General features: G+C 36.7%; 1 protein-coding gene across 4 annotated transcripts; it reads left to right on the top strand.

The window, feature by feature from the left end:
• Positions 1–62041: 62041 nt before the first annotated feature.
• CSTF3 (cleavage stimulation factor subunit 3) lies at positions 62042–140588 on the top strand. Of its 4 annotated transcripts, XM_081279978.1 has the most exons (23): positions 62042–62253; positions 68048–68111; positions 80108–80145; positions 81326–81427; positions 81550–81645; positions 118633–118665; positions 119476–119573; positions 120524–120590; positions 120693–120727; positions 120820–120946; positions 122398–122475; positions 123560–123722; positions 125762–125871; positions 126780–126896; positions 127219–127293; positions 129357–129500; positions 130560–130662; positions 134954–135023; positions 136132–136327; positions 138347–138500; positions 139201–139295; positions 139412–139472; positions 139883–140588. In XM_081279978.1, exons 1-23 carry the CDS (start codon positions 62227–62229, stop codon positions 140083–140085), a joined length of 2256 nt encoding a protein of 751 aa, XP_081136104.1. In that variant the 5' UTR covers positions 62042–62226; the 3' UTR covers positions 140086–140588. The 4 variants fall into 4 exon arrangements, 3 of the variants coding, with proteins under 3 accessions (XP_081136104.1, XP_081136105.1, XP_081136106.1); XR_014020446.1 differs by lacking the exon at positions 138347–138500 and having other exon boundaries at positions 139883–139958; XM_081279979.1 differs by lacking the exons at positions 68048–68111; positions 80108–80145 and adding an exon at positions 76382–76463 and having other exon boundaries at positions 81330–81427.
• Positions 140589–144179: the final 3591 nt, after the last annotated feature.

Here is a 144179-nt window from a genome sequence, read left to right as displayed (position 1 = left end):
TATCCAAGCTATTATTACTATTTTGTCATATACCTAATAAATGGTTTTTAACCTTCTCCCAATCCCAGAGAGAAGCATTGTACTTGGCAGCTGTAACACATACATACTTATAATTAGCATGGCATTTAAGCCTTTCCTTAAATTTTAAGGCTGAAAGTTCATTACCAATGTTAATAACAGTCGCCTCTAAGGCGTTTAATTTAGTCTCAATCCTTTCATCAATATTTACTTGATTACGCAGAGCCTTGGAAGTATTTTGAGCTAAATTATTAAGAAATTTTGCATGCTGAATATTCTGAGACAATGTCAGAGATGCAGAGACGGTTGAGGCAATAAATGAGACCAGTGCTAAGACACCAACAATTATGACTCCAATAGCACGTTTAGGTCTTGTTAGCTGGGCATGAATTTGCTGTAAAACTTGTAAACCAGCATCAGCATACCATGGCTCTGAAATATTAGCAGGTAATAAAACAAAAGAGGGCTGATGAAGTATCAGCACTCCTTTTCCTCCATTATACCTAGAAATACAATTGGTTAGGTTGCACTTATTACAAGTAACAAAATATCTATCATCTATCCATCTAACTTTTACATTTCCAATAATTAAAACATAAGGAGATTGGACACAGGCTCTTAGGCCATAGCAAAATCCCTCTTTACAGTTCTTGCCAACAAATTTTGGTAAAGGTTTGTCTGAAAAATGTAAATACTCTGAGGCAGCAATTAAACGCCAAATATCTCTTTGAATGCCTCCTTCACTATAAGTCAAAATATTACTAACAAATCCTGCAGGTGTCATAGCAGAATTTCTTCGTAATTGTCTCTTATCAATTTTTGGAGACCAGTCTAAAATATACCCACTAGTTTTAGACACCTTATGTAGTACAGGAAAGGTATTTACACAATCCATCCATTTAGGAAAGGTGCCAATTTCAATTGTAGAACTATTTGGACAGTGGGGTACCGGTGGAGGTTTTGCAGAAATGACTGGCTTGTTATGGGAAAGTCCCATCTTAATTATTGATCTAGTATTAGGTTTTAAGTCTCCATAAATAGAATTATTTGTCAGTCTAGGTTTACCAATCGCTGTCTTTTCTTCGAATGATACTTTCAGACAGCCAGCATGTTTATCATGTGACCAACATAAAGGTAATTGGGCACTGTAGCCAGAATAATTAAATCTAGTCACATGATTGGGAGTAATATGAGTATCTGTAAATCCTCCCATCATGAATGAGTCATTAGTAAATACTGGAATAGATTCTCCAGTCCACACAGCTGGGTGTACCAGGGGTGGATCTGGGAAATATGTCCAATAAGTGTCTATTTGATTCCCTTTTACCTGACAGCCCAGTAGGGCAATTACTGTCGCTACCATCAAGACTGGTGTCCTGTTCTTTCCTAGGCGTCGAAGTATTTGGGAAGCCTGGGTTGTCAATTTCTTCACATCTTTCCATGAAATCAGCTTCTCAGCTGGTTCAATCTGGTCTTTCTTCATCTTTTTCCGGTATCTCCTCCTTCTGGGTTGTGGCTCCTCCGTGTCTATCCTCAGTCGCTTGAGTCTGGGTTCTATTTCCTCCATGTCTGATGGCACGTTCAGGCACCCAGATGGGACGGAAAGCACCTTCTGGAAAAACACAAGCATGCCCTCGGCCCCATGATATTACCGGATCTGGGCCCTTCCACTGACCAGTCTGTAAATCTTTCCACAGAACTCTGCCTAATGGGCCTGTCACCGAGGGAGACATTTGCCTCTCAGCAGCAGTGTGACCTTCTGTGTCACAGTTTAAAAAATTTAAAACAAATAAGGCATGATTAAGGCTATTTTGGGGAGTCATTATCTTATTCCCCCTTTTTAATTTTTGTAATTGAAGTTTAATAGATAAATGAGCTCGTTCTACAATGGCTTGACCTTGGGGGTTATAAGGAATTCCTGTTTTATGATTAATTTGAAACTCTTGGCAAAATTGTTGAAAAGCAGAGCTTACATAAGCTGGAGCATTATCTGTTTTAATCTGCATAGGACACCCTAAAACGGAAAAAGCTGCTAAGCAATGAGAAATTACATGTTGAGTATTTTCCTTAGTACGTGCTGTGGCAAAAATAAATCTAGAATAAGTGTCCACTATGACATGCACATAACATTGCTTACCAAATTGAGGAATATGAGTTACATCCATTTGCCATATTTGATTTGGTTTTAAACCACGGGGATTTACCCCTGATGGCAGAGATGGAGTGTAAATAACACACTTAGGGCATTGGCTTACAATCTGACGAGCCTGTTCTCTGGTAATACTAAATTTTTTACGTAAGCTAGAAGCATTTTGATGATGCAAGGAATGGGAAGCTAGGGCACAGTCATATGAAGACATCTGTTGACAAAAAGCTACTAATTTATCAATATTATCATTACCTGCAACCAAAGGTCCAGGGAGGCTAGAATGTGCTCGGATATGTCCAATAAAATATGGGTACTTTCTCATTAGCACTGTCTTTTGTAAATTATGAAATAATTCAAATAACTCCTGTGATGAAGTAAACCCAATAACTGAGGTTTCAATATTTTTGGTAACTCTGACTGCATATAAGCTGTCAGAATAGATATTAATAGGCTCATTTGAAAAATAATCTAAGGCCAAAATCAGGGCTTGAAGTTCTGCCCTTTGAGCTGAAGTATAAGAAGTTTGTATTACCTCTGTATGAACACGGCTGAAGAAACCTGCCTTACCAGAGCTGGAACCATCTGTGAACACCGATAAAGCTCCCTCTATTGGATGGGAAAGTACAATCTTTGGAAAAATAAGTGATGTTAATGATGCAAATTGTACAATCTTATCACGAGGATAATGGCTATCTATCTGGCCAGGGAAATCTGCAAAAGCTATCTGCCATGAACTAGAAGTTTGAAAAAGCCAATTAGTCTGTTGAACAGAAAATGGAATAATTATGATATCAGGCTCAGATCCAATTAATTGTAAAATCCTAGTTCTACCCTTAATCACTAATTGAGCTGTAGAATCATGAAAAAGTGTTAATGTCTTTTGAGGGGAATGAGATAAGTAAATCCATTCAATAACTCCTAATTTTTGCCATATGGCTCCTGTTGGGGTATGTTCAGTTGGAAATATTAATAAATATATTATTTCTTTAGGATCTATTCTAGTAAGCTGTGCATTTTTAATTGCAATTTCCACTTTCCTTAAGGCTGCTTTGGCCTCCAAAGTTAGTTGACGTGGAGAGGTTGGAGAAGGATTTCCTTGTAATATCTGAAATAAAGGACTTAACTCAGAAGTAGTTAACTTTAAGGATGGTCTTAGCCAGTTAATATCTCCTAATAGTTTTTGAAAATCATTAAGGGTACGTAACTCCTTAACTCTTATCTGAAGATTTTGAGGACGGATTGTACTCCCTTGAATTATCTGACCTAGATATTGAAAAGGAGATACCTTTTGAATTTTTTGAGGAGCTACACTTAAACCCATAATTGTAAGTGAGGTCTCTAACTGAGTAAAAATTTCTGAAAGTACTTCTGAATTAGCATGGGCCAATAATATATCATCCATAAAATGAATAATGTATGCATCAGGGAAGCTATTTCTAATGGGATCTATTGCCTGATCAACATATTTTTGACACAGGGTAGGGCTATTACGCATTCCCTGAGGAAGGACTTTCCAGCAGTATCTTTTAACAGGTTCCTTAAAATTAACTGCTGGGACAGTGAAAGCAAATTTTTCACAATCTTCAGGATGTAACCTTATAGAGAAAAAACAGTCTTTTAAATCTATTACCATCAAGCTGTAATCTAAAGGAATGGCTGTGGGGGAGGGAAGTCCTGGCTGTAATGATCCCATAGGCCGAATTGCCTGGTTTATTGCCCTTAAATCCTGTAATAACCTCCAATTTCCTGACTTTTTCTTAATAACAAAAATAGGTGTATTCCAAGGGCTAAGTGTTGGTTCAATATGACCAGCTTGAAGTTGTTCTTCAACTAATCTATGAATTATTTTAAGCTTTTCCCCTGAGATGGGCCACTGAGAAATCCAAATAGGCTCTTCTGTGAGCCACGTAATTTTTTCAGCTGTTTTAAGGATCGGGGAAGTACTCAGTGCCCCTAATAAAAATTTTGTCCTGAAGTATTTACTAATCCTTGTCGTGGAGACTGGCTTGTAAACAGATATTCTTCCTGAAAGTTTTCCCTATCATCTCCAGGAAAATACCTTTGATTAATTTCTTCAATTGACCTTATAGAATTTGGGGTGACTAGTAGCAGTCCCATTTTGGCTAGTATATCTCTTCCCCATAGATTAGCTGGTAAAGACTCTAACACATAAGGCTTAAATATTCCACTGTTTCCATCAGAATCTTCCCAACGGAGATAGTTGGCACTTTGAGCAGGCTGTGAAATTTTTCTTATTCCTTCTAGATTAGCTGAGGCTGTATGTAGAGGCCATGTCCTGGGCCAAAATCGGCTGGATAACACGGAGCTATCAGCCCCTGTGTCAATTATTCCTAGGAAATTTTTATTATTAATTCTAAGTTTTAATAAAGGGCGTTCTTGTCGTACTAACTGGGACCAATATACTCTGTCCGGCGGTTTAGAAACTGAATCTGCCGGTAGGTGCCTTTCTGAGACACAAGGCAATAATATTAATTGAGCAAAAATATCCTTTGGGGTGAGTCTTAGGGCATAATTGGATCTTACAGTAACATATAATTGCCCTCTAAATTCTGAATCTACCACACCAGGTATTACTTCAATAGCTCCCTTTAAATTATTACGCCCCAAAATTAAACCTACAGTATTTTCAGGAAGCGGCCCGAAAATCCCAGTAGGGATTTGTGTTGGTCCCGTTTCAGGATCTAATTTAACTGTCTCTGAAGGTCCTAAGAAAACTGTCTGTGATTTATGTCTCTGCTCTGGTAAAAATCGCGGACTGTCCTGGTCGGCGCCGCTAGTGACGTCACACTGTGCGACGTCTCCCCATATTGTTTCTGGGCCCGGGGAGGGGCCGAACGGAAGTTTTTTGTCCCCTCGCTAGGAGGAAATACTTGTGGCGAGAAGGCGGGCTCATCCGTGCCACCCGAATCAACCACGTGGCGCCGAGTCCTGCAATATCTATTATCGCCAGTAGATGGAGCCCTAAACCTAAATTTGCGTTGGCGACATTCGTAGGCGAAATGACCGGGTTTTCCGTAAACGTAACACTTGCTGCGGGACTTCTGAACTGAATTTTGTGGCCCCAAAGTTTCCTTTAATACTGTTGCTAAGGCTACCGTTTGCAACTGAGTGGAATCTAAGTCAGAACACAAGCGAATATACTCAGAAATTGTTCCTTTCTTACGATGGGGGCGGAGAACATCTTGGTAAATTTTGTTTGCGTTCTCAAAAGCCAATTGTCTAACAATAAATTCGCTAGCTCCTGGGTCTCCGATGGACCTGTTTGCAGCCTGATATAGTCGGGCTACGAAATCTGAATAAGTCTCATTGGCACCTTGTCTGATTTTGGTAAGAACTAAATTGGACTGGTCCTTGGGGACAATTTGCCTCCAGGCACGTTTTGCACAATCAGTTATTTGATTGTACACTACAAAATCATAATTTAACTGTCTTTCTAAATCAGCAAAATCTTCAGTCCCTAAAAACATCGCTACTGGCGTTTCTATGCCCTGTCTTCTGTTTCTTTCTGCCTGTTCATTACAAAAATCAGTCCAGTAAGTTTTCCAAAGTAAGTAATTTCCCCCGCTCAAACAAGATCTGGCTAAAAAAACCCAGTCACTAGGAGGAAGGGGTTGTGAGCAGATATTTTCTATCAGACTCTGAACAAAAGGCGAATTTGGGCCGTACGTTTCACATGTATTTTTTAATTCCTTGATAGTTTTAAATGGAATTACAGCATGAATTTTAACTCTCTGATTTTGTTCATCAGTTTGCTCAAAAACTGGAAAGAGGTGAAAACCAGTAGTATCCTCCCCCATTTCTTGAGCCTTCTTAATACCTTGCTGAACTGGGGTAAGAAAAGTCATCTTTAATTCAGCACACCTGTTAAATTTGGTTCTTCTAGCAGGTATCGGCTGAATTTTTAGGGCTTGGGCAGGTGGTGCTAAATGCAATCTATTAAAATTTCTCTCTAAGTCCTGAGTTTCTATGTCTAATTCTTCTTCCTCAGACTGCGAGCTGCTATCAGACTCTGTACTATCGCCATTTGGAATTTGGGTTTCTAACTCACGTGGCTGAGAAGAAACCTGAGCCCCGCTAGGAGTTTCCTTTGTATTTTCCTCTCCAGGAAGATTGGTTACCACTTTTGGAGGGCTCTCCAAGATTAGAGATGCTTCTTCTTTATCATGCTGTTCTGTATAATCTGTCTGCGGGCTAGCTTGCACATTTCTAACCTTTGTTTTAGCTCCTAGCGCTTTTGTTTTAAAACGGCTCAAAGGAAAGGAAATTAATTTAGCCTCAGGCTGATTTTCCATTTGAATAGACTTAATGGCTCTTTGAATACCTCTCAGAAGCTCTTCTGGTGGCCACGGACTCTGGTCCATGTATTCAAAGAGACAAATTTCTAGGGCCGTCCAAGTTTTCTGTATATTCTCTATGCCTCCAGGTATTTCAGTAGAAAGACAAACTCTCTGTAACTTTCTTCCTAATTTCTCCCAAGTAAGTAAATTTGGAGACTCTTGGTCACAAAACCAAGGACAATATTCACCTACAATCTTTAAGAATTGCAATAACTGAGTTTTCTTTATCTGTTTTCCTTTCTGATTAATTATACTGTCTAAAATAGTTAGATACATTTCCTTATCCGAAGAAGTAGAATTTCCCATTTTAAGTAAATTAACGTCTCTTTCCTTCAATATTTCTTGGTACTTTTGTGACTCAATTGTCACTTCTTCCTTTCTCTTATTTCTTATTTTCTTTATTCTCTTTATTACTTTTGTGACCCAAATGTCACTTCTTCCTTTCTCTTATTTCTTTATCTTCCTTATTTCCTCTATTTTCTTTTTATTTCTTTATTTCTATTTCCTTAATCTTTTTAGCGCGCGTTCCCACTCAATCTAACTAATTCAGAATGCCCCACGTTGGGCGCCAATTCTACCACGCGGCCTGCGCAGTGGTTTCATTAATGAGGTTCTGGCATTCAGTTAGTTAGAAGAGATCAAAATAAAACACACAGACAGTACCTTATTTTAATGCTAGGTCCGAGACGGCTCGGTCTCCCTGTTTCCCTGCCTCCAGCCGCTCAGCAGGGCAGCGAGGATTACTCTGGGCTAGCAGGAGAGAGAGAGAGCGAACACGCCGGGGATCAGCCTTTTATTTGGGGGAAACAAGAGATTCAGGGGAGAATTCCATCCAATGAAGGTTGAGGGGGGGCTGTACTCCAAGGTCAGGGTCAGTGATTGGGTCTCCAGGGTCAGTGGTTACGCACACCCCCACACGGATGGGCTCTCTCATCAGGAAAGGGTCGGGATAACTCCGACACAGCCAGAGTGCCTCAGGCCCTTAACGGGAGTCACCCAATCACGTGTCAGAATGGCTCCCCACACCCCACTAGGTTCAATCCCCAGTATCCTAAAATAAATAAACAAATAATAAAAGGTTAAGAAGATTCCTCCCTCTTAGGACAGGTGAAATTGGGAGTTAGAGTACCCTCAGAGGTGGGTGATAAAAAGTCACACCACCCCCCATCTTCATCATTGCAGTTCACATTATTGAGCATCTACCATTTTTCAGGCCTTGAATTAAAAGCTTTTTCAGGCAATTTAGATATCACAGGATGGCCAGCAACCCGACAGAGCAGGTTCCTGCTCAGGAGGTATGAGCCACCTGGGAAAATAAAAAGTCTAAAACATCAGTAAGAAATAAGACAAAGTCAAAGATTAGATTTTAATAGCAGAGCACTTGATGGGTTTTCCAGTCCTGATAGGAACTGAAACTGAAAAACTGGAAAACGCCCCAATTCTTTATTTAAGGGGAAGTACATCAAAGGCAGGGATAAGGTTTCAGTGGAAGGAGTCTTGTGTGGCAGGAGTCTTGCAGTAAACAGGTTGATTGGCCTTTGGCAAGCTACACTCATCTACATCCAAACAGCCAGGGTTACCCTTCTGGGGAGCTGTATTTGAACTTGAACCATGAGCTAGAACAGGGAACCTACATGAATTAGTATTCTCCTACCAGTGGGTTCTGCCTGGGAGTTCCCAAAACTGGACTTCCCTGCTTAATGGCTCCAACGGTGCTCAGTTCACACACAGCTCATAGATGGCTTCCTGCATATATCTTTAGTGAAGTTTATGTGTTGTCTGAAACCACAGAATCATGTAGTCAACTATCTCTTCTTAAACGTCTTACAGGCATCTCAAACTAGCACTTTGGATCTTTCTCCCCAAACCTTCTCTACCCACGGTTTCCCCCATCTCAGTTACTGCTACCTCCATCCTTTCTGTTGCTCAAGCCCAAAGCCTGGGAATCATACCTTAGATCTATCAGGACATCCTGCCAATTCAACTTTAAAATATGTTCAAATTTTGAGCCCTTTTTAACCATGTCCATTGCTAGCATCCTGGTCCAAATGACCTTGCCTTACTCAGATGACTAGTAATTGATTTCCTTGCTTCAATTCTTGCCCCTCCTTCAGGTATTCACAGCACGTGGAAAACATTGCAGGGGAGGGTCCTTTTAAAACCTAAGTCAGGGCATGTTAGCGTGTGCTTAACATGGGTTCCATCCCAGCACCAAATGAACAAAGAACAGCAACAAAACTAAATCAGATCAAGTATATTCCCTGCTCAAAATTCTCCAAGGACTTCCCATGATACTCAGAATAAAAGCCAAAGCCCTAACAGTGGCCAACAATTCTCTATCTCGTTTGTGCCCCCTTGACTTCTCTGAAGTACACTCTTCTCCCTTTCTGTCATTTCACCCAGCAACATTAGTACCTTTACTTTCCCATAAAAATGTCAGTCATTCTCCTGCTTCAGTACCTTTGCCCTAGGACCTAGCTGTTCCTCTATCCGGAATCGGCTCACTCGTAAGTCCACATGGCTTACTCTTTCATTTTCTTTAAGTCTTTGTTCAATGTCACCTTTGAATAATGCTACCTTGACCATTCTATAATTCTGAAGCATATCTTCACCCCTTCCAATACACCAGATCTTCCTTACTCAATTTTTTTCCCACAGCAATCATCTCCTAAGAAATACATTATTCATTAAACCTATCACATATTACTTTATCCTTTTGTTAAACTGCAAGCTCAGTGAGGTTAGAGTGTTTTTTTTTTTTTTTGGTGCCTGATGAAGAAATTTAACTACATTGTTGCCATTTTATAGAGCTAGGAATATTCCAGAAGGCATATTTCATAGCCATTATCCTATACTACTGTAACAACTCCAGCCAAGACCCCGGGGAGAAAAAGCAAAGCTACAGCATATAAAATAAATATAAGCTCAATATGATAAGGAATATGGTTACTGGGTTTTTTGTTTGTTTGTTTGTTTGGTAGAGGGGGCAGTTATTAAACTAAGGGACATTTAACCACTGAGCCACATCCCCAGCTCTTTTTAGTTTTTGAGACAGGACCTCACTAAATTGCTGAGGCTGTCTGCATTGTGGGGGGTAGAAGAGTTGGAACAAGTTTATATTACCATAAAAACCTGATAATCACATAGATGTCACAAGTCAGTGCTGAGCTTTATCCTGAAGTGAGAGGAAAGTGAACATATAGTTCTGATGGTCTGAGGGTGAGATGAGGTGCAAAGGGAAGGGAGAAAGGATAGGCTACAGAACATTCAAGAGCGAGGAATCTCTCCAAGTCACAGCTTGATCCCAAACATTCATGGATATTTTCTATTCCATTCAATGACACCTCCATATTTGTTATTAAATTCAGGTTTCTTTGTTTTGTTTTGTTTTTTTAATGTGGTGCTGAGGATCGCGCCCAGGGCCTTACACATGCCAGGCAAGTGCTCTACCACTAAGCCATAACTCCAGCCCCTTAAATTCAGGTATTTTAAGTGATATTCTCACTTACCATTTAGAAACATTTAAGGATCCAGAAGATATGTTCTATTTCTCTGTCCCTTTTCTGTCACATCACTCCATACTTCCAGGGATATGACCCATAAGTGGCCAGCCAACTCCTGCCTGAGAACCGTGATGCTAGGTCATCAGAGCCGAGATCCCCTAAGGAGTTGGTGAATGAAGGTGCTCTTTTTACATTCCCATACGGTTGAAGCAGGGATATTCTTGGAGGGGAAAGAGAAGCAGAGCATGCTAGTTTGTTTGGATATGGAAGGGAGAGACACTGTTGAGTGAGAGATGACACAGCCTTCCAGGCCAGTCCCGGGGGCCCACTTCAGACTCCCAGGGGGAGTAATCTGGGTTTTTGTTTGTTTGTGTACCAGGGATTAAACCTAGGAGTGCTTAACCATCATACCACATCCCCAGACCTTTTTAATTTTTTTAAAAAAATTTTTGGTTGTCAATGGACTTTTATTTATTTACATGTGGTGCTGAGAAGCGAACCCAGTGCCTCGTACATGATAGGCAGGCGCTGTACCACTGAGCCACCACCCCAGCCCGGACCTTTTTAATTTTTTAAATTTTGAGACAGGATCTAAGTTGCTTAGGGCCTTGCTAAATTGTTGAGTCTGGCCTCAAACCTGCCATCCTTCTGTTTCAGCTTCCCGAGTCTCCCGTGTTTCAGGCAGATGTGTCACTACGCCTAGCTACCAGGAAGAGAAATCTGGAATAAAAAATAAATAAAACAACTGCTGCCCCTTTTGAAACCCAGCAGGAAACTGGAAGCAGAGTTTAGCTTGTTTTCCTGAAGAGCAGCCCTTCCATGGAAATGAGGCAGGAAGGGTGGGTATGTGGGGCGCAGGGAGGGGCTGAGGAGCCTAAGTACCACCAGGAAGGCAGCTCATAGATTCCAAAGCCAGGGCACCGGCATTTCCAGGGGATGGAGGTGAGGGTGGGAGTTGAAGTTCCAGTAATTTTTCTGTTGTGCCCTAAACAAGAGACCCATAGTTTTCCAATGCAGTGGGGGGTAGGGGGATGAGGGAGCTGGGCATGGTAAGGCCTAGAGCTAGAGCTGTTCATAACTGCTGCTCACTCACTGTGGTGACCTGGGACAAGTGGCTTAATCTCTCTAAACCTGCTTTCTTATTTGTAAAACGGTGAGAAATGGTACAAAACTATAATCATAGAGACTTAAAGGAACCATTTGTGAGTGCCCCTGGCTTGATACAATAAAATCATACATAATAATAGCATTTCTTTTTCAAGCTGTGGTTCTTAAAGCAGGTAGAACTTCTCCAGAGGCATTCTTGTTTCTTTAGGAGCATTTTAAATGCCACAATGATTGGAAATGCTACTGAGATTTAATGGGCAGAGGTCCCAGATGCTATCTACATAAAAAATCATCCTATGTCCCTTTCAGCATTTACTGTGTGTGTGAGTGTGTGTGTGTGTGTGTGTGTGTGTGTGTGTACTGAGGATCAAACTCAGGGGCACTTTACCACTGAGATATGTCAGTCATCAGACCCTTTTATTTTTTCTTTTGAGAGAGGGTCTTGCAGAGTTTTCCAAACTGGCCTTGAATTTGCCACTTTCTACCTCATCCTCCTGAATAACAGAAATTATAGACATGTGCTCCCACACCTTACAACTTTTGATGTTTGACACATAGTTCAGTAGTAAAGCAACCCTGAATTCAATCTTCAGTACTGAAAGCTGGGGGGGGGGGATCATAGAACTAACGTAAAATGAAAAACTATAAAACTTATAGAAGAAAATGTTGCCATTTTCTAGGTTACCTTTGTATGGTGATAAGATTTTTAGACACCAGACCAAAAACACAATCCATGGAAGAAAAAAATAATTAAGCTGGATTTTTTTTCCCCAATTGGGATTGAACTAGGGCCTCACACATGCTAGCAAGCAGTCTACTATGAGCTACATCCCCAGCCCCGCATTTTTAAATTTTATTTTGAGACAGAGTCTCTCTAAGTTGCCCAGATTGGGCTGAACTTTGCAATCCTCTTGCCTCGGCCTTCCAATTAGCTAGGATTACAGGTGTGCACCACCTAGCAGTTAAGATGTATTTTAATAAATTAAAAACTTCTGCTCAGCAATGGACACTGTTAAAGACTGAAAAGGCAAGTCACAGATTGGGAGCAAATATTTGCAGAACACATCTGAAGAAGGACTCATCCAAAATACACAAAGAACTTTTAAAAACTTAACAATAAGAAAATAATCCAAGTTTATTTTTAAATTTGCCAGAGTATTGAACAGATAATTTACCAGAGAAGATTTTTAAAATGAAGAATAAACACCTGAAAAAAAATGTTCAACATCATTAGTCATTAAGGAAGTACAACTAAAAACTATGATGAAATGCAGCTGTACAAACACACACACACACACATACACACACAAAAAAAAACCTGATAAACTGGAACTCTTTTTTTTTTTTTCTTGGTAACTGGGATTGAACCCAGGGGTGCTTAACCACTGAGCCATATCCCCAACCATTTTTATGAGTATTGCTGGGGGAACATAAAATGATACAGCCATATTGGAAGTCATTTTGACACTTTCTTAGAAATGAAAATATTGTGGGGGCCACCACTACTGCATCCTTTAGGTCTCATAAGAATGACACTATTTTTTTATTACCTCCAGAATATATAATATATTGTTAATTTACTGTCTGAGTGCGGTGGGGGAATGTAGGGAAGAAAGAGTAGTTTTAGAGGCATAGCCTTCCTCACTGTGGTTGCTCTTATTTTTAGACCACGGATACCAAATAAGGGTGTATGGAAGAGGATTCTTCCAGGTGTGGTAGCGCATGCCTATAATCCCAGTGACTCAGGAGGCTGAGTTAGGAGGATCAGAAGTTCCAGGCAAGCCTCAGCAACTTAGTGAGGCCTTCAGCAATTTAGTGAAACATTGTCTCAAAATAAAAAAATAAAAAAAGGACTGGGGATGTAGCTCAGTGGTAACACACCCCTGGGTTCAGTCCCCAGCAACAACAACAAAAAAAGAGTATTTACCAAATCAACACCACGGAGGAGTGAAAGAAGCAGAATTAGGCAGAGGGAAAAGTTGATCTGACATAATCACAATTACTCAAGAGCTCTGTAGTAGGGATGGTCTTTTAGAATTACCCCAAGTTGCAGCAAGGGAACAATCCTAGCATTGACCCTTGCATCCACTAGATGTGAACTGGCTGAACTTGGAACGATGTGTGCGGTATCTCTCTTCAGCCAAGGGCCGTTTCTAGACAGGGACTCAGCAACGGCTGTCATCTGCCAACACTCTTAGCAGCTGAGGAAATAAGTACTTCAGTTCTAAAGGAGGAGAATCTGAACACTACTTAAGTGAGAGGTTTGTTTCTGTCTCCCAACGGTCCAAAAGTAGAAAGAGGAATGGTGGTTGCCAGGGGCTGGGGGTGGTGGGCAGTTGTTTAGTGGTGTAGGGTTTCAAGTGTGTGTTTTATAAGATGAAAAGTGTTCTAAAGACGGTTGGTGGTGACGGTTTCACAACCATATGAATGTACTTAATACCACTGAACTTTTGTTAAAAATGGACAACATAGGCCTGGGGGGAGAGCTCAGTGGTAGAACATGTGCTTAGCATGTGCAAGCTCTGGGTTCAATTTCTAGCACCAAACACACACACACAAAATGGTTAAGATTGTCAGATTTATATTATGTGTATTTTCCCAAGATTAAAAGAAAATTGGAAGTCAGGCATGGTAGTGCACACCTGTAATCCCAGACACTTGGGAGACAGAGGCAGGAGGATCACAAGTTTGAAGACATCGGCAGCAATTTATCAAGACACTTCCTCAAAATCAAAAAGGGCTGGGGTTATAGCTCAGTGGGAGAGTGCCCCTGGGTTCAATCTCTAGTACTGGAAGGAAGGAAAGAGGGGGGGGGGGGGTTGTAAAAGAAAGGAAGAAAGAAAGAGGAAGAGAAAAAGAAGTGAATAGCTATATTTCCAATACCTTTCATTTTTTATTTTGATACGGGGTCTCACTGAATTGCCAAGTCTGTCCTCAAATTTATAATCCTCCAGACTCAGCCTCCCTGATCGCTGGGATTACAAGTATGCTCCACCATCAGGGTTGATTCTTCCCTTCGTACAGGCTCTGAAGCAATTGAGGCTGGTGCTACCAATCCATGAAGCACAGTTAGAACAGCAAGATGCAAGGGTATTGTTTTTGTCTGAACAGTCCAAGTTGTGTTGCTATCAAATATGACTTCTGCTCAAGAGAAGTGAGAAAGAGAAGAAATCAACAAGAAACTTCCTTTTAAGCAAATGACTTGGAAGATGCACAAATCACCCTGGTTCCCATTTCATTAGTGAGAATTTAGTCATAAGGCCACACCAAGCTATAAATCTATTACTGTGGACACAGGGGAAATAGATTTTGGAGGGTAACTAACAATCTTCCTTATATCTTGTTTTAAGTCTCAATTTCTTCATCTATTATATCAGGACATTTATTTATTTATTTTTTACCAAAGTTTGAACCCAAGGTTGCTTTACCACTGCGCCACATCCCCAGACCTTTTTACATTCTATTTTGAGACAGGGTCTCGCTACATTGCTTAGGTCCTCTCTAAATTGCTGAGGCTTGCTTCAAACTTGAGATCCTCCTGCCTCAGCTTCCTGAGCCACTGGGATTACAGGTGTGCACTGCCCAGCCAAATCAGAACCATTACAGCTCTAACATTAAGGGCTTTGTGACACAAAATGTCCTCAATTGTGTAAACCTGGATTCTGTGCTTACTTACGGCTGCTTTCATGTTGTGTGAGAGAAAAAAAATTTATGTAGAGACATGGAAGTTTTGTTGTGTTTGTTTTGGTGCTGGGGATTGGACCCAGGGCCTCCTGCATGCTAACTAAGCACAAGTTGTACCTCTGAGCTATACTCGCGGTCCCAGGGAGATTTTTTTGCATTTTGTTTATTATTTTTTTTGTTTTGTTTTTGTACTGGGGAATGAACCTAGGGATGCTTTTCCATTGAGCTACATACCCAACCCTATTTATTTTTTATTTTGAAACCTTATTTATTTTTATTTTGAGATGAGGTTTTATTAAGTTGCTTAATGCTGCACTAAGTTGCTGAGGCAGGCCTCAAACTTGCAGTCGTCTTGTCTCTGCCTCTGGAATTACAGGTATGCACCACCATGCCTGGCCATTACTTTCTTTCTTATAGTGGAAGTGAAATACTCTGGAAAACACAATTTCAGGTATGAAGATGAAAAATTGAAGAAACCAGGAGAGGTCTGAAATGTTCTGCAGGGGGAAAAGGAGAGATTTCAGAGTGTGGATCCTAGGGGCTGGAAGGCTGATTATAAGCAGGCAGGTCTCAGAAGGCTGCCTAATAAAAGGGTTGAAATGAAGAAGGAGTAGCTGGTATCAGGGGATGAACTTGAAGGAGAATAGAATGGTCTGATGGCAATTTTTATTAAATTTTACTTTCTGTTAGATGATGAAACCCTCCCATCCATCTTCTCTACGAAATCTTCCCCTGAACCTTGTAGAATGGATTTTCTTTTGAGAAATAAAGAGGTGCACTGTGTCCTACCCTGCAAAGAGCACAAAGCAAGAAAAAGGCCATCACTGGGTTATAAAATATATGAAATGCTCTTGTTTCTCTTCAACACTTGCTTTCAAAGTAAAAGAGAAAACAACATGCACATGACAAAAAACAGGCAGGTTGCCCTGCTCTGCCCAAGGCTTCCTGGGTGTCTGCTGGCAATGATCCAGGACCTCAGGGACAGTCACATGCTGGTTTTTAAGTTTCCTTCCAACTCTGTGCTTCTATGACTCAAAATCATATTAAACAGGGCTTAAGTAAAGAAGAATCAAATATAATTTGTCAGTTTGGTGGTTCCACAAAGGCAGCCCTAGGCAGTCTGAACAGAGACAATGTAATTGATATAATTAAAAATAAATTAATTTAAAAAAAACAGAGCTAAGATCTGTGAGGAATTAAAGGCAAAGTGACTTCTTCTTGGCTTGGAAATGTATGTAATTCCATTAATTCTTCACTTTGTGCCTTGAGTTATAATTTTTTTTAAAAAAGTTCTTCTTTAAAAATTTGTTTTTAAAACAGACATCTTAGCCAGGTCTCAGCAAAAGTGAGGCGCTAAGCAACTCAGTGAGACCCTGTCTCTAAATAAAATAAAAAATGGGGCTGGGGATGTGGCTCAGTGATTGAGTGCTCATGAGTTCAATCCCTGGTACCCCTTGCCAAAAAAAAAAAAAAAAGACATCTTTTTATGCATTTGATTTTGCTCTTACTTTACAAGAGAAAGCTTCTTGGGACACAATTATTGTATATAGGGAATAGACAACAAAAACACATGGTACAAAATTTAAAAGGAAGGAATAAGAGGCTACACGGTGAGATGTCTCTCTCTCCATTGCTTGCCTGCAGCCCACAAACCCCTAGAGGTAGGCATCCCTTTCTTGTGTGTCCTTGAAGAGATATTCTCTGGATATGAGTTAAATTGGCTATCTAAGACTCTCTCTGTCTTAATTTCTACTGCTGCCTCAAAAGTTGAGGGCAGCCAGCTGTGGTCACAGCACACCTGGATCCCAGTGACTCTGGAGGTTAAGGCAGGAGGATGGCAAATGTGAGTCCAGCCACAGTGATGTAGGAGAGAGACCTTTAGCAACTGAGAGAGAGTGTGGGGGAGGGGAGTAAAAAGGACTGAGGATGTGCCTTACCGGTAGAGTGCCTCTGGTTTCAAACCCCATACAGGAAGAAAAAAATGATGGGAAACAATAAATATCACATACACTCACGTTTCAAAGAGAGTGGCTATCTCTCAAACATGACTTTGAAAACCTTAGCCTATCAACTTGACATTGAAGTGGCTGGAAGTGGGGGATTTTCTGAAGGTAAGGTATTTTTCCTTACTTTAGACCCTGAAAAAGTCTTCAAAAACACTTCCTCTAGGCCTGGGCTGAAAAGCATCCTCCAAGGTTTGAGGGACACTGCGGAATCTAAGGTGATAAGTTCTGGGTTGAGATCTGAAGAGATAGAGAATGCAAAGGTCCAAGCTTCTATGAGGATGCTTTTCCATGAGCAAAAGCCAACCTGAAACGAGCTTTTTTTTTTTTTTTTTTTTTTTTTTTTTTTTTTTTTTAAAGAGAGGGGGGGGGAGAGAGAGAGAGAGAGAGAGAGAGAGAGAGAATTTTTAATATTTATTTTTTAGTTCTCGGCGAACACAACATCTTTGTTGGTATGTGGTGCTGAGGATCGAACCCGGGCCGCATGCATGCCAGGCGAGTGGGCTACCGCTTGAGCCACATCGCCAGCCCCTGAAACGAGCTTTAAGAGGACATGTTGGAGCCATACACAGTGACAGTGCTGGTAATTGCAGCAACACAGGAGGCTGAGGCAGGAGGATTTCAAGTCCAAGTCCAGCATCAGCAATTTAGCGAGGCCCTAAGCAATTTAGACAGACCCAGTTTCAAAATAAAAAAATAAAAGTAAAAGGGGTTGGGATATGGCTCAGTAAAGCACCTCTGGGTTCAATCCCCAGTACAAAAAATAAAGCAAAACAAAAAAAAAAATATTTCCAATTTAGGCTGCCTGGAGGGACATGAGACCACAATAGAATGATTTTGTGATAAACTACTAGACACCCAAATTAAGGGTGTAAGTGGTCTGCCAGAGAAAAGCATCACCTACATCACAGGAATTGCAATTAGAGCTTCCTAGTTGGGGGATATCTGAGAAAAAGAACCAGAGTTTGTACTCTTAGAATGCTGGGTGTGAGTAGGGAGGCTGAGGCAAGAGGATCACAAGTTTGAGGCTAGCCCTAGCAACTTAGCCAGGCCCTAAACAACTTAGCCAGATCCTGTCTCAAAATAAAACATTAAAAGGGGTGGGGATGTGGCTCAGGGGTAGAGCGTGCCCAGGTTTAATTCCCAGTACCAAAAAAAAAAAAAAAAAAAAAAAAAATCCCTGAAGTCTCGCCAATGACCTGTACGGACGAGATGAGCTGGGTTCAAAGAAGCTGGCTGCAACCTTAAGCTAAGAAAATGGCAAAGAAATCACACAACACTCGGACATGAGTTTCTCAGATGGAGGGTGGGACTGCTGTGCCACTTCAAGGGTCCTCTTCCAAGCTGGAAGGCAAGAGAGCGTGCCCCCAGAATCTCTTTATTTTTATAAGGGGGACATACAAAGGAGTTCGATGGAATGTTCTTCACCAAATAAGGCAGGGGATAAGGTTTCAACTTCTTTGCCAAGCACTGTCCAGTGTGTGACCTGGGATGCCAGACCAGCCACCCCACTTACTCAAGGCTGAGAGAGGATGGCCCCCCACACCGAGGAATCAATCAAAACTTTTCCTTTACTTCTCCCTCTTTTTTTCAATCCTGGAAGAGCCAAAATGGTTAGGGCAGCAGAGGAGCCACAATAGAAGACCAAGGAGAGAGAAATCAGCAGCCTCCCAACCTGCCCCTTCCTCCTGCTCAAAGCACAGCAGAGCTGGAAGAAGGGAATAATATCTAACTTACATAGGGGTCTGGAGTTTCAATCATTTCCAGGACTGGCCAATGTAACAACAGAAATGAAACTTATTGGTAACAAAAGTGTTCCCAGGATTTTTCATTATCTAAATGACAAAACAGTTATAGGACACCTACACAAAATTTCCTGGAAGTTTAAAAAAAATAACAATTGGGGGTGGCTTCTGGGGATTGAACACAGGGATGCTTTACTACTAAGCTACATCCTCAACCCTTTTTTTAAGACAAAAAAAAAAAACAACAATTTTTTTTTTTTTTTTTTGAGACAGAGTCTCACTAAGTTGTTTAGGGCCTCCATAAATTGCTAATGCAGCCATCAAACTTATGATCTTCCTGCCTCAGCCTCCCAAATTTCTGGGATGAGAGACATGCACCACTGTGCCCCACAGACTTTTCTTTTTTATTATATTTTAACTGGGTGGTTCTTGCACATGGGATATGAAGGGAAAGGGAGAAACGAGAGACAGGTAAGCGAGAAATGAAATACAGAGACCAAGACACGAGAGTTTATTTGTCAGAGCTGACAAATAAAGGCACATCTCTCCATAGAGAGGGGCAAAACAGGCTTGGGTTCCAGGACTTTTATGGGAAAGGCTCAGAAATCAGAGCTGAGCAGGTCCTAATGCAGACGGTTAGGGGTTGGTTTGGTATGAGGGAGTGGTAAGCCTTTCTCAGAAACATCCTTGGGCGGGAAAGCAAAACTTTTTCCTTGAAATGGTGACCATCACTTAAGATGGCCTTTCAGGTGCTAAGCAAGGACCTTGCAGGGAAAAAAAAAAAAAAAAATATATATATATATATATATATATATATATATATATATGCAAATTTACTGCATTCTTTTAAACAGCTGCATAGTGGGCCATTTTAAGAATGTACAATGACTCTTTGAATTTAAGTCTTGATCTGGAAGCACTAATCTATAAAAAGGTATAAAATATTTTAATGCTTCCACTGTACTTACACATTTTATAAGAATTTCATGCAAAAGATATTTTCATTTTAGAGGAATTTTATATTTTAAAAAAGACCCTCATTGCTAAATTTCAAACCAATCCACATCACATTTAATTATCCACTAGAAGATTGTCATTATGATCAAGTCAAATCCATTCAGGAACTCTGGCTATGCCACATAAAAATATTTTTCACCTGTTCCAAATGGTAATCTTTTAATACCAAAGAGGGTGGATATAGATCAGCTATTTTAAAATTCATTTTATGCGCTGGGCATGATGGTACATGCCTATAAGCTCAGCTACTCAAAAGGCTGAGGCAGGAAGATTGCAAGTTGGAGGCCATCCCAGCAATTTAGCAAGACTCTGTCTCAAAATAAAAAATAAAAAGGGCTGGGAATGTAGTCCAGGGATAAAATGTCCCTAGGTTTGATTCCCACTCACGAAAAAAAAAATCACTTTTGTCTGTTCAAAAACATTTTGGTGCTTGTTATGTGTCAGAAACTGTTCTAAGTATCCTTATAACAACCTAGGATAAGTACTGCCATTATGTCTAATTTACAAATGAGGAAACTGAGACCTAGAGAAGTTATTGTGACCAAGGTCACATAGCTACCAACTGATAGAGCAAGAATTTGAATACAGAAAATCTGGCTCCAGAGTCCATGATCATAGTCACTATACCATGCTGCCCCCTGTGACTGAGTATAGTCTATGTATCACTACAAGGGTGAAGACCTATAGTGTGTTTTCTTTTTCCCATCTTTTTATTTGTGTATTATAATTGTACATAATACTGGGATTGTTACATATCTGTACATGTATATAATTTAACAATATAATTTGATCCATATTGTTCCCTGCATTTCTCTCCCCCTGTCCCTTTTCTCTCCTGATCTCCCTTCAATTTTCATAAGATCCTCCATATATCCTTTTTTTCCCCTTTTTCCTCTCTTGTTTCCATGTATGAGAAAAAAACACGTGACCGTTGACTTTCTGAGTTTTGCTTATTTTGCTTAACATAATTCTCTCAAGTTTCATCCATTTTCCTACAAATGGCATGATTTCATTCTTTATGGCTGGATAAGACTCCAATGTGTATATCACATTTTCTTAATCTACTTATTCATTCATGGATACCTAGGCTGATTCCATAATTTAGTTATTGTAAGTTGTGCAGATGTAAATATGGGTATGCATGTATCATTGCAGTATGATGATTTTATTTCTTTAGGATAATTATGAGGAGTGGTAGAGCTGGGGTATATAGTGGTTTCATTCCTAGTCTTTTGAGGAACCACTATAATTGATTTCCATAGTAATTGTATTAATATACAATCCCACCAACAATGTAGAAGTGTTCTTTTTTCCTCCACATCCTCTCTAGCGTTTATTTTATTATTGTGTGTATTTTTTTAAGAGAGAGTGAGAGAGGAGAGAGAGAGAGAGAGAGAGAGAGAGAGAGAGAGAGAGAGAGAGAGAGAGAATTCTTAATATTTATTTTTTAGTTCTCAGCGGACACAACATCTTTGTTGGTATGTGGTGCTGAGGATCGAACCCGGGCCGCACGCATGCCAGGCGAGCGCGCTACCGCTTGAGCCACATCCCCAGCCCCCTTGTGTGTATTCTTGATGGCTACCATTCTAACTGGGGTGAGAAGAAATCTCAGTGTAGAGGCTTTTTTGTTTGTTTGTTTGTTTTTGGCATCGGGATTGAACTCAGGGGCACTCGACCACTGAGTCACATCCCAGCCCTATTTTGTATTTTATTTAGAGACGGGGTCTCCACTGAGTTGCTTAGTGCCTCACCTTTGCTGAGGCTGGCTTTGGACTCTGAATCCTCCTGTCTCAGCTCCCCAGCCACTGCCATTACAGGTGTGTGCCACTATTCCCGACTCAGTGTGGTTTTGATTTGCATTTCCCTGTTAAAGATGTTGAACACTTTTTATATTTGTTGGCCATTTGGATTTCTTCTTTTGAGAAGTGTCTGTTTAGTTCATTTGCCCATTTATTAATTGGGTTATACTTTGGGTGAGCTCTTTATATATTTGAGTTTTGTAGGTTCTGGATATTAATCCTCTATCAGGAGTGGCTGGCAAAGACTTTTCTTCCCATTTTGTAGGTTCTGTCTTCATATTCTTAATTTTTTTTCCTTTGCTGTGCAGAAACTTTTTAAATTGATGCCATCCCTTTAATTAAGTCTCGGTATTATTTCTTAAGCTTTAGGAGTTCTATTTAGGAAGTTGTTGCCTGCGTCTATGTGTTAGAGTATTGATCCTGTATTTTCTTATTAGAGTTGCAAAGTTTCTAGTCTAATTCTTAGATTTTTGATCCATTTCAAGTTGACTTGTGCAAGGTCGAAGATAGGGATCCAGTCTCATTCTTCTACATACAGATAACTGGTTTTCCCAGAACCATTTGTTAAAAAGGCTATACTGTCTTCACTGCATATTTTTGGAGACTTTGTCAAGGATCAGATGACTGTATCTGTGTAAATTTGTCTTTGTGTCTTCTATTTATTCCATTGTGTCTGTTTTTATGCCAGTATCATGTATTTTTCTTTTTTTGGGTTGGGGGTACCAAGAGTTGAACTCAGGGGCACTCTACCACTGAGTTACATCCCCAGCCCTAATTTTTGTATTTATTTAGAAACATAATCTCACCAAATTGCTTATCACCTTACTTTTGCTGAGGCTGGCTTTGAACTTGTGATCCTCCTGCCTCAGCCTCCCAAGCTGCTAGGATTACAGGTGTGTGCCACATTGCCTCGCCATATAGTTTTGTTACTGTAGCTCTGTAGTATAATGTGAAGTCAGTTATTGTGATGCCTCCAGCATTGCTTTTTTTTTTTTTTGCTTTGATTTGTTTTAGCCATTCTAAGTCTTTTATTCTTTCTAATGAATTTTAGGATGATTTTTTTTAGTACTTTGAAGAATGTCATTGGTATTTTGATAGGGACTGCATTGAATCTGTATACTGTGTTCACGAACATGGGAGGGATTTCCATCTTCTAGTGTCTTCTTCAATTTCTTTCTTCTGTGTTTTATAATGTTCATTATAAAGCCTTTTCACCTTGGTTAGATTTATTCCTAGGTTTTTCCATGGTCGTCATTGTTGTTGTTAGGCTACTGTGAATAGGATTGTTTTAATGATTTCTTTCTTTCTCAGTAGGCTCATTACGGGTGTCTAGGAAAGCTATTGATTTGTGTATGTTGGTCTTGTATCTTACCACTTCACCACTTTGTTTATTCGCTCTAGCAGTCTTCTGGGGGAGCATTTTTGGATTTTCTAAGTATAAGCCCATATCATCTTCAAACAGTGATAATTTGACCTCTTCCTTTCCTATTTTTACCCCTTTTGTTTCTTTCTCTTGCCTAATTGTTCTGGCTAGAATTTCTAGTACTATATTGAATAGAAGGGGTGACAGTGGATGCCATGTCTTGTTCCCGATTTTAGAGGAAATGCTTTCAGTTATTCCTTATTCACTATGATGTTGACTTTCGATTTGTTACATGCAGCCTTTATGATGTTGAGGTAAGTACCTTCTATCCTGAGTTTTTTCAGTTTTTTTTTTGTTTGTTTGTTTGTTTGGGGTTTTTTTAGCATGAACTGTATCAAGGTTTGTCAAAGGCTTTTTCTGTGTCTATTGAGATGCTTATATGATTTTTTGGTCCTTGATTCTGTTTATGCAGAAAATACATGTAGTTGGTGCAAATGTTAAGTCATCTGACTTGACTTTTCCAAATTAACTCTCCAAAGGCTGCCACCCCTTAACATAAAATCATATTCCACTTTTCCCTGTGAGGATACATTTGCAGCCAAATAAGAAATCACAATAAATAACTCAACCATGTGATTTAGTTCTATTTATGTGATGAATTACATTTACCAATTTGTATATGTAAAACCATCTTTGTATCCCTGGAATGAAACCAAATTGGTCACAATGTATAATCTTAAAATGTTGTTGAATGTGATTTGGTAATGTTTTGTTAAGGATTTTTGCATCCAAGTTCATGAGAGATATTGGTCTGTACTTTTCTTCCTTTGATTTGTTCTTATCTTATTTTGGTATCAGGATGATACTGACGTTGTAGAATGAATTTGGAAGTGTTCCACCCCTTTCCATTTTATGGAATAATTTGAGGAACATTGGCATTCATTCCTCTTTAAAAGTCTGATAGAATTCTGCTGAGAATCCCTCTGTTCCTGGGTTTTTCTTGTTGGAAGTCTTTATCTTACTGCTTCTATGTCATTGCTTGTTATCAGTCTGTTTAGATTTTTCTATAGCCTCTTGGTTCAGTTTTGCCAGGTCAAATATATTTAGAAATGCATCCATTTATTTTGGATTTTCCAATTTATTGGAGTATACATTTTCAAAATAGATGATCCTCTGGATTTCTGTGATATCTGTAGTGATTTCTCTTTTTCTATCCCTAACTTTATTAATTTTGGTCTTCTCTATTTTTCTTTTGGTTAGTTTGGCTAAGGGTTTACCAAATTTGTTTATATTTTTAAACAATCAACTCTTCACTAATGGATCCTTTGTATTGTTTTTTTTTATTCTCTATTGATTTTGGTTGTGATCTCAATTATTTCCTTCCTTCTGCTGGTTTTAGAAGTGGTTTGTTCTTGTTTTTCTAGGGCCTCGAGATGCATCATTATTTGGAATCTTTCTGATTTTCTTCTGTAGTAGAAGAAAGTATAAATTTTCCTCTTCGAACTGCCTTCACAATGTTTCAGAGGTTCTAACATGTTGTAGCACTATTCTTGCTTGATTCAAAGAAGTTTTGAATTTCTCCCTTAATTTCTTCTATCACTCATTCATCATTCAAAAGTGTATTGTTCAATATCCATGTGGTTATGTAGTTTCTGTAGGTTTATTTCTAATTTCATTCTATTATTATCTGATAAGATACAAGGGCTTGTCTGATTTTTTTTTTTTTTTTTTTTTTTTTGCATTTGCTAAGAGCTGCTTTGTAACCTAAAATGCAGGCTATTTTAGAGACACTTCCATGAGCAGATGAAAAGAAAGTGAATTCAGCTGTTTTTGGATGAAATATTCTACAGGTGTCTGTTAATTCCTCTGGCGTGTTTTCTTTTTTGCTGTACAGAGGTTGAATTCAGGGCCTCCCACAGGCTATATGAGTACTCTACCACTGAGCTACAACTCCAGCTTTTTCAATTCTGAGACAGGGTCTCACTAAATTGCCTAGGCTCGCCTCTTACAGGTGTGCACCACTGCTCCTGGTTTTGTAGTGTTATCCTAAAGCAGAATTCATCACCAAAGCTATAATTTTCAACAACATCATCATTAACAACAAAATTTGATGATATACACACACTACTCAGAGGATACCATGCTGACTGTGGATAAGTGAGATACAATATAACCTCTGCCCTTCAAGGGGCTTAATCTAATTTCCCTCTTAGTTCAAAGAAAATTTCTAGAGACAGTGTTCCGTGGAGTTACCAGATCAGTTCCAAGAGGGGTGCGGGGAAGGGAGCAGAATAAGAGTCTTGATCATTACATCCAAACAAGGAAACAGAAATCCAAGATACAAATTCAATCAACTTGGAACCATAAGATAGTTAATATGTGAGATTGTTCAAAGCTTACTAAAGGAAAAAGATCTGGAAGCTTCATCTGTGTGAGAGTTTATGTGTTGGCCACAAAACGTTATCAGCAGCCTGTAGAGTTATTGTGATGAGAAGAATTAAAAGAGCTCATTTGGAGAGACAGCCATACTTGACCTTCTAATTCATGGAAAAGTCAAGGCTCAAACTGGCTACTTCTGACTTTAGGTGGTGCTCTTTTAATAGTACACATGTAATTCATAAACATGATTGACTGATCTTGATAAGCATCAGGCAAGAGATGGCTAAGGCAAAAGGAGAAAACTCAAATGCCAACCAGGTAACCCCAACTTCTTGGGAGATTAAGGCAGGAGAATTGCAAGTTCCAGGCTAGCCTTGGAAATTCGGTGAGATCATATCTCAAAATAAAAAGGTCTGAGCTGTGGCTGGGCTCAGGGGCAGAGTGCTCGATTCGCACACGTGGGGGCCCTGGGTTCCATCCTCAGCACCACATAAAAATAAAGAAATAAAATAAAGATATTGTGTCCATCTACAACTAAATAAATAAATAAACAAAAATAAAAAGATCTGCCATTATAGCTGAGTGGTAGAGTTCCCCAGGGTTCAATCCCTAGTACCATACACAAAATAACTCAGATGCCCACAGAGGCCAGGCTGGTGATTTTAAATGAGGGTAGCAGGTCCAAGTTGCCAAGTGAAGATTGCATACTCCGTTTGACACGATTCAATAGCCCCTCTGGTTGCAACAGTCCAGGATTTAATTGTTTAACTGTTTCATGCTGCAATCATTGTGTATGCAGTAAGCAATCACTGTAAGGAAAGTAGTACTAGCTGAAAGAGCAAATACTAAAAGAAAAGGTGAATAAACATACCAGTTTTATATTCTCTCTCTCTCTCTCTCTCTTTGCATTTTATTGGTTCTTTTTAGTTATACATGACAGTAGAATTCATTTTGACATAAATATAAAAGCATGGACTATAATTTTTTTTCTAATTCAATCCCTAGTCCTTCCTCTTCTCTTCCCTCTGCCATCCCTTCCCTATTCTCTTTTGATCTTTCTGCTGTTATAGTTTTTTTTTTTTTAATTAAGAGTCTTGTGGATGTACATGATGGTGAGATTCACTGTGGTATATTCACCTATGTATATAGGAAAGTGAGATTAAGGCCTTTCCCTATCCCATCCCTGATTCCTTTTCTTCATCCCCCTTTTTCTACTCCAACCAGTTTTATTTTTTACATATCCTAAGAGGAGGGCTGGGATGTACCTCAGTGGCAAAGTGTCTGCCTTGCATTCACAAAGCCCTGGGTTCAACTCCCAGTTCCAAAAAAGACAAAAAAAAAAAAAAAAAAAAAAAAAGAACCCCACCAAAAAAAATAAATAAATAGAATTTAAACAAAAACATACCCTAAGGGGAAATCAGGCACATGAGGATAGGTGAGTCTCCCACAAAGGATATGTTTCTGACAATGGCAGAGATTTGTTTCCATACCCTGTTCCCTGAGTATGTAAACAGCCTTCAGACTTATTTTCAGTGACAGAAAGGGAGAGGTGGGGGGAATTAAGCAAACTGGATCACAACATAACCAGTCTTGGTAGGATGAGGTGGAGGAGGAACTCCAGGAAATAGAACAGGTGGTGACAGCTGTGAGGAATAGAAAAAAAATGAATGCTGAATGCCTTAGGAGCCAGCTCAAAGCAAGAAAGTAACTGAGTGACGTGGCCCAGAAGTGGGAATAGAGCTGGAGCTTCTTAGCATTGTCCATGAGGTTCTGAGATGATGCCCAGTGATAACGTTTTTAATATTATTTTTTTTAGCTGTAGTTGGACATAATACCTTTAATTAATTTATTATTTATTTATTTTTGTAGTGCTGAGAATAGAACCCAGTGCCTTGCATGTACTAGGGAGTGCTCTACTACTAAGCCATAACCCCAGCCCTGATAACAACATTTTAAAAGCAATCAAGTTGGAGAAATGATGAAATTCTGCCCAATTGCATAAAATAATTCAATAAAAATTACAATCCATGTAACTTGTATAAATGTTTGGATCATTTGGTTCAAGTTGTCCAAATTAACTCTCCAAAGGCTGCTGTCATTTAACACAAAATCACATTTCACTTTTCTTTGAAGATACATTTACTGTCAAATGAGAAATTGCAAGCGCGCTACCGCTTGAGCCACATCCCCAGCCCCATAGTTATTTTTATATGTCACTATTTGAGGAAAAAAAGTTTCATCATTTTTACAGGCAGCCAAGAAAGAACTTCAGGCAGTATATTATGTCAAAAACATAGTTCTTTATTTTGCAAATATATTATTTTAATCTGTCATGCAACTAATAAATTATAAGAAATGATTGACATAATATCAGACTGAAAGTTTCTAGTAGGGGGGATAGATACTCTATTTGCAGTTTCATTAGTGAAAAAATACACTGGGTCTCTAGATGAATGTTAATTACATATAAGGAGATTTGCCTAATAAATCCTCTGCATCAGAATTATCCAGAAGCTTTTATCCAAATTCCTTGTCAGGTCACTTCAAGGCACAGTGAAGTTTATTAGTAATTCTAATTTTCTAAAAAGAAGTTAAATATATTGCAATGTGCTACCAAATTACTTAATACAAATGGAACTGCCTTTTTAAAATGTTTCTGTTTGAATGGATCCATGTATCTTTATCCAAAGTCCCTCCAACTATAATTAAAAATAAAAATTTAAAAGATGGCTGTGGAAACAAGTAACTCAGCCATTTTTTAAATAAATTTAAACAGTACCTTTTTAGATGCTTAGCAAATTATGATTCATGTATTGCAAATAGATTGTGGAAAAAGGGAAGTATATTATATTAAAATATAGATAGCTATTCCTTAAGGGCCTTTTTTTCCCCTTGGATAAATTTAAAAGATTCCAGAATGTAGCAGGTGGGTAGTGCATGCAGTCTTACAGCCTAAGCAAAGCAAACTTAGGAACAGATTTTAAAATATAGATTAAGTGTTTTCTAAGCTACTGCTTGCCTACGCTAGCCAGCTGAAGGCTTTAAATAATTTAATCCCTACAACAACTGCCAGCTCCAACTGGTAGCCTTAAACAAGGACTGGATTCACTGAGGACTCCAACAGGTGCAGTCTAATAGTGATTCCCTAAATCTGCTACTGTTCTATGTTTGTACATGTGTAGGACACTATATTCTTAAATTCAACAGGACGCTGATTAAATTAAACCAAGTGCTATTTGTTTTGTTCTATCTTCCACTATCATATTACTTAAGAAGTTCTTCTATTTTTCTCTGAAGGAATACTTAGCAACATATGTAGCACTTGAGGTTGTCTTCAATGTTGCTTTTCCAAGAAAGTTCCCTCTTCTTTTTTCTTTTTTGTTTATTTATTTATTTTTATTTTTTTGGTACTAGGAATTAAACCCAGAGACACTTAACCACTGAGCCACATTCCCAGCCTTTTTTTATTTTGACACAGAGTTTCACTAAGTTGCTTAGGGCCTTGATAAATTGCTGAGGCTGACTTTGAACAAGCAATCCTCCTGCCTCAGCCTCCAGAACCACTGGGATTACAGGTGTGTGCTACCGAGCCGAGTTAAGATCCCTCCTCTTATAGCTTTAGTTTGGGAAAGCAAATTAATAAATGACTGTCTCTCTTCTATTATTTCTCTTTTTCTCTAAGTGACTTTCATGTATCAGTATTACTGATTAACAGAACTCTAACCCATTAGAATTGCTCAGAAAAAAACTTTTTTGCTTCTACCCACCCCAACCCTAGGACTGGGGATTGAACTCAGGACCTTGCACATATATATATATCACTAAGTTGCCCATGCTGGCTTTGAACTTGTAATCCTCCTGCCTCAGCCTCTTCAGTAGCTGAGACTACACATGTGTGCCATCAAGCATGGCTCTCTTTTGGTTTTTACACATTTATTAAGTGAATAAGAATGTACTTGTCACTTATTTATTTAAATATATTTACAGAGCCAGATGCGATGTCACACACCGATAATCCCAGTGGTTTGAGAGGCTGAAGCAGGAGAACTGCAAGCTGAAAGCCAGCCTCAGCAACTCAGTGAGGCCTTGAGAAATCAGTGAGATCCTGTCTCAAATTAAAAGAATAAAAAGGGCTGGAGATGTGGCTTAGTGGTTAAGTGCCCCTGGGTTCAATACCCAGTACCAATAAATAAATATATTTACAGAGAATACTCACACATACTTAACTTTTAAATAATCAAAATGAGATAACTTATCTTATAAAGTTAACTTGGAAAATCAAACAAAAAAACATGACGTACGTATTATTATATTATATGAAGACGTTTTCCAGCCAGGTTCAATGGCAGATGCTTATAATCCCAGTGACTCAGGAGGTGAGGCAAGAGGATTGCAAATTCCAGGCCAGCCTCAGCAATTTTGTCTCAAAATTAAAAATATAAAAATTAAAAAGGCTAGGGATGTATCTCAGTGAGTGGTAAAGCACCCCTGGGTTCATTCACTCCCCAATTAAAAAAAAAAAAAATAGTAGACAGTCATGGTGGAATACACCTGTAATTCTAGCTACTCTGGAAGCTAAGACAGATCAGAAGCTCAATATCAGACTGGGCAATTTAGTAAGACTCTGTCTCAAAATAAAAAATAAAAAGGGCAGGGGATGTGGCTCAGTGGTTTAACACTCTGGGTTCCATTCCCTGCCCCCACCACCCCCCAAAAAAACAACATAAACACAAGATTTAAAACTAAAAATTCTAGAAGAAAACATAGGAAAAATCTGCAGAACATTGGATCTGACAATAATCTCTTGAATATAAAGCTAAAGGCATGGGGCTGGGGATGTGGCTCAAGCGGTAGCACGCTCGCCTGGCATGCGTGCGGCCCGGGTTCGATCCTCAGCACCACATACCAACAAAGATGTTGTGTCCACCGATAACTAAAAATAAATAAATATTTAAATAAATAAATAAATAAATAAAGCTAAAGGCATGAGTGACAAAAGAAAAAATAGACAAAGAGGGCTACATGAAACTTTTTTAAAAATCTTTTTTTTTCTTTGTGTGGTAGTGAGGATTGAACCTAGGGGTGCTCTACCACTGATCTATATTCCCAGCCGCATGCCATTTAAAATTTTGAATCAGGGCTTCGCTAAATTGCTCAGGTTGATATAGAAGTTTCCATCCTCCTGCCTCTGCCTCCTGAGTAGCTAGGATTATAGGCATGTTCTACTACACCTGGCCAAAATTTAAAACCTCTATGTGTTAAAGAATGCAATTAGGGCTGGGGTTGTAGGATGTGTGAGATCCTGGGTTTGAATCTTAGCACCATGCATAAATAAATAAATAAAGGTCCACTGACAACTAAAAAAAAAAAAAAAAAAAAAGAATGCCATTAACAGAATGAAGAAACAACTTATAAAAAGCATGTTGGTGGCACATGCCTATAATCCCAGTGGCTCAGAAGTCTGAGGCAGAAGGATCGAAAGTTCAAAGCCAGCCTCAGCACCTTAGCAAGGCCCTAAGCAACTCAGCAAGACCCTATCTCTAAGTAAAATATAAGAAGGATTGGGGATGTGGCTCTGTGGTTAAGTGCCCTGGGTTCAATCCTTGGTACCAAAAAAAAAAATGTTCACACATTTTATGTCTGGTTGGGTTTATTACCAAAATATGTAAGGCACTCCTACAACTCAACAACAATAACAAAGATAAAACTAATTCTGAAATGGGCAAGGACTTGAATAGACATTTCTCCAAATGGGCAATAAACATGTAAAAGCATTGCTAAACATCAGAAAAATGAAAATTAAAACCACAAGTATCATCTCACATCCATGAGAATGACCACTATAAAAAGAACAGAAGAAGCTGGGTGTAGTGGCAATTCCAGTTGACTTGGGAGGCCGAGAAGGGAGGATGGCAAGTATGAGGCCAACCTCAGTAACTTAGTGAAAACTGTCTCAAAATAAAAACATAAAGGGCTAGGGATGTAACTTAGTGGTTGAGTGCCCCTGGGTTAAAACAAAACAAAAAAGAACATAAAATAATAAGTGTTGTCAAGGATACGGAAAAATGGGAACTCTCTGTACTTATAGTGAGAATGTAAAATTGTGCAGCCATATGGGAAATAGTATGGAGATTCTATTAAAAATAGAATTATCATATGATCCAGCAATTCTAATTCTGGGTATATATCCAAAATAACTGAAAACAGGATCTTGAAGGGATATATTTGCATGTTCATCCTGTCATCATTCACAATAGCCAAGACATGAAAGCAACCCAAATATTAATCAACAGATGAAAAAGAAAATGTGATATATAAGTAAAATGGAATATGACGCAGAATCCTATGAATGATTCAACATACGAAAGAAAGAAGATGAAATGTTCTAGGTTAAAGGAGACAAATTTAAAATCAATTAAAGGAGACAAATTAAAAGACAAATTAAAAATCCTGTCATAGGCTAAACATCAATGAAACTTGAGGACTTTTTCTAAGTGAAATAAGCCACTCACCAAAAGACAAGTACTTTATGAGTATATCTAATCTCTGAAGTTTCTAAAGTAGTCAAAATCATAGAAAATACAGGGAGAGCATTTGCCTAGCAGTCACAAGGCTCTGGCATTGATCCCCAGCACCAAAAATCACAGAAACAGATAATAGAAAGAAGGAGTTCTCCTTTAACCTGAAGTAGCCCTGTTGTTTGAACCCAGGAGTACTTTACCACTGAGCCACATCCCTAGCCCTTTCTATTTTTAATTTTGAGACAGGGCCTCCCTAGGTTGCTTAGGGACTCCCTAAGTAGCTGAAGCTGGCTTTGAACTTGTGAGCCTCCTGCCTCAGCCTCCTGAGTCACTGGGATTGCAGTCATGTGCCACCATACCTGGCTAGCCCCACTTTTTTATTGCAGTGCCTGGGATTGAACCCAGGGCCTCACAAATGCTAGGCCATTACTGAACTACATTCCACAGCCCCCCATCTTTAATTTTTCATTCATAATATTGACGTTTTTAAAGGCAGAGCAATTATTTTGTCAAATGTCAATCAATCTGGGTATGTCTGATGGTCCTATGATTAGATATAGATGTAGTATGTTGACTGTATACTACATTGTTGACTTGAGTCCTTTTCCTATCGGGGGGAATACTGTAAAGGGTTAATTCAACTGAGTTTGGGTTATTGAAACTGCATGGTCTGAAGAAAGGATTGGATTTTGACCTGGGCTCCTGGGTGATAACCTCTGACCCTTGTAATATCCTGCTTGATAAGAATGTTTTTGTATGCCTTAGACATTGGACCATACCATATCAGTTTGACCAGACAGTGTATGATAACAATTCCACTTGCAGTAAACACCTTTGTGTGTGTGTGTGTGTGGTGTTAGGGATCAAACCCAGGATCTTGTACATTCCAGGCAAGCACTCTACCATGAAGCCACATTCCTAGCTAGCCCAACATCTGTTTTAATATGCCTGAGGTCCTGACTATACTGGATAACTAAGGTCAGTCACATGGGCACACATGCCTATGTGTCTAACTCCCAATAAAACACCAAAGCTTGGGTCAAACTTCTTTGGCTGACAGCACTTTGCACATGTTGTCACACGTAGTTGCTAGAAGAATTAAGCACTGTCTTCATGACTCCACTGGAAGAGGACAGCTGGAGGTTGCACCTGGTTTCTCCCATGTCTAACCCATGCTCCTTTCACATTCCTGATTTTAATCTGTAGCCTTTCTTCATAATATATGGTAGTATGACAACTTTAATGAGTCTTGTCAGTCCTTCTCGTGAATCATCAAACCTGGGGATATTTTGGGGGATCTCAACACAGAATTCATATCATGTCAATTTGCTTCATTATTGGCTTCCTCTAACATAAAGATATCTTTTTCCTTTGTAATTAAGAAGTACTCTGCAGTAGTGATACTTAAAGACTGTACAGGGCTGGGGATGTGGCTCAAGTGGTAGCGCGCTCGCCTGGCATGCGTGCAACCCGGGTTCGATCCTCAGCACCACATACCAACAAAGATGTTGTGTCCGCTGAGAACTAAAAAATAAATATTAAAAATTCTCTCTCTCAAAAAAAAAAAGACTGTACAAATGTTCTGTTTCCTAACAGTTTTCCACATAATAGTTTTAGTGTTTATTTATTTTATTATTATAATTGTAATACTAGAGATTAAATACAGGGCCTCGGGCATTCTGGCAAATGCTCTGCCACTGAGCTATACATCCTCAGCCATTGCATTTCATTTTACTTTATTTTATTTTTGGTACTGGGGATTGAATCCAGAGGTGCTTTACCACTGAGCTACATCCCCAGTCCTTTTTTTAATTTTTTTTTAGTTGTAGTTGGACACAATACTTTTATTTTATTTGTTTATTTTCATGTGGTACACATGCTAGGCAAGCACTCTACCGCTGAGCCACAACTCCAGCCCACATCCCCAGTCCTTTCTATTATCTATTTGGAGACACCATCTTGCTAGGATGCTGAGGATCTCGTTTAGTTGCTGAGGCTGCCCTCAAATTTGGGCTCCTCCTGCCTCAGCCTCCTGAGTTGCTGGGATTAAAGGTGTGCACCACTGGGCCCAGCTAATCTTTTATTTATATATATTTTTTTATTTTGAGAAAGAGTCTCTCTAAATTGCCCAGGCTGGACTTGAATTTGAGATCTCATGCCTCGGCCTCCTGAATAGCTGGGATTATAGATATGTGCCACCATACCCAAATTAATTTTAGTATTAAATAATGATTATTGTATGGATCAATTATTACTTTGAGGATTATAAAAAAGTGATTTCTGTTTTGTAATAACAAAACATGTATTCCTAGATCCTTTTTGTTAGTCAATGAGTGGATCATAACCATTCCATTATTATTATTTTTATCTCAAATTGACCCACATTTAACAAGTGGAAGCTCTGAGCTGGAACCTATGTACCCACCAACTTTTTCAGCACTTCTTTACTGCTAGGCAGAAAATCCAAGATAAGACCAAGACTAATGAGCAATCCATTACTTTCTTCTTTTTTTTTTCCCTAGTACTAAACCCTAACCTAAATCCTAAGTACATCCCTCATCACATTTTTTTTTTAATTTTGAAAAGTGGTCTCACTAAGTTGCCCAGTAGCCTGAAACTTTTAATCCTTCTGCTTCAGCCTACCAAGGTAGCTGAATTACAGGCAGGTGCCGCCACACCCAGCAGCACATATTTTCTTTATCTCTTCTTTTAGTGATGGCCTTAGTTATTTTAACTTATCTTCTCAACAAAGTCTGGAATTAATCCACATACTTAATTCCCCTAAGGAATGCAAGAACTTTAGAATACATTAACTTTTATTATTTGTTCTAATTAGTTATATATGACAACAGAATGCATTTGATACATCGTATACAAATGGAGCGCAACTGGAATACATTAACTTTGATTCCATAATGCTAATTGTAATGCAACTGTGACTGATATTTTAGTTCTGGACTTTTCCTCAAAAGTGAAATATTGCCGGGCACAGCAGCTTGGGAGGTGGAAGAGGGAGGATTGTGAGTTCAAAGCCAGCCTCAACAATTTAGTAAGGCCCTAAGCAAGTCAGTGAAAACCTGTCTCTAAAATATATATATATAAAGGGTTGGGGATGTGGTCAGTGGTTAAAGCACTCCTGGGTTCAATCCTTGTTTAAAAAAAAAAGTAAAATATTATTTTATAGAGTGCTTCTTTAGATTTAGTCACATATTCATCAATATCATTGCTCACTACTAGTCTTGTTCTTATCTTGGATTTTCTATCTACAATCATTTCCTTCTACTTAAGGAACAATCTATAGAATTTTCATTATTGAAAAATTTCATTGAAAACTATCCTGTTTTTCTTTGACTGAAGGTGTCTTTATTTTGCCTTCATTTTTGAAAAATAGGTTTACTGGTTATAAAATGTTGTCAGTCGATTTCTCTCAGGTCATGGAAGACATTATTCCAATGTCTGCTGGCTGCCATTGTTGTTAATGAGATATCAGTACTAGCCTTACCATCATTGCTTTGTAGATGATTTGTTTGTCTTTTTCCTCTAGCTGATTTGAAGTCTTCTTTTCCTTTAATGTTCTGAAATCTTACATAAATGTATCTGAAAATACATCAGGGAGCCGGAAATGTAGCTCCATGGTAGACTATTTGCCTAGCATGCACAAAGCCCTGGGTTGAATCCTGAGCACCACAAAATAACAATAACAATAAAATATTAAACTACATGGAAGCCAGGCGCAGTGGCGCACACCTGTAACCTCAGCAGCTTGGGAGGCTGAGGCAGGAGGATTGTGAGTTCAAAGCTAGCTTCAGCAAAAGCGAGGCACTAAACAACTCAGTGAGACCCTGTCACTAAATAAAATACAAAATAGTGCTGAAGACGTGGCTCAGTGGCTAAGTGCCCCGGAGTTCAATCCCCTGTACAAAAAAAAAAAAAAAAAAAAGTACACAGAACTTCCTGAATCTAGGGATTTATATCTATCATTAAAAATGGAAAACTCTTGGGCTGGGGTGTGGCTCAGTGGTAGAGTGTTCACCTAGCATGCACAAGGCACTGGGTTCGATCCTCAGCAGCACATAAATGTAAAATAAAGATATTGTGTCCACCTAAAACTTAAGAAAAAATGTTTTTTAAAAAATGGAAAATTCTGAGGCAAGTGCGGTAGCACACCCCTGTGTTCCCACAGGCTGAAGAAGGAGGCTCATAAATTCAAGGCCATCCTGGATGACTTAGTGAGACCCTGCCTTAAAATAGAAAATAAAATGGGCTGAGGATGTGGTTCAATGGTAGAGCACCACTGGGTTCAATGCCCACGACCATGCTGAAAAAGAAAAAGGATGAAAAAAAAAAAAAAACTGGAAAATTTTGAAATTTATCTCAATGTAATTATCTCCTTCTAAAATTCCAATCAGATATATTTTATTTTTTATTTATTTTCTTAACTTTATTTTATTTGTTTTCTTTTAATATGTTTATGTTATTTATTTATATGTGGTGCTGAGGCCTCACACATGCTAGGTGAGTGCTCTACCACTGAGCCACAATCCCAGCCCCTCCAATCAGATATATTTTAGAACTTCTCATTCTATCCTCCAAATTTCTTCTCTTTCATGGTTTCTGTCTAGAAATTCTACATGTTGAATTTCTCCAGATATGTATTCTAGTTTTTTCCTTAATCTTTTTAATATAGTAATTGTAGTTGCTTTATAGACAGTGTCTGACTTCCCTGGGACTTAAATTCTGAGCAGACTTCCTCAGTCAGGTGATCAAACTTAGCACTGAACCTGGGATGATCTAACATTATGTGCCTCATGATGGGTTGCAATACAAAGTACAACATCATCTATCAAGTGTTATAATCAACCCTCCAGAGTTAACTTCCATCTTGAGAGAAATAAAAATGGAGTACAAATTAAATGATTCCATGAGGAAATAAGACAAATCTAGAATGCAGGCACTTCAAAAGACAACTGTTCTGGAATTTTCAACAAATTAAATGCCATGAAGTAAAAAAAAAAAAAAAAAAAATCGTAAAAATTGGTTGATCTTTTGTTCAAAGAAAATAGAAAACACATCTTTTTGGAACAATGGGTGAAATCTGAATATTCATTGCATATGAGATGATACAGAATTATAGTTAATTGTCATTAACTTCAATTTTAAAAAGATTAACTTTTAACAAGTCATTTTTTTGACTTGTATATGTACACTATAGAGAGTAAGAGGAAATATGGCAAATGTTTATAGTTGTGAAGTCTGCGGGGAGAGTATAAAGACATTGTACTATTCTTTTAACTTGTCTATGTGTTTAAACATTTTTTTAATTAAAAAAAAAAACAAAACTTGAGTCAGGTTTGATGGCACATGCCTGTAATCCCAGCTACCTGAAGACTGAAGCAGGACCATCTCAAGTTCAAGGCCTGTCTGGGCAATTTAGGCTATCTCACATTTTTACAAAAGAGGGAAGTAGGGGTATAGCTCTGTGGTACTGGACTCAATCTCCAGTACTCCGGGCTGGGGAGAGCAAAGCATGGGACCCTGGGTTCCATGCTCAGTGCCAAACAAAAGAAGAAGGAGAAGGAGGGGAAGGAGGGGGGTAGGAGAGGAGGAGGGGAAAGGGGAGGGGGAGGGGAGGAATGGGGAGGAGGAGGAGGAGAACGATATCTTGGGGAGAAAACAGACAAAAATATATAAAGAAACCTTATTGATAAAATGGTTAGACTAGGCAGGTTATTTTCTGCTTGCCTTACCAGGGACGGGATCCACTACCCTGCCTTGCTGATCTCTAGGGAGGCTTTATTTTGGCTCCTGGGCCCTCTAGCTTCTGGTTTGAGTCTCACCAGTAGGTTGGGCAATGGCTAGATTCTTCTACCCATGGGAACAGCTTCTGTAGAATGTCCCTTCCCCCATAGTCATAGTCCTTGCCAGATTCTGGTATTGGATCCATCCTCTTACCCCTCTGGCTGAGGACACTAGTCCCTGTGTGCTTCAAACTATGTTCTCTTACCCCTGCCCACACTTCTATTAATAACTATTTCTTATTAAATGTTTTTCAGTAAGCTCTTTCTACTTTTTTTTACTGCAATAAACAAAAAAATTGTTAACATTAAAAATATTATTTAACAGCTGTGCATGGTAGCACAGGCCTGTAATCCCAGAAACTCGGGAAGCTGAGGCAGGAAGATTGCAGATTCCAGGACAGCCTCTGCCACTTTGTGAGACCCTGTTTTGGAGTAAAAAGGACTAGGGATGCAGCTCAGTGGTAAAGTCCCTCTGGACTCAATCCTAGGACCCTCCCCCACAAAAGTACAATTTAACCATCTTTAGTGTACAGTTAAATGGTGTTAGGTACAATCACATTGTTGTGCAACAGATTTAAAAAGCTTTTCCACCTTGCAAAATGGAAACTCTATACTCATTAATAGTAATTCAGTCCTCTCTACTTCCCTCAACCCTAGACAACAATTTTTCTATTTTCTGTCCTTATGATTTATTTTACTATTATTTATATTTCATTTGACTAGAATCATACAGTATTTTGTCCTTTTGTGATGGGCTTAGCATAGTGTCCTCCAGTTTCATTCATAATATAGCACATGACAGAAATTCCTTCTTTTTAAATACTTTCATAATATTCTATTACATAACACATTTTCTTTTTCCATTCACCTGTCAATGGACATTTTGTTCCTTTGTATTTTAAAATTTATATATAGTACAATTCAGCCTTTTTTGGTGTATGGCCCTATGAGTTTGATAAATTCTTAGAACTGTGTAAACACCACAATAAAGATAGCTAGAGTCAGGCATGGTGGCACATGCCTGTTATCCTAGAAACTCTGGTAGCTGAGGCAGGAGGATGGAAAGTTCATGGCCTGCCTCAGCAACTTAGTCTCAAAAGAAAAAGGACTCTGTGGTAAAGCGCCCCTGGGTTCATTCCCCAGTACCAAAAAAAAAAAAAAAAAAAAAAAAGTTATATCTTCCCAAATCTTCCTCATATTGTCCCTTTGTAAGGAAACTCTCCCTCCACCTTAAGCCACTAATTTGGTCTCCAGCCTATATTTTCCTTTTTCAGAATATCCTTTGTTGTTGTTGAGACAAGGTCTCGCTAAGTTGCTCAGGCCCTCCCTAAATTGCTGAGGCTGGCCTCAAACGTGTGATCCTCCTACTTCAGCCTCCCAAGCTCCTGGGATTACAGGAATGCATCACCATGCCAGCTCAGAATATCATATAAATGGAATCAACAAATATGTAGTCTTTTGAATGAGGTTTCTTTCACTGACATAATGCACTTGAGATTCTTCATCAGCACTATTCCATATGTAATAGTTCTTTTTTTTTTTAAGAGTAAAGTAAGAGGATTTATTAGAGTAATAGAAAGAAAGCAGAGCTCTCAAGGAGGGAGGAATCCCAAGAGAGAGATACGGTTCTAATTGGTGAGTGGTATTTCATTATATAGAGATATGCCACGGTGTGTTTACTTGACATCAGTTGAAGAACATTTGGTTCATTTTTCAGTTTTTAAAGATTATTAATAAAGTTGTTATAAACATTTGTGTGTGTTTCCCCACCCTTTGATGGTACTTGAGATTGAACCCAGAGGCTTGCACGTTCTTAGGCAAGCACTCTACCACTGAGGTCCATTCCCAGCCCTTTTTATATTATTTTGAGCCTGGCTCTTGCTAAATTTTACCCAGGCTGGTCTCACCTTGTGATCCTCTTGCTTCTGCCTTCTGAATATGTGTATGGATTTTTATTTGAATATACATTTTTATTTATCCTGGATAAATACTTATAAGTGGAATTGCAATATCATATGGTAGTTGTATGCATTCCAGTGCTCCAGAGAGTCAAGAGGATATATATGTGAGGAGATTGAAGAGATTTATTAGGGAATTGGCTCCTGCAATTATAGTAGTTGAGAAGTCCCAGAACAGATCATCTGCAGGCAGAAGATCCTGAAATGCAGATAAGTTGACTCAGTATATGTCCAAAGACCTCAGAACCAGGGAAACCAATGGTATAACTCTCAGTTCAAAACCGAAAGCCTGAGGCAAAGACCTCAGAACCAGGGAAACCAATGGTATAACTCTCAGTTCAAAACCGAAAGCCTGAGGATCCAGGAAGGCAACTGGTGGTATAAATCCTGGAGTTCAAAGGCCAGGACCTCTGGTGTCCAAGGCAGGAGATGAGTGCCCCAGCTCATAGCAGGAGAGAGACCAATTCACCTTCTGTATTTGTTCTTTCTGGGCTCCCAACCAATCAGGTGGTGTCCATTCATATGGCGGTTCTTTCTAGTCCCCTTAGGCTCAGTCACCTCCTCTGGAAACACCCTTAAAGACACTCTATCATATTTCTAGATATTCCTTAATCCAGTTAAATTGATAACTGAAATTGACCATCATGGTGTGCATGTTTAAATTTACTTGAGACTGCCAAACTGTTTTCCAAGGGGTCCGTACTCTTTTGCACTCCCACCAGCAGTGTATGTGTTCTAGCTACTCTGCATTCTTACCCACACTTGGTATTCTCAGGTGTCTTTTTTTTTTTAAGAGAGAGAGAATTTTTTAATATTTATTTTTCAGTTTTCAGTGGCCACAACATCTTTATTTTTATTTTATGTTTATGTGGTGCTGAGGATCAACCCAGTGCCCCATGCATGCCAGGCAAGCGCGCTACCGCTTGAGCCACCTCCCCAGCCCTCTCAGGGTCTTTGTTTTGTTTTGTTTCATTGTAATAAATGTGTAATCAAATCCTATCTGTATTTAATTTGCCTTTTGTTGATCTTTAATGATATTGAGCACATTTTATGTGTTATTTGCTAGATGTTTATATTTGATGAAGTGTCTGTTCCAATTTTTAGTCTATTATTACATTTTTTGTGTCCCTGTTATTAAAATTTTAAGAGTTCTTTATGTCTCTTGGATATAACTCCTTTCTCATGTTTATCTTTTCCTTTTCTTTTTTTTTTCGTGTTTGGGGAGTGGGTATTGGGGATTGAATCTAGGACCTTATGCTTCATGTGCTCTTACAATGAACTACATTCCCAGCGTTTTTTTGGTTTTGTTTTGTTTTGTTGTTGTTTGTTTGTTTTTCTTATTTATTTGACCCCAAGGTCAATCCTCAATACCAAAATAAATAAATAATTTACCCTTGAATTACATCCCCAGTCCTTTTAATTTTTTTTTTTTTAATTTTGAGTCAAGTTCTCATGAAGTCGCTTAAGGACTCCCTAAATTGCTGAGGCTAGTCTCAAACTTTTGATTCTCTTGCCTTAGCCTGCTGAGCTGCTGGGATTATAGGTGTGTGCCACCATGCCTAACTATCTTTTGATTTATTAATGATATCTTCCAAAGAACAAAATGTTTTTCTAATTTTGACAAAGTCCAATTTATTAGTACTTTCCTTTTGATATTAAATATAATCTTTGGCATCATATCCAAGAATGCTTTGTCTAATCATAGGTTTAAAAAAAATCAGCTGAGTTAAGTGGTGAATGCCTGTAGTCCAACTACTTAGGAGACTGAAGCAGGAAGGTTACAAATTCAAGGCAGCCTAGGCAACTTAGTAAGACCCTATCTCAAAATAAAAAAGGGCTAGAGGTGTAGATCAGTGTTAAAGTACCTCTGGGTTCAATTCCCAGTTTTGGAAAACAACAAAAATCATTTGACTGTACTTGTGTGAGTCTATTTCTAGATTCCATTCAGTCCCATTTGTCTTTCTTATTATGTTTTTGCCAATATCAGACTATCTTGCTAGGGTTGTTTTTTGTTTTTGTTTTTGCTTTTTTGTGCAATGCTAGGGAATGAAACCCAGGGCCTCATGCCAGGCAGACACTGTACCACTGAGACAACATCTCCATCCTTTTCTAGGTTTTGTAATTAAGTAGTACAAGTAAGATGTTCAATTTTGTCACTTTTTTCCACATACATTTTAGAATCAGTCATCACTACTGTCATTTTGATTGTAATTGCCTTGAAAGATCAATTTGATATAGATCGATTTGGGGACAACTGACAGCTTTATATTTAATAAGTCTAACATTGTCATCAAGCTTACTGCTATCATTTTCACAGTTGTATCTTAATATTTAAATACCTATGAAGGTAAGTCTAGAATTTATATTTTTAAAAGGACTTTAGCACTAAACTATAATGTCACTAACAAAGTGACATAACCAACACCTCAGAGGCATTTAAATTTATTAGTTTCCTGAAGTCAGAGACTGTAAGCCATTTATCTTTTGTATATAGAAGATTCAAAGTACAGAGTAGAACCTCAATTAAAGTTTGTGTGTTAAATATTTAAAGTTGAAGCTTTTAAATAATTCTATTTATGTCTTCAGCCATAACAAGAGATTGAGCATATGGAATTTCCACTATGCCAAAAGAAACAACTCCTTTCTAAGGAGAAACTGCAGTAATGATTCCTGGTGCAAAAGGAATAAGAGAAACTACCCCAAAACTTTTTACCCATCACAAGGCTTAGATTCTCGGAGTGGAAGGCAAATCATTTTATAGGCACGAGTCACATAGTAACATATTGTACCTCACTTCTTGAATGCTGATATTCACCAACACAAAAACTTGATCCAAAAATGAAGTTTTACCAAAATAGGCCATGTTTGTTTGTCATTTATAAAAGTTATACATTGTTTTACTTGACTCTTTTAGGTTTGGTTTGGGATGGAACCCAGGGGTGCTTAAACGCTGAGCCAGGACCCCAGCCATTTTTATTTTTTATTTTGAGACAGGGTCTCACTAAGTTGCTTAGGGTATTACTAAGTTGCCGAGGCTGGCTTTGAACTTGTGATCCTCCTGCCTTAGCCTCCTGAGTCACTTGGATTACAGGAGTGTATTATTGCACCCCACTAGTGGATTTTTTCATTTTCTTTTTTAATGATGCTGGGGATTCAACCTATGGATTCAAGCATGCTAATCAAGTGCTCTGTCACTGAACTATATCCCAGCCTTGGTCCCTTTTATTTGTTTGTTTGTTTGTTTGTTTTTATTTACATATTTAGCAGTCCTGGAGATTGAACTCAGAGGCTTCCTACCATCCCCAGCCCCTTTTTTTTCTTTTTAGCTGTAGATGGACACAAAGCTTTATTTTATTTATTTATTTTTATTCACTGCTAAGGATCAAACCCAGTGCCTTACACATTGTAGATAAGCATTCTACCACTAAGCCACAATCCCCCCCAACCCCCAGCCCTATTTGTATTTTGAGAAAGGGTCTTGCTTAATTGCCTAGGCTAGGCTTTGAACTTCCAATCCTCCCTCCCTTAGCCTCCCATGGGATTATTGACATGCCACTGTGAACAGCTAATTTCTGTATTTTAGTAAGTGTCTATCATCAGGCACCATGGCACATGCCTTAATCCTAGCAACTCAGGAGGCTGAGGCAGGAGGATTACACTTTTGAGGCCAACCTCAGCAATTTAAGGAAGCCCTGTTACTTAGCAAGAATTTGTCTTAAAAAATAAAAAGGACCGGGAATGTAGTTCAGTTATAAAGTGTACCTGGGTTTTATCCCCAATGCCCAATAAATAGAATAAAGCTCTGTCTGTATATTGATTGACACACCATGAAATCATTTGAGAAATACCAACACCATTAAGATGGATAAGTTAGTTGTTTATCTAGAATCATTTGGAAATGGTTTTGTCTCTGTTTATAGACAGTGCCTTTGAATATACTATTAACTAGTGTCTAAATGAAAATTGTAACTACTAACTCATTTTAATTGGATAAGGGTTTTAAATTTTTTTCCAATTATAGTGATGATTTCACAGAGATTTTTAAATTGTTTTTTAATGCTCCCTTTTGCCCAAGAAAAGACATTTGTCAAACAGTTGGCCGGGGTTAGGGGGTGCATGCTATAATTAAGGAAGTTAGCAGAGATAAATGAACTACATGGGACAAAAAGTATGACCTCACTGACAAAGAGTTCCAACAAACTGGCACAGAGATAATAAATACATACTTCTTGGAACTTGCTTTCTCTCTTTTCCACAAGTGTTTTCTCTTTAGTCACTGAAGTATGAAGACATTTCATTCTCTCTAAATTTCCAGAAGAACTCTTCGTGCCAGGGATAGCACATTCCATCCTCCATGTACCAATACGAGTAAATAGTGAAATTACCATCAGAGGCCTAAGTGTGTCTTGCCTCATATGAGGAATTTAGAAGCGTCTTTGGATAAAAGTCACCATACAGAGTATAGTAGTAGTATTGTGCCACTGTGAACAGTATTATTACACCAAGATTATCAGGCACACATACTTTACTGAGAGCCCTTTGTATGTTAAATTTATGTGCTGAAAAGAGACATGGCATTTTAAATAATGTAAATTTATGGAAATCATAGATTTTTTTCTGCCGGAAAATGAATAAATCCTTTATATAATTCTTATGACAAAGAATAACGAACAATAAACCTTATAGAAGCAAAGTTCTAAAATACTCATTATAATTATGTTTTAAACAACACCAAGTGGTTTTCAGAGCTGGTAAAATCTGTTTTTAAAAATAATTTGCCGGGTTGGGGGGGTGCGGGGTTGTGGCTCAGTGGTTAGCATGCATGAGAGACTGGGTTTGATCCCCAGCACCACACACACAAAATAAACAAATAAAATAAAGGTATTATGTCCATGTACAACTAAAAAAATATATTTAAAAAAATGAGTTTTGGGGGCTGGGGTTGTGGCTCAGTGGTAGAGCACTTGTTTAGCATGTGTGAAGCACTGGGTTCGAGCCTCAGCATCACATAAAGATAAATAAATAAAATAAAGATATTGTGTCCATCTATAACTAAAAACATATATATTTTAAAAAATAACTTCAGCCTTCATCAAAAAGAAGGAAGACTGTAAGAACATGTATGTGGACTCTAAGAATGTGTATAGTTTTGTTTTGTTTGTTTATAGTTCTGGGAATTGAACCCAGGGACATTGTACCAACAGGCTACACCCAGCACTATTTTTTTTTTCTACAGATAAGATCTACTGCCAGCCATGGTGGCAAACACCTGTAATTCAAGCTACTTGGGAGGCTGAAATAGGAGGATCCCAAGTTTAAGGTCAGCTTTGAGAATTTAGTAAGACCCTGGCTCAAAATAAAAATAAAAGTGCTGTGGGTGTAACTTAACGGTAAAGCATGCCTGGGTTCCATCTCCAGTACCCCCATAAAAGTTTTAAAAATATTAGAACAATAAATATAATTAAATAATGCCAAGATGCTTTAAAACTGTTTATATTTAATAATTTTTTTCTTTTTATGGTACTGGAGATGGAACCCAGGGATGCTTTACCATTGAGCTACACCCATACCCTATTTATTTATTTATTTATTTAGAGAATCTCACTAAGTTGCTAAGGGTCTCTTACAGTGCTGAGACTGGTCTCTAACTTGTTTTTTTTTTTTTTTAAAGAGAGAGAGAGAGAGAGAGAGAGAATTTTTTAATATTTATTTTTCAGTCTTTCGGCTGACACAACATCTTTGTTTGTATGTGGTGCTGAGGATCAGGATCGAACCCAGGCCGCACGCATGCCAGGTCAGCGCGCTACCGCTTAAGCCATATCCCCAGCCCTGGCCTCTAATTTGTGATCCTCCTGCCCCAGGCTCCCAAATTGCTGGGATTATAGGCATGTTTCACTATACCAGGCAAGTTATTTATTTAATTAATTAAAACAATATTTTATGGTACTGGGGATTTAACCTAGTGACACTTTTCCACTGAACTACATCCCTAGTCCTTTTTATTTTTTATTTTGAGATAAGGTCTCACTAAATTGCTTAGGGCCTCACAAAATCCAGGAGGCCTGGCCTCAAATTTTCGATCTTTCTACCTCAACCTCTGAATTGCTGGGATTATTTAACCAGTCCAGTTATTTAATTTCAAATCATTTTAAACTCAAGTAAGAGAAGCAAATTAAATTTAGGAAGTATGTAAAAGATGAAAAAATTTAAAAAATAAAATCAACATTCTAATTCAAGATGAGTCAAGATTCACTCCAGACAATGTCGTCATGTACATGGAGAATTCATTACTTGGAAGTGCTACACATACTTCAAAAATAAAATCCCAGATATATCTGTGACCCTCTTACACAAGCTTTAAAAATATTTGCCCATCCCTCTACATATCTGAAATCATATGCCTGTTAACCTTTTCTGTAAAATAAATCAAAATATAAAAAGAAGACAGAAATATTAGGGAAATACAGCTGTGGGATGAGAAGATCTGATATGCTTGATGGATTTATAACAAGTATGTAGATCAAATATACACCCAGTCTTTTATGAGTAATTTTGACTATGGGTTTTAACTTAGAAATATTCAAAGAATTTTAAAAATCCAGGCAGTTGAGTAACAGGGATTTTGTTTTATCAGTGATGCATCATTGATTTTGCTTTTCAGATTCCAAAGGATCAAACTAGATTTCATGGCCAATAGATACATTTCTAAGTGTTTAAGACAATAGATAACATGGTACTTAATATTATTTAGGTGCTTAATTACAATGATTTTCAGCAGTTTGTTTCTAACAAAAATTCTCATGTGGGGCTGGGGATGTGGCTCAAGCGGTAGCGCGCTCGCCTGGCATGCATGCGGCCCAGGTTCGATCCTCAGCACCACATACCAACAAAGATGTTGTGTCCCCCGAGAACTAAAAGATAAATATTAAAAATTCTCTCTCTCTCTCTCTCTCCTCTCTCACTCTCTCTGAAAAAAAAAAATTCTCATGTGAATTATAAAAATTTCTTTAACCATAAAAGCAGCACATTTATACTGTGGTAATGAGAAGGTCAGATATGCTTGATGTATTTATAGCAAGTGTGTATATTATATATCAAATATACACCTAGTCTTTTTTTTAATATATTTTTTTAAGTTGTAGTTGGACACAATACCTTTATTTTATTTTTTTATGTGGTGCTGAGGATGGAACCCAGAGCCTTGCACATGCTAGTCAAGCGATCTACCGCTGAGCCACACCCCCAGCCCCTACCCCCAGTCTTTTATGATTAACATTTCTAATTGAATTTCCATAAGGAAGCAAAGTTCTTTCAGTTTGTTGACTCATTATGTGGAAATTGTATTTGTCTGCCACCTGGCGGATTCATGAAAACATTGCAACTGGCAAAAGTAACAATAAAAAAATATCACAATACATATGTTAATAGTGTTGTATTGTTTTTGGAGCCGTGTTGGCTCCCAAATACATTTATACATTTATGGAAAATCAGATAGTAAAAAAACTGTGGATTAAAGCTGAGGTTGTGGCTCAGTGGTACAGCACTTGTCTACACGTTAGGCACTGGGTTTGATCCTCAGCACCAAATTAAAAAAAAAAGAAAAAAAAATATATATATATATATAAAATATTTTTTTAAAAGATGAGTGCTTGATTAAAAAAAAAGGTGGGCAGCACATATACTAAAATTGAAATGATACAGAGAAAATTAGCATGGCCCCTATACAAGGACAACAAGCAAATTCATGAAGTGTTCCATGTTTAAAAAAAAAAGTGGAGGGCAAAAATACACACACATTTTCACTATAATGAAATTTATCCTTTCCTAAAAAACAAACTTACCTTCTGCAAAATTGAACACTTACAATAGAGGACATATGAAAAAAAAAATAGTTTGAGGGCTGGGGTTGTAGCTCAGTGGTAGAGCACTTGCCTAGCACATGTGAAGCAATAGGTTCCATCCTTAGCACCACATATAAATAAATAAGTAAAATAAAGGTATTGTGTCCGATCTATAACTTAATTGTTTTTTTAAATAGTGTGAGCTGGGTGCATGTCTGTAATTCCAGTAACTCAGGAAGCTGAGGCAGGATGATTGCAAATTCAAGGCCAGCCTGGGCAAGACCCTCTTTCAAAATAAAATTAAAAAGGACTGGGGATGGCCACTGCACCTTGAGTTCTAGAGGCAGAGCCCACCTGCCCGCCTATGCCACCATAGCCCAGAGTTCTGGAGGGACAGCCCACCTGCCCACCACCCCACACCTGCAGAGAGAGCCACCCTGCACTGGGGTTCCTTATTCACCAAAGCATGGTTCCACAGCCCAACATCAGGAAACACACAGGCTTGAGGCTGCCACCACCACAAAACTGGGATATCACCACTTCTATCAAGAGGCAACAATAAAGACCTAGTAAGATGTCACCAAGGTCCCTGTGGCCTGGCTGCACCAGAGGTTTTCTCTACTAAGGGTGCTAACAGTTATCCTGGTACTGAGGTAACAGGGAGTCTTGCATGGGGTTGCCTATCTCTTGTTTCTCCTACTAACAGCCAAATTCTTATGATTATCCTCACTAATCATATAATCTAATACCTCCATATTCTCACATCCTACCTCATAAACATCTCAGCCAATCCCCCAGGACCCCTTTCACTATCAGAAATTATAAACCATTACGCAAACCTATTGACCATATGGTTGAAGACAACTGAACTCGTCATTTCTGTTTATAGTGACAAAACTGTAAATGTAAAAAATAGAAGATAACTGATACATGGCTGCACTTTGGATACATTGAGTGCTATAATATTGATCTCTCCCTTAAAAGTGAGGTATTAGGAACCTGTAGGCACACTATAAGACAATAGGGAAGAAGCTGTAATACCTCAGATCTATACTGCATAAGAGGAAGACACATAGACATCATGAAAAAACAAGGGGGAAAGTGCCCCAAACAAATGAAGACACTACAACAATAGAATCCATAGATAGTGCAGTAGGTGAAATGTCATGTAAGGAGTTCAGAATAGACATAACTAAAATAATTTGGGAATTAAAGAATGACCTAAGTGGGCAGATACAGGCAAAACCCCATCACTCCAACAAAGAGCTAAGAGGACAAATTCAGGCAACCATCGATCATACCAACAAAGAGAAAAGACAGCAAATACAAGTTGCAAGGGATTACTTTAAGAAAGAGATAGAGACACTGGAAAAAAATCAGAAATCCTCAAAATGAAAGAAACAATAAGCCAATTAAAAATTTCAATAGATAGCATTACCAACAGACTAGACCACTTATAAGACAGAACCTCAGACAATGAAGACAAAATTTACAATCTTGAACATAAAGTTGACCTCATAGTGAAGATGGTAAGAAACCATGAACAGAACATCCAAGAATTATGGGATACCATCAAAAGACCAAATGTAAGATTTATTGGGATAGAGGAAGCTTCACAGATTCAAACAAAAGGAATGCACAATCTCTTCAATGAAATAATATCAGAAAATTTCCAAAGCATAAAGAATGAATTGGAGGGGCTGGGGATGTGGCTCAAGCGGTAGCGCGCTCGCCTGGCATGCGTGCGGCCCGGGTTCGATCCTCAGCACCACATACCAACAAAGATGTTGTGTCCGCCGAGAACTAAAAAATAAATATTAAAAATTCTCTCTCTCTCTCTCCCCCCCCCTCACTCTCTCTTTAAAAAAAAAAGAATGAATTGGAAAAATCAAATACAAGAGGCCTATAGGACACCAAATTTACAATATTACAACAGATTTACACCAAGACACATTATAATGAAAATGCCTAGCATAACAGATTAAGATAGAATTTTAAAGGCCGCAAGAGAGAAAAATCAGATTACCTATAAGGGAAGATCAATTTGGATCTCAGCATATTTTTCAATCCAGACTGTTAAAGCTAGGAGATCCTGGAACAACATATAGCAAGCTCTAAAAGATAATGGTTGCAAACAAAGAATCTCATGTCCAACAAAATTAAGCTTCAAATTTGACAATGAAATAAAAACCTTCCATGATAAACAAAAGCCAAAAGAATTTACAGCAAGAAAGCCTGCACTACAGAACATTCTTGGCAAAATATTCCACAAGGAAGAAATGAAAAACAACAATGGAAATCTGCAAGGGAAGAACTAGCATAAAAGAAAAGCCAACCAAAGGTGAATCCAAGTCAAGTGAAATAGCAAAAATAAACTAGTGACAAATAACAAGTCATATCTTAATAATAACCCTAAATGTTAATGGCTTAAACTCACCAATAAAAAGACATAGGCTGGTAAATTGGATTAAAACAAAAGACCCAGCAATATGCTGCCTTTAAGAGACTCATAGGAAAAGATGCCCACAAAGCGAAGGTGAAAGGTTGGGATAAAATATACTATTCACATGCCTACATAAGCAAGCAAGAATTTCCATCCTCATATCAAATAAAGTAGACTTCAAGCCAAAGTTAATCAAAAGGAATAAAGATGGAAATGTCATACTGCTTAATGGAACCATACATCAACAAGACATAACAGTTAAAAATATATATGCCCCAAACAATGGAGCATCTACATTCATCAACCTCTTCTCAAGTTCAAGAGTCAAATAAATCACAACACAATAATTCTGAGTGACTTTAACACACCTCTTTCACCACTAGATAGATCTACCAAACAAAAGCTAAACAAAGAAACTATAGAACTCAATAACACAATCAATAACTTGGACTTAACTGACATATATAGAGTATATTATCCATCAATGAACGAATACACTTTCTTCTCAGCAGCACATGGATCCTTCTCTAAAATAGACCATCTGTTATGCCACAAAGAAAACTTAGTAAATACAAAAACGCAGAGGTACTACCCTGCATTCTATCAGACTACAATGGAATTAAATTAGAAATCAATGATAAAATAAAAAATAAAAGTTACTCCAACACCTGGAGACTAAATAATATGCTATTGAATGAACAATTGGTTGCAAAAGATATCAAGGAGGAGATTAAAAAATTCTCCAAAGTGAATGGAAGCACCAATACTACATATCAAAATTACTGGGACACTACAAAGACAGTGCTAAGAGGAAAGTTCATTGCATGGAGTTCAACAAATAAATCACCTAACATTACATCTCAAAGTCCTAGAAAGAGAAGAACAAAGCAATAGGAGACAGGAAATAATTAAAATTAGAGCTGAAAATTTCTTTTTTTTTTTGAAAAAAAAGAGAAACAATTGAAAGGATTAATAAAACAGAAATTTGGTTCTTTGAAAAAATAAATAAAATTGATAAACCATTAGCCATGCTAATGAAGAGAAGGAGAGAGAGAACTCAAATTACTAACATCCATGATGAAAAAGGAAATATTACAATGGATACTACAGAAATACAGAAGATAATTAGAAATTATTTTGAAAATCTGTAGTTCATTAAAATAGAAAATATCAAAGACACCAACAAATTTCTAAAGGCATATGATATGCCTAAACTAAATCAGGATAATACACACAATTTACACAGATCAATTTCAAGCAAGGAAATAGAGGACGCCATCAGAAGCCTACCAACTAAGAAAAGCCTGGGACCAGACAGATAGACAACTGTGATCTACAAGACCTTTAAAGAAGAACTAACACAAATACTTCTCAAACTATTTCATGAAATAGAAAAAGAGGGAACACTTCAAACACATTCTATGAGGCCAATATCACCCTGATTCCAAAACCAGACAAAGACACATGAAAGAAAGAAAACTTCAGACCAATATCTCTAATGAATATAGATGCAAAAATTCTCAATAAAATTCTAGCAAATCAAATACAAAAACATATCAAAAAGATACTGTATCATAATCAAGTAGGGGTCAGGAATGCAAGGTTGGTTCAACATACGGAAATCAATAAATGTAATTCATCACATCAATAGACTCAAAGATAAAAATCATATTATCATCTCAATAAATGCTGAGAAAGCATTTGATAAAATACAGCATTTCTTCATGTTCAAACACTAGAAAAACTAGGGATAACAGGAAAATACCTCAACATTGTAAAAGCTATCTATGCTAAGCCCCAGGCCAACATCATTCTAAATGGAGAAAAATTGAAAGCATTCCCTCTAAAAACTGGGACAAGATAGGGATGCCCTCCATCGCCACTTCTATTTAACATAGTTCTTGAAACTCTAGCCAGAGTAAACAGACAGATGAAAGAAATTAAAGGGATATGGGTAGGAAAATAAGAACTCAAATGATCACTATTTGCAGACAATATGATTCTATACCTAGAAGACCCAAAACATTCCTCCAGAAATTTCCTAGAACTAATAAATGAATTCAGCAAAGTAGCTAGATATAAAATCAACACCCATACATCAAAGGCATTTCTGTATATCCGTGACAAATCCACTGAAAGAGAAACTAGGAAAACCATCCCACTTACAATAGCCTCAAAAAATAAAATAAAATACTTGGGAATAAATTTAACAAAAGAGGTAAAAGACCTCTACAATGAAAACTACAACATGCTAAAGAAAGAAATTAAAGAAGACCTTAGAAGATGGAAAGATTTATCTTGTTCTTGGATAGGCAGAATTAATATTGTCAAAATTACCATACTACCAAAAGAACTATACAGATTCAATGCAATCCTAATCAAAATCCCAATGGCATTCCTTACAGAAATAGAAAAGCAATCATGAAATTCATGTGGAAAAATAAGAGAACTAGAATAGCCAAATCAATCTTTAGCAAGAAGGGTGAAGCTGGAAGCAATACTATTCCAGACTTAAAACTATACTACAGAGCAATAGTAACTAAAACAGCATGGTATTGGCACCAAAATAGATCTGTAGACCAATGGTACAAAATAGTGGACACAGAAACTAATCCACATAACTTCAGTTATCTTATATTAGACAAAGGTGCCAAAAACACATATTGGAGAAAAGATAGCCTCTTCAACAAATGGTGCTGGGAAAACTGGAAATCCACATATAACCAAATGAAATTAAACCTCTCTCTCACCATCAACAAAACTCAACTCAAAGTGGATCAAGAACCTAGGAAATAAACCAGAGACCTTTCACCTAACAAAGAAAAAGTAGGCTTAAATCTCCATCATGTCAGATTAGACTCCAACTTTCTTAATAAAACTCCTGTAGCACAAGAATTAAAACCAAGAATCAATAAATGGGATGGATTCAAACTAAAAAGCTTCTTTTTTCAGCAAAAGAAATAATAAGTGAGGTGAACAGAGAGCCTACAGAATGTGAGTAAATCTTTACCACAAGCACATAATATATATATATATATATATATATATATAAAGCACTCAAAAACCAAAAAAATCCAATCAATAAATGGGCCCAGGAACTAAACAGACACTTCTCAGAAGAGGATATACAATTGATCAACAAACATATGAAAAAATATTCAACATCTCTAGCAATTAGAGAAGTGCAAATCAAAACTACTCTAATATTTTATCTCACTCCAGTCAAAATGGCAGCTATCAAGAATACAAGCAACAATAAATGTTGGCAAGGATGTGGGGAAAAAGGCACACTCATACATTGCTGGTGGGACTGAAAATTGGTGCAGCCAATCTGGAAAGCACTATGGAGATTCCTTGGAAATCTGGGAATGGAACCACTATTTGACTCAGCTATCCCACTCCTCAGTTTATACCCAAAGGACTTAAAAACAGCATATGACAGGGACACAGCCATATCAATGTTTACAGCAGCACAATTCACAATAGCCAAATTATAGAACCAACCTAGATGCCCTTCAGTAGATGAATGGATAGGGAAACTTTGGTATATATACACAATGGAACATTACTCAGCGTTAAAAGAGAATAAAATCATGGCATTTGCAGGTAAATGGATGGAGTTGGAGAATATAATGCTAAGTGAAGCAAGTCAATCCCCAAAATAAAACAAATATCGAATGTTTTCTTTGATATGAGGATACTGACTCAAAATGGTGATTGGAGGGGAGCATGGGAGGAATGGAGGAATTTTAGATAGGGCAAAGAGGAGGGAAGGGAAGGGAGAGGGGAAGGGGGTAAAAATGATGATGGAATGAGTTAGACATCATTACCCTAAGTACCTGTATGAAGACACGAATGGTGTGAAAATACTTTATGTACAATCAGTGACTTGAAAAAATTGTGCTCTATATGTATAATATGAAATGAATTGCATTCTGCCATCATGTATAACAAATCAGAATTAAAAAAAAGAAAGAAAGAAAAGAAAACGGACTAGGGATGTAACTAGCTTAGTGGTGTAGTGCCCTGAGATTTGATTCTTAGTAGCAACAACAGGTCCTCAAAATCATGTGATCCTGCTTTTCCCCAAACTTTTGGGTCATTTTCCCTCCTTAGTTATCTTAAATTCTGTACACAATCATTATATACTATCTTTTGCATACACCTTCAATTCACTTTTCTCTCTTTTGCTTCCTCTTATTTATTTAGGGACTAGATATTGAACCCAGTGTGGCTTTACTGACAAGTGACTGCCTCAGTTCTTTTAATTTTCCTTATTTTGAGATAGAGTCTCCCAAATTGCTCAGGGTGTGGCTAAGTCTCTGAGAATGGATTGAATTTGCCAACCTCCTGCCTGAGGCTCCTGCATCACTAGAATTACAGGCAATACCACAGTGCTGGCTCCCAAAAACATGCATGCTGTGTTGTCTTCTCCCCTGCTTGAAAAACCTTTAAAGCCAGGCCATGGTGCATACATGCAACCCAACCACTTGGTAGGATGAAGCAGGAGGATCAGATATTCAAGGCTGGTCCGGGAAATTTAGCAAGACCCTCAAAATTTAAAAATAAAAATAAAAAGAAGCAGGGCACAGTGGTGCTGGCATGTAATCCCAGCAACTCAGAAGGTTGATAGCAAGTTCAAAGCCAGCCTTAGCAATTCAGCGAGACTCTGCCAAAAAAGGGGGGAGATGCAACTCTGTGGTACAGCACTCCTTTAGCTCAGTAGTAAAGGGCCTGTGGATTCAATCTCCAGTACTGCCCTAAATAAATAAATAGATAGGTAGATATAGTGGCAGGAGTGATACAGTAACATGTAAAACATAAGAAATCATGCAGTGGGGAGGAGGAATGGTGAAATGTAGGTCAAAGGATACAAAGTAGGATGAACAAGTACACAACATGAGGAATGATAGATAGTAATGCTTTATTGTATTGGGGTTTTTGCTAAAAGAGTATCCTTGAGGTACTCTTGAACCTAAAGTGTGTTTGCTTGACAGACTTTGTTCTGTAGCACACCCTTGTGCAGAGGTAAAGTTTTCCTTGCCAAGCTACTTCTCAGCACCTGTTTGATTCCTTGTGGCACTCTGGTATTTCTAATACAAAGAACATACAGATTATTTCCTGGTTGGAAAAGAAAACAATATGGCAGTACAAATGTTGGAGTCAGACTGTCTCCACTCTAATCCAATTGTAAATCTTATCTTACTCAGTGGAACCTACCCACGTCATTACAGGAAACTCATGATACCAAAAGCTCAGTCCTTTTCCCCAATGCAGTCCAATAATGAGGACTGATTTTGAGGAAAAGGAAAAATAAGTTTGATTTTGTCAGCTAATGAGAAACACAAAGGAGTCCTGTCCCAAAGGCTGTGATTCTGCTCATTACGGGGAGCAGGGAACTATTTTTTAAAAAATATTTTTTAGATGTAGATGGACACAATACCTTTATTTATTTTTATATGGTGTTGAGGATCAAATGCAGTGCTCTGCCACTGAGCCACAACCTAGCCCAGCAGGGGACTTTTAAAGAGGTGATTCAAAGGCTACATTCTTTATGTGTAACAGGGGTTCACTTTATGCTTTGAAACCTACATGTTTTTTTCCCCTGATCTTCACCCCCACCCACACCTCTCCTCCTGATCTTTTCCCTGACCTTCTCCTCCCTGATCTCATTTCTCTGAATCACTTCTTTAAAAAAAAAAAAAAAAAAAACTGCTGAAGGCACTAAGCAACTCAGTGAGACCTTGTCTCTAAATAAAATACAAAATAGGACTGGGGATGTGGCTCAGTGGTTGAGTGACCCTTAGTTCAAACCCTGGTACCAAAAAAAAAAAAAAAAGCCCTGCTCCCCTTGACAGGGAGAATCACAGGCTCTGGGACAGGGCCTGTGTTTCTCCTTTGCTAGCAAAGCAATAAAACTACTTTTTCCTTTTTCTCAAAACCTTGAGTTCATTATTAGATTGTCATCAAGAATGAGGACTAAACTTTCAGTTACAAATTTGGTGACCAAGAAGGGACCCAAGAGCAGCCCCCACTCCAGTTTTCTTGGGCAGGGTCTGGCACTCCAAGCGACCCCCACTTCCATGCTGAGGATACAAAGTGGCTGTTGAGATTGTTGAGAGCTGACTGCTGGAGAAATTGGGAGACAGCGTGAGTTTGCCTCAGACCTAACCAGAGATGTGTTTCTGTGAGTAAAGGAAGGGACTGAAGGACCATCCCAGCAGCTGCCAAAGCTCTTTTTGCTTTGGGGAACTCCTGCCTTCTTTCCCCGAATGGCACAAGTTGTTCCATCAGTTGCTCTGCTTTGAGAAAAAGGAAACTGAACACCAGAAAGTGGTGACACCCTTGGCCATCTGGAAAGTCCCCAAGTGTGCACACTGAGACCCTTGATTCCACACATCTGTGGAATCCACACATCTTTTTGAGAACATCCGGTCCCTCTTCATGGAGACATATGTGACACCATTGGTGTAGGATTTTTGGTTAAGCGGGACTCTGATACCCAGGGATTTTACTCCCTTCTGATCTGCTCTGGTTTTTCGTCTGTTTGTTGGCCTTGAGTTTGGCAATCCCTCTAATTGTCTGTGTTGATTGTTTGTATCCATTACTGGCCCCTTTAAGACATGGGCAACACTGTGTCAATTTCCACAATGTCCCTTGGAAAAGATCCTGGCTAACTGGGAGATGCATAGCTATGACTAAAGAAAAAGATGTTTTATTGTAACAAAGTCTGGTTGATGTATGTTCTGGATGGGGAAGAAAGGTGGCCATTGTCTGGTACTCTGAATTTTCATATGACCTTGCAGTTGGAGTTGTTCTGCCAGAGGTCAGGAAAATGAGAAGAAATCCCACATGTGCAAGCTTTTATATTGCTACATAGTAAGGATTCTGAATGTCCAGGGACTAAGTTGATGGTGAAGAGAAAGGCACAGCTCCTAGTGTATGAGGATAGCAGAAAGTCGGTAGAGAATGCTGAGGAGGATTTGATAAACTTAAATATAACAAACCCCTTCAATCCTAATTCTAACCTGGTGCCTGACCAGCAGGCTGGCCTAGAACCATCTATGGCTCCCACTCGCTCTCCTAGTTCCATAGGGAGCCTTTCACATGATGGGAAAGTGGAGGAAAAGGGGCGGCCGCTTGGCATCACAGGGCTTTGACTCTGGGTCAGGGACGCTCTCCCCATCTAAAACCCACCAGGGCACTCCTTTTGGCTGGGGAGCACCTGTTGCCAGCAGGTCAATTCCCTCTAAGGCAATACCCCATCAGCATAAATAAACTGGGGCAACCAGTGGGGTATTACTGGGCTTCTAGTCCCTTCTCAATCTCTGACTTGATGAATTGGAAAAATTCAAACCCAACCTATTGGGAAGACTCACAGAAAATGGCTGAGTTATTTACTAACATTTTTGCCACTCACCACCTCACCTGGGCAGACTGACTCTGCCTAACATGTTATTTTCGGCTGATGAGCACAACTAGAGATTGATAGAGCAAAGGAAGAAGCTCAGAGGCTCCATAATAAGGATCCCAATCACACGCCTGCACCAGAAGAAGCTATTCCTATGAGGGAGTCCAATTGGGACCCAAATGTGGCAGCAGACAACCCAGTGGTTAATCATTATCAGAAATGTCTTTTGGTGAGACTCAAGAGGAAAGTACCCAAGCAAAAAAGTTTAAATAAGATTTAGGATTTACAGCAAAAGATCAACGAGGACCCCCTCAGAATTTTTAGAGCAAGTTTATCAGGTGGACAGGAAATACACAGATGCAAATCCAGAAGCCCCTGAAAACCTCTGCATGGTCAATATGACTTTCATTGGGCAAAATGACCCCTTTGGTCCCTCTCCCGGGATGAGATTTGTTATGTAAATTAAATGTACAGATAACATCCTCACCCCCAAATCAACAACTTCATCTACAAGAATCTCCCGAAAATATACTTCAGCTCCAGCTTTTGCTTGCTAACCAGGAAAAGGAAACCAAACCTATCCTGTTGGAGTTCATCTGAACAGTGAGTAAAACTGTATGGACTGATGGGACCCCAGGGAGGGCCATCAAAGTTACTCCCATCAAGACCTTGCTTAAGGATGGGATAACCTGCCTCAAAAAAAACAAAACAAAACAACAACAACAAAGCAGCACCCTCTTAAAAAGAGGCACTAATAGGAATTCAGCCACTTCTAGATAACTTTGTGTGTGTGTGTGTGTGTGTGTGGTGCTGGGGATTGGCTCCCCTCCCCAATGCAAAGTGACAATGGACCATCTTTCATTGCTAAAAAAGGAAGTGACCCAACAAGTGATATCCAGTGGAAGCATCCAGCATCCTGGAGACCCCAATCTACAGAAAAAAAAAATGAACCACATCTTAAAGAAAACAATGGTTAACTTATGCCAAGAAACCCACCTGCAATGAGATAAGGTGTTGCCAATTGCTCCTCTCTGAATACAGGTGGGCTCCAGAAGTAGGCTTAAATTGAGTCCCTATGAAATAGTGCATGGGAGACCCTTCCTGGCACCCCAGGGGAAAGAAAAGGACATAGCTATTGCAGGAGAAACTAGGCTAACACAGTTTGTACAACAAATCAGTCAACTATTAACCACTGTGCATGAGTATGCTTCCTTCATGTCCCCTCCAAGTTTGGAATCACCTCTTCACCTCTTCCAGTCTGGAAACCAGGTGTTACTTAAGACTTGGAAAGACCATGAACCAGAGCAACACCTGGGAGAAAAGTGGACCAGACCTTATGACATGCTTCTGATGACTCACATATTCCTGAAACTTGCTGGAATAAAACCCTGAGTTCATCATACTATAGTGAAAAAGTGTCCAAGAGACTTGCAGGAAGGCACCTCCCCTGCATGGACATCAGAACCCATAGGGGATCTAAAATATTTGTTTAAGAAAGCATAATGAGATATTTAATGCTTTTACTAACTTTGTTGCTTATTCACATTACCTCTCTAGGCTGGGAGAACAACAGTTTTGTTAGGATACTTTACCTTGGCTACCTCAACTCAGGCAGTTTATTGTTAGACCTGCCTTCCAAGAGCCCATTCCTCTACGGACCATGGTGACCCCTTTGTGCATCCCATTACAAACTTTACTCAGATCCTGGATGGAGACTGGATGCCAATTTGGGACCTGAAAACCTGCACCATTATGTGTCCTGCTTGAGTAATGCATTATCCAGCTGAGACAGTCTTCAACGTTCACTGTCTCACTCTTCCTTTTATTTAACACCACTTACCTGCCATAAGGGAATATGAATTCCAGGATATCTCAAAATGAGATCTCCTCTGGAACAAGAACAACTACCTTTGTGAGTACAACATATTGTCCAATTTCCTGCAGACAAGATTACAGCAGTAACTGATTACTCCTTTCCAGATCATTCTTGGATGGAATGAACAGGATTTAAAGTTGGGTATTATTTCCTCATTGGGGGACCTACTGGGATTTCTTTAGAGAAACAATGGTTTTCTGTGCCCCCTGCAGGACATGTGTTCATCTATAAAATTAGTAACTGTCCTTGGGCTACCAAATGTCTCAGAAACTTCACAAATCTCACCCAATGTTTTCTAGGGAATTCAATGGCACCTTTTTAAATTTATTCCTTAAAGAAATCATCTCACTGGACAAACTCCCTAAAGCTTTTTACTCAACTGGCCCTGGACCTCCCTGGTAGAATTCCTGATGATGATCAATACTTTTTTGGTTACACCTTATTACCTTCATGGGGAATTGGGGCACAACATTGGGTCCTCTGAAATCTGTCAAAAACCTCTACCTTGGCCAATGAGACAGCCTGTCCATCTCAAATTTACAGACTTCTCTGGACTCCCTGGCCAAGGTAGTGCTAGATACCTACAAGCCATTAGACTGTTAGCGGAGCGAGGGGGAATTTGTGCTATAGCTAAATTTTGCTACATTTATATTAACACCTCCTCACAGGTGGAGACCAGTATTGAAAAATCAGGCATCAAGCAACCTGGCTAAAACAGACCCTTGACCACCACACATACATCCCTTTTAGATGGGATGGGGACAGGCCTAACTGACTGGTTCTCCAAAGAGATGTTAAATCTATTTTATTAGGTCTTCTCTACCTCATTCTGACTACCCTGTTCATTATTGCCCTTGCATATGTGTCTTTCTATTTACTGCTCTGTTGCTCTTCTACCCTTTGTAACTATAAAACAAAAACCTAGAAGAGAGAATGGCAACAAGTAAAAAGCTTCCCATTCTAAAGATTCCCTTCCTCATCCCTTTTCAGCAGGAAGCAACTTGGAGAGGTCACTGCCCACTTTCCATAGAAATGGAAGCTAGAAATTGACAGTGGGGAAATTAAACAGGAGTTCACTTTATACTTTATTTATATCCCTTGTTGTTTTAAAACTTACATGTTTTTTTCTTTTTCCCAACCTTCTTTTCCCTGACCTTCTCCTCCCTAATCTCATTTCTCTGAATCACCTCTTTAAAAACAACCCCTGCTCCCCTTGATGAGGAGAATCACAGGCTCTGGGATAGGAGTCCTTTGTGTTTTTCCTTTTTCTAGCAAAGCAAGAAAACTTTTTTTCTCAAAACCTTGTCTTCATTATTAGATTGGCATTGAGGATAAGGGCTGAGCTTTTGGTTACACATGTTCTGTCAGGAGTTATAATTCACTTATTATTTTGGGAGACAGTCATTTCTGAGCTCTTCTTGGGACATCCTGAAGTCTGAGTTACTTTGTTACTGAGGTGAGTCTGTGTTCAAGGACAGATAACTCTGCCTAGGGTGGGAAAGAAAGGTAACCCTGTTTCCCAAGATTAGGGAAGGGAAAGAGGATTATTTGTAGATATATTATTTTTATAGCTATCAACAGAAAAAAGTTAAAATGAAGTAGTATTGATTCAGGGCACTTAAAATGGACTGAGGTTAGTCAGATTTCAGATAGGAGATCTTCATAAGTGGGCTGCAAGCATTCTCTCCCTCCAGTTGTGAGTTGACCTTTGGATTTGCCAAACCAACACTGTTAAGCTCTGCTGACTTCTACACATCAGACTCCTTCCTCCAAACCACCCATAATCTGAGAGGGCATCCAACCCCTTTCTTACAAAACAGTTTAGCCAATTTTGTAAAACCTTGGAGCGGATTTTCATAGTTGCTGGAGTCTGTGTTTTCCCAAATTGCAGTCCTAAGTAGCACCAAATAAATAAGATTTTTTTTCTTTGTTTCCCATTAATTTTATTCTCAGTCAACAGCAAAATATTGGAAATCACACAACTATATCAACAGAGTTGGGTAATTTTTGTGTGTACCAGGGACTGAATTCAGGGGCACTTTACTGCGAGGCTACATCACCAATCCTTTTTATTTTTAGAGACAGAGTCTCACTAAGTTGCTGAGGGTCTTGCTAACTTGCTCAGGCTGGCCTTAAATTTGCGAGGCTCCTGCCTTAGCCTCTCTAGTTGCTGCGATTACAGGGGTGCACTAATATACCATTTAGAATAGGGTACCCTATGCTACAATCATAGTAGTAGTATGCAACTGTTAAGAAAAAATGAAAACAAAGATTTTCATTATTTCATTCCTAAATTCACTGGTAGGGTGTGACCACCAAGATATACTACGCGAATAAAGCAAGTGTTGCTAGTCCAGCGGTGCACTCCTGTAATTCCAGCAATTTGTGAGGTCGAGGCAGGAGTATAGGGAATTTAAGGGCAGCCTGGGCAATTTAACCGGATCCTGTCTCAAAATGAAAAATGAGCTGGGTGTGTAGCTTAGAGGTAGAGCACCCCTGGTTTCATTCCCCAATACTGAGCAGGGGATGGAAGAGGAGACAGGAATGAGACCTTTTATAACGATCCTTGATGGGAAAACGAGATGTTGAGCTGAAAACCCGGCTCTTCCAGACTTATATTATACAACGGGAGAAAGCGATTATAAGACTTAATATGTGCTTAATTTGGGGTTCCTCCTACGCCCCAGAATGTATTAGTCGAAACCGCAGAAAACTTCCACGGACTCCCTAAGAAACTACAAAAAGCCTAAAAACCTTAGCATTGCTCCCTAAGATGGTTGGTTTGCCTGAATTCAATTGATTTGCAGTCAGGCGTCCACAGTGAGGAAGAGGGCTTTACCACTTAATAATTTCCAAGAAGCGCGCGAGCTTCCACGCCAATAGCTTCCCGCTTGTCAGCCGGTCTCAGCCAGTTCCGCAACAGCCTCACCAGTCTAGGACCGTGACGTTAGCTCACGCACTGGCACCGCCCCCAGAGAGCTGTCTTGAGTCTGCGCGCCTAGAATAACTGGCGAGTGGAGGCTTAGCCCCGCCCTCTGTCCCCGGAAGTTAATAGGAAGCCACACCCCCTTCTCCGCCGGCAGGGGCGCAGCCATTTTAATTCATATCTGAGTGGGCGGTGGCGATTCGTGTTGGCGGTCTGACTCCGCTGGGCAGGGGCTTACTTTGCTGGTTTGGGGGTTGTTTTTAGTTTAATTTTTCTTTTCTAGCTTCCCATCGTCGGCCAGTGCGCACGCTGTAATCATCTGAGGCCATGTCAGGAGACGGAGCCACGGAGCAGGTGAGGAAGGAGATTGCGGGGCCTCGTGGCGACCTCTTCTCACCACGAGTCTGTTCGTCCGAGTACTCCAGCCATGTTCGTAGTTAGTGAACCCGAGGGTCCCTGTACTGAAGAATGGTGGGAAAGGGGAACATGATCTAGATTTAATTTTTTTTTTATTGCTTTTCTGTCTTCAGCGTTAAAACGAATAAATGTTGAACTTAGACAATAGCTGGGAGGCTGCTTCGTCTTAGATTCATGGAAATGCTCCTGTTGGGATGTTTTTTTTTTTGGTATCATTTTGGTGTTCACCTGATGAGGAATTGGTTATGTTAATATGTATCTGCTGTTTCAAAAACTTGACAATGTTTCCTTCGCGTCCGCCCTCCTCCACAATGCACGCTACGCAGAAATAGGTTACTAGTTTGAGAATAAAAAATTTTGAGATGAAACTAATCCGGAAAAATCCTTGAGTGAGTGAGTGATACAAGAAGCAGCCTAGAAGTACAGCATGGTTATGCTGAGGTTTGGGGAGTTCTGTGGCTTTCCTCACTTTTCTCCCTTTTAGCCACATTTCATTTTCGTTTTTGCGGCTACACCGACGTTGCAGAATTTGATAAATCTAAAACGGGATATCTTTTTTGTTTTTGTTGTTATTGTAAACAAAAGCGTCTGTTTTAGTAGTAGATATGAGTGACATTTAGATATTTTAAAATTTACCTTCTTAATTAAGTGGCTTGCTCTTTATGTTCTGAATTTTGTAGACTAGCTTTACCTTTTCGTGTGAAAAGGAAACTAATTTTTATGAAAGAGGTCATTAAATGTGCTTTTCGATGTAAGGTCTGGTATGTTTAGATATTTATTTTTTGATATTAGTCTTGGTGGAACAGATAGTTTTTAAAATGGAGGATAGCTTACAAAGTCTTTTTCTTGCAATTTTCCATTGCCATAGCAACAAAATACACTTAGTTCTCAGTTTATAACGTGGAAGCCTTTATTGGAGTTTGACAGGTGAGGTTAAATAGGTCTGTTACTTACTGTATAGATTGGGTAACTATAAATTTTCATTTGTTGGGAAAGTTGGGCTTTTGCTTCAGGACTGTTTTCAATATGGAAATCTTTACAGTATTTACATTTTAGTGATAATTAGGATGTCCACGAATGTAAAATCTTTAAATTATATCCAAATTTTTAAGGCCTAGTGTGGTGGCATGCGTCTTTAATCCCAGTGACTGGGGAGACTGAGGTAGGAGGATCTCAAGTTGAGGCCAGCCTCAACAATTTAGTGGGACTGGCTCAAAATAAAAAAGGAACCAGGGATGTGGCTCTGGAGTTAAGTATCTTCCATTCAATCCCAGTACCCCCCAAAAAAAGAAAAAAACCTGTTTATTTCATGCATCATTTTGTGGACTGGTGTTTTGCATCGGGTATTGAGGTATCATTGCATGCTTTGAAATTCATTGGTTTTTGTTTTGGTTTTGGTTTTTCGTTTTTTTCCTTACCTAGTGTTAAACCCAGGGACGCTTGATCACTGAGCCACATTCCCCAGCCCTTTTTGTATTTTAGTTAAGAGACAGGGTCTCACTGAGTTGCCTAGGGCCTTAGTTGCTGAGGCTGGCTTTGAATTTGGCAATCCTCTTGCCTCACCCTCCCCAGCTGCTGGGATTATAGGCTGCTGAGATTAAAGGTGTGTGCCAGGATTTGCTTGTTAATTCTTAAATTTGCCTAAAATTGTTAAGAAATGTTGTCATGACCTTGAATATTTTAGAACTTTTTTGTACTGGGTGTTGAACCCTGGGTGTTGTACTTTATGCTTGAGCAACATCCCAGTCCTTTTTATTTTGAGGCAGTGTTGCTAAACTGCCGAGGCTGGCCTTGAATTTGTGATCCTCTTTCATCTGCCTCCTGAGTTACTGGGATTACTAGGGTGTGTCAGTGTACCTGGAGGAGGACTGTGGTGTGTGTGTGTGTGTGTGTGTGTGTGTGTGTGTGTTTTAAATAGTTATAGATTAACACAATACCTTTTTAAAAAATTTTATGTGGTGCTGAGGCTTGAATCCAGTGCCTTACACGTGCTAGACATGTGCTGTACCACTGAGCCACAATCCTAGCCCGAACTGTGATGTTTTAATGGGGGTAAATGGTGATGAAAATTTATACACAACCCCGATTTTATCATGAAACGTTTAAAACACAGAACAGTTGAAAGAAAAGTGCCGTGAACACCTACAGTACAATTTGTCACCAAAAACCACCAATCCCTCCTTGCCCCTTTGTTGTTACTAGGAATTGAACCCAGGGGCACTTAACCACTGAGCCACTTCCCCAGCCCTTTTTTAATATTTTATTTAGAAACAGGGTCTCCCTGAATTGCATAGGACCTTGCTAAATTGCTGAGGCCAGCTTTGAACTTGATCCTCCTGATTTAGCTTCCTGAGCCCCTGGGATTACAGGCATGTGCCACCATGCCCAGCGGCCCCCCCCCCACACACACACACACGGGGATTGAACCCAGGAGAACTTTACCCCTGGGCTATATCCCTAGCCCTTTGTGTTTTTTATTTTTAAACAGGGGTCTCAACCAAGTTTTGGAGACTGGGCTGGAACTTGCAGTTCTTTCTTAACCTCATGAGTTGCTGGGATTACACACATGCCACCACCATGCCTGGCCAAAAAAAAATTTTTTTTTTAAATAAATTCTGTTCTGTGTCAACTTTCTGCTTTATACTTTTATGTAAAGAAGAGATGCTTCTTTCTTCTTTTCTCCTATTATATGTACTAGGAATTGAACCCGGAGCTGTTTGCCACTGAGCTATGTTCCCAATCCTTTTATTTTTAAATTTTGACACAGGGACTCATTATGTTGCTTAGGTCCCTCTAAATTGCTCAGGCTGGTCTCTAATCTGAGCCTCCTGCTTCAGCCTCCTGGGATTACAGGTGTGCACCACCATGCCTTGCAAAGATTTTATGTAATCTTTTAATGTAAATATTTTTTTCGCTGGCACAGTGGCCCATGCCTGTAATACTAGCTGCTCCAGAGGATTAGGCAGGAGGATCAAAAGTTCAAAGCCAGCCTCAGCAAAAGCAAGGCACTAAACAACTCAGTGAGACTCTGTCTCTAAATAAAATACAAAATAGAGCAGAGGATGTGGCTTAGTGGTTGAATTTCCCTGAGTTCAATCCCTGGTACCCCCCTCAAAAAGTTTTTTTGTGAGTGTGATGCTGGAAATTGAAACTAGGGTCCTCCTGTCCCCTGCCCTCCCTACTGGGAATTGAACTTGAGTGCTGTACTGCATATATAGAACTACATCCCCAGCTGTTCTTCATTTTCAGACAGGGTCTGGCTAAGTGTGCCTAGGCTGGCCTGGAACTTGCTATTCTCCTGCCTCAGCCTCCCAAGTAGCTCCCAATTACATACCTGGAGTAGCTGATCTACCTACCTTTCTTTCTTTCTTTCTTTTTCTCTTTCTCTCCTTCTAGTTGTAGATGGACAGCATGCCTTTATTTTGTGTGTGTGTGTGTGTGTGTGTGTGTGTGTGTGTTTTAAATGTGGTGCTGAGGAAATGAACCAAGCTATAGCCCCAGCCCCTGGAGTGGCTCATCTTCATATCATACTTTCACTTGCTCTCATATCCATTAATAGACTGAAGCAAATACCAGATATTATACAATTCAGTTTTAATTGAGATGGTAATTAAATGATTTGTAAAGAAAGAAGAATGATGGGGCTGGGGATGTGGCTCAAGCGGTAGCGCGCTCACCTGGTGTGCATGCGGCCCGGGTTCGATCCTCAGCACCACACACAAACAAAGATGTTGTGTCCGCCGATAACTGAAAAATAAATATTGAAATTCTCTCTCTCTCCTCTCTCTCTCTCTTTAAAAAAAAAAAAAAAAGAAGAATGAACTGTACCTTGCTCTCTATATACAGTGATCATTGAAAGTCAGTAGAAAGAGTGCCTAAAATGACCTGAATCAGATCATTTAAAAAAGACTATAAACAAGATTAAAGAATAATAAGAATAAAACCAAATTATTTAGAATCATGGATTTGTTTTGGAAAGATTACAGGGGATGGATTGGTGGAGAAAGATCCCACAAGATAACAGGTGTAGACTTCTTTTAGCCTTTCAGTTGGCATGGAAGCTCTCAAGTTTGTAGAGTAGACCCGATAATACCTTGATTTATTAATAAAAAATATGAAGTTAGTCCTGTACTATGGTGCCTTACCCATTATCCAGGCTACTTGGAAAACAGACTGGAAGATAAGTTTGAGGCCAGCCTGGGCAACTTAGGGAGACCCTTGGGAAAAAAGAGGGGTAAGATATAGCTTGGTGATAGAGTACCCTTGGGTTCTAGCCTTAGTACCTGTCCCCCAAATATTATGATTTTGTGATTTGTGGCCTTTGAAAGATAGCAGTGATTATTGAGAAGCAAAATTATTGCTAATGTTTATTTTTTTAAATTCTTGTGAAGGAATTCAGTTTTGCTTTACTGTTTAAGGAAATTCTGGAGCTCCTTGTTTACTATATCCAGTCCTGTGCCCTTCCTCCCATACTGTCACCACAACAGTTTACTTTTTTGCCAGTTTAATGATGATAAAGCTAAGTGAATGTGGGTCTCTCCTCCCCGCAACATCTGATTCTTTTTGGAATTACAGCTATATTTTTATTTCATATGTGTTTTTACTGCTTGGTACAATTTGATCTCATTCTTCCTTCATTTAACCTTGTGCACTACTCCAGCAGCATATAATAGGCCGTTATTTCCCCATCTGTTCCAAGCTTCTTGAGTTGAAGGAACTGCCTTCTTCAGCTTTATGTTAAAAACCTACAAAGTACTATTTTTTTTAAAAAACACAATACCTTTGTTTTATTTGCTTTTTTTTTTTTTTTGTGGTGCTGAGGATATAACCCAGCACCTTGCATGTGCTAGGTGAGCATGTTACCGCTGGGCCACAACCCCAGCCCTACAAAATACTATTTTGAGTCTTATATGATTCAGTGAGTGGATTGATTTTTGCATATAGGAACTACTGGGATGACAGGTGTATAGCTAATTTATACAAAGTTTAGTATTTGGGGCATACAAGTGGATTATTTTAAAGATGGCTCGGATAAGAGGAAGAAAAGAACTTTTGTTTGGACAAGTCCATTTATCTGAACCTTTAAGCCTCTCAAATTGTGTTTCCACACTCTTCAGGAAAGACTACTTTAACTAACCCTTTCTCCTGGTGCTGATGCTTGAACCCAGGGCCTGATACCTGCTAGGCAAGGGCTCTATCACTTAGACACATCCCCAGTCCTGTATTTCACTTTTTAAAAAATGTCTTTTCTAACCAGATATAGTGGCCTTTGCCCATAATACCAGCAACCCAGGAGAAGTATAAATTGGAGGCCAGTCTCAACAACTTAGTGTTTTCCTATTAGTGAAAAATAGGTTTGGGAAGATACAAAAAAAAAAAAAATATGAAAAATGTGTTCTGCAGTGTACTTATTAATGAGGAATGAAACCAGCAACCTTGTTTTTGTTGAGTAACCATTTGAAGTTAAGGAAATATATGTGGGGTTAGGAAGAGGTAGAAGAGCCATTGTGTGTGTTGTACAATGTGTTCTTGGGTTGAATTATTTTTTAATCTGTCTAGTAAAAATTTCTGTAATAGCCTTTTCTTCTTTCCCTTCTTGTATTTTAATGATTTTTACTTGAACATATTTCTGGTGTTTTTTTGTGTTGGAGTGGTGATACTGGGAATTGAACCTAGGGATGCTTACCCATAAGCCACATACCCAGCTCTTTTTATTTTTATTTTGATATAGGGTCTCGTGAAGTTGCTGAGGCTGGCTTTGAACTTGGAATCCTCCTGTGTCTCTGAGATTACAGGCATGTGCCACTGTGCCTGGCTTACTCTAACAGTTTTGAGTGGGCAAATTAACTTCAACTTTATTGTATTTCTTTTACTCTTTGGAAAGGCTTTCTTATTCATTGTGGTGGTGGGATCAAACCATGTGCTCTATCACTGAGCTATATCTCCAACTCCAGATCTTACTATTTCTTAGGGTTAACGGACATTAGAAGATAGTGTATGTGGCAGTGATTTTTATCCTCAGTATAGTTAATCTGTGCTTAGTATTGGTTTTTCTTAGAGTTACAACAGAAAGGAACTGTTAGGAGTGATTGTGTTCTTCAACATAGATTGTATCTGGGGACACAGGGATTATTAGAAGGCAAAGTCTGTACTTGGCTGTTTGTACTCATTAGTTGGGCAGTTGCCAAAAGAGTCATAGTTTTAAGCTTTTCTACCATATTTCTAAATGTATATGTCTTTTGAAGATCTAATTGTGAATTTTGAGTTATTTTATTTTGTTTTGTTGGATAGCTGGTAATGGTGTGAAAATTGATCTGAAAGGGATTTGAAGTCTGATGGTGTGGTACACCTGAAGTCCCAGCTATGTAGGAGGCTGAGCAGGAGAGGAGGATCACAGGTTCCAGAATAGCCTGGGCAACTTAGGGAGAACGTGTCTCAAAAAAAGTGGTGGGACTAATATACATTAAATATTGAATAAAATGAGAAGCGCAAGACTATGCCTTAATTGATGTTTTTCTATTGTTTAACTTGGTTTATTTTTAAGATGATGACTATACACTGTTATAATCATTAACAAAATATCTTGGCTACTCTTGATTGAAAGAGCCTGGTCTTCCAAATACCAAAAAGGTCAAGATTTTTATTTATATATTTTGTTGTTATTTTGTGGTGCTGGAGATAGAACACAGGGCCTTGTATACCTCATGCTATATCACCAAATTATAGCCTCAGCACTTATATGTATATTGTAGCCATTTGTTTCTTAGGGGATGAATAAGCAAATTTAATAAGCTATGCAATAAGTGTAGTTTATTTTAAAAGTTTTTTAATTGTTTGCATGTGTAGAATTTTAGTCTTTGGAAGGATTGAAGAGTTCATAATACAGGATATATGTTCAGTTTTGTTCCCCAAAACTCAATAGTAGAGTTCAGTTGCATTGATAAAGGAACACAGAACTAAGCTGGCTTCTAGTCCTTACCACCAGTCATATAAAATACTTTATTCTCTGGGCATGTGAGTTGGCTTAATTAAGTTACTATTCTTAGAGTCTTACAGAGTGCTACTCTGGTCTACTTCTAATTTTGAAAAACAAAAAGTTAACTACAGAGAAACTTAGGACTTTCAAATATATATTATATGCAGTTTTTAATATTGTAGCCAAAATTTGTTAGAATGACTGGAATCTGGTGTCACTGTATTTTTAATGGTATGTGACGTTTTGCAAACATGTATTACAGAACAGATTATATAATAGTCATTCTGGTTAATGATGGCTGTTTCCTAATTTTGTCATGTGGATATCATGGTGTTCATACAAACCTAGATGTTAGGACCCATGGCTCTGGAGGATGTGTATGTGTGGTAGTCTATTTCCCTGTTCTAATGCCGTAATGAACAAAACAACACAAGATTAAATCAAGCACCAGAGAAAGTGATGCAATCAGGACCTCTGAAGAGTTGTGAAGGGTGTAGCTTAGTGGTCAAGTGTTTGCCTGGCATGTCCAAGACTCTGGGTTCCATCCATAGCACTGCAAAATAATGATAATAATAGTAATACATGAAATATATGAGATGGTTGCTGTTCTTACAGGGCATACTGTTTTATAGTAAACTTTTTAAAATAGTATATACTAAGATGATGACTATACACTGTTATAATCATTAACAAATGATACATACAACAACAACATAGCTGTTTATTTTCATTATTGAGTATTATATACAGTAAGTAATTGTATGTGCCATACTTTTATATGACTGGTGATGCAGTAGATTTGTTTGCAGCAGCATAAACACATGAGTAATCTTTTGTATGTTAAGATGGCAAAGATCACTAGGTTATATTGTAATGGAGTTTTCCAGCTCCATTATAATCTATTGGAGCCATCATAGTATATGACATTGAGACCCTGTGTCAAAAAAAAAAAAAGGGCTGGAGATGTAGCCCAGTGGTAAAATGCCCCTGGGTTCAATTCCTAGTACCAAAAATATTAACAAAATGCATATTTGATATAAGTAGAAAAAAAACCAGATTGTTTGAGAATAGTATTTTACTGACAACCTCCCACAGCTCTATTTAGATACCGAGGAAAATACTCATTACAAAACCAGGGTTGAGGCTGATCTGCTTATTTAGTTGCTGATGGTCAAGAGTCCTTTAACCTACTATCTCATCCCCCCTAACCCAATACCTTTTTTTTTTTTTTTTTAATGGCAGTACTGGGGATTGAACCCAGAGGCTCTCTACCACTGCACCACATCCCCACCACTTTTTATGTTTTTAATTTTTTTTCCCCCAGCACCAGGGAGTGAATCCAGGGACACTAAGCTACATCCCCAAACTTTTTTTTTTTTGGTACAGGAGATTGAACTCAGGGGCACTCAACCACTGAGCCACATCCTCAGCCCTTTTTCATATTTTATTTTGAGACAAGATCTCACTGAGTTGCGTAGGGGCTCCCTAAGTTGCTAAGGCTGGCTTTGAACTCGCAATCCTCCTGCTTCAGCTTCCGGAGTTGCTGGAATTACAGGCGGGTGCCACCACACCTGGCATCCCCAACTTTTTGAGACACAGTCTTGCTAAATTTCCGAGGCAGGTTTAGAACTTGGAATCCTCCTGCTTCCGTCTCCCCATTATCTGGGATTATAGAGGTGTGCCAGTGCACCCAAGTATCCCCCCTCTTTTATGTGTATGACATGTATTAAGATGATCTCTCTTTTAATTCAGTTTGAGCCTAGCATAATACCCCGTTCCTCAAAATTTTATTTGGAGCAAAGACTTAGTCCGTTTTACATCTGTAATAATAGGAAGAAGAAATTATATCATCATGTTTTTGGGTTTTTGGTCCCTTTCAGTTTAAACCCAGGGCCTTATGTATGCTAGCCAAGCTCTCTACTACTGAGCTATACCCTTACCTCTATATAGTTCTTTTTTAAAAAAAAAAAAATTATTTTTTTAGTTGTAGTTGGACAGAATACCTTCATTTCACTTATTTATTTTTATGTGGTGCTGAGGATCGAACCCAGGGTCTCGAATGTGCGAGGCGAGTGCTCTACTGTTGAGCCACAAACCCAGCCCCTCTATATAGTTCTTCTAATCATGTTGTTTGTCACCTCTCCACACCCTACCCTCCCATAGCCCTGGTAAAAGTTAAGAGCTAATATAGAAAGTGATTTTGAGTTTCAAGAAAGTATAATTCATGGAGTTTTCCCAAGAATGTTATCTTAACTGAGTTTTCTTAACTGTTATCCACTGTTAAGAAAAGACTATTAAAAAGTTATCCCGTTCTCCAATTATGTTACGGCGAGACTGAATTTTCTTAATATACTCATCCAAACCAGTATATTGTAGCAGATTGAAAGCAGAAGCAGAATATTCATAGGTAGACTTTTAAAAGGTCGCAAAAATGTAAAAGGAGTTCAGTGGTAGAGCACTTGCCTAGTATGCTCAAGGTCCTGGGTTTGATTCCCAAATACTGCAAAAAAGAAAAAAAAAAGGATAAAAACAAAAACAGTACCATTCATTGTTTCTGTTTTGTTTTTAGAAAATGTATTTTCATAAAATGTTATTTATATTGACTTGAAGATGTTTATTTTCTTATACTGGGCCTTTTTCAATGCTTTTCACATTGATTAAACCCAGGGGTACTTTTCCACTGAGCTACATTCCGCCTCCTTTTTTAGTTTTTGACACAGGTTCTTGCTAAGTTGCCCAGGCTAACTTTGAACCGCCCCAGTCTATGTTTACAGATGTATTCTGCTGTATCCAGTAGTTTCTCAGTTTTTGAGAGTATAATTTTTTTTTTTTGAGAGTATAATTTTTTAATAAAAAGTTTTGAGAATTATTGAATGGTGCTTGATGCCTGTAAAGACAAAGTCATTAGTTCTATTTCTGTATGAGTTACTTAACTTCATACAAAAAGTTAAACGTGAAAAGTGACAAGGGAGCCCACAGAATGGGAGAAAATTTTTGGAAACCATGCCTGATAAGGGACTTGTATCTAAAAAGTGGGCCGGGGCCGGGGCTGGGGCTCAGTAACAGCACTTGCCTAGCTTGTGTGAGGCACTGGGTTCTATCCTTAGCACCGCATACAGAAATAAATTTAAAAAGCCATGTTGTCCATGTACAACTACAAAAAAAAAAAATCAGTCATAAAAGATAACCCAATTAAAAAATGGGCTGTGGGACTGAATAAAGATTTCTCCCCAAGATTTGTGCAGACTGCCAATAAGCAATATGAGAGACTGCTTTTGACCTTTTAAATTTTTTTTTTTGTAGTTGTAGATGGACAGTATGCCTTTATTTTATGTGTTTTCATGATGCATTAAGGACAGAATCCAGTGCCTCACATTTGCTAGGCAAGCATTCTGCAACTGAGCTATAGCCCCGCCCAAGATGCCTGACCTCTTTAGCCATTAAAGAAATGTAAGTCAAAACCACAGTTAGATACCCTTTCATACCCACTAGTATGGCTGTAATCAGAAAGACAGATAATGACAAATGTTGGGGATGTGGAGAAACTGGAACTCTCACACACTGCTGGTATTAATGTAAAATGGTTCACAAGAGAACCTGGGCCTTTTTCAATGCTTTTCACATTGGAAAGCAGTCTGGTGATTCCTCAGTGTTAGAGTTACTACATGACTTTAATAAAATGCAGGCTATCCCATATAATAGAATATTATTCAGCAATAAAAAGAAAAATATTTTATATAAGCTTAAACACAAATCTTGAAAACATGCTAATTGAAAGCCAGAAATCAAAATCCACATATTGTATGTTTTCCATTTATGTGAAATAATTGGCAGTTTTCTAGAGAAAAAGTAGATTGGTGGTAGCTTGGTGCTGGAGGATTGGAGGGAAATGGGAGTGGCCGCTAGTAGATGTAGATTTCTTTGGGGGGTGATAATTTTTTTTTAATTTGTAATGTTGCACAACTTAATATATTCATAAAGCCATCACTGAATTGTTTATTTCAAATGGGTAAATTGTATATTATCAGTCACTGCTTAACAAAGTCATTAAAATGGAAAGTTAAAAGGTTAAATATATACTTACACTATCTCCCAACTTTTAATCAGTTATATACATGTTATTTTTCACAGAGAAGTTAAATTAGAAAATTAAGTAATTGATAATGTATATGCTTTGAGAACAACTCTAAATTTTGTTCTACTCACTTGATGTGGAGCTTCATTCTTCTTTAATATTCCTTGAAGAGTTATGTTGGAATTATAAATTATTCCAAAGACAAAAACGCTGTATTTTGATAGTTTCTTTTGGTAGAAAGATGGCATAGAAGCCTGGGACAGCTGCTGGCTGGTGTTTTTTTCCCCCCTTCTCTTCAGCTGTTCTTTTGGCTGTACTAAACAGTCATGACTTTAGTCCGTTACAAATGGGCATTGGAAACTTGACTGATAGGAATGCTTTTGCAGCAGAGTCAGGATGTAGTACAATTTTTTTTTCTCCCCCTGTACTAAGGTTTGAACGGAGGGCCTCTAGCATACAATACAAGTGCTCTGCCACTGAGCTATGTCCCAGTTCATTTATTTATTTATCTGTGTGTACTGAGGATTGAACCCAGGGGTGCTTAACCACTGAGCTACATTCCAGTCCTTTTTGAGACAGGATTTCATTAAATTGCTTAGGGCCTCAAGTTGCTGAAGGCTGGCTCCTGCCTCAACCTCTCAGACTGCTAGGATTATAGTCATGCATCACCATGCCCGGCTTATTTTTATTTTTGAGATAAGTTGGCCAGTCTGGGCTCCCACTTGAAATTTGCCTGCCTCAGTCTCTGAATAGCTGAGATTATAGGCATGTGCTGCTTTGCCTGGTCAGCTTCATTCCTCATGGAGGCCCAAGTTCTGTTGTGGATTCTAGGAAACTGTTCAGTTTTCCTTTGCCCTGTAGCAATATGTCACCAGTCCAGAAGACAGAAATGCCACATTCTCAAACTTGGCTATTCTACTAGTTTCTAACTGTGGCAAAAGGCTTTTTTTTTTTTTCCCCCGGGGGGGGCGGGGCGGTGGAAATTAAATGGAGCCACAGGTTGCAGTGTGTACTCTTTGTTGTTAGGGTAGCATCCATCCATAACGTAGTCAATTGATAATTAACTATATAGATTGTTTTATGAATGTTTGACTAATCATTGACTAGAGAAAATAGAGATGTAATGATACTCCTGATGATCCTCTATGTGCCTGTATATTAGAATATTAGGGGTCCCATGAATTGGGTAGTGGGTAGAGATAAACTTTTTTTTTTTTTTGTACCAGGGATTGAACCCAGGGGTGCTTAACCACAGAACCACATCCCCAGCCCTTTAGGGGTTTTTTTTTTGTTTTGTTTTGTTTTGGGGGGGGGGGGACAGGTTTTATTAAGTTTCTTAGGGCCTTGCTAAATTGCTGAGGGTGGCTTTGAACTTGTGATCATCCTGCATCAGCCTCCCAAGCTACTGGAAGTATAAGTGTGTGCCCACCAGGGGAATAAACTTCTTGCTAATGTCTAATTAAATGGAGCATTTCCTTCCATTATTAATGTGTACCAAAAACCGGAATAGTAGTTTTAGCAGCTTTTGTGACTTAAATATTTGAATATATGACATATTTAAAAGTTTGTTTGCATTCATTGCCATTTTGATATTTTAATAGATATTATTATGTGTAAATTTTGTTTAAAAAAAACATTTCTGTAGCTAATATCAAGTTGGTTTCCTTTGGAATTCCTTAGAATTTGCAGTCCTAGTGGCCCATGCCTATAATCCTAGCTATTCGGGAGACTGAAGCAGGGGGATTGCAAATTCAAGGCTAGTCTCAGAACTTAGACCCTGTCTCAAAATAAAAAAAGAAAAAGGGCTGGGAAAGCTCAGAGATAGTTTGTCTGGTACACATGGGGCCCTGAATTCAGTTCCCAGTATTACAAAAGAAGGGCAGGAAGGAGAGAATTATTTTGTGCCACTTAACATTATTCTGAGAAAGGGATCATAGGCTTTACTAAACTGCAGAAATCTTTTGTGGCACCAAAAATGGTTAGTAATATATAACCATGGTTTTCAATTAGTCTGGACTAGAACCACCTGGAAAGCTTTTAAAAAAAAAACTACATGAATTCTTGGAGGCTCTGGTTTAATTGATCTAGGGTGGAATATGAACATCTTTTAAAATCTCTGTCCCCCAGGTGATTTGAATGTACTTTCAGGGTTGCAGATCACTGACAGAATGGTTTATTTCATAAAGAGTCATGTATACATCTTGCTGTGATCATGCTTGGTCAGATGTTAAAATCTAACTTCCAAGTCTTTTATAAAATATATATTTTGGAGGGCTGGGGTTGTAGCTCAGTGGTAGAGTGCTTGGCTAGCATGTGTGAGGCATAAGGTTCAATCCTCAGCATCACATAAAAATAAATAAGTAAAGGTATTGTGTCCATCTGCAACTAAAAATATATAATATATGTATATAATATACACACATGATACTTTTTTTTTTTCCAACTTGGTGGGTTAATATTAGGCCAAATAGGTTTTTAGCTCCAGAAGAATACCAAAGAGGGGCTGGGGATGTGGCTCAAGCTGGGGATGTGGCTCAAGCTGGGGATGTGGCTCAAGCCTAGCGTGCGTGCGGCCCGGGTTCGATCCTCAGCACCACATACAGACAAAGATGTTGTGTCCGCCAAGAACTAAGAAAAAATAAATAAATGTAAAAAAAAAAAAAAAAAAGAATACCCAAGAACATTGTAAGGTGATTTGTGTGTGTGGTACTTGGTTTGGTTTTGTTATTTTTGGTATTAGGGGTTGAAGCCAGGGCACTCTACCACTGAGCTACATCCCCAGTCCTGTTTTTTATTTTTTGTAACAGAGTTTCACTAATTTGTCCAGGCTGGCCTGAAACTCCTGATCCTCCTGCCTCAGCCTTATGGGTAGCTGAGATTCAGGGATATGTCACTGTACCAAACTACCCTGATTTATTTATTTATTTTCCCTTTCTTTCACTGGGAATAGAATGTAGGGGTGCTTTACCACTGAGCTATATCCTAGCCCTTCTTATTTTTCTATTTTGAGACAGGGTCTCACTAAGTTGCTGAGGCTGTCATTGAACTTGGGGGTCCTTCTGCCTCAGCCTCCTGAGTCACTGGGATTACAGGCATGTACCACTATGCTGGCTGCTGTGGGAGTTTTAAAAACCTGTCATTACAAGACATGGTAGTATGTTGCTGCCTGCCCTGCCTTGCTGTTTGTTTGTTAGCAGGGATTGAATCCAGGGGCACTTAACCACTGAGCCACATCCCCAGTCCCCCCCCCCCCCATTTTTTTATCTGTTATTTTGAGAAAGGGTCTTGCTAAATTGCTTAGAGACTGGGTAAATTGCTGAGGCTGGATTTGAACTTGGGATCCTCCTGCATAAGCTTCCCTGGCTGCTGTGATTAAAGGTGTGCACTACTATGCTGCGTGCCTTGTTATTTTTAGTGACTACAATTTTCTGTTATTTATTTAACTGTCCCTTTCGTACATGGGTATTTAAATTATTTCCAGTTGTGAGCAATTTTTAGCCTATGCATCTGTATACTAACATTTTTATGCACATATGCAATAGGACAATTTGCTAGAAGTGGAATTGAGGACCAAAAATCTTAGTATTCTTTGCCTGTAAAGTGGCTCATGTTATCTAGAATTTTACCTCTCTGAAGCCCTAGATTTAGTGAAGACTCAGGAGAAAACAATCTTGAGCTATTTTCTATACATCAGCAACTTATGAAAACACATTGAACAGACCCGAACATATTGTATTTTTATAGATTTTTAAGATCCTCATTTGCAGGTTTAATGTAAGTCTTGAATTAAGCAGTTTAACCCAGCAATAGCTTAGTTTCCAAAGGCTTTTTCAACCCCTTGTTTTCTCTTTAGTATCTAGTGAGTTTTAGAAATAACCATCAGATATCCAGATTTTGAGAAAAGATACCAGCTGAACCTCAATTTAGAGAAGGCGGGAAAAAAAGCACACAGATCAAAAATTGAATTGTGGGTGATCTGTAAGTTCAAAAAGGCAGAAGAAATCATTGGCAAAAATGAAGACAGTTAGTTATGTTACCCAAAGCGCAGTCCTTGTCACCAGTGCCAGTCCTGTAATGAGGACATAGTTTTGAGTAAAAGGAAAAAGAAGTGTTATTGCTTTGCTTAAAAAAGGAGAAATAACAGCAGACTCCTGTCCCAGAGGCTGATTCTCCTGTTGAATGGTTTTGGTTTTGGTGCTGAATCAGGGTGGGGTGAGGGGCATGACACCATCATATCTAATTTTGATCTGTATTACTACTTGCCCTCTGTCAACTTAAGAATGTCTTTTTAAACTGGGTACAGTGGGGCACACCTCTAATCCCAGCAACTCAGCAATTTAGCAAGGCCTTAAGCACCTTAGTGAAATGCTCTCTCAACATAAAAAGGGCTGGGGATGTTGCTTTTTTTTTTAAAGAGAGGGAGAGAGAATTTTTAATATTAATTATTTATTTATTTTTAGTTCTCGGCGGACACAACATCTTTGTTGGTATGTGGTGCTGAGGATCGAACCCGGGCTGCACGCATGCCAGGCGAGCGCGCTACCGCTTGAGCCACATCCCCAGCCCCGGGATGTTGCTTTGTGATAAAACACCTTTGGGTTCTTTCTTCATACTTTTGCCAGTGCAGGGTTAATTTTAAGATGTTTGATTTCTGTTGTAAGAATTTCATTTGCATTTTTTTTGAATGTTTAAAAATTTAATTATAGCCCTCATGGTGATACATGTCTGTAATCACAACTACTTAGGAAACTGACCCAGAAGGATCAAAAGTTCCAGGACACTTAGGGAGATCTTGTCTCAAAATGAGAAAAGGTCTGGGTATATAACTCACTGGGAGGGCAACTCTGGGTTCTATTCCCAATACCAAAAACAAAAACAAAAAAAAGTTGATTTTAATATGTTTATTCTTTGTACTGTTCATATGCATTGCCCCTGCCCTAGAAGTGCTGGGCATTGAACCTATGGTCTTATGCATGCTAGTCAAGCACTCTTAGAGATACGCCTCTAGCCTCCTTCATCCATTTTCTTTTTGAGTCACTGGTCTCTTTCATTGCAAATTGGACTTTACACCAATAAATTTAGTGCTTTGTCACATGGGTCGGAGATACTAAGTTTGTATTTTGATCTTGATAATTTGCTCATACACAGATACCTAGCATTGCTACTGAGTGATATCCCCAAACCCTTGTTGGTCTATGTTTAAATTTTTGATCTATCTTACTTTGGTAGAAAAGGTAAATAGAAACTTGACTTTGTTTTGATAAAGTAGACATAATTATTCTAACAGTAGATTATATTTATTGAATAGTTCACCATTCTGATATGAAATGCCACCTTTATGACTTGCTGATTTTACATATATTGCTTCTTTTTGAACCACATTGTCCAGTGATTGGCTTGTTACCAACCCATAGTTTTATTTTTTAGGTACTGGTGATTGAACCCAGGGGCACTTTACCACTGAGCTATATCTCCAGCTCTTTTATTTTGAGACAGGGTCTCCTTAAGTCCTTAGGTCCTTGCTAAATTTCGAAGTTGGTCTTGAACTTGCAATCCTCTTGCCTTTACCTTCTGAGTTGCCAGCATGCACTTCTGCACCCGGCAAAACAACATAATTTTAGTTTAAATTGCAGTAGTCTTTTAGAATGTTTTTCATTCTTTTTTTTTAAGAGAGAATTTTCTTTAATATTTATCTTTTAGATTTTGGTGGACACAACATCTTTATTTTATTTTTATGAGGATCGAACCCAGCGCCCTGCGCATGCCAGACGAGCGCGTTACTGCTTGAGCCACATCCCCAGCCCCAAGAATGTTTTTCATTCTAAATAAATGAATTCTTGCCAGTGGTGCAGTTTATTTCAAAGGAGCTTATTTCTTCTAGGTAATCTGTTTCTCTGAACAAATTGTTACATGAAATAATTCTTTAAGAAAGGAAAAGAAAAACGGTGATGGCAATGCTCTCTTTTTTTATCCTCAAATATTATTAATGTATATTACATACTGTGGGTTCAAGAAGTCCTGGAAAAAAAACAATTTTTATCTGGCTTATTTGAGCATCACTTTCTTTTTGGTGGTACACAGAAGTATTCAGAACAAAGAAGTTTTTTATGCCTCAGGTGGTAGCTACTATCTTAAGGTTTTTTTTTTTTGTTTTGTTTTTGTTTTTTGTCCTTTTTTACAGTATTAGGAATTGAATCCACGGCTTCCCTTATACATGCTATGCAAGGTCTGTACCCATTGAACTACATTCCCACCCCCAAAATTAAATCTCTGTAAAAATAAAACCACCTTCAGCTGGGTGTGTGGATGTATGCCTATAATACCAGGTACTCAGGAGCCTGAGGAGGAAGGGTTGCAAGTTCCAGGTCAGGGCTGGGCAACTTGGTGTAACCCTGTCTGAAAATAAAAGTCTCTGTATGTTGTTCAGTGGCGCAGTGCTCCAGGGTTCAGTCATCAGTACGCAAAACAACAAAAGCCATCTTATTAAAGAGTTTGGATAATACTAGAAGGGGAGATAATTTACCTTTATTTCCACTACTTATTACCCAGACATGACTGTGCTTAGCATTTTAGCATGTCTTTTAAATCTCTTTTATTGCAGATTTCTTCATAGTTTTCTTTATGCTTTATATATGTGAATCATTTCTTTCATCAAAATAGAATTTCTGTGTCATGTCATGCTCACATTTTGTGGCTCAGAATGAATATTCTAACTGCAGTATTTCTCATATTTGGTCCAGGGACCCCCCCAGGGGCTTCTAAGATTTTCAGAAGATATGTGAGTGTAAATCATTTCATAAGAAACATAAGATCCAGCTAAGTGCCTTGTTGCATGCCTGTATTCCCAGGGGCTCCTGAGGCAGTAGGATCCAAGTTTAATGCCAGCCTTAGCAACTTTTGATTTTTGTCTCAAAATAAAAATGGTAGGGAATGTGGCTCAGAGGTTGAGCACCCTGGATTCAATCCTTGGTACCACAAAAAGAAAAGAATCTAAGACACATACCAGTAAATCAGTTTACTTGAGAGGTTGAGGCAGGAGGATCTGTTGAGCCCAGAAGGTCTAGACCTGCCTGGATAATATAGAAAGACCCCCATCTCAAACAAAAAAGGACATCTAAGACATTCTCTTAATGAGTGTACAGTGGAAGTTTTCAGCATCTATATAACATGGTATGACAGCAGATTGAATGCAGAAGCAGATGAGAAAAATTCAACTGCCTTAAAAATTTTTTTTCAAAGGGCTGAGGATTTAGCTCAGTTTGGTAGAGTTCTTGCCTCGCACGCATAAGGCCCTGGATTTAATCCCCAGCACCATACATGCACACAAAAGTCAGAGAATATTTGCAAATATGGAAAACAAAGCTATTTTTCTGAGTTTTTTTTTTCTCCCCTCTTCTTGTACTGGGGATTGAACCCAAGGGTGCTTTACCACTGAGCTACCATCCCTAGCCCCTTTTCTTTCTTTTTATTTATTTATTTTACTTATTTTTAGGTAGGGTCTTACTGAGTTGCTTAGTGCCTTGCTATGTTGCCAAGTCTGGCTTGGAACTTTTGACCCACCTGCTTCAGCCTTCCAAGTCACTGGGATTATAGGCATGTTCCACCATGCCTGGCTTCTGACTGAATTTAAGAGTATAGGGGTCCTACGACCATAAAGTTTGAGACTGTGATGATATGCTATTTAACATAAAATGATATTAAAGGTAAAATATCATAATTAAATAAAAAACAGTGATCACTTGATTTCATTCTTTTTATGCATGTGACTTCTGATTATGTATACAGTACACATAGATTTTTTTTATGTAAAATGCAGTTCTCTTTTGTAAGAGGACATTTTAATGCTTTGTGACATTGCTTCTAGAGACTGGCATGTTCTGTGTTGTTCTTGAATTAAGTTGGGCATGAGATTTTTATAAACAATAACTTTAGTTTGTTATTTATTTTTTTTTCCTCAGGCAGCTGAGTATGTCCCAGAGAAGGTGAAGAAAGCGGAAAAGAAATTAGAAGAGAATCCATATGACCTTGATGCTTGGAGCATTCTCATTCGAGAGGCACAGGTTTAGTGATATAGGATTACATTTCCTTCTCTATGGGTCCAATCACACTACTTGGTTCTGCAGTAAATAATATTTTCATAATCCTAACATTGTAAATGCTGTTTATTGGTTTTCAATTTTAGAATCAACCTATAGACAAAGCACGGAAGACTTATGAACGCCTTGTTGCCCAGTTCCCAAGTTCTGGCAGATTCTGGAAACTGTACATTGAAGCAGAGGTTAATATTTTATTTTATTTTTTCATATATAGCATCTGATGGGAATTGCAGCATACACAGTAGATAGGAAACAAGTTAGGAACATAGCACAAATAGGACAAGGAGGATTTAAATGTCTCGTGCCTTTATTTTGTAAAATAGGTATGAAGGAATAATTAAAATGAATTTTTGAAATTTGGGTCTTTGACAAGCTGATGATTGTTGCATTTTGGAGTTGCAACAACATTAAAACAGTTTCAATGGTATTGGAGTGCTTTAGCCTTTTATTTACTTGTCATGTGTCAATTTATTGCCTCCTGTGTCATTTATTTAGAACTCATTTTTCTTTTTATTTCTACTTACAAACTAATATGAATGTGGGATTATATGAATATATAGAAATGTTAACTTAGTTTCATAGTCTTTTGAGTGTCTGGTGAAATGAAAGAAACATAAGAGAAGAATGATATCAAGTTTTAATTTTGTGAAAATGCATGGTTTGTCTTTGTAAGCACTCATTTTTAAGATGAAGTTTACATTATGCAGGAATAAGCTAATGTAACTCAAATTTTTTAATCATAATTTTCCTGATGATACTTTGATTTTTGTTTTTCTTGTGTTTTTTTTTTTTTTGTTTTGTTTTGTTTTTTTAATAATCTGTCTTGAAATTTGAAGCCAGGAATGTTTACTTTAAAGAATAAGGATCCCATTCTTAATTAATGTGTCTAACAGCACCAAGAAATCATTTTCAGGTATAAATTAATAGGATGGAATGGTGAAATGCGAATAATTGATATCCACATTTAGCTGAAAATGATAACCATTTCTTTTTATAACTCCTTTATAAGACTTTAAGCAGTGCTTTTATTTTTAATGTTAACTTTGTAATATAAATTCTCAATGTAGTTAAGTACACTGCAGCCTCAACATTTTTCACTGTAGCTGAAATTTTATATTATGTGGGTCTATTTAGACCTTGTTAAAGGACCTCAGCCATCAGCAGTATTGAACAGAGTTCAGCACAACACAGAGTCACCTGTGATGTGTCTTCACAATGGACCCAACCAACAGTAGAGTTAAATAGAGGCTACAGTGTACTCACTAAATTTGTGCTATAATTTAGATTGTATTACTTTGTGGGAGGGAAGTTACGGACCATAGCAAGAACATCGTGTGTGTTTTATTTTTGTGTGTGAGGTTGTGTATATGGTCTGTGTGTTTGTATGTGTGAATGCGATTGTGCCTTATGTGGAGTCTGGTAGTTTTGATCCATATGCTTAAATTTTCATCCCTATTCTCTGGACCATTTCTTTCCTTCTATATTTTAATCGCCAGAGTAGGCAGGCATGAAACTCAATTGAGTGTGAAGCCAGTGCTGCTTTGTATTAAAGCAAGGAACCTGGATCACCTGCACCTGGTCTACATTCTAGTCTGACTTTACAGACATATTAGCTTATATTTAAATTTATCAGAAATGAACATAATATATAATCTTTTTTGTGTCTTAAAGTAATAATTTGAGTCTTCTCCAGCATTTAGACATTATCAATGCATTTTATTATAGCATAAGCTAAATTGAAATTGGCAGATACTACTGCATTCTGTAATTATGAATACCATGAGTGATATAAAAACTGCATTCTTTAAAAAAAAAATCTGAAAAAGAACATATGCTATTCCCAGGGGCTGAAATTTGTCTAAATAATAGGCTCATTTTGTATATTTCACAGCTACTAGCAGTTGCCTGATTTATTGGTAATATTTGCAGTTATTTCACACTCATATACACAACAAGTACACAAATATGTATGTATAAACACATAATATGTATGTTGTATATAAATCATCCATTGAGAAAAGTGGTAACAAATATGTATATTTAAATTTTTACACTTCTGATTTAGGAATTCAGTTGTTACATTGAACACTGGTTTCAGAAATGCATACCCAAGCTGTGTTTTTTGTCTTTACTGATTTGCTCTCTATTTTTATTTTCACATTGTGGGGTGTTTTGTTTTTGTTTTTTTTTTTTTTTTGGCCTGTGGAAGGCTAAAATTTTGTTTGGTCACATCATTCAATGTGACCTTTATATCTGGAGAGGACATATAACCTGTTTATAATACTTTTAAAATATCTGAGTTAATAATAAGAATGTCTTTACATTGAAAGTAATACTAACAGTGTTTACATAACATCCTGTATGCACTCTCAAGAAAATAAAGTTGTGTTAATACATTGTTGTAACTTGGTAATTCATGGTGGGGAAATTGTGACGTTTCATTTATTTATATTAAGCCGAACTCATGTACAATTCTAAATATATTAATATTTTCTAGTAGAAAATATATACATCTTTAAGAAAAGTAAATTTCTTCCCTGGAGAAATTATATGAACATGCTGCTCAAGTTCTGAGGGGCAGGAAAAAAAATTTATTTTTGAACTTGAAACACATTGAAAATCAGAGCATATTATAGTTATTTAAAATGAAGTTAAATGATACTAATATTAGCTTTTCTCACATTAGTGAGAGTTTAGTATTACCTGCCTTTATAAAATTGGGGTTTTAAGATGTTATCCTTAACTTATTACCCACTTTTATTTTTTGCTACAGTATAGAAACCGATGGAGGTAAAGTTGCTTTCTAGCAAATGGACATTTAGGGTCATGTTCTTTGTAACATACTACAGTAAGTTTGAACATTAGTCCAAGTTACTTTTTAGTGTTATGTAATATTTGGGAAATGATACTTGTCTCTTTTCCTTGAAATGCTTTCTTTACTCTGCATTCCAAACCTCCGCTTCACATGCTTTAACAAAATAATAAGAGCAAGTTATTTTAGGAGTATTCATAAAGAGATAAATTATCAGTAGTCTAAATCTATCTGCTGTGATATAAAACTACTGCTTTCTAGTTTTATGAAAGGAAACATTTAAAATATCTCTAATTTTAATTGTATACAAATGACTTAAATTCAGTTTTATTAATGTTTTAAGAAATACAAAATTATTTTAACACTTGTATTCCTCTCCTAATCAGTCTCAGTGCTCTTTATAGAACCACTTTTTACAGTGATCAAAAGGGTCACTCAGCACAAAATTGCAAAAAGCTGTACAATTTCACCATATTCCTTTAAGCCTCCCTTTCTCCTATGGTTTCTGTAGTTTTTCGTGTAATTGGGTGATCGATATGACAACATATAAGCTACAATATTGTTAGAAGTAATTTGTTTTTAATTGAGCCACATTGATAAGAAATATTCCAACAAAAGGATGTTTTTCTTGGTAGCTGAAGGAGAAATGAAGAAGGTAATACTGCTGGTAATAGCAACAATGTAACCTGATGTCTGTGAAAGTTGTAATTCTTTAATAAAAATATATAGAGAATTGATTGCTTTTTATTTTAAAAACTTTAAAATATGAATTCTTTACTTGGTTTTTCTTTCCTTATAAATACTAGGTTGTGAACTATAAATTTCAGTTTTTCAAAATAACCTTTCTTCTTGGAAAATGGAGGTGAACTCAGGATGGATCATGAGTGACCTAAATTGAAATAAAACTTTTCTGCTGTTGATACTGTTTAATACTTTTACATAGCAATTTAAATTACTGTATTATAATGTTTTGTATATATTTAAGAATGAATGTGACTTTAAAATGCAGGTAAAAATATTATATAGATCATGGTGATTTATTTTTTTATACTTCAGTTTGCTGCCCTTCAAAAAAAATTCTGTACTCTTATAGATCCAAACTTTTCCTGTTTGTAATAAATGTTGGTCCATGTCTGTGTGATTATTCAGATTTTACTCTAATTCAATATGCTTTTTTTATCCACAGTTTTTTAAATGCATAAATAAATGTAGAATAGAAATGTAAAACAACAGAAAGTACTTGCAAACACAACTGAGTGATCAAATATCTGAAAGTTCTTTGAAAAACTAAAGTACTATTTGATAAGTAAAAGAAGTACTTGTGTGTTCATCATTACAAACAGTAAACTTTTAGGTTTTATTACAATGTCTAAAACCATCCTTTTCCCCTGTCCATATCATAGCAGCATTTAGGTGTTATCACTTGTACTAACATGATCTATATATACACTTTGCCTCCGATTTGGGGCCTTTTCTCCCAAGACATTTCATACTGAAACTTTAAAAAAGGATATAGTCACTAGGGTTACAAAATTTCTTTAAATAAAACCTATGTTTTCTCTTTGTGTTGTCAAGGTAATTTTTATTTTATTTTTGTTACCAGGGATTGAACCCAGAGGTGCTGAGCCATATCCCTAGCCATTTTTATATTTTTGATTTGAAACAGGGTTTCACTAAGTTACCTTGGGCCTCCCTGAGTTATTGAGGCTTCCCTTTGAGCTTGCAGTCCTTCTACCTCAGCCTTCCAAACTGTTTGGATTACAGGCATGCACCAACTGTACCTGGCTTGGGTAATTCTTTTATGTAAAAAAATGCCACTTTCAAGCATAATACTGTACTAATCAACCTAATTTCCTTTATATTTCTCAGCTTTATTTTTGGTACTGGGAATTGAACCCCAGGATGTTTTATCACTGAGCTCTATCCCCAGTCCTTATTGTTTTTTTATTTTAAGACAGGGATTTGCCTCAAACTTGGGATCTTCCTGCCTCAGTCTCCCAAATCACTGGTATCACAGGCATACAAAATTATAACCTCAGCAATCATTAGTAAACATTAAAAAATGATCATTTTCTTTTCTCTTTTTAGGCTTATTCTATTTTGTTTAATAAGAGTTATGATACCTGAAAATATGGGAAAGGATATATCTAACTAGATGTATGAATGACAAAATACATTCTAAATTGTGATCATGTGGTTCATTGTTTTTCTTGAATGTAGTTGTGTTTTAGCATAAAATTTCCTGGGTATTTATAGGATAACATTTAATACCTAATCTTTTTAAAAATTATCATGAATATAGTCATTAAAATCAGGGAATATGGGGTGGGGTTGTGGCTCAGTGGTAGAGTGCTTGCCTAGCACATGTGAGGCACCGGGTTCAATTCTCAACACCATATAAAAATAAAGGCATTGTGTTCATCTGTAACTAAAAATATTTTTTAAAAAATCATAGGGAATAATTTCTGAATTGTGCTCCCTGTCCCTTCCCAAGAGGTATTAAGAGATATTCTCCAACATGGCATCTGTGAATAAACAAAACACATTTAAGCCCTTCATAATATTACAGAGCTAAAAACATCTATATTTGGGAAGAGAACTAATTTCAGCACATAAAAGCCTTTTCAGGGTGTAAGCATTTAAGCATAGAACCAGATTCCAATTCACTTGCTTAAAAAAACAAAAATGACCACTTTTCATTATTTTTATATTGTTTAGTAGATCAACATTCACACAGTTACTTTATATGCAACTGCAAGGCTCTTCCAGGAAATGAAGATGTCTAAAACATTACCAGTGATACCTGTAAAAAGCTCCACTTTTATAAATGGATAAGAATGTATTTATTAGCTTGTAAAGAATTTATTTTTAGGCTTAAACTTTTTATTACCAGTTTTGCTCTTAAGAAATTTCTACCAGAAAACAAATAGTTGTTTTTTTATAATGGTGTAACAGGTTGAAGTCTATAGATCTTTTTCCCTCCACATAACAGAATTCACAGCAATTTGAACAACAACAACAACAAAAATGGTGAACAAGTTGAATACAACTTGTTGACAATTGCATCTGCTTTAATAAGGCTCAAAGAATCATAATGTGGGTAAGTTACCATTTTGTATGCTGAGAGACCTCCAAAGAAAAGTATCCTATTTGGAGATGTGAAATGATAATTCTGAAGACATTGCCATGTCAAAGCAATATTGAATTGTAGTCTTGGGATAATGTTGAAATGTAATAAGGTTCAAAGATGAGTTACTAAAGCTATTTTGATATTTATAAAAACAACTCAATTTTATGATAGAAAATGTTCTATGATTTAATAGTCTTTTTATTTAGGTGTGAAATTTCAGCTCTTGAAAGGTCTTCCCTTACCCAAAAATTTATATATGGGAAATGGCCTATTTTATGGCAATAATTTCTGCAGTTTTTCATATTGGACTTGAAGAATGTTGGCCATTTAATAGTGATTTTTCTTCTATTTTTTTCAGTTGCTAGAAAGCCAAAATGGATGCTATCTTCCAAACTAGGAATTTGTATCTGTTTGGCCCCCTCATTTTGTTATCTTTTGTTTATTTGGTGCTGGAGATTGAACCAGCTGTTTTTATTTTCTATTTTGAGAGTGTCTCACTAAGTTTTGCTGAGGCTGGCCTTGAATTTGTAATCCCCCTGCCTCAGCCTCCTGAGCCTTTGGAATTATAGGCATGCATCACCACACCCAACTTCTGGTCCTCTCATTTTGCACATGAATAATCAAATTTATTTAGAGCCAGATCTTTCACATTTCCCTGCTTGGTCAGCCGAGATTACTTTAAAAGCATAGAAACTACTAGGTTAGCATCCCAGTAATGCCACATTTCAATCTCTGAAGAATGGATACATGATATATTTTTGTTAAGGTGTTTTCATTCAGCCAATTTCAGGAACTGAGGCATTAGAGGGCAGTAATCAAATATTCCTGCTGTCAGTACAGTTTATGTGTGACAGAACATTCCTTATACTCATCAGCATAATAAAAACAATTTGTTTTTCCTGCATAACCAAGAAATAATCAGTGAAACCTGTGCTACATGCTTGGTGATAATATGATATTTTAGATCTGATCAGGAATAGTCATTTTAGCTTTGACAATATTTTACTGAATTGTTGTTCTGGGTTTGAAACCCAATTTTCTGGTTCCATAAGCTTAAAAAAGAAAAGTAAAAACATGGATGCCAAACTTAAGAATCAGGTAACTTCTAAGGAAGTCCTAAATCTCACCGGAGGGTCACTCAACCTAGATGTGGCTTAAAAAATTTTTTTAGCTGCAGCTTTTTGTAGTAGCTAACATTAGTTTAAAGAAGAATACCATATATCAATATTTTCAGTTTTGCCATTTAATATCCATTTGTTCAAATAGTACTTGAGTGCTTTTTAAAAAGTTTTGTTGTTTTAGATGGACAGAATTTATTTTTATTTTTTTACGTGTTGCTAAGGATTGAACCCAGGGCTTCACATGCGCTAGGCAAGCACTCTGCCACTGAGCTCCAGCCCAAGACCCTGTATTTGAGTCTTATAAATAGTATGGGTACTAATTCTTTTAGAGGTGTGGAACAGAATGTCTTCAAAGGAACCGGTTACTTTTGTAGCCAAGTTTCAATTCATTTTGGGATTTTTCACTATAAGAGTTCAGCCATTTTAAACTCATGTCCTCTTACAGAATAAATCTTTTTATTTTCTTAATGGCAAAATTCAACAGTTTTTAAATCAAACCAAGGATGATTTTTTAATGGGGTTTTCATTAATTGAGAATCACTTCAGTAATCTACAAAACAAATATGAAAAATGACAATACTGTGAAATATTCTCATTAAAGTGAAGTACTATATTGGGGGCAGATTGACAATAACATTTCTTGTATTTAAACAGTGTTTTGCCATTTGGTTATCATTGTTAGCTACTGTGTAGCAATCAAGAAATTTGAAGATTCCGTGGTTCTTATAATTTTGATATGGTAGTTGAGAAAATGTTTGAAACATTATTTAGATTATTAGTATTTAGAATTGAACATGCAAATTGTATGCCAATCACATGGTTTAATCTGCTTTGCATGGGTTGAACAGAAAGCCTTGCTTTTAAAGGATACAAGTAGGCATATACAATGTAAATAGTTTTTATAATGAACTTAATGTACTTTGAAATTGTTACAGTTACGGGGAGTTGCAAGAATAATGCAAAAAAAACCTCCCATATCTGTTTTGCTCAGATTGGCCAGTAGTTAATATTATGACATGCATTCATCTCTTGTTCAGTACCCCAATTCTATAGATGCTTACTCAAATTCTGTATAAAATGGCATAGCATTTGCATGTAACCTATATTTCATATATTTCATTCCAGATTACTTACAATATCTAGTACAAAGTGAATGTTATGTAAATAGTGCTTAATTATACTGAAGTAATTGGGGAATAATAATAAATCTACATATTCAATCTGCAGTTGGTTAAATTTGTTTGAACCCATAGATTTCTAGGGCCATCTATGTGTTTTGTCAATTCTTTTTGAATGGTTAAGCAATGAGTTGCATATATTATGACCTTTAGTATTTGTGTTTTCCAATAACAAATATATACTTTTATATATAAACTATTATTGAACTCATGAAATTAAACATTTGCCATCTATGGCCTACTTTTTAGAGCAATGACCTTTATAGCAATTTTCTTAATCAGTATCTAGTTTAAGATCACTAAACATATGTAATTGTCATTTCTCTTTAATCTTTTTTTTTTTCCTTTGTGGTGCTGACAATTGTGTATGCAAGACAAGCACTTACCAGCCGAGCTATATCCCCAGCCCTGTTTAGTCTCCTTTGATGTGGAAGTTTCCCAGTCCTTAAATTTCATGCTCACTCATCCAGTTTAGGTTTATGTTTTAGCTGAAAAGCTACAGAAATGGTCACTCATTCTAAGTCCAGCTCATCCAGAGACGGCATGATGTTCATTTGCCCCTTATTGGTGATGTATGTCTGTCTGTTTTTTTGTGTTTTTTTTTTTTTTTTCCTGATACTAGAGGTTGATTAACCCAGGGTCTCTTAGCCACTACCACATTTCCCAGCCAGGTTTTTTTTTTTTTTTTGTTTTTTTTTTTTTGTTTTTTGTTTTTGTTTTTTTTTTTTTTTTTTTTTTTGGAGACTAAGTTGCTGAGGTTGGCCTTGAACTTGGGATCCTTCTGCCTCAGCCTCCTGAGCCACTTGGATTACAGGAATATGCCACCATGTCCAGCTAGTGATGTCAATTTTGATGGTGTGTTTTAGGTGTTGACCAGTTTCTCCACTGCGTAATTAATAATTTTTCTTTTGTAATTAGTACAAAAAAATCATGACGTGAAAGCAGAGAGTAGAGCTCCAGGGTATAGAGAAAGCTCTTAGAATTTACAAGTGCCTGGGTTGGTTTCCCAGCACCCACCCCTCAAAAGTCTTACTTTGAGACTGTAAATAATCTTTATTCAGTAATGTAAAATTTTATTTAAAAAAAAACAAATGTACAGAATGACAATACCATATAAAATGTTCTCAAAAAGTGTAGTGTCATAAGGGAGTTTAAAGTATTATATTGGGGGCAGGTGGACAATACTTTTAATCAGTTTTCCTCCAAAAACTGCCCTTCCATTTGAACCTGTTGATTTTTCCCTGAATCAGCAATATTTTTCCTTATTAGCTAGTGTTTTTCAGTGTTTATTGCTCAATGTAAACGGGTACTATTTCTGTGTCTCAAAGTTAATTATGTTTGGAAACAACTGGGAAGTATTAACTTTCTCTCCACACAGTTTCTTCCCCCCATTTGTAAGCAGCTTACTAGTGAGTGTATTTCGATAAGACTATTTGGAAGATTAACGTGCCTTTTTAGCAAGTTTTCCCAATATAAAATAATGTACTCTTGTCAGTAATGACTGTCAATTCTTAGCCTACAGGGAAAGAAACCAAAAAACCTACTGGAAATAACTGTGGGTTTACTTAATCAAGTGAGGTTGTTTTTGTTTTTTGAGGGGGGCACGGGTTCAAGGTACACTTTACCACTAAGCTACATCTGCAACCCTTTTGATTATTTTGAGACAGGGTTTCCCTGAGATGATTAGGCTGTCCTTGAACTTGCAATACTCCTTCCCAAGTGGCTGAGGTTGTAGATGTTGTGCCACTGTGACCTGCAAATTATTCAGTATTTTACAAGAGTTTTTTAAAAAATCAATGATCTCTTTAAAAATAACTTAGAAAATGTGTCAAAAAGATCATCTAAATAAATTGTGTTGGCTAATGTTGTGTTTAAACAACTTTATTAGATAAGTGAGCTGGTCCATTGTGAATTTGACTCTCCTGAATTGATAATTGAGATTTAAAGAAACAGTACTCACAAAAAGTCAATATTCAAGTTCAGTTAAAAGAAATTTTATATTAAATTTTATCTCAGGTTTAGCAAGGGAAGGGGTGGTTCTTTGCCATGTTCCTCAACTACAAGGACAGAACTTTATTCAATATCTGTGTTAATGTAATATTGGCCTAATAATCTAGAGTAGAAGTGATATTTTTTAAATAATCTTAAGGAAATCCAAGGAATTTGCAGGTTACTCAAAAATTGTAGTATGTAAGAATAGGAATGACAGAATTTGGAGGTGGGCATTTATGACTGCTGGGACCTAAAGCTCTTCCATTAAATTACTGTGGCAGTTAATTAAGCAAGTTGTTCAACTATTCTCAATTTTTAAAAATTCTGATAGATCTCGAATGAGTTTCAAGAAAATGTATTGTTACCCATGTAACTTCCACATGGGCTCAGTGTTACTTATGGTTTGCTATGAACAGCTTATATAGAATATTTTCCTATAGAACCAACCATTAACCCATTTTTAAGATTTATTTATTTTTCTCACTTTTTTAAGAAACAAACATTTAATGACTGGCATAAGGTAATGGCTAAAAGATCAACTACAATAATTGCTTAGAAATAGTGTTTTTACACCATACAAAATTCTTTGTAAAACTAGGCTGTCAGTATCAGGAGAGTTTTAGTCCTATTTTATTTTTAATTAATAAGCTTTATCTTTGCAGCAGTTTAGGTATATAGAGAAATTGATTGTAAAGCACACAGTGTTCCCATATGCCACTCATCCTCCCTCACCTGTGGCAGTTTGCTCTTATTAACATCTCACATAAGGGTGGCACATTTGCATTAACCCATTTTAAAGGAACAATAATGTTCTAATTTAATCCTTTTTTCCCTTGTTCTAGATTATTTTTTAAACTTCTATTACTGATTAAATTACTTGACATCACAACAATGGTCTTTTTCTGTTATTCTTTGTGTATTTATCGAATTTCATACTGTTTTCAACTTGATGCTCCCCTATCAAAAAAGAAAACTAATATGAGCTCATGTTGTTTGTAGCAGTTCATGTTTGTAAGTTAAAAGACAAATGGAAAAGTACAACGAAGTATTCTAGACCAGAGTTGTCTTTAGAATCGTCCTTACAGTAAGGGAACAGAAAGGGGAACTTAAAAAATATTTTTACTTTAACCTATTTTACTTTAAATCTTAATGTATCAAACTATTCATGGAATTAACTTGGCAGTTCGTTTTTAAGTATGCAGTTTTTTCAGTTATTATATTTTACATGTAGATCTATAGTATTACTTAAGATACTTTTGTAGGTAACAATGTTTTCTGAATGAGATTTTTTGATAAGTAAAAAAAAGTTACCTTTAAAAAATTTTCATTTTAGATTCTTAATTTTTTGCAGTTATTATCTCAGTAATTTTTAACATTGGGTCTTGAATATATTCCATGCACTGATTAGTACTTATGGATCATTGCAACTTAAAATTAGTCAAATTTACCCTTTGATGTAGGAATGTATAATTCCCATTACCTTAAGATATTCAGTTTTTCTGAGACTTAGAGTGGTTTAGGCTTAAATTACTGGGAAATAAATAGGAAAGCTAGGGATTTAAACTCTGGAATTTTAATTCCCTAATCTAGGCTCCTAATCACTAGCCACTACACTAATGAAATTTAGAGTATAGTACATTTATGGAAATAGGTAATACAGTGGGTTCATAAATGACTTCCTTTTTCTTTGTTCAACAGTTTCCGGATTTTTTGTTTTTGGGTACCTGGGATTGAACCTAGGGGAACGTAACCACTGAGCCATATCCCCAACACTTTTTTCAAAATTTTGAGACAAGGTCTCAATAAGTTGCTTAGGGCTTTGCTAAATTGCTGAAGTTGTCTTTGAACTTGGTATCCTCCTGCCTCAGTACCCCAAGTCGATAGTATTACAAGTATATGCCACTGTACCTGGCTATTTTAACATATTCCTGTATTTTTATTTTATTTAACTGTCTTCATATTAAGTTTGTCAGGATTTTGGCATATGTTTGGAAAAATAGACTTTTATGAGCACTCAGTCAAAAAAATTGCTTTAATGGAATTTTCAGCAAATCTTTTAGAAGATGGCATGGTGCAGTAACTTCCATGCAAACAAAAATTAGGCTTCATACAAAATTGTTCATTTAATTAAGCAAGTTGTTCAATTTTTTTTATTCTGATAGATCTCGAGTGAGTTTCAAGAAAATGTATAGTGAATACCCAGTCCCTATTCAGTTTGAATCCAAGGGCACTCTACCAGTGAGCACTCTACCGCCCCCCCCCCCCCCAAGTCTAACTCCTTGAGTTGCCCAAGTTTACCTATAATTTGCTGTTCTCCTGCTTCAGCCTCCTGAGTTGCTGGGCATGTGCCACTGTATTCAGCGTGTTTTAAAAATACTATCTAGAATTTTACTTGTTGCTTTTCCATGCACTGCACCCCTTTAGTCTTTTAAATTTTTAGCTGTATTTGGATCTAATTTCAAATAATAGTAATTTTGTGCATAAGATGGCTAGGTCTTTGTAATTTGGGGGCTTTTGTTAAATTCATAAGAACACTTTTTTTTTAACCACTCAATATTGTGAGTTGTATCTTTATCATGTGTTTCTGATTTAGCCAAAATTAAGTATTTAAGTGGAGAATTATATCCTTTTAATTTGTCTTCATACTCTTTCAAAAAAAAAGTATAGAAGTCTTAAAAAATATTTCTGAGAGGCTATAGACTAGACTACTCATTGTGAATATGTTCTTTTTTTTGGGGGGAAGACATTAATATTTGAGATTATGAAACAACTTTATGCAAAATAGAAATGAATGATTGACATCAGAGGCATATCTAGCTGTCTTTAAAATATTAGAAAATTTTCTGTAGTTTATGGGAAAATCATATTTATTGAAACTAGATCAGCATTTTCACTTATTGGTAATAGATGGTTTATCAGGCCTAGATATTGAAAATAAACTTTTAACATCGTCAGTCCATGTCACTGAAAACTGAAATATATTCTTTAGGCAATTACCTGATAAAATATCAATTTTATTGTAAGTAAACCATCTTGAGAGTATGTCAAAATTTGAATTATTTACTGGTGTCAAAATTTGAATTATTTACTGGTACCAAAATTTGCAATTCCAAGATTCTCACAATTCAACTATAGTTCGGTGTGTATGTATGTACATATTTATTTATGTGTCCATTGTCTGTACTGGGAATTGAACTTAAACTTTTGAATTCTACTACTGAGGTACATTCATAGCCCCTTTTATTTCATTTTGAAAGACAGTGTCCTCCACCTTGGGATCCTCCTACCTCAGCCTCCCAAGTAGCTGGAATTACAGATGTGTGTACTACACCTGGCAGAACTGTGGAAGTTTACTTGAAAGTGATCAATGATGGTTATCCTAAGATACTTTATAGATATAAAGAATATCTATTAAAAAAGAGTGTATAAGATATAGTTTGTGACTTTTAGGAGTCTATACAAATTTATACAGGCAGATTTTTTAAACCCTCTGGGTGAGTACTTTTACATGTGAAAGCATAGTTCTTAAAAAGTACCCTAACATGGTAAGTTTTTAGTAGAACGAAATTTACAAGTGCCTGTTGGTGTATTTGCCTTGGTTATATTATGAAAAAGTTCCCCAAGTTTTAAACTCTTTCAGTACTACAATTGACTTGGCTTTATAGATTTTCAAAAAAGTCTCGTTTCAGATTTGGAGGTGGGTGGGTAACTGGGACTTGAACTCAGGAGTAGCTTAACCACTGAGCTACATCCCTGCTCCTTTTTATTTTGAAGCAGAGTCTGGCTAAGTTGTCCAGGTTGGCCTCAAAATTGTGATCCTCTTGCCTCAGTCTCCCAAGTCTCTGGGATTGTAGGCAAGCACCATTATATGTGACTCGTTTCAAAGTCTTGGTTTCACTTTACATATCAAAACAAAAAAAAAAAAAGAATTGTCTTACTTCCTAAACTGCTTCTAAAATTTGTTAAACTTCCAGTATCTACTTAGTAAACACATACCATGTGTTAGGTGTTGTGGACACCTCAGTAAAGAAATTTATTGTTTGATATAGGAGACAATTACATAGAGAAAATTTGGGGAAGAGTAGATCAAGGAAATCCTCTTAAAGAATTAAAACTTCTGAACAAAGGTTGGAAGTAGAGAACTTCAAATATAGAGACCCTACAGAGAAAGGAAAACCATGCTTTAATTGAGTTGAAGAAATTTAGCCTGATGGTTTTTATGTGGAATATTGCTTCTAGTCTTTCTAGTGTTATAAACAGATGATTGTGTCTATTTTATAATGTTTTTCTTATTAGGAATATGTGAGTATAATAATCTAATAGTTAATCTATAATTGCAGCTAGACTGGGAATAAAACTGGAGAAAATTCAAGAATACATGAAATTTTATAATGGCTAAAGCAATAAAGTGAATATAATTTTGCTCTAGACAAAATTGAGAGTTGCATATATAATTCTGGACCCATATTTTGTTAACGAGTGCAGACTTCCTATTTAATTCTCAGTTGCATATTGGTTAGAAATTATGTTGGTTTCATCAATTTTTTAATTTTATATTTTAATCTTAAAGAATTAAGCTGTAAAACCTTCTTAATAGTCTTCATACAGTTTGAAGAAAATGTGACATTAAAATAACCAGAAGTTTCATTTTTAGAGAGAAATCCTTTTCTAACAGAGAATAGTTTTTTTCCATAGTAAGCAAAACTTGGAGCAATTGCACGAAACAATTTGCATAGAAATATTTTCACCATGGGTAACATGTTTTTACTAGTTCTAAGATACTACATCATCAAGTGTTTAGCTCATGCAATGTTGTACAGTTCCCAAGTTATTCTGATTAGGAAAAGAAAAAATTGTTCATTTGTTATGCATTTTGTAATGAAAAAACATGAAACTTTGCCCCCTCTTTTGGTTAAAACTTAGGTTAACACACAGATGTATTTTAAATGATCAGTTGTACCAAAGGAACAAAGAATAACCCAGATTAAAAGATACAAGTTAATATTTTTTGATCCTACTATCAAAACTTGAAATAATGTAGAATCCTGAAACTAGTGTCTTGATATCTTCTGAATACCTTTGAAATAATTAAAAACCTTCAAAATACCTGAACACCTGTGAAATACATAAATATTGTAAACAGTGGTTTCCAAACATCTGTCAAAAATTAAATCAGTTGATTATGTTTTCAAAGTTTTTAACTTGATTTATGAAACCAAAAAATTTGTTAGGGTAGATTGCTTATCTAGGCAATGTGTTATGAAGAGGAAAGTATTCAGAAGAATTTGTAAGAGGAAATATTAATAAGAAATTGATGTGATATTTTTGAAAGATGGTATTAAGTGAAATGTCTTCATAGCATTAAAAGTGGTTGAGGATTATAGTGGAACTTTGATCACTGAGTTTGTAACCTGGTTTTTTATTCAGGTTTGTCTACTTTTCTAGACTCCAAAAACATTAAAATAACCAGGGTTCTATTCCAGGAAGAAATAGGATTGTTTTTTAATTGGTGATTTTTTTTTCATGAATTTATATCTGTATCCCTAGTAACTATATGAAAAGTTGACATTTTTATGTTTTAAGAATCATTTGTTTCTGTAACAGTTCACGTAGGCTGATTGATAAATAATGGATACTAAGATATCATCAGGTATACATTTTTGTGCATAATATTTGCTGAACAGATAATCACTCTATACAGTAAAGTTGCTTCCCCAGTCACACTCCCCTGGTGTTCCTTAAACTTAATCCAGAAACATACTCATCTTACACTTTTTTTTTATCTACCTTACCATATTTCTATAGAAAGCAGTTTCACTAGCTCCTTTGCTTTCTTTAAATCTTTACAGAAATGTTGCTCTCTCAGTGAGATCTGTGTCTACCATATTTAAAATTGCCACCCCCATTCTCAACACCGCAGAACTCCTCTTCTTTTACCATCCTCTCCTTTTCATCTAGTAATAATACCACCTTCTAACATACTGAACAATTTACTGATTATGCTTCTAATTTGTCTCTTGCACTATATGCTAGAACAATGCTTGCATATAGTAGCATTATAAATATTTGTTGAATGAAAAATCCATGATGGGGAATAACATTTTCTACCTTGAATTCTAATTTCTGTAAGTAGTATAGCTTTTATGATATCAGTGTACAACAGAGTAGTTTTTTCATAAATTTAAAATTGTAAGTGGCCAGTATCATCACTGTTAACATTGGATTAATTTTTTAAAAATCTGTCTTATATAAAGAACACTAAAAAGAATGTTTATTGGGCAGGATAGAATTAGGGTAGCTACTTGGGAGTCTGAAGCTAGAGGCCCATCTGAATGGCCTAATACCCCAATATTTAAGTGTTTTTTTAATAAGATTCTTTGACATTTAGAATTAGCTTAATGTATGACAAGAGAAAGATTTATTTTTTAAAATGATTACCCAATTAAATTAATTAGCATTTTAAGTTTTCTTACTTGGTGGGAGAAGGGGGCAGATACTGGGGCAGGAACCCAGGGATGCTTTTTATCCCCTGTCCTTTCTATTTTTTTGGGGGGGGGGGGGCAGTGTCTCATAAGTTGCTGAGGCCGGCCTTGAATTTGTGATCCTACTGCCTTATGCTTCTGAGTTGGGATTATAGCAATGTGCCACCACATCTGGCTTTCTTACTTTAAATTATACCTCTTAATGGAGAATATTTTCCTAGCCCAATATATAAAATTTTATACATATATATTGAGTAAAATTTCTGATATAGTTGAATGTGAACATAAAATGATAAAACTTTGACTTATCACATGTTGGTTTGTAAAATTTCATGGGTTGTTTTCTCAAAGTAGTGAAGTAAAAACATTTTAACTTTTCATTTTTCCTTGACAAGTTTAATTTTGTTTTATTTACGTAGTGCCAAAATCTGATTTGAGTGGAAAATTGAGACATTTATATATTCAAAAATATATAAATTCCTGTTTTAAAGTTATCATTTAGATTTCTTTTCAAAAAAACATATAAAATACATGAATCTAGCTTTCACTTTTTAAAAAAATACAGTCAATCTGTGTTAAATCTTTTTCATTTGCTTAATAATTTTTATCCTGTAGAAATCAGTTTTACTGTTTTTATCTTGTGGGTTTTGTTGTTGTTGTTTTGTTTTTTTGTTTTACCCAGAACTTACATATAGGCACAACAAATATTAAAAGTTAATTCAGATGGCTGGGTTTATAAAATCTCTCAAAGTACTTAACTAATTACACTTATTTGGAAATCCCATAATTTAGGAAATGTATTTGATTAATTGGATTCCAATTTTATATTTTACCTTTGGAATTTAACGTTTCAATGAACATTGGATTTTAGAGTTAGTTGCTTTTCAAGAACATCTTATATTTGAAGAATTAACAACACAGTACGGAATTGCCAGGCCAAAATTTGAGAGGAAAAAGAAGGGACACAGATAAGCAAAATTCTAGAATTGTTTTACATTGCCAAACTGGAAGAACATGAGTTGTAATTTTGAAGGCTTCTAGGAGCTCAGGCAGCCAAAGTCTAAGGCCTGCCTGCTCAGAGTGATGTGCCCAATGGAACTTGCACTTGCCTTAATGTTGTGTGCCCAAAAAGGCTGTAGACTGGTGACAAGAAACCAGAAGAAAATCTATGCTGTTTTACAACTCATGAGGGACTAAGCAAAGTTGTGTTCATCTGAGAAGACTGGAAAGGGGAAATCCTGAGATGTTGTAACAGTTGTTGCATGGATTTGTGGAAATGAACATAACAGGTGTTCAGCAAAACTCCAGCCCTGAATTTAAGATGAATCTGTCTGAATAATGCACTGGGTGCTTGGTAATGACTTACTGAGACTTCACTGGAGTGATGCCACCTACCTTGTAGGCTTCAAAGAAGCTCCACAAATAATCTTCAGAGGAAAAGGAGCAATTCAGTTAGAAACTAAGCACATAAGGAAACTGCATGTAGCAGAAACCTCCACATACTTCGGAGACTAGAATTAAGGTTGAATTAGGTTAATAACGGATTAGACACAGGTGAAGAGAGAATTGGAGAACTGAAGGAATCCTATTTGAAGGTTAAGGAGACAATGAAATTGCAAATACAAAAAAATGCTTAAGAGATAGAAAAGAGAAAATGAAATTATGCCTAATTGAAGTTCTAAGAGTTGAGATAATGTTGGTCAGAAACAATTTCTTGAAGAGAGAGATTCCAGGAATTTTCCCAGATTATTGAAGATTTAAATAAAGAAATTCAGGATGCTCATTGATTCCCAGAAGCGTTTAAAAAAAATAGTTCACATTTGAAAATGAAGTTACAGAAAACTAAAGATTAAAAAGATTCATAGAAGTGGGTGCATTCAAAAGAATGTCCTTCAAAGGAATGGTGGTTAGGTCACTATCTTAACAGCAATACAGGAATCCAGAATACAGTGGAAATAAGAGTATGTCAGTTTTTAATGTTCTAACTGGAGAACAAGATATTTAAGTTGTGGTAGTGAAAAAAGACATGTTTAGGCAAGGTTAATAAAATAACATTGGCAAAGCTCATTTTTTGGTACATTTCCAATTGCATGTAACTGAAACGTGTGCATATATACAGTATGTATATATTTAAGAATAAGAAACTCTGTTTCTATTGTGTTACTCTTCGTGGTTTGGGAATACAACCCAGAATATTTATGTTTCTTAATTTGTAAGTAGACATAAATTTTGTTTTGGTGCCAGTAATTATAGTTTATGGCACCAAACAAGTAATTTCTGTTTTACTTAAAGTCAAATTTTTACCCAGGCATATTCATTTGGTGACTTTGTATATGTTTAATACTATATACACTCTTACTTGGTTGGAAATTAATGTCTTTAATAATCTTAGGTTACACCAGTATCTCCATTAATTAGTATCTTATTTTTACGTTTGAAAATTACCTGGCTACAGAGATTTTTATGATAGTGCCTCTGTTCTTTTTTGTATTAAGGTTAATAGTTTTTAATTGTTTTTTATGCTTTGTTTTAAGGTTGATAGGGTCTCTTTAATTTTTTAAATTTTTATCACAAAATAAAGGTGTCAGTATGTTGCCCAGTTTGGCTCAGAACTCCAGGGCTCAAGAAATCCCACTGCCTTTGCCTCCTCAGTAGTTGGAACTACAGGCAGGTGTGTGCTACCTGTTCTGACTTAATACGGTTTTTTTGGTTTTGTTTTTGTGGTAATGAGCATTGAACCTAAGGCCTTAACAAGCACTCAACCACTAAGCTACATCCCCACCTAGTTGAGTTTTTTTTTAAGTGCTTAAATTCTACTAGGTGTTTAGAGGCTGTGATGTAAACCTTTGCCTCAAAAAGGTTGTGGCTCAGGGTTAGAGCGCTTGCCTAGCATGTGTGAGGCACTCACTGGGTTTGATCTTCAGCACACATAAATAAATAAAGGTGATGTGTCCATCTACAACTAAAAATATTTTTTAAAAATATTATTAGATAACTTAAGTTTATAGATGTAATTTCTGCATACATAATATATATCCTATTTCTCTTGCACATTTTTTGTAATATTTGTTTTGAGAACTGATGGTGAAAATACAGGAATGTTTAATATGTAAAAATAGCTAAAAAGGTTATGTATCACCTAAAGAGAAGTTTTAAAATAATTTTAATGAGGTTCAAAAATTAGAAGATATGAAAGGGACCTACAGTGAAAAGTCACGTACTTCTGCCCTTGAGACACTAGGTCTCTTCCCCAGTGATAATGTTCAGTTTTGAACCTAGAAATGTTTAATTTACACACATGCATGTTTTTCTTTTAACAAGCAAACAATATTCCTTATTTTGTTTAACATCTCTACTATTGATGGACACTTAAGTTCTTCACCAACTTATTTTATTACATTATTACAGCGAGTAATTATATACATGCCACCTCTGTTTGTGTAAATATTTCTATAAATTAAATTCCTAGATTTGCAATTGCTGGATTAAGGAGCTTTTGAGATTTTAAACAATATTTACACATCCAAATGATCTTGTATACGTCACAATTTTAAATTCCATCCATAATCCTTGAAACAGTTTACCTACTGTGACTTCTACCCACAATGTATTTTTACACTTAAATTTTGCCAGTACTCATGAGTAAAAAAATGCTCATGTTAGTGTGATTTTCATTTTTATTTCTCTTTGGAGATTGAGAATATTTTCATATGTTTGAGATTTCTTGGGGTTGGGGATATAGCTCAGTTGGTAGTGTGCTTGCCTCACTTGCACAAGGCTCTGGGTTTGATTCCCAGCACTACAAACAACAACAACAAAAGAACAGATAATTTTGGCGTAACATTTAAATAGTCAACAAATAATCACATAATTTTTTATGTGTATGTGTTAACTTTTGTTATACTTCTTTTTTCTCCATGTGTGAGTCAAGGGAATGATACTTTCTTAGATGAAAAACCAGTATTTTCGTTTGTTATTTGGATATTCTTAAATATGCCATGCTTTAAGTTTTCTTTCAACTGCATGTTTTATGCCTAGGTTTATAGATTTGCAGCTCAACGTTAGACATGTAGTGGAATGGTATTGTATGTGAAATAGTTTTAAGTAGATTTTATAGCATGTTTCTCTTGCTAGTTGTATTTTTCCCCTCCTGAAATTGATTTGCCTTTAAAATACTTGTGAAGGTAAACAAATCCCAGTAATTTCTTGAGCAATTCAATAGCTTATTTTATAGAAATTAATAGACATAAAAATTGTGAATACATCTTTCAAGAATCATGGAGATCCCTTTCAACTTAGTTTTATATTTATCTAACTACTTAATATAAAATATTTCAAAATGAGTTTTTCTTTTGGGGAGGTTTTCTGAAGTACAAACCCTCCTATCCGGCAATGATTTTTTTTTTTTTTTTTTTTTTTTTTTTTTTTTGGTGCCAGGGATTGAACTCAGGGGCACTGGACTACTGAGCCACAGGCCCAGCCCTATTTTGTATTTTATTTACAGGGTCTCACTGAGTGCCTTAGTGCCTCGATTTTGCTGAGGCTGGCTTTGAACTTGTAATTCTTCTGTCTTGGCCTTCTGAGCCACTGGGATTACAGGCGTGTGCCACCATACCAGCTCCAGCGATGAATTTTAACTATAACAATTTGAAAGTCTGCCCTTAGGTTATTTTTACACCTTGCTTGTATGCATATTGTGGGAGGATGGTGGGATGTGGGGAGGGGAACAGAATGATGGTTTGCGGCCTTTTCTCTGTCCTTCCTCATATATAGGTGGTGATTGAGAAAGGGCTGCCAGGAGATCCACTGCTTTGAGTAATTGAGCATTACGAAACTGTTATTTTACTATTTTTCTACATATTACAGCTTTTCATAATCTCTTCAGTCCACTGTAATTGGTTATATTAAAGCTGGTCAAAATTAGAACCATATGTTAGAATCAACTAGAAATAATGACCATTGTATTTGTTAGATTATAGGAAATAACCCCATTGCCACCACAATTTATTGGCTAAAGTATTGCCATCTTTTTAGTTGGTGATGGACCTTTAATTAGTGAATAAAATTTTATTAATTTGTATGTGGTGCTGAGAATCAAACCCAGTACCTCACATGCAAGGCAAGTACTCGCCACTGAGCCCCCCAGGTATTGCCATCTTGACCTAAGGTCACTAGTCAGTTTTTCCCCTTTAATTTTCTTTACAATTCTGATCTTTGTTTCTCGTCTATTAAAAACCTTGATGGCAGCATTCCATATGTAATTTTAACTTAATTCTTTTCTTTTAACGGTATCAGTTTGGAAAATGTTATCACATATTTAGAGGAAATAAGCTGTGAAATGAAAATAAAAAATTTTAAATCATGTAAGAAATTTTGAGGGAACATAGGGCATGCTTTTGTGCCTCTAAATTTGGTTGTTTGGAGAAATGTAGTCAGGAATTTATGAGTAAGTGGGAAATCTTTTTTTAGGTACTTAATAGATTGTTTTACAACTATTCTAGTGATAAAATTCAAAATTTCAGTTTTAAAACAAGACTTGTAGGGGTTGGGGTTATGGCTCAGCGGTGGAGCGCTTGCCTTGCACATGCAAGGCCCTGGTTTCTATCCTCAGCACCACGTAAAAATAAATAAAGTTAAAAAAACAAAAACAAGCCTTGTAGAAGAAAAAACATATTTCTCAATCTTTGTGATTCTTCTAGAATATAATATTATTTTAATATTTATTTTTTAGTTGTAGTGGGACACAATGCCTTTATTTATTTATTTTTATGTGGTGCTGAGGCTCAAACCCAGAGCCTCGAATGTGCTAGGCGAGCACTCTACACTCTACTGCTGAGCCACAACCCCAGCCCTAGAATATAATATTTTTAACAATTTTTTCTTTGGCTTTTAGAAGGATTATTTGTTAGCTGTTTTTTACCTCTTCACATCTCCACTTTCAAAATCCTTAATTTCTCAATTGTTCCTTGGCTATTTGAAGCAAAATTGCTTTAGAAATAGAACCATTTTCCATTCAAGAGAATTAGTGGAAAAATGGAATTGACTTACCTATACTCATGGAAAGATATTAATCATGTGAAATTACTAATTTTTAAATCCACATTAGAGTTTTAATCAGTCTTTTATTTCATAAATCATTGTAGTCCGAACTGACTGAAATCATAATACTTAGCACTCTTTATAAACCTGTAACTGTTTATTGAGTATCTACTATATGTTGTCCACTGTTCTGGGTACTATGAAATAAAACACAAATGTCAATGCCTTTGTGGAATTTTCCAAATGATTTTAGCTTGCTTGTTTTCTAATATTCAAATAAGTAGAATAATACCTAGATGGGCTACTGAAAAAAAATACAGTTATGGTAGACTTCCATTAATAATTGTTACTTGAGCTAAGTACTTGACAAAGTTTTTGGAATTAAATAGCTAAATTTAAAAGGCAAGCATAATGGTATACTATTGAATGGAACATGAAAGAGAAGAGAGATGGGAGAAAAAGAACTGATCATGATTGTTAAAAAGAAAAACATGGTATTTTTCTAGAAACATTAGAAAATTACAGTCATAAAGGAGAAAAAGTCCATATTTTACTTTTTATCTTTAAACTATAATTGCTATTAACTTTTCTAGATATGTCTGTACAGCCTTAAAGCTTTTTTGTATCTTTTTTTTTTCACATGGTAGTATATTTCTCTCTCATCCTCCCTCTCTCTAATTTTTTTTTTATTATTTGTTACTATGTTTTATAAACTCACTTTCTGGGGGGACGTGGAAGTCTGTTCATTACTGGGGATTGAACCAGGGCTTTGTGGATTCTAGATGAGCCTTCTACCACTAAGCTACATTTTAAATTTTATTTTGAACTGGGTATGGTGGTGCAGGCCAGTAATCCCAGCAGCTTGGGGGGGTGAGACAGGAGGATTCCAAGTTTGAGGCCAGCCTGGAATTTAGTGAGACTCTGACTCAAATAAAAAAGGGCTGGAGATATAGTTCAGAGGGTTTTAATCAGTCTTATTTTATTGAACCCTGGGTTCAATCTCTGTACCACATACACAAGAGTCTTGTGACAGAGTCTTTCAGAGTTGCCCAGACTGGCCTTAAACTTGAAATCTGCCTTCTGCATCAGCCTCCCAAGTAGTTGGGATTACAGGCTTGGCCTACCAAACTCACTTTTAGTGATGGCACAATATTCTAGATATATGTTGTTTAACCAGTCTTTTCTTCCATATTCATTGATTTTTCAAGAGTTTTGCTTTATAAGAAAGTAACAATTTTATTTCTGTATTTTTACACAGGTATTTTTTTTAAGGCTTACTATTAGAATTTGTATTTCACTATCAAAGGTTGCTGGTATGATCTTTCTTTCTTTTTTTTTTTTTTGTTTGTTTTAGAGAGAGTGAGAGAGGGGGGAGAGAGAGAGAGAATTTTCAATATTTATTTTTCAGTTCTCGGCAGACACAACATCTTTGTTGGTATGTGGTGCTGAGGATCGAACCCAGGCCGCACGCATGCCAGGCGAGCGCGCTACCGCTTGAGCCACATCCCCAGCCCTGGTATGATCTTTCAAATTGAGACAGATAATGATTTAAAAGCTGCTGCAAATTTTTAGAAAGAAAGGCTAACATAGTTTGTTTAAAACTACAGGGAACTGGGTTGAATAAATGTGTAATTTTGGTGCAAAAGATGATTGGGAGATTATCTGGTAGGCATTTTTTAAAAGGTACTTGATATGAGATCAGTGCAATAATAAAGTAAAAATAAGCTATAAATACAGGATTGAAAAGTTTGGAATTAGGTTATAATAGAAATAGTGATTGTTATCTTGTGTAAAGCTGGCAGTGCTTAATCCTGACCTCAAATTAGGAGTAGCAGTTTTGGTTTTAAAAAACATGAAATATTTTCCTTCAAGAAATGTCTTATACCTGTGTAGAATGAGAACATTATTTATTTCCATAATAGTATGTTAAGCCATAAATACTGGAAGAGTGGGCAAGTTGCTTAAAAAATAGAAATGCAATCAGCTGAATTTGTATCTACTTCATTGTAGAAGTTTAATCCTGTTGTTTTTTTTTTTAAAAAAAGCCAAGTGAATTATAACTCACCATAGTAGCTAGTATAAATGTTATGCATTATTCCTCACTATAAAAGTATAAGTATAGCCAGACATCTTGGCTCTTGCCTGTAATCCCAGCAGCTCGGGAGGCTGAGACATGAGGATCCCAAATTCAAAGCCAACCTCAGCAACTTAGAAAGGCACGTAACAATTCAGTAAGACCCTGTCTCTAAGTAAATAAATAAATATATGTTCTTATATAATAAAATATTTTTAAAAAGGGCTGGGGATATAGCTAAGTGTTAAGCGTCAATCCCTGGTGCCAAAAAAGAAAAATTTTTAAAAAGTAAGAATTAAATTGTAACAAAATTGCATAGAGAAATATGCACATTCATTGAATGTTACTGAAACTTTGCTAAATGATATTCTTCTAGGAATTTCTATAAAAGTTGTGAGGAATTATCTGCAACTAGAAAACTTTGCTAAATGATATTCTTCTAGGAATTTCTATAAAAGTTGTGAGGAATTATCTGCAACTAGAAAGTTAATAAAGCTTTTGTCCAATGATAAATCAAGTACAATTTTTTAAAATAGCAATTTTCAAATTGCATACTCCCTGATAAGTGAGTAGCAGTTGAAAGAATTCTAAAGAGCTTTAAGCAAATGGTTGCTGTCTCCAGACTTTTTGGGAAATGAACTCGGCAAATGAGAGTGGATTGAGATTTTTCTAAGGTAGTTCATGTCACAATCCTGGTTAAATTGTATTTTTGAATAATATTTTAACTTTGGAAGGATTTTTCTTATTATGATAATTCAGAAAAACTACAAACTGAGGTATCAGTACAGAATAGATTTATTTATTTGGTATTGGGGATTGAACCTGGAGATGTCCTACTACTGAGGTACATCACGCCCATTTATTTTTTGAGACGGGGCGGTCTCAAAATTGCTTAGAGTCTTGCTAAATTGCTGAGACTGGCCTTAAATTTGGTGATCTACCTGCCTCAGCCTCCAGTCACTGGGATTACAGGCATATGCCACTGCATCCAGCATGATGATGATGTAGTTTTTAAGATCATTGTCTTATACCTGATCCTCTGACCTCCCTGATAACTGGAGAATCTCAAACCATTGTACCCATTCTCATTTGAAATATCTGTGCCAGACATTAATTTTGAGGGATAACATGGTCTCCAGATGACATGATGATTGGCAGAGTAACAAAACCATTGAGTCATGAAATTATAGCCATTCATTGCTTATCAAAACAATATTCTGATAGGACTCACTATCAAAATTAGGAAATCTACCAACATTTGGTTAACTATTAAAAATGTGACAGCAGCCAGTTTCATTGTAGTGCAAACATCAGGAAGTTTATTTATATGAACTAAGAGGTTACAACTTCACTGGCTGTTAGAATGTTATAGGACCCCATTGTATATGTGATCCACTGTTGATTATGATGTTGCACATGACTATACTCACTTTTCTCAAAAAGTAAATACTCTGCTGAATTTTTCTTAACTCTAAAAATTTCAGATTAATTATCCTTTGAAAGGTAATGTTTGGAGTGATGTTGACAAACTATTTACAGAGAATTTAGACTTGAGTAAAAGCAGGCTGAAGCTATACATGTTAAGTGAGGTCATTGACAGAGCCCTATAAATTTAGACAAAAATTTGGGTCACAGTTTTGCCTTTCAGCAGTCCAGGTTGAAATTAAGCTTTGTAGGTCTGGATAAGAATCTGAGAGCACTTAAAAACAGATTTGAAATGGGAATGTTTACATTCAGAGGAAAATATTAGTGATATTATGAAGAGTGATTTACTGTCCAAACTGTAGTGATACTACAAAGAGGAATTTATTATAACTTTTCTTTCTCTTAAATTTTTTTTCTCCTCACTTGGGTGAAATTATTATGGAAATCAAATGTCACAGAAATTTGATAAACCCTCCCCTGGAATCAGTTTTGATCTATAGTTTTTTGGGGGCTTGTTTTGTTAGTTGTAGATGGACACAATATCTTTGTTTTATTTATTTTTTATGTGGTGTTGAGGATTGAACCCAGTGCCTCACGCATATGAGGCAAGTGTTCATCCTCTGAGCTACAACCCCTGCCCTTGGCCTATAGTTTCTTTTATGTGCATTCCTCCTACATTTTTGTCTCTTGCACTCTAGATAGCCATATAAAAAGTGTGAATATACTCACTTTATATACACTTTAAAAATTTAATTTTACTTATTTATTTTTAAGAGTCTTGCTATGTTGCCCAGGCTGGCCTTGAACTCCTGAATTCAAGTGATCCTCTGCTTCAGCCTCCCTCGTGCTGGGACTTAGGTGTGCACCACTGCTCCTGGCTAGTAGATATTCTTAAAATTCTTTTTAAACAATGCATTGTAAATCTATTTCTATTTGGTATTATATATCATTGCTTTTAAAGTGGTGGTGTGTGTATGTATGTGTGTGTCTGTGGACACCCATTCCATTGTTTAGACAAAGCATAACTTCCTTAATCATTATGCTATTAGTCATTTGTTTCTTAATTTTCTGTATTACAAGTTCTCTTTCAGTGAATATCCTCAGGCAAATTGTATGCTTGAGTAATTTGGTAAGATGATTAAGAACTTGGTTGTGTGATCTTATTAACTTCAACTTGTAAGAAAATGGATTGCTTCAATTTTTAAAATTTGTAATAAACGAGCATTGACTTTCTTATTGCCAGCTCCACTTTTCTTTTCTGTACCTTCATTCCTTTTGGCCTGTGGCATATTCCATTATACACCAGGTCTCTTTATTATAGGTGTGATGTTTCTCCTCTTACCTCCAGTTCTCTTTGGAGTTTGCTTCCTTTGTCCTGCCTGGGAATGTATAATTTCAAAAAAATGAGTCTTTGGTTGTCTGTATATTCTTAATTCCTTATGTATTAGATGCCCTGGGTATATATAAACATTTCTTTTAACACATGCTTATTTGAAAACAATCCCTTACTTCCTGACTTCAATCAATTTCTACCTACCTTATTTATAGTTGTACCTAAAGAAAGGGAAACTTTACAGCAACTCTCATAACATGTTTCATTTTTGTTCCCATAGGGGAAAAAATCTACTTATTTATTTTTTTTCTTCTTTTACATTATTGGTTTTTCTTACCTGCTGTCCTTTCCCAATGCCCAGACCAGTATTTCCTCACAGATGACAGCAACAGCATCTTCACTGTTCTTGAAGCTAATACTTGCTTGCCTCATCCCTCAGCACCAAAAGCTACCTATGTTCTCTCCAACCTGTATACCCCTCAGCCCCAAAACACTGTGATGAACCATCTTTCCCTACTTTTGTCATTGTTATCACCTACCATAAAAGCCTCAGTGACATCAAGGTTTTTTGTGTTCCAGATTTAACTCTGCTTGGCTTTCTGTGTCCTCTATAAGGGAGCTTCACCACAGCTGACCAACCTGTTTTTCTAGTACATATTGTTTCTCACATGGATGTCTTCAGTGTTCCACAGAAAGTTTAAGAAATTCATGTTATTTCATTGACACACACGTTCTAACAATGACCTGGATTACATCTATTCAGTGAAATTTTTTTTGTTATCTAATTTACATAGTCCTCCTTTTCCTCTGAATTTTATAGGGAGCATATATGAGACAATTTAAAAGTAAATTCAGTTCTGTGTTGGTTCCAGAATTAGTTTATGATTTCAACTAGGTTTTAAATGGGATTCAGGTTCATATTCCTGTATCCACTTACAAGTCCTAAGAACAAATGATAAATACTTTTTGTATGTAATGCTGGAGATCAAACCCATATAGCCTATGTACAGAAAGCATGCACTCTACCACTGTGCTCCACTTCCCAACCACAACCAATAATTTTTAGTTGGCTCAAGAAATACCATATGATTAGTACAAAGAATCAAAAGCAAATTTAGTCTAGACCTAAAGATAAGCAGATTATTGTTTAGTTCATTTTAATTTCAACCATCAAACAGTATAATTCAGTGGCCTATAATAATTTTCACTCATAGTTGGCAAATAATTCTATGGCACATTTATGTGCTTGAAGTGCTTAGAATCTATGAGATATCAATAGATTTGGGCCAACTACTAAGTCTAAGTTCACGTACATGTAAGTATATATTTATATTTGTGTGTGTGTGTGTGTGTGTGTGTGTAGAGAGAGTGTGTGTGTGCTATAATCTTTCAAAGGATAGTTTTCAGGGCATAAAAGGTGAAAAGCACACACACACACACACATTGCAGTGCTGGGAATTGAATCCAGGGTCTTGTGCACTCTTGGCAAGCAGACTATCACTGAGCTATACCCCCATCCCCCTTTATGTCTATATTTAGGAAAATCATATATTATAGAAACTAAAGTTTTTTGTAGGGAAAATTAGGAAATAGATGTGACAAAGCTATAAATTATCTATATTAGTTGTTGACCTGATCCTTCATGAAATATAACTCATCTGCCACTGCTTCTCCAGTGCTAGAGAAGAGCTTGCTACATAGCAGGCACATATTTATTTGTTGAATAAAAATGGAATTTATTTGGGGCTGGAGTTGTGGCTCAGTGGCAGAGTGCTCGCCTAGCGCATGTGGAGGCACTGAGTTTGATCCTCAGCATCACATAAAAAATGAAATAAAGATTGTGTCTACCTACAATTTAAAAATAAATATATTTTAAATGAATTTATTTGAAGAAACTCCTTTGCTGATAACTTTTCCTTAAAATTAGGAGTTGTTCTATGACTACTCCAGTGATTAAAGTCCTGCTTGTAGACCTTATAATGTCATTCTTCATTGTTTTCCAAATTCATGTTTATATTCTATAATCTTTCAAAGCATAGTTTTCAGGGCATAAAAGGTTGAAGAGTAGCCAAGGATTTCATTTGCTTTCAAGATTAAGTTTAAGCTTTTTGGACAATCAGCAGAATCTATAACTTCTGCACCTCAACTAAATTTAAATTGATTAAGTCCCATAAAGAATATATGTGGTATACTAAAGTAGGAAACAATTAGGAATGTAGGGCTGCAATTCACTGATTCATTCATATTTATTAAAACAACTGCCATATGAACTCAGGTGGATCCTAGCCCTACCTCTACTGTGTGCTCAGTACTGTGGAAAAATACAAACTTTGACTTGTCCCAAATGGTTATTGTGTAAAAACCTAAACAAAATACACAGAGACTTTTTCTTGTTTTGCTTGATATCCTTTCAAGAGTTAAATGATTTGGATTAATTGTCAAACACATTTTTGAACCATTTCAAGTTAATCACACTTATTAATGATCCTTATAATAGACAATTGAAAAAAAAAAACAACACACTTTAAAAAATTATGTTTTGGGATTTTCTTACCCCTCAAGGAATAAGGAAAAACATTAAATTTGAAGAAATCTGTCCAAATCCTGTTGACAGATGGTTTTATTTCTCTGATGAGAAAGATGTTAATTTTATAGGCATTTACACTGCTCACATTGCATAAAATGGTCAATGAAGCATGAAATGTTCCTAACATTAGCTGGGAAAAATTAATTTTATTTTTGAAAGCTCAATACTATGGCTTCTTTAGATTTCCAATACAAAAATATTCCAGGTAAAGGGCATGGGTAATCTGAATTGTTAAAAACAGATATTACTATACTTAATAAAGGTATAGTAAGATTTTTTTTCTGTAAAGTTTAAACTTTGTAAAATTATAAGTGAACATCATAATCACATTAATTCCTCACATTGCGCTAATTCCTCAAATTGCAAGTTGCAATAATTCCTCAAATTTTATTTTATTTTTTTTAAAAGAGAGAGAGAGAATTTTTAATATTTATTTTTTAGTTCTCGGCGGACACAATATCTTTGTTGGTATGTGGTGCTGAGGATCGAACCCGGGCCGCATGCATGCCAGGCGAGCGCGCTACCGCTTGAGCCACATCCCCAGCCCCATCAAATTTTATTTTTCAAAACAACTGATGACCAACTAATTCTTAAATAGTTGTGAAAATTAACAAAGGACTGGAAATTTGAAGTTTTCAATAGTATTAGGAAGAGATCTGTGTTTATAATTTACACTTGTTTTACTCTCCCAAATAACCACTTGTTTAAATCTAATCAAAATTTAAGTTTAATTTTGATATGCCAGTTATCTTCCCATTCTATAAAATAAAAGTAATTATTAGGCAACTTAAAAAATTTGTTTTTCTTCCATAGCAACTTTTCATGTCTTAGCAAAATTCAAATGACTAATTTGTAAGGTAAAAGAGTTGTTGCTCAGTGTTAGAGCACTTGCCTAGCAGGCACAAGACCCTGAGTTCAATTCCCAGCACCACAAAAAGAAAAGAAAAAGTAATAGCAAATTTTTATGATAAACAAACAGCCTATGGTGTCATACATCTGTAATACTAGCAACTCATGAGGCTGAGGCAAGAAGAATTGCAAGTTAGAGGCCAGCCTCACCTCAAAAACTTAGCAAGGCCCTAAGCAATTTAGCGAGACCCTGTCTCAAAAAATAAAAAAGGCTAAGGCAATACTCATTACCAAAACAAACTCCAAACAAAAAAATAAGATATACTTAGAAGAATAATTATTAAAAATTATCCTACCCAGTCATAATAGTCTTTATTTTTTGTGTCTGTGTGAAAAATACCAAGATCTCTCCCTCACGTTTGTAGATCCACAACCCTTTTTATAAGCCATGTGTGTTCTCTGTATTGTTAACTATTTTTTAGCATTTGCCTGTAAGTTATTAAAGATTGATGCCTCTAAAAAATTATCCTAAATTTTTTCTTGTAATTATTTATATATTCATATTATAGAAATTTTGAACAAAATCATTTTATCACCCTAACATGTATGTTATGTTTATGTTTTGGTATATTTCTAATCACTTTTAAATATCCTTATGTTGTTAGTGAATACTAAGTAAATATCTGGTAATTTTCTAGATCGTTGCTTCTAAGGTGTGAGCTCCTTGATATCTTTGTCTTTCTTTGAATAATTTCTGTTAAAAAAACAGAAATCTTGGGCTGGGGATGTGGCCCAAGCGGTAGCGCGCTCGCCTGGCATGCGTGCGGCCCGGGTTCGATCCTCAGCACCACATACAAACAAAGATGTTGTGTCCACCGAAAAACTAAAAAATAAATATTAAAAAAACTCTCTCTCTCTCTCTTTAAAAAAAAAAAAAAACAAATCTAGGGCTGGGGTTATGGCTCAGTGATAGAGCGCTTGCCCCACATGTGTGAGGCACTGGCTCAATTCTCGGCACCACATATAAATGAATAAAATAAAGGTCCATCAACAACTAAAAAAAAAAACCAGAAATCTACATTTTTTTAACAGTCAACCCAGATGATTGATTGTACATTAAAAGTTAAGAAGTGTTGTTCTCAACTAAGAGACTTAAGTTTTTTGGTGTGGGTTTTTTGTGTGTATGCATGTGCTGGGATGGAAGCCAGGTCTTCATGCATGCTAGTAAATACCTACTGTGCCACTGTGCTACCTCCCCAGTTTCTATAAAGGTGTTTGTTTCTTTTTGTGGTGCTGGAGATCAAACACAGGTCCTTGCACGTGTTAGGTGAGTACTCTACCACTTGAACTATATCCTCAACCCAAATGATTTTATTAGGGGTCCCTCCCATGAAAAATTATATAATATTACTGTTTTTCTTTCTTTTATTTATTTTTGGTGCATGTGGTACCAAGAATCAAACCCAGAGCCTCAAGCATGCTAAGCATGCTCTCTACCACTGAACTATACCCACTGCCCCACAACATACTTTTAATAAATAAGATATAAGCAATGTAAGCTTTGCAAAATTATGTGCGTACAATGAATACATTTTCTGTTAAATGATGGAAAAATCTTAGAATTTTTCTTTAGCTGTCTGTCAAAGTGGATCCCTGTACAAATGCACATGACTATGCTAAATATATTTAAGGATATTTAACTTAGAAGTAAGATAGTTATATATAAATATTAGTAAATACTAATTAGAATTATTTTTAAAGACAAGAAATGGACTAGTGATAGGCTGGCTGAAGACATGGTATTGTCCAAGTCTCACCAAAATGGAATTTTTTTTTAAGATTTTTTTAAAAATATTTTTTAGTTTTCGGCGGACACAACATCTTTGTTTGTATGTGGTGCTGAGGATGGAACCCGGGCCGCACGCATGCCAGGAGAGCGCGCTACCGCTTGAGCCACATCCCCAGCCCCCAAAATGGAATTTGAATGTGATCTGGACCACAACCTTTGCTCTGCTGTCATGTGAAACCAATTATAATAACTATTGCTATTTCTAGCTACTTGGAATATGTAGCTGTTCCGAGGAGACAGAATAAAAGGTCTAAACTTTTCCCATTCATAGCTTTGTTAATTGGTAAGTTTTTTTTTCAGTACCTGAAATGTCTGGATTTTCAATTTTGGGAATAACCCTTTGAAGTAGATGTTAATGCCATTCCCATTGTCTAAGTGGCAAAACCCATGCTGAGTGAGATTAAGTAGTTGATCATTATTATCAAATTTTTTCATTTCATCACACTGTATAATTTATACCAAAACTGGACTGATAATACTTTAAAAATTTTTTCAAAATTTATTTATTTTACATGAGCTCTCTTATTATTTGCATTACAATTCTTAATACACCTTTATACCACAATTTGTCATATATTTTTTAGTTGTAGATGGACACAAACAATATCTTTACATTTTCATGTGGTGCTGAGGACCGAACCCAGGGCCTCGCACGTGCTAGGCGAGCACTCTACTGAGCCACAACCAGCCCATACTTTTTATTTATTTATTATTTTTTAAAAAAAATATTTATTTTTTAGTTGTAGTTGGACACAATACCTTTATTTCACTTATTTATTTTTATGTGGTGCTGAGGATCGAACCCAGGGTCTCGCACATTCGAGGTGAGCGCTCTACAGCTGAGCCACAGCCCCAGCCCCAGCCCATACTTTTTAAAATTTTAAAACAATAAATAATGTTTTTTTAAATCATGAGATTTTTTTAGCTGCTGTGGTAATGCCACCAGTGTTGGCTCTGTAGAGGAGTTCTCGAATGAAAGTTTTGATTGAATTAATGAGTGTCAACCAATGGCCATCTAAAAGCCAAAGAGCCTCTATTAGTTAAGAGTGTCTTTTTTTAGACATTGTTGTACAAATATCAATTGAAGAAATAATTGGTGAAACCAGGACACAGGACCCATTTGTATAGGGGATAATGTGAAATTATTTATAAACATAATTTTAATGAAATACATAAATGAAGTTATGTAGTTATAGAACAGTGTCTTGTCTTCAATTCTTCTACCTTTATCACTGCCAACCAAGATCTTGCAACCTTGTGTAAATTTCATATTTTTCTCTGTTTATAAAATCATCCATAAACATATAGGATTTATTTTTGGTATTTTATAAGGATGGATTATGTTATACACATTTAAATTTACTTTCCGTAAGATTTTATAAAAAATCCTTCCCAATTACCTGGTATAGCTCTAATTCATTTTATGTGAGTACGTAATATTCCATGATATGATGATGCATCATGATTTATTAAATGATTTCCCTATTGGTGAACATTTACGTGTGCGCGCGCGCAGTACTGGAGATTGAACCCAGGAGTGTCTACCACGGAGATACATCCCCAGCCCTTTTAATTTTGAAATAGGGTCTTCCTAAGGTACTGAGGCTGATCTCAAATTTGTGGTCCTCCTGCCTCAGCCTTTCTAGCTATAGGGATTATAGGCATGCACTACCACACCCATCTTATTGTTTTTACTGCTACAAAGTGAGCAGTAAATAATCTTGCACAAATATGTTTAAATATTAATTTATTTCAATGAGATAGATAGAGTAGAATTTCTGGATTAAAAGATATATATTTATTTGAATAGCTGTTATTTTCATAAAGCCTTTGATAATTCATTTTTTACCCAGCAATGTTTGAGATCTCTTTATCTTTCATAGCTTGGTAGTATTAATATCCTTTTAAGTTTTGACCATCTTGATGAGTATAAAATGATATCTATTATTTTGTCTTTCTCCCCTTAGAAGATTGTACCTACTGCCATATGGATTTTAACCATTTTCATTTTTACTTCTGGAACTGCCTACTTATATTCTTTGCCAATTTTCCCAGTGGATCATTTTGGTTTTCCAAACCACTTTTAAGAACTATACATAATCTCATCTGCTTTTAGAAAGCTGGTAACTTGAATTCATCCTTTTTACTGTCACTCTGAACTTGGCCAAATTGTGGATACAAGAAGGCCTCAAATTCTATGGGAGTCTCAAAGAAGAGTGCTAGCAAAGAGCCTAGTGCAAGGTCTAAGAAGCTTACTTAATACTATTAACATTTGGACCCCTCAAATGCTTTTATTTATTTTATTTATTCGTTGTCGATAGACTTTTATTTATTTATATGTGGTTGAAAATTGAACCCAGTGCCTCACACATGCTAGATAAGCACTCTACCACTGAGCTACAACTCCAGCTCCCCAGCTTTTCTACACCAGAGTAATGTTGATGTCATTTGTCCTCTAGGAAACTAAAACAGAACAGAAGAGGCAGGTTGAGTCCTCCCTACTCTTGAGCAGAGTTTCTTTGTGGGTCCCTGGCCGGGGACTGTCAGTGGCCTATTTGCTGTCAACACCTGCTCCTCAGCTGTCACAGTAGAGAAGGAGTCAACTTCTACTATGCTAGGATGGCCAATACAGCATCAGTGGATAGACCGAAAAACAAATGCATATCTAAGGATTCAGTCAACAGAAAGAGATATTAACTAAAAAATGTCAAGACAGGCCCTCAAGAAAATAGAGTTTCTTGGAAGAGAGGGACAGCTGGAGCAAAATAATGTATAAACATAAAATTCAAAGTTCAGTATTAACAGAGCAAAAGGTTAAATGAAGGAGAATGTCCCATGGAGACTTAAATGAGCCTGGAAAATCTGATGGACAGTTTATTTTAAAATCATTAGCAAAAATTCAAAGAAAGTTTAGAGATAACAGATTGTTAGGATAGAACCAGGAGAACTAAGGTGTATAGTAGAAGTTCTGGGGTAGGGGGCAGATAAAAGAATGATTTTAAAAAGAAGAAAATTCTTGAGCTAAATTTATAGGTTTGAAGGGTTTGCTGAGTTCCAAGCAGAATTAGTGATAATAGTAAATAATTACTGAGTACTGACTCTACCAGTATTCTAAAGGTTTCACATTTATTAATTCATTGACTCCTCAGAATATCCCTGAAAAATAGATACTGCTAGTTCCCTTACTCCAATGAAGAAAAAGGAGGTTAAGTGAAATCTAAATGTGAACCTAAGAGGTCTGACTTCAGGGCTAAGTGCCTCAAAGAACAAAGGCATGTGGTGTAAAATTTATGAAAACTGAAGAATAAAATGAAGATTTGCAAGTTCCAGGGAGAAAGAGCAAGTTAAAAACAAACAAACAAAAAAAGACTGTTTCATCTGAGGCAGCTTAAGCTAGAAAGCTGGAAAAATTTTTTCTAGACTACTTGAGAGAAAAAGACAAGTCAGAATTTCTCTAACCAACCAAAATATTTGTTTACCAGAGTAAGACAAAGATTTACCAATATAACAATTGAACAATTAATGAAAGTACTCAAAAGATAAGAAAGGGAAACTTAATAGTATTTAATCTTTGCCTTTGCAAGTTTTTCCTCCTGCCTGGAATAACTCCTGTTGTTTAGCAGCCATCTCATCCTTAAGATCTTAATGTTTCTCCAGGCAATCTTTTGCAATTCCCCAACTCTTTTGAGTTGTTTTGCTCCTCTTAAATGCTCCAATAGCACACTGTACTTTCCCCATCTTAGCACTTAGCACAGTTTCTTATAATGACCTCTTTCTTGCTTCATTTTTCCCATAAAAATGTTAGCAGATGTGTCTTATTCACTGAGGTAGTCCCAGTACTTAGCACAGTGCCTGCAATTCGATGACTGAGTGTCTAAATAAGTGTAGTTAAGATTTGCAGATCATCTTGTTGCTGTGTTCAAATTGTTCTAGTAGGAGCTATTCAAGGAAGGTAAAGCTTTAAGTAGAATTTGTCTTCAGTAGATACAGAAAGCCCTATTTGTATATATTTCTATATTTGTGTTGTGACTTTAACAAAATTTTATATTCACAAGTTTAAGTGTAGATGACTTTGAAAATCCATATAGAATCAATTTATATCCATTATATAAATTATCCATGTTGGGGTCTAACTTCTATTGTTATTATTAAAGAGCAAGATTAATCAATAAGTGTAGAGGTGAATTTGCAAGGTTGGTTAAAAACTGGTCAAAAAATTAGTCAACAATCCAGAAATAGTGTTTTGATACTCTAAAAACAATAACGCTAATCCTATGATTATCTTTGTTTCTCTTCAGATTAAAGCTAAAAATTATGACAAGGTTGAAAAGGTGAGTTCTTTTAAATACACTTGTATTTTATGCTGGAATTTATGATTGTATATATACGACAAATATGGTAAAATATTGACAGTTTCTGAATCTAGGTAGTGATTATATAGGAATTGTACTTTATTGACCTTTTTATATGCTTAAAATATTCATCATAGAAAAATTGGAAAAGAAAAAGAATAATTATCTTTTTTTTAATTTAGTGATGGTGGGGAGAAAAAAAAGAAAAGTTGTATTCTACTGATCAGAAACATGAAAATGATTTAACTGTTCAAGATGAAAACCAGAGGGAAATTTTATTTGCCTTTTATTTATAAGAAAATAAATTCTTGGGCTGGGGATGTGGCTCAAGCGGTAGCGCGCTCGCCTGGCATGCGTGCGGCCCGGGTTCGATTCTCAGCACCACATACAAAGATGTTGTGTCCGCCAATAACTAAAAAATAAATATTAAAATTCTCTCTCTCTCTTTCTCTCTCTCACTATCTCTTTTTTAAAAAAAGAAAATAAATACTTAGCTTTTTGCAGTTTTAATATCTGATGAGGTTTATCCAAGGTGTACTTATTACTAATTGAAAACTTTTCCCAGTATCCCACTGAGATGACTTGCAATGTAGTCAGCATTGGCAATTTTTGACAGTCTCTATGGAGACTGGAAAAGAAAAAAAAAAAAAAGAGGAAAGGAAGGAAGGAAGGAAGGAAGGAGAAGAAATTTCTGAAAGAAGCTGAAATTGTTTTTTTAAGTTCCATTTCATTCATGTATATGTGAAATTTATTTAACTGAATTCTGATAATAGTTTCTTGTATTTAAAGCTATTTCAGAGATGCCTTATGAAGGTTTTGCACATTGATTTATGGAAGTGTTATCTTTCATATGTCCGGGAAACCAAGGGTAAACTACCAAGTTACAAGTAAGTAAAATCAAGATCTTAAGAATGCAAGATATTTTCATTTAGTTCCACAGAAACTAACATCATGTCTTTCTTCCATTTAGAAGAGACTTAAGGATTTAAAACCAAGATTTTTGGTAGGGGTGTAGCTCAGGTGTAGAGCACATGCCTAGAATATGTGAGATTCTGATTGAGACCTCGGTTCAGTCCCCAATACCAAAAAAATAAACTCAGGATTCTCTAAGAAATCAAGAAAAGTGCTTCAAAAGAAAGCCACTGGTATTAGTCTTACTCTAGAGAATTTAATCACAGAAGACTTTCCATATTGAAGCACCATGTATTTACAACACCAGACCATTGTGAGAGGCTTGTCAAATGTTTAAAAAACATCTTCACACTTGCTCTGGTACCTCTCAATGCAATGTGCCACTTGATCCAAGGCTAAGGATTGGGTAGTTTAATTCCCCATTATGACTTATCATCACCTACCTATCCATCTTTGCTTAATTTAAATAGTGGACCTTCTTGGATATTATTTTTGTATATAACAAATTATTTCTATGACTAGAATTATATCTTGATTATCTTTTCCTGAGTTCTTTCTCCTTAAATTTTACTTTCAAGCTAATAAATCTTTAGATATAAATTACCTCCTTAATGAGAAATCTCATTATTTTCACACTTTAATCTGCTATGTAAAAATTAGGCAATTTAAAGGATAAAAAGATAAATAAAACATGGGCCTTCTCTTTGATAGCCACAAGCAGTAGACAAAGGAAATAGTTCATAAATTAATAAACATGACAAGCTTAAAATAATTACTTTATGTACTTACAATGATGTCCTTAATTTTTGTTTATAGAAAAGATTCAAGTGCTATTCTTATACGTCCAGAAGTTAGGTTTTAAATGTAGACATATTTTGATAACACATTTAAAAAAAAAAAAACATGTCTTTCACATTCATTGCAGAGAAAAAATGGCTCAAGCTTATGACTTTGCACTGGATAAAATTGGAATGGAAATTATGTCCTATCAGGTAAATTTAAAATTTTTAAATATATACATTTAAATTCTATACCCTTAAATATATATACTTAAAGTATCAAGAAAGATACTAACATTTTGTTTTATTTCTTAGATTTGGGTAGATTACATCAATTTTTTAAAAGGCGTGTAAGTATAGTTTTATACTTTATATTTACATTTTTATGTAAACAGTTGGTTTAACTGTAATAATAATGATGACATTTCTTATTCAATCTCAGGGAAGCAGTTGGATCTTATGCAGAAAATCAGAGAATAACAGCTGTCCGAAGAGTTTATCAACGAGGTTGTGTTAATCCAATGATCAATATTGAACAACTCTGGAGAGACTATAATAAGTATGAAGAGGTAAATTAAGCCAGAGTAGTTTATTGCTATAAGCTAAGCCATTTTAATTTTTTGCGGGGTAAGGGGTCCTGGGGATTGAACTTGGGGATGCTCAACCACTGAACCACCTCCCCAGCCCTATTTTGTATTTTATTTAGAGACAGGGTCTCACTGAGTTGCTAAGTGCCTTGCCATTTCTGAGGCTGGCTTTGAAATTTGGGATCCTGGGCTGGGGATATAGCTCAGTTGGTAGAGTGTTTGCCTTGCATGCACAAGGCCCTGGGTTCAATTCCCAGCATCAAAAAAAAAAAAAAAAATAGCAATCCTCCTGCTCAGCCTCTTGAGCTGCTGGCTACTGTACCCATCCAGTTTAACTTTTAAACATCCTGGATTTGTGAATTCTAGCCTTTTTCATATCAGATAACTGGATATCAGTGTTGTACATTGTATAGGTTTTTTTAAAATTTTTTTTTAAATATTTATTTTTTAGTTTTTTGGCGGACACAGCATCTTTGTTTGTATGTGGTGCTGAGGATCGAACCCGGGCCACAGGCATGCCAGGCGAGCGCGCTACCACTTGAGCCACATCCCCAGCCCTTGTATAGGTTTTTGCTTTGTTTTTTGGTACTGGGATTGAATCTAGGGGTACTTTTTCAATATTGAGCTACATCTCCAGTCCTTTTTATTTTTTCTCTCGGCAATAGAGATTGAACCCAAAGGCCCTCTGCCACTGAGTTATGCCCTTTTTTTGTTTTTGTTTTTGCTTTTTTTAATTTTATTTTTTGGTATTGGGGATTGAACCCAGGGTGCTTAACATCTGAGCCATGTCCCCAGCCCTTTTTATTTTTAATTTTGAGACAGGGTCTTGCTAAATTGTGTAGGGCCTCACTAAGTTGCTGAGGCTGGCTACCTCAGCCTCCTGAGCTGCTGGGATTAGAGGCAGGAGCCACCATACCTAGCCCTTTTTATTTTGAGACAGAGTCTTGCTAAGCTAAGGTTGGCTTTAAACTTGCAGTTCTTCTGCCTCAGTACTCCAAGTCACTGGGATTACAGGTATGCACAACCATGCCTGGCTGTTTTGTTTGGTTTTGTTTAGTTTTGATAGTGGGAATCAAACTCAGGGCAACTACTCTGGGAAAAATATAATTTTTGTAAAGCTCTTTGTGGCAGAGATGATGGGATTGATCCCAGGGCCCCTTACATGGTAAATAAGCACTTCATCACTTAGATATATCCCCAGCCCATTTTTATTTAATGCTAACTCATATCTAAATATTCATATACATACATATTGTGCTTGGCCTTCTGTGAAAGGATATGTTTTTGGAATTATTTTTCCTGTAGTAATGATCAGTTGCTATGCATCTCTTTCACTTAATTCCAGTGAAGTGATTAATTATTGGTTTTAGTTTGTTAGATGTGTGGCTATATCCACCAAAAATAACAATAATATGTTTTTGGGTTTTTTTTAGGGTATTAATATTCACTTAGCTAAAAAAATGATTGAAGATCGGAGTAGAGACTACATGAATGCTAGGCGTGTAGCAAAGGTATGAAATTCCATCAAGCCATTTATTTATTTATTTATTTATTTATTTATTTATTTATTTTGAGTATTAGACCATTTAATTCTCAAACCTTCATATACATAATATCTTTTACATAGTGTTAAAATAAAGAGGAAAATACATTTTCATACAAACAGAATTTTAAGTATACATTAATAGACTTTTCAGATTATTAACCAAGTTGCTAAAATTTCATTTACATTGTCCTTAAAGATGTTCAACGATAAAAAATATGGAATGCTTCATGAATTTGAGTACCATTCTTGTTTAGGGGCTGTGTTAATCTTCTCTGTGTTGTTCCAATTTTAGTATATGTGCTGCTGAAGTGAGCACAGCCGTTTATTTTAATTATTATCAAGGCTGTCGTTTATAACAAGGCCTTTCCTGTCTGGTGTTTGTTACTCTTGATATTTCAGTCATTAGCAATCTTAACTAATGTAAATTAATCTCAATTGACATCATCACATCTGTCTGAAGAGATGATATATTTGAAATGAAATATTTCTTTGCAGACATGTTAAGGACAAAATAGAACAAATTGGATTTAGAAGAAATTATTATTTAGAGAAGGTTAAAACAAGATTCTATCTAGAACTAATATAGTGTTTCATATCCTTACTTGTGCTTGGTCTTCTGTGAAAGGATACATTTTTATATTTGCTTATATTTGCTCATCAGAAAACTGTACTATTCTGCAGTCAGAGTATACTTATTAAATAACATAGCTCTCAGGTTCAAATCTTATAGTGTGCATGTCTTTCAATTCATTAGTATTCTTAGAAGTTAGGAAAAGTAGCCAGTAAGTAATTTTAAAGGATTAATTTAAAAAGATAGCTTCTCTAAAGATGGCAGTAATCCACCAGATCTTCAGTCATGTTATTGGTCAACTAGTATATCCTAGAGAGCAACCTTCGTAGATTACCTCCAGAAAGGGCCCCTGGGTGGTCTATTCACCCACTCCTGGGAATCTGTTTATGCATGGGTAATACTCAGAACTGATCATCTCCATCCTCCATATCTGAGTGGTTCCAGTATCACCAAAGAGTTTTAAATGCTTCTTGTTTAGGAATATGAGACAGTAATGAAAGGCTTGGATCGCAATGCTCCTTCAGTGCCTCCACAGAATACTCCTCAAGAAGCTCAGCAGGTAGATATGTGGAAGAAATATATACAGTGGGAAAAGAGCAACCCTCTTCGTACAGAGGATCAGACCCTTATAACAAAAAGAGGTAACAAGATTAACCCTCCTGGGACTCCAACTACATGCCTGTTAGGCCACTTGATATTATCCCACAGATTAGTGAGGATAATCTTTTTTTCTTATGTTCTCCAGATTTCATAATGTGCACTGCCTCTTTGTTTTATTTTATCCAACTTTCTGTTGTACTTTTAGTAAATTCTTCATTTCACGTACTATACTTTTCAGTTCTAAGTTCCTTTTTTATAGTTTCCATTTGTTGAGATTTTGTATGTTACCATCTTTTTCTTTAAACCCTTGAACAGGTAACATTGGTTATAAAGTCCTTGTCTCCTGATTCCAACATCTAGGCCATTAGCTCATGGAGATAGTTTCCTTTCTGCTTTTTCTCTTGGCTATGGGTCAGTTTTTCTGTTTCTTTACTTGTTAAACAGTCCTATTTTTTCTTTTGGACAATGTACAAATGTACAAGTGATACATTGTAAAGACTTTGGATTCTTTTATCTTCCACATCCACAGAAGAATATTGAGTTTTATTTAGTAGGAAGTTAAATTTATTGACAGATGACTTGAAGTTGGTAGAGATTTGGTTTTATACTATTAAGATAGGTCTGTTTTAGTTTTATCCTTAATCTCAGGGTAAATTCCTTAGTCCTGGGACATAATCTTTACTCCCACAACATAATGGGAAATCCATTAAGGTATTTACTCAAACCATTGGGATTAGATTCAAATACCAAACTTGGAATCCCTTGTGATAGGCAGCTGCTAAGATATCAGTTCAAGTCAGTCTTTTGGTTTTGCTTCCTGCTGGACTCTGTATTCTTTCTGATGTATGTATATTTCAGGGATTAGTTAAAGATTTGAGGACATTTGTGCCTTGATTTTCCAGCTCTGGCTCTTTCATTTTTGGAATTTCCCGCTGTTCCCATAGCCTACAACTTTTTGTTACTTTGAGCTAGTAAGAATTTTTACTTGAATTATAGCTACCATAGAGTTGCATGGGCATGGATGTGCCCTTTGAAGAAAAAGCCATATTAAATATGGATTTCACCCAGCATAGTTCCCTTTTATTTCAAGGGATCAATCTGCTTAGATTTCTGTTTCTTTTGGTCATTTTCTGATACTTTAAAAAATTTGTTTTGTTTTTGTTTTGAGATAGGGTCTCACTATGTTGCCTAGGCTAGTTTTAAACCTGTGAGCTCAAGTGATCCTCCCAAATAATTACAACTATATGCACATGTCACCATGCTTGGCTTTCTAGTACATTTGTAAGAGTTGTTTTTTGTACTTTTGTATTTTTCTTTTCTCTCTTGAGCTGAGGAGCATACTGGGGATTGGACCCTAGGCCTTGTGCATGCATGCTGAATACACATCTTTCCATAGAGTTAAACCCAAGCTTTAGTCTATAATTGATATTTCAGAAAGTATAGTCTGATGCAAACTACTCTGCCTCTGACAGACTAGAATTTGGAACTTTAGGCCTTTGCAAATACTACTTCCTTTGCCTATGTCATTTTTAAAATTTACCCCATCCTTCCTCTGTCCGTTTATTTTTCAACTGACCCTCTCCTGCCCACCCCCTGCACCTACTATTGGAGATTGAACCTAGGGCCTTGCTCATGCTAGGCTAGTACTCTACACTGAGTTATTCCCATTCCTCATCTGACCATCTTCTATCCCTCCTTCAGGTTCTGCTTTAGATGTCAGTTTTATAGTGAAGACTGCCTTGAATCTGTAAACTATTTTAAATCCTGCTATTCTGAGGTTTAGGAGTATATTGTACTTCTCTCATTTTAGTAGTTTTTATATTTACTTACTTAGTGTATATAAAGATCTTATTCATTAGTATACTCACAGTGCCTTTCACATTCTAGCATAAAGTTGGTGCTCAGTAAATATTAACAATAAATGATGGGCAGATGGGCCTTGGGTGGATAAAGCTTTTGATTTCCAACTTACCATTTATTATTGAGTATCTGAGCCTAAAAATTTACTTGTGATGCATATTGATAGTTTCAAAATAATATTTATTTTAATTGAGTTTTGTTTGTGCATGTCTTCCCTTAGTAATGTTTGCTTATGAACAGTGCCTGCTTGTCCTTGGCCATCACCCTGATATTTGGTATGAAGCTGCCCAGTATCTTGAACAGTCAAGTAAACTGCTTGCAGAGAAGGGAGTAAGTATTACACTCCCCATGAACTTTTTGTGATTTTTGATATGACAGCGATTTTCTGAAAAATATAGCACTGAATTTGAGTAACAAAGTGTTAAGTGTTAGAATGTGTGCGTGTGTGTGTGTGTGTGTGTGTGTGTGTGTGTGTATTTTTTTGGTTCTGAGGATTGAACTCGGGGGCACTCGACGACTGAGCCTTATTCCCAGCTCTTTTTTTAAATTTTATTTTATTTACAGACAGGGTTAAATCTTGCACTGAGTTGCTTAGTGCCTTACCATTCTTGAGGCTGGCTTTGAACTCCTGATTCTCTGCCTCAGCCTCCCAAGTCACTGGGATTATAGGCATGCACCACCGCACCTGGCAAGTGTTAGAAAATTTAAACTCATGTGAATTTGAGTCTTAGTGACATTCATATGATTAGATTGCTTAGAATTAAAAATATAGTGGCTGTTTTTTTAATATTAAGTGATGAACCACAGTATGTGCAGGATTATTTTGTAAATTAAAATAATGGTGGTGGGGCTGGGGTTATGGCTCAGCATTAGAGTGCTCACCTAGCATGTACCAGGCACTGGGGTTCTATCCTCAGCACCGCATAAAAAATAAATAAATAAAATAAAGGTATCATGTCCAGCTACAACTAGAAAAATAAAAAATAAAAAAAATAATAGTGGGCTGGGGGTGTAGCTCAGTGGTAGAGCATGTGCTTAATAAGTACAAAGCTCTGGATTCCCCCAGCATCAAAAAAAATAGGAAGAAATCTTGGAATTTTGTTAGACTTCTGAGAGTGTCTTGTGTGTGTGTGTTTTTAGATATGTATACATAAAATTAGATGCAGTTATATTAGTTTTAAACACTTTTGACTATATTTAAATTATTGAAGCATACTTCCTTCTTTTTTATCTCCTAGGATATGAATAATGCCAAATTATTTAGTGATGAAGCTGCTAATATATATGAAAGAGCCATAAGCACTTTATTAAAGAAAAATATGCTTCTTTATTTTGCATATGCAGATTATGAAGAGGTGAGTAAAAATGTTTCAAACTTTATAATTCAGTTTTTTACTGCATGACTAATTTTTTTTCTGTACGCTTCTTTGCTGGCATATTGCTTTTGTTAGCCAGAAATGATAGAGTGAAAAGTTGTTAGTTCTTAGCTTATATTTATTTATGCTCAGTGCAGGAGCCATTGGTGGTTGCAATGGGGGTGGGGATACAGCCCCTGTATTCCTTAGAGCTCAAATCTTGCATGGATTTGTGTGTGTGTGTATGTGTGTGTGTGTGTGTGTGTGTGTGTGTGTATATATATATATATATATATATATATTCACTTCTCTACCACCTCAGAGTCGCATGAAGTATGAGAAGGTTCACAGTATATATAACAGACTTCTGGCAATTGAGGATATTGACCCCACCTTGGTGAGTAACTTTACAAATCTTTCTTTTCTACCTTGACAGTCTGATTTAACAATAAGATAACTTACATATGGTAAAATATACTCTTTTTTTTGTCTAGTTATATGATTCTTGATAAACAACATTGAGTCATGGGACACCATCACAATCAAGATACAAAACATTTCCTTCACCTTCCCCAAAATTCCCTATGTGACCCCTCTCCTGGCCATCACTTTCCCATCAGAGTTGCTGTCAAATGCTGGTTTGAATTCTACTCTGGTTTTCTTTTTAACGCTGCAGTATGAAACAGCTACAGAGGTGCTTTCTATAACCTTTTCCTTGTGATCATGGTTAGAAGCCACTTTATGCCACATACTTGTTACTAAATAAATATTTCTTTTTAAATAAATAGAGATAGGAGAAATGAACATTCCAGCAAGGGATTTGACAAACTTATTTTATCCTGATTCTTGCTATAGTAATGGTTCCAAAGCCCTGAGGTTCTGGAGAAGTACAATGCCATTCTTCCAGTGGGTGGGAAAGGTAGAGACTTATGACTAGATCCACTGCTTTACACCAACTACACCATACTGCTTCTTTTGTATATTTATATTGGGATTCTACTGCCCTAATTGCTTACATTTAGTCATCATTTAAAAACTAACTCGGCTGATATATCTAGCAAAAATTGCTGGCATCTGTATATTGTGCTATACTGCAGTAATAAAATGACAAACTCAATAAATTCCTTTCCTTGAAGAATTCATATACTTCATCCATCCATCTACCCATCCAAACTAACCAGGTCCCTGCTAACAGTCATTAGTTCATTAAAAACAAAACAAAACAAAACAAAAAAAAAAAACATTGCACATTCATTATGGGTGGGGAACTCTTAAGGTATTAGGTATAAAATGGGTCATAGTTTATCAGTGAAGTTCTACTATATGATCTTTGGAAAATAAATAGTGGGCCTTCTAAATAAACCAAGAAAATGCAAAGTTAAACATATATTATAAAATATATAGCATTAAATAAAACATTGCATTTTATAGATATTATAATTCACTAATGGAGTCTTTTCGAGTACTTTCACATTTTTTCTTAAAATTTATATACTTAATTTTTTTTTGTATTGGGAGTTGAACTCAGATGCACTAACCATTGCACCACACTCTCAGCCCTTTATATATATATAGGCAATTAAGGATATATTTTATTTTGAGACAGGATCACTAAGTTGCTCAGGGCCTCACTAAGTTGTTGAGGCTGGCTTTAAACTTTCAATCTTCCTGCCTCAGTGTCCTGAGCTCCTGGGATTAAAAAGGTACTCCACTGTACCCAGCCTATTAATTTTTTAAACAAATTTGTACCACATCAATTTTTTTACTTTATTAGTTATCCAACTTTGTGTATTTAATTGTTTTTTTTCTGGTTCTGGGGATTGAACCCAGGGTTTTGTGCATGCTAGGTAAGTGCTCTACCACTAACCTACATCTCCAGCCCAATATTTATCTATCTATCTATTTATTTATTTATTGTACTGGGAATGGAATTCCCCCTTTAATTTTTTTAAATATTGTTTTAGTTGTCAATGGACCTCTATTTTATTTATTTATATGTGGTGCTGAGACTTGAACCCACTGCCTCACATGTGCTAGGCAAGTGCTCTACCATTAAGTCACAACCCCAGCCCCTGCCCCTTAAAATTTAATTTGCATAGTCTAGAATTATATGGTGATGATCGTACAACCTTTTGATTATGTTAAAAAACACTGGAGTATATACTTTAAATGGTGAATTTTGTGATATATGAATCATATCTCAATAAAAAACAAAAACACATTAATTAGCATGCATCTCTAATAACAGAAAAAAGTAGTTTATAAATAATGCATCTTCTATAATCCTACTTTCTAATTTTTTGGGTGTTGAGGATTGCTTTCTTATAGGAATCATTAGCTTAGGAATCAGGTAAGCTAGTGATGCTACAGAGATTACATTCTGCCTAATTTCTGTAACACAAATATATGTGTGTGTGTGTGTGTATATATATATATATATTTTTTTTTTTTTTTGCAAAGGTATATATTCAATATATGAAATTTGCAAGGAGAGCAGAAGGTATCAAATCTGGACGAATGATATTTAAAAAAGCAAGAGAAGATACCAGAACCCGCCACCATGTCTATGTTACTGCAGCACTCATGGAGTATTACTGTAGTAAGGTAAATATTGAAATACATATATAAAGATGAAGTAGTCTTCTTTATCTGAAAACATTAATTAAAAGAAAAGTAGTTCTAGTTTCTGTCATTAAACTTTAATTCATTTCATAAAGGAAAAGTGTTTATTTGTAAAATGATGTGGAATGTTATCCAAATCACTAGCTGCCTGCTAATTTATGGCTTTATGCCTTATTAAACTCCAAATTTCCTTTTATTTTACTTTTTTCTTTGAAAATGATAGACCTTGCGGTGTTGCCCAGGTTGACCTTTAAGCCACAAACTCTCAGGTTCAATTCCTTCTGTTGTCTCAGCCTCAGGCACTTGGGACTACAAGCAAGCGCTGCCATGCTTCCCTCTTACCCTCCCTCCCTTCCTCCATTCCCTCTCTTCTTTCTTTCCTTCCTTCCCTTCCTTCCTCTTTTTTTTTTTTTTTTTTTTTTTTAATATCAGGATTGAACTCAGGGTGTTTTGCCACTGAGCTACATCTCCAGCACCCCTTCCACCTTTTTTTTTTTAAGCCAGTTACTAAGGCTGGCCTCAAACTTGTAATACTCCTGCCTCAGCCTCCCAAATTGTTGGTATTACAGGTAAGTGCCACCATGCCCAGCTTAAACTCCATATTTCTGTTTTCTATTTTATTTATCTATCTATTTATTTATTTTTGGTTATCAGGGATTAAACTCAGGAGCACTCAACCAATAAGCTACATCCCTAGCCCAATTTTGTATTTTATTTAGAGACAGGGTCTCACTGAGTTGCTTTACCTCACTTTTGCTGAGGCTGGTTTTGAACTTGTGATCCTCCTGTCTCAGCCTCCCCCGCCACTGGGATTGCAGGTGTACCCCACTGCATCTGGCTTATTTATTTGTTTTAAACCCCATATTTCTGAACCTAAACTCCACTGGCTGATTTTTAGCTTAGTAATTTTTACTTAACATGATTTTAATTTTCATTTTAATTCTTTCATATCTTGTCATATTTAGGTATTGTAGTTTTAATATTCTTAGTATTTTATCTGACATTTAATAGAAATCAGTACTTGGCTGTCTTTACTTGTAGGACAAATCGGTTGCCTTTAAGATTTTTGAGCTGGGACTGAAGAAATATGGAGACATCCCAGAATATGTCCTGGCCTATATTGACTATCTCTCTCACCTCAATGGTAAGTTAATTCTAGAAGCTTTAATGGTACTTAATATTAAACCATCTGAAATTATGTTGCTAAGTTTTTCCTTCTTGAATGTATTATAATTCTGACATCACATCAAAACCACCCACTTGATAGCCACCCAAGAAATATTTGTGGCCTGTCAACCAGGAGTTTATATTTATTGTATGATGATAGATGTCTTTTGACTTCAGAATGGCCTTTGATCAGCAAAGTTTTGTTATAAGTAGGATAAAGCTACAAAGTCAAGAGTTAAGAGAGACAGAGTTGTTGATATTCATTTCTAACTGTGGGCAGCTCATTTCTCATTTCTCCTGGGCAAGAACTGACAAAAATAAATCCTCGTCAGCTGGGGATGTAGCTCAGTGGTAGAACACTTGCCTAACATTACAAGGCCCTGGGTTTGACCCCCAGCATTATCAAACAAAACACACATTAGAAAACTCTAGCCACCAATACTCAGAGATGTCCACGTAGTAAAGGCTACATGAGGCTACTGGGAAAGAAATTTTAAAGGATATTATGTTCATTAGCCTCTTGATTTTTATTCTGCTGTTATAATGACAATAATACAGCCATCTTTTATTAAGGTCTTAGTATGTGCCAGGTTTTGTGCTAGGTAATTCATTCATCCATATGTGTGTGTGTATAAAATTTAGTCTAGTTACCTATAGTCCAGGATATGCAACTTCTTTTTTTTTAATTAATTTATTTTTTAGTTAATTTTTTAAATTTATATATGCAGTGGAATGAATTACAATTCTTATTACACATATACAGCACTATTTTTCATATCTCTGGTTGTACACAAAGTATATTCACACCCATTCATGTCTTCACACATGTACTTTGGATAACAATGTCCATCACATTCCACTATCATTTCTAACCCCATGCCCCCTCCCTTACCATGCCATCCCTCTGCCCTATCTAGAGTTCATCTATTCCTCCCATGTTCCCCGTCCCTACCCCACTATGAATCAGCCTCCTTATATCAGAGAAAACATTCAGCATTTGTTTTTTTGGGGATTGACTAATTTTACTTAGCCTTATCTTCTCTAATTCCATCCATTTACCTGCAAATGCCATGATTTTATTCTCTTTTATTGCTGAGTAATATTCCATTGTGTATATATGCCACATTTTTTAATCCATTCATCTAATGAAGGGCATCTAGGTTGGTTCCACAGTTTGATATGCAACTTCTTGACTATTAAAATAAACATTGTGTAAACATTGTGTAAAAGTTGGTTTAAGACAGAAATATACATGGGCTGGGGATGTAGCTCAGTGGCAGAGCACTTGCCTGGCATGTCTGAGAACCTTGGTTCAATCCCTAGTACCAGCAAAAATAAATTTAAAAAAGATAAATATGAAATTATGTGTAAATGATTATAGGATGAGATATTATAAGCATATATCAATAATTTTAGTATTTCAGAAAAATATAGCATATATAAAAGATAGTATCATTATATCCTAAATAGTATAAAAAAGTCAAATGTTTATTTTTTAATTTCAGTTTAGTGACTACACTCTGGAAAAAGACTTAACCTCAAAAAGTGAGATAGTAGGGCATTTAATTGATAAATTTTCTTGAATGAAGTATATGTTCCTCACTAATCTTAAACTATTTGCTTTACTTTTTTTTAGAATAATTACTAGTATATGTATTTATCTTACTATTTTCTTAACATGAGCAGGATATCTGATGTCAACATTGTTTTTTCCCAGGTTCAGTATCTTAGATAGTTCCTTCATTCCTCTAAGTAGCTGTCAAGCATTTATTCTTTTACTAAGGACCAGGAATACAAAGATGACCAGGACTATATTCTTCTGGTCACAGAAGACTTTGATGTAAAAATACAATTGCATCATCAGTCTTCACTGTGGCATAGTTATGAAGTTAGGTGTATAATCTTACTCTGCAATGTTCTCATCTGTAGAATGGTCAGAACAGGGAAAACTTCCATAGAATTCTTGAGGATTAAGCAATTAAATTTTGCGTGTCATAATGATCACAAATAGTTAACATTTATGGACTGCTTTCCACATTGCAGGTGTTAAGTCAAAGACATGCAAAATTTAATTGCTTAACCAGACTTTAGATTTAGTATTAAAAAAAAAAGAATGTAAGATTTCTTAGTTTTTCTTATTGATTACATGTTGAAATGAATAAACTATATTAAAATTAATTTCTCATTTTACTCTAGAATAGCAGAAAATTTACTTCTAAAAATATTTATTTAGCTGGTTATGGTGGCACACATCAGTAATCCCAGCAACTAGGGAGGCTGAGGCAGGAAAATTGCAAGTTTGGGGAAACTTAGTGGGATTGTCTTGAAATTAAAAAAAAAAATTTTTTTTTAAAGTACTGGGGATATGGCTCAGTGGTTCAGCAACCCTGGGTTCAATCCATGGTACCAACAAAATTTTTTATTTATTTTTATTTTTGTGGTACTAGAGATTGAACCCAGGGGTGCTCTACCAATGGAATTACACCCCTTTTTTATTTTGAGATAGGTTCCTGCTAAATTGCCCAAGCTGGCTTCAAACTTGGTATTCTCCTGCCTCAGCTTTGCAAGTTGCTGGGATTGCAGGCATGTGCAACCATACCTGGCTCAGAAATTTTAAATTACATACTTGTTCCCATTGTATTTCTTTTGGACAGTGTTGTTCTAAAGGGTGTCATAAGTTGCATCTTGAAAAAAGAGAAATATCTGGGCATGGTGTACACGCTTGCAATCCCGATGACTCAGGAGGATCAGATTCCAGGCCAGCCTCGGCAACTTAGAGAGACCATCTCAAAATAAAACTGGGATGTGCTCAGTAGTAGTGCACCTCTGGGCTCCACCCCAGAACCAAAAACAAAAACAGAGAAAAATAAGAAATAGCCAGACAAAGAGAAAAAGGCATTATTCCAGGCAAAGAACATGGCATGTAACTTCTATGTGGGATGGTAAGAAATGTATCTGTAGCAAAGCTTGGGATAAAGCAAAAAGGATAAAATGCAGTATTTAACATTTTTTAAAGTTTAATATGTGAAATTGAAAGTTGTGAATAAAGTTGGTGCCACTTCTTTGGCATAATACATTTACTCTCTCTCGGGTTTATCTTGCATAGGGACTTGGAGTAAATTGAATAAATACCCTAAGGCAATAAAAACCAGTTACTTGGGCTGGAGCTCAGTTGGTGGAGTGCTTGCCTTGCATGCACGAGGCCCTGGGTTTGATCCCCAGTACCAAAACAAACAAACAAACAAAAAACCAGTCACTGCACTAGAATTTTGTTTACTTTTTTTTTTTTTTTAGTTGTAGGTGTATTTTTTTTTTAATTAAAAAAAAATTTTTTATGTGGTACCCAGGATTGAACCCAGTGCCTCATGTGTGCTAGGCAAGCACTCTGCCACTGAGCCGTAACCTTGGCCCCTCTACTAGAGTTTTACTTTTTCTGGTGTACTTAACCACTTAGGGCCTTACTGAGGCTGGCTTTGAACTCATGATCCTCCTACCTCAGCCTCCAAAACCTCTGGGATTACAAGCGTGTGCCACCAAGCCCAGATGTTTGTTATTTTAAAAACAAATTTATTGAGTATAACTTACATATCATAAATGCACCCATTTATTATACAATTCAATGATTGTTGGATTTACTACTGTATTCTTAAATTTTAAAAAGTCCCTTACAGTTTAACAAGTTTTGTTTCCCCACTTTCAATTGCAGAGGAACTCCTAAGACTTAAAATTTAATCTACTCTGGCAACTATTCTTTAATTCATTTATTATTTGCTTCTCAGTCTAGATATTATTGTTTCTCTACAAGATGGTAAAATAATGAAATGTAGATTAGTCCTGGTATCTTAAAAAAAAGAAACTCAATTGTAACTAAGTTTGAACTTGTTATTTTTTAAATGTTAGTAGCCTGAGTTATTGTGTCAGCAGGCATGTAATTTTCATTATTTTTAAGACGAATAGGATGTCTTGATCCAATATTACACTGCTTGTATTACAACTGCAGTGTAGTGCAGAGAGCTGAACTAGAGGTAAAAAAAAAACCAAAACGTGGTTTCTAGTTACAGCTCTGTTACGCAATGACAATAAACAAATCAAAATTACTCAATTCTTTTGAACCTCAAGTTACCTTATCTGTAAAAGTCAGGTGTGACAATAGTTACCTTTCTGCAGAGGATTTTTTGAGGATTAAGTTGAAATAATGCTTGTAAAAATATATTGTTAAATTGTAAAACTGACTTTTTTTAATATTTAAAATTTGTTAAATATCCTAGAGGACAATAATACCCGAGTTTTGTTTGAACGAGTTTTGACATCTGGAAGCCTTCCTCCGGAGAAGTCTGGGTAAGTCATTGTGAAAATGCATCAGTCAGGTTCCAAGGCAGCCTTCATCCTCCAGTTAGGAGTGAATGTCTGCTTGAGTGGGCCTTTAGGAGATAGAGTCCCCTTCTCTCCCAAGGTTCATTTTACTTACCTGTAATATTTTCATACTTGATTATTTTCCCATAAGGATTAGAATTGTTTTGAGAGATGCCTTCCTAATTTATTATTAAATATTTAATGTCTTTCTAGTTTACTATATCTCTAGAAATTTATATGAATGAGGACTTTGGAAGTTTTTACCTCAATAATCCAAAGCAGACTGTTTTTACGTATTGAAAGTTTGTTTTATATATTGTGTCCCCAGTTTGTGGTTTTGACTCTTGTCAGTCATACCAGACAGAGAAACAACACAGTAGAAATAGTAAGGCTTTGGGGTCTTGGGTTTAATTTCCAGCTCAGCTCACATAGACACTGGGCATATTTTAAACCTCACCAATCCTCACTTTCTGAGTCACAATAATACCCACCAGTGTAGAATTTTTCTGATAGCCCTGTACCTGGTATATCGTAGGTACTCAATATATTCTTTTGTACATTTAGTAATCTCAGACCTTTACTGTTGGTTGTTGGAATAATGATGAGACAAATTTGTCCTGAGTGATCTACATTCATGGGAAAAAGATGAAAATGTATTTATAATTCATGCCACTAAACAAAATTCAGAAGAAATTAGAAATCTGGATTCCTTTTCCAACTCTTCCACTTAGTTTACCCTAAGATAAGTGTCTCTTATGGATCACAAAGAATAGGAAAGTATGCTAAATAAGAAACAACTGAAAATTTCATGTATTTAGGGTGAAGTATTATAATTTACATTCAAAAATAAGATCAACCAAATATGGCAAAATATTGTTATTAAATCTGGGTAATGGTATAAGTATTCATTATACTCTTCCATTTTTTCTATAGTTTGGAAGTTTTTATGATAAAAAGGAGCTTTTTATAATTCAAGAAGAAAGGGGGAGAGATTCAGGCTTTTCTTTTTTTTTTTTCTTTTCCTTTTTGATAAATGGACTCCCTGCCCTAAAACCAGAATGACCAAGTATTAATTATATTTCTTTTCTTATAGAGAAATCTGGGCCCGGTTTCTAGCTTTTGAAAGTAATATTGGTGATCTTGCCAGTATACTCAAAGTGGAAAAAAGACGGTTTACAGCATTCAAAGAAGAGTACGAAGGCAAAGAAACAGCTTTGCTGGTAGACAGATATAAGTTTATGGATTTATATCCTTGCTCTGCAAGTGAACTAAAGGCACTGGGTTATAAGGTATGTACCAAGGATCAAGGTGCCTGTAGTATTTTTGTTTTAACAATGTTTTAGAAGAATTTATGGATAACCAACATTCTAAATGAGTAAATTCTGAAACATCAATTAATCTAGTTTTAGAACAGATTTGCAAAAAATAAAAAAGAAAAAGATTCACTGATTTTTCTTGGTTATGAAATGTCAAGTATTAAAAGTGCTGAATAAAATAATAATTGAAAAATGAGATTTAACAAATACTTTCATTCTGTTCCTGAAATTGTCTGTGCCTTACATCTTATGTCCTGTGAGTGGTGGAAAAGTGTATGGAGGGAAGAAAAAAAAATTCTGAATATCATCTTAGGTACTACTTTTTTCTAATTGATGTGTTTTGATAGATCTTAAACCAAATGTAGTTTCTGTTCTACTCTGTAAAACATAATGAGGAAACATGACAACTTGTTCAATTCATAAAATTTCCTGAGAGATTTATAGCCTTAAAACAGCATTCCTTCAGTGGCCCTCAGGGGAATAGGCTCAAATAGGAATGGAACTCTCCTATGTAGACTGCTGAGCCATAAAAATCAAATCCGGTCCAGGAACCTGTTTAAGTCAGGAGGAAAGATGTAATGTTTATGAAGCACCAGAAATAGCCCTTGCTGAGAAAACAATCATTTCTTGATCTCTCTGTCCCATGTGAACAAAGATCAAGATTTTGGAAATCCAAAGGGAAGATGGATACACCAGAGTCCTCGATTGATTGCTTTAAGCCAGCTAGCTTTAGGGTATTCTCGACCATCATTCTTCTCTTTCTCACTGCCCTCTTTTAGTCTGAGTCTCACTCTGTGTTGGAACCATATTAAAACTGAGAAAAATTACCCCATGATTCAGCTTCAGACATTTTCTTTAGTGGACGCCCTAGTTCTGTGCCAGTCCCTGGTTCCTATTCTCAACCAGGGGAGTCTTGGTATTCATGGGATCACTGCTCAAGTGGCTTCTGCTTCTTGTTTCCTTAATGAAAAGGCAAAGACATTTTAAGACTATTTTATTAGAACAAGGCTATTTGAACTTTCCCAAGATGAAAATGAAAATTAAGGTTAATGAAAATAACTACTTGTTGAATATGAATTTTCCATCCTGTATTTCTATTTCTATTCTTATTTGGAAAGAATTAATGTACTTCTTCATGTGGTGGTCAGTGATGTGTTATGTACATACAAGTCAGAGAGAAAAGCAGTTCCCATTGTCCCTAGTCATTTAGATTTGCCTATATAATACCAGATGTCACCAACTGTCTAAGCAAATTTGAAAAGAGTGAAAAGGGACAGGGCCTGTTAACACATTTTCAGACCTGACAGTATACTGAAAAGATGCCTCTGGATTGGTTGAGGTCAAATGCCAGGCTCCCAAACCTCTATTTCTTATGAGAAATGTGGCCCTTTGAGCTTTAGTCCCTTCTATAAAATGGAGATGTCAGGAGGAAAACTGACAAATGGTGGCTGTTTAATATATATGTTCCTTTTTCCCCAAAGCAGTTTGTTGGGAATCATTCTTCATTAGCAAAATCTTACTCGTAAGTGTAGGTGCTGGCAAACCTTTTATTTGTACCTTTATGCAGCAGGACCTCCCCTAACCAAGCTTCTCACCTAAAGAAATAGACAGATGTGTTCAATTCTAGTGGAAAGGAGGGGTCAAAAGAATATCTAAAATCTTGAATTTTCTTCCAAATCACCCCTATGTTTGCTGTCATCTTACAACCTCTCCCACAAGAGCTTGACAAATTTGTCTCCTGTCACCTATGTGGTGATACAATCTAGTGATCCTTAGATGGGGTCAGGGTAAGGTCATAAAACAACAAGTCTTCAGAGTCAGTAGCTATCCTTTAAGTAACAATCTTTATCATCATTAAACTTCTTGCTTCTCTCTCTATTCTTTCTCTGTAGTTTTAACCCAATTATTCTCACTGTATCCTCAAGATTGTAGAACTGCGCAATTTATAAGACCCTTTTTCAGGTTTAGGATTCTTCTGTTCTGCATTTTCAGGATGTCTCCCGTGCTAAGCTAGCAGCTATAATTCCAGACCCAGTTGTAGCTCCTTCTATAGTGCCTGTTCTGAAAGATGAAGTGGATAGAAAACCAGAATACCCTAAACCAGACACCCAGCAGATGATTCCATTTCAGCCACGGCATTTAGCACGTAAGCCATGACTTCAGATCCAGCACCGAGGCTTCGGTGTGTTTGTGGATTTAAATCCAAGGTGTGGGGGGAAAGTAACATGGCCTTTCCATTGTAGGCTAATTATCAGACTTAGGGTTACTGTGACAAGTGACTTGGTAGTAATCTTTGAACCAGATAAACTAAGAATGTCCTAAAAAATACAAAACTCTGTGGTCCAGATTCCAGTAACCCATTTTGGTAGTGATACTTAAGTTTTCAAAAATGTTGTAGGTGCAGATCACTTGAATATCTGGAAACTTACCTTGGTGGTGTTATGTGGTATTATTCAGTTACTAATAGTATCCCCTCTAGATCTTTTTAAACAAGGCCCTTCTGATTAAATATGCTATTGATTAACTGCCTTTAAATAGGATTGATGAACAAGTGACATGTGCAGCTCAGAAAGTCCTCAACAAAAACTTCAGCTCAGTGCCTGGGTTTCCTTACACAAAGTCACTTGTCACTTTTCTGTTTCCAGGTGGCCACAGGGTTGAGAATGCATTTCCTGTCTCACCCATTTGAGTTGGTCAAGCTGGTTAAGCACTGACAGCATATTTTAAAATGACCAGAACAAAAAAAAGAAACCTAGAAAATCATCATGTGCAAGTTACTTCATTTAGCTCTTACCTGCACGGAAGTTTTTCCATCCCACTTGGGTCATGCTTTCCTTCTCTCACAGCTCCAGGTTTACACCCTGTCCCTGGTGGAGTATTTCCAGTGCCCCCTGCAGCTGTCGTTTTGATGAAACTTCTCCCTCCTCCTATCTGTTTCCAGGTTTGTTCACTATTTTCATGGTATATACTGGCTCTAGGGATTAGACCCATTGTATGCTTTTCCTGCTATTTTAACTTTCCCAGTAACTGGTAATTAAAATTTATGTGTCAAAATAGGGTCCTTTTGTACAAGTGGATGAACTGATGGAAATTTTCCGAAGATGCAAGATACCAAATAGTGAGTAATGAGAACTCCATTTTCAGTGTTATTCACATTCTTGTCTCCTAGGCAGGAGAGCTGGTTATTCTTTGCTATTGAAGTCTCCCACCAGCCAGCCAACTTGCAGAGTATAATGAAACCCAGGAGTGGGCTGGACTCTCTTGAACAGAGAGACTTATTCAGATTCTAAGTAAAATGTCTTATCTTTTCTATCCATGTGAACATGTACTATCCAATCTGGCTTGTGAAAACAATTAGTTTTAATAGCAGTTTTGGTCTTTTCCCTTAGTTTAGAATCAGCAGTACTACCTTGCTGTGCTAATAAGCCAAGAAATGAGCTAATTAAATATCCAAAGTAGAACATGCTCATTCTTTCACAGTAGCATGATCTTAAACACTGTCCAACAGTCTTCTTGCTGTTTCTGCAGCTGTTGAGGAAGCTGTGAGGATCATTACCGGTGGGGCCCCAGAGCTGGCTGTGGAAGGCAACGGTCCAGTGGAAAGTAACGCCGTACTCACCAAGGCTGTCAAAAGGCCCAACGAGGATTCAGATGAAGATGAAGAAAAGGGAGCTGTTGTCCCCCCTGTCCATGACATCTACAGAGCGCGGCAACAGAAGCGAATTCGATGAAGCAGGCTCAAAACCTGCCTCTGAGAAAACTCTTATCCAGGATTCCCTTTTGCCTCTTAAGTCATATGTTTAAAAGAGACAATACTTTGTTACAAGGTTCTTGGAAACAAAGTTGTATTGTCATTGGTGCCTCTATCATATGGTTCTTGAGAAAAAGACAAACTTATGTGAATTTTAGAATATGGAACAGACCTATGCTCTAAGCAAGATTAGGTTTTCAAAAATGTGAGAACAGTACAAAACAGCAGAACCACATTTTGTTCCCTCTTCAAGGGTGTCTTGTATGTCCCGCTTGAAGATTTGTGAGTTTTCCACAGTTTTATTTTAAAAACTGGATGGCTTATGATTGTAAAGCATTTTATCACATTTTCTGAAAAACAGTTGTTCTCGGTTTGCTTATGTAGAGTCCTGCCTTATTGTTTGTTTTTATTTATGGCAGAATGTATGGAGTCTGTTTTGTAGTTTAAAATTTTAAAACAGTCCTTTAGAAAATAAAGGATTTCAAAAACATGTCTCTACTTTTTTTTTAATATTTATTTTTTGATTATAGTTGGACACAATACCTTTATTTTATTTATTTATTTTTATATTTATTTTTTAGGTGTAGATGGACACAACACAATGCCTTTATTTTTATGTGGTACTGAGGATCAAACCCAGGGATTCAAATGTGCTAGGCAAGCACTCTACCACTAAGCCACAACCCCAGCCCCTCTAATTTTTCAGATTTTATTTACAATAGCTACTTTGTATTATTCAGCCTTTTTCTCCCCCACCCCCAGTTCTGGGGATTGAACCCAGTGGTGTTCTACCACTGAACCACATTCCGAGCCCTTTTTCATTTTTTGATGTTTTGAGACAGGGTTTAAGTTGCCCAGGCTGGCCTTGAACTTCTGATCCTCCTGCCTCAGCCTCCAGAGTCACTGAGATAACAGGCCTGTGTAGCCATAACATGGCCAGGTAGCCAATACCATTTAAAATAAATGGCACTGGGGCATGGTGGCACATGCCTATAATTCCAGCAACTCCATGAGGCTAAGGCAGGATGATTGCTAGTTCAAGGCCAGACTCAGCAACATGGTGAGAACCTGTCTCAAAATCAAAAATAAAAAGGGCTAGGGAGGTAGGTAGTTCAGTGGTAAAGCACCCCTGGGTTAAATCCCTAGTAACAAAATTTAATAATAATAATAGTAAATAAATATTATTATTAATAATAATAAATGGCTTAAGAGGCCTGTAATCCCAGCAACTCCACAGGCTAAGTAAGGTAAGCCAGCTTCAACTTAGTGAGGCCCTAAGCAACTTATTGAGACCTTATCTCAAAAAAGGGGGTGGGGGTTTGGAATGAGGAATGTGGAATGTGGCTCAGCTGTTAAGCACCCACATTATTTATATTTATTATTTATTAACAATAAATAAATAATAAATATAAATGATAACACCACAAGAAAAAGTCATGTACACTTAATTGCATGCCATTTCCTGGTCTTTTTGGTACTAAAAGCTTTTTTTTTTTCTCACCTCCTCTGGTGTTGTTGATCAAACCTATGGCCTGGTGCATGCTTAGGAAAATGTTCTTTACCACCTCTTTTTTATTTGGAGGCAGTCTTAGTAAATTGCTGGAGGTTGGCCTCACATTTTCGATCCTCCTGCCTCAGACTCCCAAGTTGCTGGGATTATGGGTGTATGCCACTGTTCCCAGACTTTGAAAACAGCAAATTAAACAGTTAGAAATCCTCTAATGTGAGTACATTTTCCCCTAATTATATTTGAGGCAGATTAAGATATTTCATTTTGCATTGCTCTTAAAAGCAACCTAAGTATGGGAATTCCTTCACCCACCGTGTCATTCTCTGTCAAATATATTTTGAAAGATGTTTAGTACTCAAAATTTTTTTTCATGAGCTAAACAGCATTAAAGAAAATTATATCCAATTAACCAAATTATAATTATAGTGAGCAAAAACTTATCATGCAGACTAAGTCCAAAGAATTAAGTTTTGTTCTTTGGTAGTAATTATCTTCTCTTAACTCATTTCTGGAAAACCTACTCACTGAAAACTTAGTTGAGCCTAAAGAGTTGTGATTCAGGATGAAAGCTAACACTTGGTAAGGAAACAGAAAAGAGAGAAACATAAAAGTAGTATGGTTTCAAAGAAACTTACACATTGAGAACATAATTTAGAATTTGAATTCAGATGTGATTAAATAATCTTATATTTAAAAATCAGCTTTAGGGGCTGGGACTGTAGCTTAGCAGTAGAGCGCTCACCTAGCACGTGTGAGGCGCTGGGTTCGATCCTCGGCACCACATAAAAAAATAAATAAAATAAAGGTATTGTGTCCAACTACAACTAAAGAAAAAAAAATCAGCTTAGCTGGGTGCAGTGGTGCACACTTGTAATCCCAGCAACTTGGGAGGCTAAGGCAGGAGGATCACAAGTTCAAAGCTAGTCTCGGCAACTCAGTGAGACCTTGTCTCTAAATAATTTACTTGGGGGCTGGGGATGTGGCTCAGCGGTAGCGCGCTCGCCTGGCATGCGTGCGGCCCGGGTTCGATCCTCAGCACCACATACCAACAAAGATGTTGTGTCCGCCGAGAACTAAAAATAAATAAATAAATAAATATTTTTTTAAAAAAAAATAAATAAATAATTTACTTGGGTCAGGCTTGTTGCATGCCTGTAATCCCAGCAGCTAGGGAGGCTGAGACAGGAGGATCACGTGTTCAAAGCCAGCCTCAGCAACTTAGCAAGGCACTAAGTAACTTAGACCCTGTCTCTGTATAAAAATACAAAATGGGGCTGGAGATGTGGCTCAGTGGTTGAGCGCCCCTGAGTTCAATCCCCGATACCAAAAATAAATAAAAAATTTTAAAAAGGGCTGGGGATGTGGCCCAGTGGCTGACTGCTCCTGGGTTCAATACCCGGTACCCACTTACCACCCCCCCCAAAAAAAAATCAAATCAGCTTTGAATTCTTGCATTAACTACTAAAACTCCAAAGATGTTATATCTATGTTGCCATACCTAGCAAAGTAAAAAAAGTCAATTATAGAAACTACCTTCTAGTAAATGTAAAACTATCAATAACAAAATTATACCACTGAAAAAGAATGAAAAATATCATTTTTGTCAGCATATTGACCTTGGTTGATAATTATGAATTCATTTGGTAATTTTTTAACCCTCTATTGGTCCACAGTTACTATATAAATGATAAGAATTCTTTATGTTGGCAAAAAGACAGCCTTTTTAACAAATAGTGCTGGGGAGACTGGTTATCTGTATATAGAAGAATGAGACTAAACTCCTACCTCCCACCTTATGCAAAAATCAACTCAAAATGGATAGAAGTCTTAAGAATTAGACCAGAAATTATGTGACTCCTAGAAGAAAATATAAGGTCCACACACCAGCACGTAAGCACAGGCAACAACTTTCTGAATAGAACCCTTCAAGCTCAGGAAATAATGTTGAGTTAATAAATGGGATGGCATCAAATTAAAAACTAAGGCACAGTAAAGGAAATAATTTGAAGAATTTGAAGAAAGAACCTAAGAATGGGAGAAAAACTTTGCTACCTACTCTTCTGACAGGATTCTCAAAAGCAGAAATACAAATGGCTGACAAAACTAAGAAAAATGGGCAACATCATTAGCCACTAGGGAAATGCAAGTCAAAACAGATTTCATCTCACTGCAGTCAGGATGGTAGTTATGAAGAATATGAATGATAATACATGCTGGAAAGAATGTGGAGAAAAAAAGAACACTTTTACACTGTTGGTGGGTTTGTAAATTAGCACAACCACTATAAAAATCGGTATGGAGGTTCCTCAAAAGACCATGCATGGAAATACCACAAGACCCACCTATACCACTCCTTGGTAACACCCATATTTACAGCAGCACAATTCACAATAGCCAAACTATGGAACCAGCCTAGGTGTCCATCATTGAATGAATGGATAAAGAAACAATAGAGTTTTATTCAGCCATGAAGAAAAATGAAATTGTGTCAATCACAGGAAAATAGGTGGAACTTGAGAACACTATATTAAGGGAAATGAGCCAAATTTAGAAAGTCAACAGTT

Source organism: Spermophilus citellus (genome assembly GCF_964194105.1).
Source record: "Spermophilus citellus genome assembly, chromosome: 2".
Taxonomy (NCBI): Eukaryota; Metazoa; Chordata; class Mammalia; order Rodentia; family Sciuridae; genus Spermophilus; species Spermophilus citellus.
The sequence above is the reverse complement of the archived record's forward strand: the minus strand, read 5'-3'. Positions and strand labels throughout refer to the sequence as shown.

What these genes read in the sequence shown, in the direction of transcription:
- CSTF3 (XM_081279978.1), top strand. Translation starts at nt 62,227, where the DNA reads ATGTCAGGAGACGGAGCCACGGAGCAG. An exon ending in AACTGCTTGCAGAGAAGGGA is followed by an intron (nt 125,872 to 126,779) that starts GTAAGTATTACA and finishes TTTATCTCCTAG; the next exon opens with GATATGAATAATGCCAAATT. An exon ending in CTTCCTCCGGAGAAGTCTGG is followed by an intron (nt 135,024 to 136,131) that starts GTAAGTCATTGT and finishes CTTTTCTTATAG; the next exon opens with AGAAATCTGGGCCCGGTTTC.